The following is a 144,179-nucleotide window of genomic DNA, read 5'->3' as shown; positions in this document are numbered from 1 at the left end:
TGAAAGTTTGTTTCATACATAAATGGATCAAATGCATCGTTAAGGATAGGATGTGTTTTAAAAATTTATTTGGGGTAACAATATGTTTACAATCAATCTCACAAGGCATGAATGGAAGGATCTCCCAAATGAGATTAACCACTATTAATGCAATTGTTTTTAATATACCAAAAAGATGAATAAATGTCGAAAACAATGATTCTTATAAAGGATACAGAGATAATTTGAAAGAAAGGTGTAGAAAGCACGGTATTCCTACCTTTTGCGACGAAAGTGAATTACAGTAAATCTTTAAGCAACCACCAGTCATTTAATATTTTACGTTTACAGCTATTAAATACACGATTATAATCTTGTTACCAGTAATTTTCCATAAATGTATTATTTAGTAAGTAGTTAAAGGTTAATCACTCAAAATTTATGTTTGTTGTACATACTCTTGTTCGTTTGTATTTGTAGGTCATGCCATGACAAACCTCATTGAATATCTCGGATCGGAAACAATACATAGCCATAGCTCTTCACAGTATGATAGTTGGAGTGCTCGCAGGGCAATCGATGAAGATTTCGGATCTTGTGACTGTGAACTTTGTGATTGCTGTTTTGGAAGTATCAACGAAGCCGAAGCATGGCTAAGTATAGATCTTGGACGTCGACACCCAATTAGCACGATTAAGCTCTACGCGGCTAGTGAGGGTATGATTCACTTATGTTGACCGAAAGTATTGGTTAAGTTGACCTGTTAAATGCTTTTGACTCTTTTGATAATACGTCCACTTATATTAACAATCCATTTACAAACGTTTGTTTTTCGTTTCTGAAATATTGATTCAAGAAATACATCTGTTGTTTTATTGCTCACAAACTTCGTTCGTTTGTTATGTTGCATTAAGCAGTTTATTCAAATTATGTCTTCCTTGCTAAATTTGGCCCCCATGCTACATTGCAATGAAATACAAACAAAAAGGAACAACAAGAAGAGAGCAATAACATCCCGTTTAAGTTAGGCTGTAATATTAACTATATAGTCTCTGATCTGATTTGCCTTAATAGTTAATATAGCCTGTTTGTGTAACAACGACTTCTTCGTAGATTTAAGAAGAGTAATAAGTTTTAACATACTAGGTCGTGTTCGATAAAAATTAGGTATATAATGATCTCTTAAGTGTTTATATCTATCACATATCAGTACAAAAAGATATTCATCTTCAATGTCATTCAATGAACATACATCACATGAGGATAATCTTAATTTACTAAACGCTTATAGAGTATAATACTGACCACTCTGTTTCAAAAAATCTTGTTCATGTTCAGGAAGCATTGACATCAATGAGCAAGTGTTGAGAGATAACAAACCAACTGTACACTAACAAATCATCTTTCTTTGTCAGAAATCAGCTATCGTCATCTCGAAGGGTTTAAAATATACTTTGCTGATAACGATCGATCAATCAATTCTTCGATTGACGACCTGAAAGATTTTATGGCGTATGAGGACAAACATACAACATACCGCAGCAACGTTCACGTAATAAATTTTAATAAAGTGCATTGTGCAAGACAAATCACAGTGCTGCGACATGGGACGCTTACTATCTGTGAAATCCTTGTTTATAGCAAAGGTAAATGCATGTGAAAAAAGGTGTATTCACAAAATATTTATGCAACAAATATATCAAAATTAATTAATATTTTCAGTGTATACCCAAAAATATATCCATAATACTATATTATCGTTATTTGTTTTGGTAACTGTCATTTTTGTGCAGTTTTTTTGTGTCCATTTATGTTATGAATATTAACGTTTCATTTTTCTGTGACTGCATGCATCCCTATAGAAATACCCGCTACTGGCAAATCGTCATCGCATAAGCGTTGTCCGCTATTTATTTGTCCATCAGTATCTTATTCATCTTAATCTGTTTGATCTGTTAATTGCTTTTTTCAAAGAGTAGGTAAATACATTGCATTTCGTATCTGATGTTTCATTGTTTTACAGACAGTGACTTGCATACTGTGAACTGTTCACCTTTGGGTAACACATTTGCAGAAAACAAGACATTTAAAGGTAAGTGACATGACAAGTAAGTTTAACACAAACGTCATATGAACTTATCTTTGTGTTGCGTTAAGCATCTCACATTTTTTCGAAATGTTCCAATTGGGTTTATGTTGGTCTGGCTGCTGTTATAAATATGTTCTGAAATGAATGTGTTTGGAGACTTATACTGTCTACATTTCATAATAATTAAATGAGTGGACGAGACAAATTTAAATTTCTTAAAACAGGTATATCATGATTGGCTTTCTTGAGGTGGAAAGGGCACCTAGTTGTCCTATTGGAACACTGTCAACGAAGGCTGTTAATACTATATAGCTAAAGATTTAACCATTCTGTAGCCACCAAAACAGTCATGTTCCTGGTTTCTCGACCGGCCCTATATTATTTCCCCTCCCCCCGAACTTAAAGTGTTGGAAGTAAAGTATCCACATTTCACTTTCCCGTCAATTTCATGCATACATTAGGTGTAATCGTAGGTAGACATTTGTGCTTTATCAATAATGGTTTGAACTTCTTTGGTTGTAAGGTGTATCTGTAATTTTATTATAGTGAATATGCCATAACTGAACAAGACTATTGCATATTTATTTGTTGTAGATGGAGCTACAGTCAACGTGTTACTCATTGCAAGCGTCGCAGCTGGCTTGTTTGTGGCTACATGCATTGCAGCAGTGTCCGTCTTTATATTCTTCAAGCACAAGCACCACAAATTATTGCAGTACGAATGTTTGAATGTTTAACACTGTTATTATGTCACATAAAATCAATCAATTCGATGTAACATTTTAGTATCTACGTTCATTTCCTACCAATGGGATCGGCGGACGGGTTGATAATCGTTTAGAAAGCTTTTTCAGCTACCGACGAAAACGACCGCCCAAGTTCCAATTAGTCATAATTTTGTTATTCAGTTATTTGCGCATGCGCTCTGGCTAAGTATAGCGACATTGAAGGCACAATGTACTAGTTAAAACATATCAAAACAGGGAAATAAAACCTAAATGATTAAGAAGGACGGAGCAAGCGAGTCTTTCTTAGTCATTAAGACTTTATAAAAGGGTTCAAACTGAATTAGATTATAACCCGATTTCAGCATGCGGAGTACTATTATTATGACGTCCTGTCTGTTATTTTTTAAAACTGCAATTCTTTCATAATTCACATTTAACCATGGAACTTAATGAAAGCCTTAAAGCGATCAAATTGGCAGGAAATGTAAGTTGATCTAAGATATTATGTCTTGAATTGAAAATGTTGTTTTAATATTGTTAAAAACAGAGAACAAACAATTTGTACCAAGAACTTCAGTATATTTAAAAAGCCTGTCTTGTCATCGCATGTCAACATTTTTTTATTTTAGATTAACTGCATCAATGGAACAAAACGGTACGTTATGGTTAGAGGTCATAAATAGACAGTAAAACATCACGGGAACTTTGAAGCGTTAAATACAAACTAACTCTGTTGAATACAATTGTAATATATTCACACTGATTTTGCTTGGAAAAAACCCTTTGTAACTTTTGGAAATGTTTCATATTTTTCAACTTAAAATAAAATTCATTTTACAATAAATCAATTCGATTGGGATTTGAAATTAAGTGTATGTAATTTGTTGACGACGAGTTAGGCTTTGCATTGTTATTCAAAACAGGTTCAGTAAGTTCGGGTGATTACGATGAATTGACAATTGATTTAGAAACTGAGTGTACTAGGGAATCTACATTAAACTCTCAGTACCACCTACCTGACGACGACAACGACGCGATCCCATGCGGTGGAGGCAGTGCGATTTCTGTCGTCGGCGGAATATTAGACAATGACCATTATGACAGTATAAACAGCGATCTCCATACACCGCAGTTATATATAGAAGACGGAAGCGACTCTAGTTACGAATTTGGCCGGATTTCACAGAACTGTGAAACTCACAATGAACACTCTACAGACCAATAGTGTATAGATTCTACAGACCAATAGTGTATATATTCTACGAACCAATAGTGTATATATTCTACAGACCAATAGTGTATAGATCCTACAGACCAATAGTGTATAGATTCTACAGACCAATAGTGTATAGATTCTACAGACCAAGAGTGTATTGATTCTACTGACCAATAGTGTATAGATTCTACAGACCAATAGTGTATAGATTCTACAGACCAATAGTGTATAGATTCTACGGACCAATAGTGTATAGATTATACAGGCCAATAGCGTATAGATTCTACAGAACAACAGTGTATATATTTTACAGAACAATAGTGTATATATTTTACAGAAAAATAGTGTATAGATTCTACAGACCAATAGTGTATAGATTCTACAGAACAACAGTGTATAGATTCTACAGACCAACAGTGTATAGATTCTACAGACCAACAGTGTATATATTCTACAGAACAACAGTGTATATATTCTACAGAACAACAGTGTATATATTCTACAGAACAACAGTGTATATATTCTACAGAACAACAGTGTATAGATTTTACAGAACAATAGTGTATAGATTCTACAGGCCAATAGCTTATAGATTCTACAGACCAATAGTGTATAGATTCTACGGACCAATAGTGTATAGATTCTACAGACCAATAGTGTATAGATTCTACAGAACAACAGTGTATAGATTCTACAGACCAATAGTGTATAGATTCTACAGACCATTAGTGTATAGATTCTACGGACCAATAGTGTATAGATTCTACAGACCAATAGTGTATAGATTCTACAGACCAATAGTGTATAGATTCTACGGACCAATAGTGTATAGATTCTACAGACCAATAGTGTATAGATTCTACAGAACAACAGTGTATATATTTTACAGAACAATAGTGTATATATTTTACAGAAAAATAGTGTATAGATTCTACAGACCAATAGTGTATAGATTCTACACACCAATAGTGTATAGATTCTACAGACCAATAGTGTATAGATTCTACAGACCAACAGTGTATAGATTCTACAGACCAATGGTGTATATATTCTACAGAACAACAGTGTATATATTCTACAGAACAACAGTGTATATATTCTACAGAAAAACAGTGTATATATTCTACAGAACAACAGTGTATATATTCTACAGAACAATAGTGTATAGATTTTACAGAACAATAGTGTATAGATTCTACAGGCCAATAGTTTATAGATTCTACAGACCAATAGTGTATAGATTCTACAGACCAATAGTGTATAGATTCTACAGGCCAATAGTGTATAGATTCTACAGACCAATAGTGTATAGATTCTACAGGCCAATAGTGTATAGATTCTACAGACCAATAGTGTATAGATTCTACAGAACAATTGTGTATAGATTCTACAGAACAACAGTGTATATATTTTACAGACCAATAGTGTATAGATTCTACAGACCAATAGTGTATAGATTCTACAGGCCAATAGTGTATAGATTCTACAGACCAATAGTGTATAGATTCTACAGAACAACAGTGTATATATTTTACAGACCAATAGTGTATAGATTCTACAGACCAATAGTGTATATATTCTACAGAACAACAGTGTATATATTTTACAGACCAATAGTGTATAGATTATACAGACCAATAGTGTATATATTCTACAGACCAACAGTGTATAGATTCTACAGAACAATAGTGTATAGATTCTACAGGCCAATAGTGTATAGATTCTACAGACCAATAGTGTATAGATTCTACAGACCAATAGTGTATAGATTCTACAGAACAACAGTGTATATATTCTACAGAACAACAGTGTATATATTCTACAGAACAACAGTGTATATATTCTACAGAACAATAGTGTATAGATTTTACAGAATAATAGTGTATAGATTCTACAGGCCAATAGTTTATAGATTCTACAGACCAATAGTGTATAGATTCTACACACCAATAGTGTATAGATTCTACAGGCCAATAGTGTATAGATTCTACAGGCCAATAGTGTATAGATTCTACAGAACAATAGTGTATAGATTCTACAGAACAACAGTGTATATATTCTACAGAACAATAGTGTATAGATTTTACAGAACAATAGTGTATAGATTTTACAGAACAATAGTTTATAGATTCTACAGACCAATAGTGTATAGATTCTACACACCAATAGTGTATAGATTCTACAGGCCAATAGTGTATAGATTATACAGACCATTAGTGTATAGATTCTACAGACCAATAGTGTATAGATTCTACGGACCATTAGTGTATAGATTCTACAGGCCAATAGTGTATAGATTCTACAGGCCAATAGTTTATAGATTCTACAGACCAATAGTGTATAGATTCTACAGACCAATAGTGTATAGATTCTACAGAACAATAGTGTATAGATTCTACAGAACAACAGTGTATATATTTTACAGACCAATAGTGTATAGATTCTACAGACCAATAGTGTATAGATTCTACAGAACAACAGTGTATATATTTTACAGACCAATAGTGTATAGATTATACAGACCAATGGTGTATATATTCTACAGAACAATTGTGTATAGATTCTACAGAACAATAGTGTATAGATTCTACAGAACAATAGTGTGTAGATTCTACAGACCAATAGTGTATAGATTATACAGAACAATTGTGTATAGATTCTACAGAACAACAGTGTATATATTTTACAGAACAATTGTGTATAGATTCTACAGAACAACAGTGTATATATTTTACAGACCAATAGTTTATAGATTATACAGACCAATAGTGTATATATTCTACAGAACAATAGTGTATATATTCTACAGACCAATCGTGTAAAGATTCTACAGACAAATATTGTATAGGTTCTCCACAAATAACAAAATGCTGGAGTTTAATCAGTCGCAGGGTTCAGTCATCAAATATAATTGCCTTAGTATGTTGTAAATAGGTAAAGTTGTTGATGTTTCATAATGATGTTATTATACGAAAATGTGTTGCACATTTTGTCCTACATAAAGAGCATTCGTTGATATTATACCTATTTTACAATATTTCTTTATATTTTACAATTCTTCACCAGATTTCACAATGTTCGACACTATTTCACAATATTTCACAATAGTAATGAAACAATTATCGAGTACAATCAATAAATCGTCGCTGACAATGCTGTGTCGGCGACAATCGATAGTGGTTGTCCTAAATTGATGTCGCTAATGTTACATCCGGTAACTGCGTATTTCTTTTGTTTTTTGGTAAAAGTTGAGTAAATGTCATATTTTCTTTCAGGTAAATTCTCGTTGAGTTCATTTTAACAAGGGAGGTCATTCTCTTACACAAATGCGGTGAATGTAAACACTTCTTCTTAAAAACGTACAAACTCTCCCAAATTTGTTTTTAGTTGTTTATATATTTTATAAAACCTTCTTCAATAACAGTGTGTGTATACCACGTGATAAATGTCGTCATATATGCTACGTCGGAGGGCAACATTTTGCCTAAAATGAAGACTTAAATCAAAGATAACTTTTCTTTACAACACCATTTTAAATGAAACAAAGGGCAGTCTATGCCGCTTAAAGAGCCCCGCATTTGTTTTATTATCGACATTTGATAAAGTCATTAGTTTCATCAAACACTTCGACAAACCTGTTTCCAAAATCATGTTTTGACAGTGCTCCGTCAGGCGGCCGTAGGGTGCAAAGGTTTGTCGAAGTGTTTAAAGAAATTAAACTCCCAATCAAACTCTGGTGAAAGACCGAAGGCAGGGTTCCGTAAGCGGCGTCGACTGCGCTTTGTTTCATTTGAAATGGTGAAGAAATAGTGAAGTTATCTTTGTTTAAAGTCTTTTTTCAAATCAAAATATTGCCTTCCGACGTAGCATTTATGACGCAATTTATCACGTGGTATACACACACTGAATAACATGTCTCTATGGTGTAGTGGGTCCGGTCTTACCTGCAAATACCGGAGATCCCGACTCGATGCATTCTGTTTTTGAAACCTTTTTGGTATCGTTTGTAATTAACTAATTTACTTTTTTTGTGAAAGTTTTATGAAAATAACACATTCTAATGAAATGTTCAATATAACAGGTTATTGAATGTTAAGCTGGTTCACATATATTTACTATGCTTTTACATGGATGCTAAGATAACCTACTTGATGAGGTGTGCATCATTTGCAATTGATGTGCAATTATTAAGTATTTGTTGTGTTGTAATTTTTTACGTTAAGTTATTAAAGACAGAAAAAGGTTATGGAAATTTACTTACTGTTGCAAAAAGCATGACAATAGCATCACACGTACTGATTCCAGGTTTAACTATTTACATGATCATGAAGATACTATGTATAAAGAATGTATTTCTTACTGATATTATGAACTTTCGATTATTGTCCGATAGTAAATCTAAATGCTTGGTCCGATTCTATTCGATTATCGATAGCAAATGGAGTCCGATTTTCAAACACAATATTCCACAACATTTCAAGGTGCTATCTAGCTTTTTTATGCCTTTTCAAGTTCGCTTTACTACAAAAATTGTTTTTGTAATCAATTATAATCTAACAAGCTGTTTGGCACGGTGTCTTTTTACAACTAATATGACTTCACCACAGGGTTCAAGAGATGTTAAAACGTTCACCTGTAGCACGCTTAAAATATGCTTTTTACTTATAAAGGTGTCTTTTTTATAATCCCTAGTATATCATGCTAAATGCGACTGGTTTTTGTTGGTTAACGTTACCAATTATCTTATTATATTAAAGTGACACTCTTATTCAAACTGAACACATACACATGTATAACAAACATATATTTTGACTGATAAGCCTTAAACTACTTACTAAATAATGCATATATGGAAAATATTTTCTGCTGATAACAAGATTGTAACCTTAAATTTAATAGCGGAAAACGCTAAAATATTAAATGATTGGTGAATGCTGAAATATTTACTGTGCTCTACTATAGTCTCATAATGTAGAAATACCGTGTTTTATGCTCATTTCATTCAAATTAAACTCGGTATCATTCATAATAACCATTTTTTTCTGACTTTTATGAAACCATTTTGGAATTTTAAAACAATATTATCAATTGTGGTAAATCTTATTTGGGAGTAAGAGTGGCTCTTTAACAATATCAGTATGAAATGTCAGCAATGTGTTGCACAGACATTACTTATATACTTAAGTTAATACATGTATTTTCATATTGTTCAAATTAAATCATTTTTGGCTTTTGAATAAAGAAAAACTTGAATACAGCACGTGATTGACCACGTAATCACCTATACACCAGCAAATTTGCGATTAACTACTGTTATAAACTGTTTTTGTTATGTTTCGTAATGCACATGCTACATACACGTGCACATGTAAATTTGGATGATCAGTTTGTCGGCAGTTGTGAAAAGTGTAGTGTTCACATTCAAATGATCTGGATATAACATATCGAGAACAATCATGGGACGTCGCCAAAGCTTATCGTCAGATGACAGAAATATCGCTTCAGGATTAATTGAAGCTAAGTTAAGTGCAGCTGACTTCGTATTTCGTTTTGATGTTCATGAACGGACTGTTTTTCGTCTGCAAGTACGTTTTCAAGTCAGTCAGTCAGGGAGATCGCGTAAACCGACGCAACGCAAAGATATACGTGGTATATTGTGAGATCATCTCGGCGTCATAGTTTTATGGTCACCAAAAGCTTTTTAATCGACTTAGAACTACCAGAGGAAGCAGCATTTCGGTTTTCATGGCCCGTAATCGTCTGAAGGCCGAGCGACTTTGTGCGCGTCGTCCTTACGTCGGCATTCCGTTGACTGTGCGTCATATTGCAGCACGTCTAAAATGGGCACGCCAAGATGTTGGCTAGACTAGAAGGCATTACAACCGGATCGTCTTCACAGATAAATCGAAGTTTAATCTACAAGTGGCAGATGGCAGGCTGCATGTATGGAGACGTAAGGGTGAACGGCTGCACCTTGTTTACGTCATCCAACGTTACAGGTACGCTGGTTGTATGATAATGAGTGTGATTTCTCACGGTAGGAAAACATAACTTAAAACATTACGTGGTAATCTAAATGCTGTTCGCTATTGTGATGAAATCACTGTTCCCGTCATCGTACCGTACATAGCCAACCGTCATGCTGACGTTTTACAGCAGGATAACGCTGCCACACTGCACGTTGCACACAAAAAGTTTCGGCGGCACATAACATTGGTTATTTTGATTGGCCTGCAAAATCACATGATTTCTCATCGCTCGAGCATAAGTGGGACTACCTAGGACGTAAAGTTCGCACCTGAAACGACATCAACATCGTGGTGGACATTGAGCGGGCTTTGCAAGAAAAATGGACGAGAGCATCACTTCATGTTATAACAACACTAACACTATGATACGTCGGTGTATAGCTGCAATTGAGACAAAGGGTGACCATACGAGCTATTGACTTTGGCAGAATCTTTCATTCAGATAAGAAGTGTAAAATACGGGAGTTAGTATTCTCTGTTTATATTGTTAACAAATGTTAGATATTAAATAAACAATGTTGTAGGTCTATTGGTTCAACTTTATATTTTTATTTCCCAAAACTATTGTACAATGTATAAGTACTAACTCAACTTCTTCTTCCGAGCATATATGCAAGATTAATCATCTTACTTATACTCATTTTCGTTAATTTCTAGTTGATAAGAATGTTAGGTGCCGGTTAAAAGAGTTGTTCAGTGTATACAGATCGTGGACCAAACTTTCAATGCATTTAAGGGTCTGTTTCACGTATTGGCACCAAAAAAAGTTTTTTTCTGTAACGAATCTCAGGACAATTATCTAATAGAATGTGTTACGCTTTGATATCATAATTGTAAAAAAAAGTACCAAAATGTTAAAAAAAAATATGTGTCGGAGACCGGGTTCGAACCTGTGTCGCCAAAATTGCAGTCCAGCGTCGTACTGACTGAGCTACGAAGGCCTACTCTAATCGGGTGACATAATTAAGCTATACATCAACCTCGGTAATATCACGTGATAACACCGACTAGCCAATCACGCATAAGGAATTAATTCTACCTGGTAGATATACCCAGTAATCTTTTTTAAAGGAAAATACGAAATAACTGCTAAACTTAAATAAATTGTAAACTATGTGGTACTTCAGTTAGTAAGTTTCAATGCATTGTACACATCGATGCCAAGTTTATGTTAGTTTTCGATAATTTTCTTCTTTTTTTCGCTATTTTATCATACGTGAAACAGCCCCTTTAAAACAATGGGTCGCGTTAAACACTCAGTTCTGTAGATCCAAGGTCAAGGACAACTACATCTGTCTATTATTACAATGTGGCGTATGCAACTAATTGCTGTGTCCGTTCTGCATCTTCAGCAGTACTTTTCTCCCACCTCAGATAAGCAGATCCAATAATTTAACCATGCTAGAAATTCTTATCTTGCCCACGGGCGAAGATAAAATACCCGTATGGAACTCCTTTTTTATGGTCATCACATTGTCATTACCTCTATTGTTGAAGACTGTCGTCTGTAGCAGCAAGGAAACCTTGTCTTGTGGCAATATTTAGCATGCCAATTAATTATTTCTCGCTTCAAATGTCACCATAAAACAATTTCCACACACCTTTCAAGAAATAATGCTTCACTCACCTAAGAACTATTTAAAGACCGATTTGACTATAAACATTTTAATCTGAATCACTGCGCGCATGTCCATGACAACCACGAATTATCACATATCCGTACGCACTTATTTTTACTATGCACAAAAGAGTCCCAGTAAAAAATACATTTTTACTTAATTTTGTTTAACTGAGGTGGAAGAAAAGGCATCTACCATAGCCGCTCGTGTAAGATAGGTTCATCCCAACTCTCGCGCAGGTTGTTTTGCGGAAACTCGGTAAACCTTATTTCCGCAAAACACCCTACGCTCGGGTCGGAATGAACCTTTCTTACACTCTCGGCCATGGAAGATACTTATAATCCTTATATAATGCAACTAGGAACCAATGTTGGAAATTGAAGCAGAAACTTAAACTCAAAAACAGCAATTTTCACGACGCTACTCTCTCAATGAATTATAAGAAACGTTCTTAATTATTTTATTTTCTAAAGAGAAGTCAATTTCGAGTGTTTTTCAATTTATTTTGAATTTCAAACTATAAACAAAACGACACAATATTATGTGAACAAAATATAGATATTAAACATAATTTTGTAAATGCAAACTAGTAAATGCTGGGGTCAAACGCGGGCGGGAGAAGGACGGTATCGATGACGTGGATGACGCCATTTGTGACGGCGAGGTCGGCTTCTTCTACTGTAGCGTCATTAACCATCACCTTGCCTGGAAAGGAATATCATGATTACACTTGAATAGTTCGGTATTTTAAGCAAATTCATAATAATAAAGGTAAAAAAGAGTATGAGAGTAAAGTAATTCAGATTTGAAATTTACAATTAACCAGGTACCAGTTGTCATTCTATAAATTGTTAACAGATTTCAGCACATGGTGTGGCTATATACAGTTTGGGTACAACAAGTTAATAAAATCATAATGATTTCATCCAGTTTGATCGCAATTTGAATCTACATTCACAACAATGAAGACACATAGTTGTTGATATGGTTTAAGCAATAGAACCACCAGGAATGAGCTCCGTATATTGGTAAACTCTGCGTATTGTTAGGTAGATATCACTTACCTCCATCAATTTTAATGTTGACAGCCTTTCCCTCGACCGTTTTGGGCATCATCCCATTGGACAGACTGGCGCTCCAGTACGTGCCACTGACAACGTGGTATGTCAAAACGTCAGTGAGTGCCGTTACGTTAGCCAACAGTTTGTTCAATACGTCAGCTGGTATCTTGGCAAAAGCGGCGTTTGTTGGAGCAAAGAGTGTGAAGGGGCCTCCAGCCAGTGTGCTTACTAGGTTTGCTGCCTTCACAGCTGTAAATACGTACAAACGAACCTATTGAAAGGTAGTGTACAAATACAAAAATACTATGTTTAGTTCCAGATTTATGTTCGTGTTACCTTTTTCCACGGTCAAATCATTAATTATCCATACATCATATTTTACAGCAAGTATATGTACCACTAAACACTTTGCGAATTAAAGAGTTACAAAAAATATTTTATCAGACTTTGAGACCCGTAGTTTAAACTGCTAGTTATGCATAACAAAAGATTAACAATGAACGACAGTCTGATTTGGAATGTGGAAAAATACACCAGCGGGTTATCTGACCTATGTAAGAATGAAACTGTTGCACATGTTACAAGTATCCAAGTGATCCGTTGCATGTCAATATCGGAGAAAAAAGAATAGAACCAAAATAATACACCAGAATCATATTAGACTTAACATAGCCCCACCCAAATCCTTCTATCCTCCATTTATACCACAGTTCGATTCTAACGGAGGCATGTCCATAGTTGCGCACCTATAATTTTGCACTTCTGACGCCAAATCCAGGCCCTGTATTCACATACGTTCTGAGTAAGAGCTTGTAACTCAGACTCAAAAAAGCTAAATTTTAATTCTGTAGTAAAATTGTCATTACAGGAGACATTATGGTCGAAGGTGGTGTATCTGTTACAAATACTCTATCCCACAATCAGGCACACACCTTTGGCCGAAATTAGTTACATACAATGTAAAAGACATTTTGAAACAAGAATTCAAGTTTTCTGAGCCCGAATGTCAAACTCAGACTGAAGAAGTTAGTAAATACAGCCCCTGGATCCGCTCCTGATACAATATATTATATCCAAACAACTCACTTCTCAAAAGAAATATCAGACTCGTTATCCCCTTTCTACTCACCTGTAAGAAGGGTAGAGAAGCGAGCACTTTGTTTGGTGACCTCCGTGGGGATGTCTTCGAACGGAATTGGGAACATGACACGGTCGACGACGTGGATCACTCCGTTAGAGGCGTTCTGGTTAGGCAACACAACTGGGCTCCCATCGGCAGTGATCAGCTGAATTAGTTTAACATATGTAAATATATGCATGTCATTTATTGCAAATGAAGGCTAAAGTAGACCACGGTAAATCTTTTAGCATTCACCAATCATTTAATATTTTTGCGCTTTCCGCTATTAAATAAATGGTTACAATCTTGTTATCAGTAATTAATATTTTCCATGAAAGCATTTTCAGTAGGTAATTGAAGATATATCAGTCCTATTGTTTTTTATTATACATGTGTCTTTATTGATTTTGAATAACAGTATCACTTTAAAACGGCAAAAATAAAACACGAATGACCAAAGGTACAGAATTAACTTGGCAACCAATAAAAAAGCACCACCTGTCCGTTGTTATAGATGTTAAAGCGGATATCCAATGCCTTCCCATTCATCGTCAACAGGCTAGGCGCGGTCAGTTCGTTGCTGAGCTGGGAGGAGTAGACATTGCCTGAGACCACGTGATACTTGAGAACATCCGCCAACAGCTTCTTGTCACGCATGAGACGCTCCAGGATATTCTTAGGGAGTTTGGAGAATGCAGCGTTGGTTGGTCCGAATACCGTGAAAGGGCCTGGATAAGTGGAAGACGATTTAACATTAAACCACTAGCGCATCCATTACGGGGGGGGGGAGCGTCCATGTTTTCGACCAAAATGCACCATATCGGACAAAAAATCGTTAATTATTTTATGGGGGATTACCCCAAAGCCCCTTTCCAACACATTAAACAAAATATATTTCAGTTCTGAGGGAGGCTCGCAAGTCAAAATTTTACGCCCCTTAGGTACGCCCCCTTTAACGTCGGATTCTGGATCCGCCCCTGTAAACTGGTTCATGTGAGCTAACATTGCAATAAATTTCGCATTGTTCCAACTCATATGTCAATTCAAATTTTGATACATACTTCACAAATATAGTTAAGTTATTGAGGGGAAATAGTATGGCATGCATTAGCGATTCCTTTAACTGCAATTTTTTATGCATTAGATAAAAACAACTTCTAATACCTGCACCGGAAAGCGTCCCTGCAAGTCCTGCATCTGTAACTAGTTTTACCAACTCTGTGGCACCGAGTCTTGTCGCAAGTTCCGGTATCGTCTCCCCGTACACACATGCTGCAAGGCCGACTAGAATCAACCGCGCTATCATTTTGTGTATGTTAGTTTAAGATGGGATATCCGTGAACTTCAAAACCTACTTGGCACACTGGTTTCATAGTAAAGTGACCAGCGTTTTATACCATATCGTTGTGCTGGCAACACGTTTGTGCACATGTGAATTTGGAGAATCATTGGTACTCACGCGGCACAGGTATTTATTAACATTGGCATAACGTTATGACCTCTTCGAAAAATTATATAATTACTGAAGTGCATGGAGCTATCTTTGTATGTAGCATTCCTTAAAGGGACACGTTCACGTGCTTTATGTTTGCATCGAGTTTATTTAAAACTTTGATGAAACTAAGCCATTTTACATATTTTACACTAAACAGCAAATAGCAGATTATTGTGTTAAGAGTCTTTTGTAAATCCAAGGTAAAAAAAAATAAAACAGTCTAAAATAACGTTTCAAACACTTTTCTGCAAAATATAGCATTTTCTGTGACATTTTAAACACCTTTTTAACAAATACGATCTGGTTTTTAACGGTATACAGTGTTTAATCACTGAAACAAGCATTTACTCACATTTAACACTCAATTATTATTGTTCAATTTCTGCACATAAAACGCGTGAGCGAGTCTCTTTAAGTTCGCAGACATAACCTATCTAGGACATGAAGATAACAATACTGTTGAACCGACCGATGTCAAGACAGCACTGGAATGTGGGTTCAAGGCTGTTCACGTGTATTCATATAAGTGCGAGTGATCTTCGGCTTAAGTTCATATCAGTGTGGGACTTTTTAAAGGAAATGGCTCATTTGTTTATGTAGGCAACATTGTTTTCCAATTTGAGTTGTTTGACTGTCTTATACGAATAAATACCAACTTTCAACTGACAGATACCATTTTGGGTTATGAATTCAAGTCTAAAGTCAAAAGGTTTACTAACGCTTTTCGGCAAAATGGAACATTTCCTGACGCATTCTTGAATAATTGTCTGACCCTCTGTAACATGGACGAGTCCCTTTAATATTTGTTTACATTACATGTACGTACGTACCGTTTCTTTAAAGGGCTGAAGCGTACTTTATCTTAGCCTTGGAGAAAGGATTGGAAATTAATCTAGAACGTGCTTATATAAGCAATTTTGTTGTTGTGATCACTGGTAATAATAACTAGATCCTTAACAAATCGATATGTACCTCGATGACTTTGCTACGTTTGCCACGTCAAATATTACTTAACATGGCATGATTTGAGTCAACTGTTTGGCTTATCAGAATTAAGGCCACCGTCCTTATATACATAACACCCATTCGGTACCAAAAATACATGAAACGTTTTGTAACGGTTACGTTTCGGAAGCATAATTTGTCTATTCGAGAAATGTTGGTATTATAGTTTATATCCGTGCCATTATTTTATATCGAAATTGATTTTCGTAAATTAGAAAAGGAACATTCATTAATAACAAGTCAAATTCGGATTAAGTGACCTGATGAAAATTAACATAAAAGGAAATGATAATAAAAGCATGTATAAAATATGGATAGATACACAAACAAACCTGAATTTATTCTTGATTTTTATGAAAATAAATAGAAATAAGTCTTGTTACAAATCAGGAGTTTAGGTAATGAGGGTATTAATTAAAATAATTCAAGTTACACTCTTATCTAAAATCAATACATACATGTGTATAACAAACATCTATTTTGATTGATAAACTTTAAACAACTTACTAAATAATGCATTTATAGAAAATATTAATTACTGATAAGACGATTGTAACCATGTATTTAATAGCTGAAAACGCACAAATATTAAATGACTTGTGTGTCCTTAAAGATTAACTGTGATCAACTACTAAATCATAAGGTAGAAATAATTTGTTTTCTGCACCTTTTATTCAAATTAAACGCGGTATCCTTCATAAGAACCATTGTTTACGATATGTATATATCTTTTTCAGTAAATTAAAACAATTGAATAAATTGTGGTACATCTTATTTGGGAGTAAGATTGTATCTTTAAACGTTAGGCATATACAACATATCATAACATTTCAGTAGAAAACAATCCTTCGATACAGAACATACATCAATTTCTTTTTTGTAATTGGTTTCGGATACAATTGAAAGGCTTGTAATATAATACTGAGACAAAAAGCGATTAAAAAACTTTTTTCGTGTTTGAGCATTTCTTGCAATTAACATGCAGTTAATCTGTTTATTAATAACACAAATAGCTAGGTATGTAAACGGATGCATGCGTACAATGATTATTTTTGTTTTAAATGGATAATATTTTATGCTTAAAAGCATTAGAATCTACCACTTCGAATTATCGAATAATTGTATAAGCATTGTCAAGTTTATACCTGGTATGATAAACTAGAAGTATATAAGGCACTATTACACATGATGCAAACGAAGCTAACAACATATATTAAAGTATGTAACGTTAGTCAATGTTTGATTACATGTTAGCGATACAATAATACTGTCAGTCTGGCGTCAATTATTTTACCCGACATTTGTTTAGTATTTAAACAAGGGATTGGTATATTCTATACAATGCTGTCTCTCTCTTGAACTTGATGACTTATTGCTATATTTCGGATCATCACTGATAGCAGCAACAGGTCTTTGCATATACATGACGTCATCCTTATCACGTGGTACATGACGTAATTCTTGCAGCTCTTCCCGATGTCGCAATTGTTTCTGTGAAGTTCTGTTTCTGTCGCATGCATCATTAGACGCTCTGTTGAGTTTGCTATATTTTCGTTTGTGCTGTTTTGAATTAATTTCATCAGGAAGTTCTACTGGTTCCTTCTCGATAACTTTATTTTTTCCGTCGAAACATCTAGAACAAATAATAATGAACAATTTGAAAGATATGCACCGTTTAAGGACATGCCTACTTTTGATTCAGAACAAGTCAAACTGAGCTTAATCTAGGTAACAGTGAGGTACAAGTATACATCATAATTTCAGTTGTTTTTGTTTGCACGTGTCGTTCGGTCCGTCGGTCGGTAGACAAAATCTTGTCCGATTGATAACTTGAGTAATCAGCTCTACAACTAGCCCTTGGTACGGAGGTTGGTCATGACCAGCAAATGAACCCCTATTGACTTTGAAGTCAGTAGGTTAAAGGTCACAGACGAGGTGACCTTGACACAAGCAACTTGCCCAATTGATTTCTTGAATACGATTAGGTATATGGTCCCCAGATTTGGTAGGGAGGTTGGTCATGTCCTTCAAATGACCCTTATTTATTTTGATTTTGGTCATGGTCTATAGATTCATATTGTACACCCCTATCAACAGCTGAAAGGTCAAGTTCACCAGAATGACCACAGTCGTGGACATCTTTCAAAACATATTTCTTATATTACAATGATTAATAAAAAATGCTTGAAAGTTGCAAAGAAAATGGCCATGTTATAATTATTATAAATCTATTGGTTACCACGTTAATTGGCCTGTTAGCAGCTTTCTATTAAATTTGCACAGCCCAAATGAATAACTCTATATTATGCATTTAACTAATGGAAGACGCAAACATTTTTTACTGGATACTATAACCCATCAACTCCTATAACATCATTTATAATCCGTCAATAACAATACCCACAAATCTACTACTCGGAAGGGATGTGGGTCGTAACCTTAAATTTCATAGACATTCAATGCGAAATGACTAACTGCCTGCCATTAGGAGGGCAAAAATGTTTTTTAACTAACAGCTCAGGGGCGGTATTCATATCTAAAGTCATTTCTTAACTTAAGTCACTTTCCTAATTGTAATATCTCTTTAGTCATAAAAAAATAAAAAATAAGATTAGAATTACATTATTTCTATTGACCTTATTGAAAAAACAACAACATATTTTAATGTTAAAAACACTTATACATTTATTTTCATTTGATTTTGAAAATTTTAAGAAATTTACCTAAGTTAGGATATGCCTTAAGAACATTTATGAATACTGCCCCTGGTCTTTGTAGGTATTTGTCCGTTTAAAATCGAATTATAGTATTCTTACCCGCACAAAATACAGATGCTCACTACCATACCACAAAGAGCAATTAAAAGACCAAGCCCAATACCGGACAATGCAATCTTGTATTTGTCCATCAAACCTAAAACCTTCTGGAAAAAAGAAAACATTATTTATAAGTTAACATTTTATTTATTTTATTTACATTTCAAACGTTTAAAGAAACGAAGTTTTAAATCAGATGTTAAATGTGATATTTGTGTAAGAGGTATCATTTTCACAAACATAACAGGTGGTAAAAATAAACTTTACATTTTAGGAGTCATTCAACCCTAGCTACCACGTGCATACATTTAAAACAAATAAAAAGTGACGTAAATTATCGAGGAAGATGATTAGTCATTTAAATTGAATTTGAATGCAACAAAATGTGATAAAAAGCGAACCTCCCAAGAAGAAGCTGTGTTCTTTGTTCCGACGTCTGTATCCTTACGCAGCACTTCTGTTAACGGTAAAGTAGCAAATAGTCTCTCTAGTTCATCTTTAGACAAGGGCTTATCATCACACACGATGCCGACTCTCAAACTTCTGTAAGTAACGCGAAGGACTTGATAAATCATCACAACAAGTCATTCATTAATTTCTTATTTTATTTAAACTAATCTTTATTGTGTAAGATTTTCATTTATTTACTTTCAAAAAGAGTAAATACAACACAATTCAACATCGTTTCAGCAACATCCTGTCGACCTCTCCCTAGAACAACTACTAACACCTTCTCAACAACATCTTTCGACTTGCCTGCAAAACACCTACTAAAATCTTTTCATTATATGATGAATGAATGAATGAATGAATGAATGAATGAATGAATGAATGAATGAATGAATGAATGAATGAATGAATGAATGAATGAATGGATGGATGGATGGATGGATGGATGGATGGACGGACGGACGGACGGACGGACGGACGGACGGACGGATGGATGAATGAATAAAAAATAAATAAATAAATAAATAAATAAATAAATAAATAAATAAATAAATAAATAAATAAATAAATTAATTAATTAATTAATTAATTAATTAATTAATTAAATAAATAAATAAATAAGAAAGAAAGAAAGAAAGAAAGAAAGAAAGAAAGAAAGAAAGAAAGAAAGAAAGAAAGAAAGAAAGAAAGAAATAAAGAAATACAAGAATTACTATTTATATCTTTTCAACAACATAGACGTCCTCCCAAACAACTTTTAACATCGTTGCAATAACATCCTTAAATCTCCTCCCTAAAACAACCATTAACATATTTTCAACAATAAATAATGTCTTCTTTCAACCCAAATTATCTCATTACAGATTAAAGACTTTTCAGCCAAATCAAAGAAACTTTTGCTATTTTTTAAGGACATGAAAACCATGACATACCCAGAATCTTCAGTGCGTTCAAGAGCCATCTGAACTGAACCACACTGCAAACCATTTGTCTTGTTCAATAAAAGTGGGTATGATGTTCTGATTTCTTCAATTTGTTCTTCCAGCAATGTGTTCTCAGATGAAACTGGATCAATGAAAAAATAAACAAAAAAACTTATCGTGAGAATGATATTTTTTTCGAGTTAAATAATGTCAATGAAAGTACCGACCCGTTATTTAACAACTATTCTATCAAGCTGAGCAAACCGTCTTACATTGTTTAGAATACAACATATGCACGTTTACTACGAGTTTTTTTTCTACATTGTGAAACATACTACTACATCAATATGTTTTTTTCGATGTTTACATTAACGTGGAATTATTCTGACCCAATTAAATAAAAATACAGTCGAACCTCGTTGGCTCGAACTCCCAGGGACCGGCGAAAATACCTCGATCCTCGAAAAACTCGAGCCAAGCGGAAATGTTTACATTAAATTTAAAGAGATCGGTCGATTACATCTAGTACGAGCCAACAAGGAATACGAACCAAGCGAGTTCGAGCCAACGGGGTTAGACTGTAAGTGTATGCTAAATAAAGCAAGTGGAAGGAACTGAAATGGTAAACATTCGCTTCAGAATTCTCATTCTCTCTACCGGTCAAAGTATGTTACATTACTACTTTATATTTTGCCATTTTATAATATTTACACCTCAACTTCCATTCCTTAAATGAACGTCATTTCCGCAATTGCGTTCATCAATCGATGAACGCTACATCTTCGGATATGTTCGGATCGCAATTCATTGCATAACAATATACATGAAAAATATTTATCTTGTTATTGTTTGTATTGTGTCAGAAGGTCCCGTAAAATATAAATCAACATTTTAGAAAGTGTTAGTTTTTTAAATTTTAAATGTGAAGTTGCCATAACTGTTTGAATTTTACGTTTAAAAGTGATTTCAAGTGGTTGATCTTTTCCCGCGATATTGTGACGTCATTAAAAAATGCTTCCGGGTCGTTCTATTTACAGAATGGGGTAGGAATGGGTTAATGTGGCTACCAATAATGAACGAAATATAGTAATAGGCGGGGATTTCAACACAGTACTTAATCCTTCTATCGACAAGAAAAATGGAAGGACAGATACAAATAGAAAATGTCAATCAACATTAAATAAAATGATTTTAAACTGTAATTTGATTGATATTTGGCGCGAAAATAATCCAGACTTGCGCCAGTACACTTGGCATTCAAATACTAGGCCTATTATTTACTCTCGTCTAGACTATTTCATTATTTCCGAATATCTTCGTAATACAATACCTTAATGTGGCATCAAGTCAGGATATAAAACAGACCATTCGACTGTAGTACTCACCCTTAACGCACTAGAGCAAAAGAGAGGACCAGGTTACTTTAAGATAAACAATAATATCATCAATCACACAGAGTACCAAAACCAAATAAAAACTGCAATTATGGAAACCGTACAAATTAACTATAACCCCAATACTCTTTGGGAATTAATCAAAGGAACCATTAGAAACATTTCTATTAAATACTCCACTTACATTAAAAAAGAAAAAGAAAAAAAAAGAAAATGAACTTATTGAAAAAATTCAAAAAATTCAAGAAAACGCACGCTCAAATAACAATTACAGTGATGATGAAGAAATAATGTTGCTTCATCAGGAATAAGATATTATTACAACAGAAAAAAATAATGGCATGATACTGAGGTCAAAAGCACAATATGTAGAACACAGTGAAACAAATAGTAATTTTTTTGCAAATCTTGAAAAACGTCACTATGAACCAAAAACGATTACAAAACTTAAAGCAAACCAAACCATATTAACTGATATAAAAGATATTTTAACCGAACAACGACACTTTTATGAAAAGTTATACAAAAAAACAGACGCAAAGCAATAGTGAAATAAACGTTTTTGATGCTCCTCTAAAATCATTAAACAATGAAGAAAAACTAAAATGTGAAGGTTTGTTAACTGAATCCGAATGCACAGATGCATTAAAAGATATTAATTTAAACAGAAGTCCTGGTTCAGATGGGCTAACAGTCGAATTTTATTATGTATTTTGGGATGTATTAAAAATGCATTTCGTAAAATCTATAAACTTTTCCTTCGAAACTCAATCACTTACTGAACTGCAAAAACAAGGCCTTATTTCTCTAATACCTAAGCCAGGCAAAGATCTTGAATTACTTTCAAATTGGCGTCCAATAAGTCTTCTCAATATAGACTATAAAAATGCAACAAAAGCAATTGCAAATAGAATAAAAAAAATGCAATTATATCACCCAATCAAACCGGTTTTATCAAAGGGAGATACATTGGTGAAAACATAAGACTTATGCAAGAAGAAATTGAACATTTGAACAACACAAACAAACCAGGACTTCTGATATTTGTGGATTTTGAGAAGGCTTGCTTTTGACAGCATTGATAACGAATTCATAATAAGATGTCTTAAAAATTCAATTTTGGAAATGAACTTATTAACTGGGTAAAATTATTTTATAATGATATCAGAGGAATTATTCTTAATAATGGTCATCTGTCAGAAAGTTTTGAAACAGAACGCGGAGTACGACAAGAATGTCCATTGTCTTCTTTTTTGTTTCTAATGTGTATCGAAATACTGTCAAATTACATTGATTATTGCCCAGAAATTGAAGGGATTACAGTTAAAAACACTCAAATAAAACAAACTCTTTTTGCAGACGATGCTACATTCTTCAACAATGGAAATGAATCGTCATACAAGAAGTTAATACATTCAATTTACGAGTTTGGTATGCCGTCAGGCTTAAAACTTAACTATTCCAAAACAGTAGTACTTCAAGGCCGAATTTTAAAAGGAAAGAAAATAAAACTCAGTGATAGAAGTCGTTTTACATGGTCAGCAAAAACTCTAGGAATCACATTTACAAACAATAATTTTTAAAATATTTTTAACCAATAATATTATACCTAAAATACAAGAATTCAAAAAATGTCTAAAACAGTGGCAACACAGAAAGTTAACCCTGCTTGGAAAGGTCTCTGTATTTTAAACATTCGCTCTTCCAAAATTAGTTTTCCCTTTCACTGTGCTACCAAATCCACCGGATCAAATGATAGACGATATCACAAAATGTATGTTTACCTTTATTTGGGATAATAAACCTGATAAAATCAAACGAGAACAAATATATTGCTCCAGGGAAAACGGTGTACTTAACCTTCCAAATGTTAGATACTTCTTACATGCTATTAAAGCAAGCTGTAAAAAAGACTCATTGATAAAAATAATCTAGGTAAATGGAAAATATTTGTTAACAAGGTATTAGAAAAGAACGGTGGGAGTTTTATACTTGATTGTAAACTTGAAGAAAATCAAATTAAAGGCATATGTGGCCATAACGTATTCACTCATAATATTCTGTACTCGTGGAATATACTTAAGAGGAAACAAACAAATATTGATCTGGAACAATTCATCTATAAAATGCAATAATAAAATCTTATATTATAATGAATGGCATAACAAGGGAATAATATACCTCGAACACATTTTCGACTTTAGGGAAAAGAAATTCTACTCATTTGATAACATGCAATTTCTTTACCAAATTCCTAATGGTGATTTTTTTAAATATTTACAACTGACTAATAATATACCACAATATATGAAGAATGATCTGAAATCTTCGAGTATAACAATTCCAGTAGAATATACGTCGATGCTTGATGAAATAAAATCTAAAAAAAACATATCAAAATTTCTCTATAGTACACAGATTATAAACAGCAATATAGAATTAAAGCACAAACAAAAATGGGAAAATCTTTTTCATAAAGAATTAAATTGGAAGGAAATCTACATAATGCCTTACATAGCTACAATTGATACATGTATACAAGCATTTCAGTTTAAAATAATTAATAGAATCATACCTACAAACATATATTTGTTCAAATGCAAAATATCCAACTCGAGCCAATGTGACTTGTGCTGAAGCAATGAAGAAACAATTAGCCACATGTTTTGGGAATGCACCATAATACAAGATCTTTGGAAAAAACTAAAGACCTATCTCCAGACTAAGAGTATACTTGTTGAACTTAATCTATTAACAGTTTTATTTGGAGTAAACACATCTACACGTAGTAAATATAGCAGCACAAAATTTATGATTCTATTGATGAAATATTTCATTTTCTGTTCAAAATACCGACAAGCAATACCAAACTTTCGTAACTTTGAAAGGTACTTGCAAATACGTATACATATCGAACACGAAATAGCCGTCATGAAAAATAAATTAGATATTCATTTACATAAGTGGAATTTCTTATCATGAAAAATAAAACAAACAACAACAACCAAACATGAAATACCAGTATGTCTCTCAGAAACCCCCTTTTTACCCCCCTCCCCCTTTTTTATATAAACAAAAACATTAAAATTTTAGCTCAGCAATTCAATATATAACATGGCAAGGTGTGACAAGAAATAAGCTTATTTAACATAGATGAAACATTAAGTCATATGATATTTGAAAATATCCTGTGTATCTGATGAACCGTGTTTTGTATTGATATTGCTGTTGTATAGATATTAATAAAAAAAAGAAATGGGTTACTGAAAGTTTTTTTTAAATGAAATTAAGTTTTTTTTAACAATTCTTGAATGAAATAATGAACTATTGGTGTAAATATAAGTAATGAATTGCGGGCTTGATGTCAGTGTCGGGGATATGAACGCAATTGGGCTGCTCATAGTACTCGTGGAGTCCTTCGGACTCCACACACTTTGACCAGCCCAATTGCGTTCATACCCCGATAATGACATCAAGCCCGCAATTCATTCCTTAAATGTTCATCCAGATCATCGCAGAATCAAATCAACCCTACAAGAATTTGAAAGCATAATTATAATGATATTTAATTTTTTCCCACTTAATGAGTTACCTTCTAGTAAAAATAAATGTAACCGAACCTCTACTTTACCCGATCTACTTTTTGCAATCATGAACAAAGATACACCATCATTGAGAAGACGCATGCATACTTGTCTTCCAATCAATTCAGACACATATATGTCATGTTTTGAACAGTGTGCATATATCTGTGTTTTATTGAGCTGAATATGTATGTGTTAGCTAAGAATAAAGATACTGGCTCAAATTTCTCGAAACGTATTCAGTCCCTTAATACAGGTTTAAGCTAAGCCTTTTTCTAAAAATTGTGTAATATTTTCGTTTTAAAGACTTTCCAGACTATAAATAGAAATCATCTGGGTGACGACATTTCATTTATAAAAATGTATTTTTAAGTATGGATTTGGGCTTATTAAAATTACATGCTTTAGCCTAAGTTAAAGAAGTTTCGAGAAATAAGATACGGCCGTTTTATAATAGTCTTATAGTGGCGTCACCTTCATTTAAGAACTCAATATCAGTTTCTATTTCTATATGCAGATACCGATTTACTGCACTAGGGTGACGGGAGGTCCTGCTAAAAAAATTATAAAGAAGACAAACAAGACAAGTTAAACATATTTAATTCTCTGTAAAAGGAATAACTGCATTTTTCTTTAGAAAATGCATTTGTTTTATATTTAATTTACCTAAAATCGAAAAAGAAATTACAAACAAAGTTTTTTTGTTGAGCCATGTTGCATAAAGCAACGCATTTCTTATGATCTTGTGTGTACGTGTGTCAGTTTGGGAGACTGAAAAAAGGTGTTAAAAATATATTTCGTGTGAGTGTGGTGTCGTTTTATATACACCACGACACTGTTGTAGTTGTAGTTATTATGATGATGAAATTTAATTATATTGTGAAAACAGTTTCGCCTTTCCCTGTTTTTTAACGAATGAAATATATTATTTTCATGTTTATATAGCCCGCAAACACAATTTTGTTTTGGCCAAAATCCGTCAATCTTACATTTAGGGAAATGAATGAGGCATTACCGTACTCCAGGCACCAGAAGCTTCCAGGGGTGTTGCTACACACGCGAGAATCATTGCAAGGCAAGGCCAAACATTCGTCTGTGTCTTTCTCACATCTATCACCTTCCCAACCAAGATGGCATAAACATTTCATCTCTTCTTCGGAAAATCTTCGATCAAGTATTTCGCCATGAAGACATACATTACCATTGCATTGCTTTTCAGTACAAAGGGGTCCTATAGACTTTTCAACTATCCGGTTTACAATAATTTCACAATGCCTCCCTGTATATCCCGGATCACATGCGCATGTGTACCCATTTATCCCATCGTGACATAGACTAAAATATGAGCAAGGATGGTGCGCACATTCATTTATATTATGATTGCAATTTCTACCGTCAAATCCGGATGGGCACAAACACGTGTAATTATTCACAAGATTGATGCATGTGCCGTTGTACATACAGGGTGAAGATTGGCACACATCTACTTCTTTCTCACAATGCTCTCCGTAATAACCTGGTATACAAATGCAACTATAACTGAACATATCATCTAAACATGAACCATTATTGTGACAAGGTTTAAATTCGCATTCGTTCGTGTCGTTTTCACAGTTGAGTCCTGAATATCCCGGGATACATGTGCACGTGTAATTATTCATTCCGTCGACACAAGTACCGTTATGTTCACAAGGGTTAGATTCGCATTCGTCTGTGTTGTTTTCACAGTTGAGTCCTGAATATCCCGGGATACATGTGCACGTGTAATTATTCATTCCGTCGATACAAGTACCGTTATGTTCACAAGGATTAGATTCGCATTCGTTCGTGTCGTTTTCACAGTTGAGTCCTGAATATCCCGGTATACATGTGCACGTGTAATTATTCATTCCGTCGATACAAGTACCGTTATGTTCACAAGGGTTAGATTCGCATTCGTCTGTGTTGTTTTCACAGTTGAGTCCTGAATATCCCGGGGTACATGTGCACGTGTAATTATTCATTCCGTCGATACAAGTACCGTTATGTTCACAAGGGTTAGATTCGCATTCGTCTGTGTCTTTTTCACAGTTGAGTCCTGAATATCCCGGGGTACATGTGCACGTGTAATTATTCATTCCGTCGTTACAAGTACCGTTATGTTCACAAGGATTAGATTCGCATTCGTCTGTGTTGTTTTCACAGTTGAGTCCTGAATATCCTGGGATACATGTGCACGTGTAATTATTCATTCCGTCGATACAAGTACCGTTATGTTCAGAAGGGTTATCTTTTTTAATGAAAAATACGAAATAACTGCTAAACCTAAATTAATTGTAAACTATGTGGTACTTCAGTTAGTAAGTTTCAATGCATTGTACACATCGATGCCAATTTATGTTAGTTTTCGACAATTTTCTTTTTTTTTTCGCTATTTTATCATACGTGAAACAGCCCCTTTAAAACAATGGGTCGCGTTAAACACTCAGTTCTGTTGATCCAAGGTCAAGGACAACTACATTTGTCTATTATTACAATGTGGTGTATGCAACTAATTGCTGTGTCCGTTCTGCATCTTCAGCAGTACTATTCTCCCACCTCAGATAAGTAGATCCAATAATTTAACCATGCTAGAAATTCTTATCTTGCCCACGTGTGAAGATAAAATACCCGTATGGAACTCCTTTTTAATGGTCATCACATTGTCATTACCTCCCTTGTTGAAGACTGTCGTCTGTAGCAGCAAGGAAACCTTGTCTTGTGGCAATATTTAGCATGCCAATTAATTATTTCTCGCTTCAAATGTCACCATAAAACAATTTCCACACACCTTTCAAGAAATAATGCTTCACTCACCTAAGAACTATTTAAAGACCGATTTGACTATAAACATTTCAATCTGAATCACTGCGCGCATGTCCATGACAACCACGAATTATCACATATCCGTATGCACTTATTTTTACTACGCACAAAAGAGTTCCAGTAAAATTACATTTTTACTTAATTTTGTTTAACTGAGGTGGGAGAAAAGGCATCTACCATAGCCGCTCGTGTAAGATAGGTGCATCCCAACTCTCGCGCAGGTCGTTTTCCGGAAACTCGGTAAACCTTATTTCCGCAAAACACCCTACGCTCGGGTCGGAATGAACCTATCTTACACTCTCGGCCATGGAAGATACTTATAATCCTTATATAATGCAACTAGGAACCAATGTTGGAAATTGAAGCAGAAACTTAAACTCAAAAACAGCAATTTTCACGACGCTACTCTCTCTCAATGAATTATAACAAACGTTCCTTATTATTTTATTTTCTAAAGAGAAGTCAATTTCGAGTGTTTTTCAATTTATTTTGAATTTTAAACTATAAACAAAACGACACAATATTATATAAACAAAATATAGTCATTAATCATAATTTTGTAAATGCAAACTAGTAAATGCTGGGGTCAAACGCGGGCGGGAGAAGGACGGTATCGATGACGTGGATGACGCCATTTGTGACGGCGAGGTCGGCTTCTTCTACTGTAGCGTCATTCACCATCACCTTGCCTGGAAAGGAATATCATGAGTACACTTGAATAGTTCGGTATTTTAAGCAAATTTATAATAATAAAGGTAAAAAATGTATGAGAGTAAAGTAATTCAGATTTGAAATATACAATTAACCAGGTACCAGTTGTCATTCTATAAATTGTTAACAGATTTCAGCACATGGTGTGGCTATATACAGTTTGGGTACAACAAGTTAATAAAATCATAATGATTTCATCCAGTTTGATCGCAATTTGAATCTACATTCACAACAATGAAGACACATAGTTGTTGATATGGTTTAAGCAATAGAACCACCAGGAATGAGCTCCGTATATTGGTAAACTCTGCGTATTGTTCTTAGGTTGATATCACTTACCTCCATCAATTTTAATGTTGACAGCCTTTCCTTCGACCGTTTTGGGCATCATCCCATTGGACAGACTGGCGCTCCAGTACGTGCCACTGACAACGTGGTATGTCAAAACGTCAGTGAGTGCCGTTACGTTAGCCAACAGTTTGTTCAATACGTCAGCTGGTATCTTGGCAAAAGCGGCGTTTGTTGGAGCAAAGAGTGTGAAGGGGCCTCCAGCCAGTGTGCTTACTAGGTTTGCTGCCTTAACAGCTGTAAATACGTACAAACGAACCTATTGAAAGGTAGTGTACAAATACAAAAATACTATGTTTAGTTCCAGATTTATGTTCGTGTTACCTTTTTCCACGGTCAAATCATTAATTATCCATACATCATATTTTACAGCAAGTATATGTACCACTAAACACTTTGCGAATTAAAGAGTTACAAAAAATATTTTATCAGACTTTGAGACCCGTAGTTTAAACTGCTAGTTATGCATAACAAAAGATTAACAATGAACGACAGTCTGATTTTTTTAAAGTGTGGAAAAATACACCAGCGGGTTATCTGACCTATGTAAGAATGAAACTGTTGCACATGTTACAAGTATCCAAGTGATCCGTTGCATGTCAATATCGGAGAAAAAAGAATAGAACCAGAATAATACACCAGAATCATATTAGACTTAACATAGCCCCACCCAAATCCTTCTATCCTCCATTTATACCACAGTTCGATTCTAACGGAGGCATGTCCATAGTTGCGCACCTATAATTTTGCACTTCTGACGCCAAATCCAGGCCCTGTATTCACATACGTTCTGAGTAAGAGCTTGTTACTCAGACTCAAAAAAGCTAAATTTTAATTATGTAGTAAAATTGTCATTACAGGAGACAATATGGTCAAAGGTGGTGTATCTGTTACAAATACTCTATCCCACAATCAGGCACACACCTTTGGCCGAAATTAGTTACATACAATGTAACAGACATTTTGAAACAAGAATTCAAGTTTTCTGAGCCCGAGTGTCAAACTCAGACTGAAGAAGTTAGTAAATACAGCCCCTGGATCCGCTCCTGATACAATATATTATATCCAAACAACTCACTTCTCAAAAGAAATATCAGACTCATTATACCCTTTCTACTCACCTGTAAGAAGGGTAGAGAAGCGAGCACTTTGTTTGGTGACCTCCGTGGGGATGTCTTCGAACGGAATTGGGAACATGACACGGTCGACGACGTGGATCACTCCGTTAGAGGCGTTCTGGTTAGGCAACACAACTGGGCTCCCATCGGCAGTGATCAGCTGAATTAGTTTAACATATGTAAATATATGCATGTCATTTATTGCAAATGAAGGCTAAAGTAGACCACGGTAAATCTTTTAGCATTCACCAATCATTTAATATTTTTGCGCTTTCCGCTATTAAATACATGGTTACAATCTTGTTATCAGTAATTAATATTTTCCATGAAAGCATTTTCAGTAGGTAATTGAAGATATATCAGTCCTATTGTTTTTTATTATACATGTGTCTGTATTGATTTTGAATAACAGTATCACTTTAAAACGGCAAAAATAAAACACGAATGACCAAAGGTACAGAATTAACTTGGCAACCAATAAAAAAGCACCACCTGTCCGTTGTTATAGATGTTAAAGCGGATATCCAATGCCTTCCCATTCATCGTCAACAGGCTAGGCGCGGTCAGTTCGTTGCTGAGCTGGGAGGAGTAGACATTGCCTGAGACCACGTGATACTTGAGAACATCCGCCAACAGCTTCTTGTCACGCATGAGACGCTCCAGGATGTTCTTAGGGAGTTTGGAGAACGCAGCGTTGGTTGGTCCGAATACCGTGAAAGGGCCTGGATAAGTGGAAGACGATTTAACATTAAACCACTAGCGCATCCATTACGGGGGGGGGGAGCGTCCATGTTTTCGACCAAAATGCACCATATCGGACAAAAAATCGTTAATTATTTTATGGGGGATTACCCCAAAGCCCCTTTCCAACACATTAAACAAAATATATTTCAGTTCTGAGGGAGGCTCGCAAGTCAAAATTTTACGCCCCTTAGGTACGCCCCCTTTAACGTCGGATTCTGGATCCGCCCCTGTAAACTGGTTCATGTGAGCTAACATTGCAATAAATTTCGCATTGTTCCAACTCATATGTCAATTCAAATTTTGATACATACTTCACAAATATAGTTAAGTTATTGAGTGGAAATAGTATGGCATGCATTAGCGATTCCTTTAAATGCAATTTTGTATGCATTAGATAAAAACAACTTCTAATACCTGCACCGGAAAGCGTCCCTGCAAGTCCTGCATCTGTAACTAGTTTTACCAACTCTGTGGCACCGAGTCTTGTCGCAAGTTCCGGTATCGTCTCCCCGTACACACATGCTGCAAGGCCGACTAGAATCAACCGCGCTATCATTTTGTGTATGTTAGTTTAAGATGGGATATCCGTGAACTTCAAAACCTACTTGGCACACTGGTTTCATAGTAAAGTGACCAGCGTTTTATACCATATCGTTGTGCTGGCAACACGTTTGTGCACATGTGAATTTGGAGAATCATTGGTACTCACGCGGCACAGGTATTTATTAACATTGGCATAACGTTATGACCTCTTCGAAAAATTATATAATTACTGAAGTGCATGGAGCTATCTTTGTATGTAGCATTCCTTAAAGGGACACGTTCACGTGCTTTATGTTTGCATCGAGTTTTTTTTAAAACTTTGATGAAACTAAGCCATTTTACATATTTTACACTAAACAGCAAATAGCAGATTATTGTGTTAAGAGTCTTTTGTAAATCCAAGGTAAAAAAAAATAAAACAGTCTAAAATAGCGTTTCAAACACTTTTCTGCAAAATATAGCATTTTCTGTGACATTTTAAACACCTTTTTAACAAATACGATCTGGTTTTTAACGGTATACAGTGTTTAATCACTGAAACAAGCATTTACTCACATTTAACACTCAATTATTATTGTTCAATTTCTGCACATAAAACGCGTGAGCGAGTCTCTTTAAGTTCGCAGACATAACCTATCTAGGACATGAAGATAACAATACTGTTGAACCGACCGATGTCAAGACAGCACTGGAATGTGGGTTCAAGGCTGTTCACGTGTATTCATATAAGTGCGAGTGATCTTCGGCTTAAGTTCATATCAGTGTGGGACTTTTTAAAGGAAATGGCTCATTTGTTTATGTAGGCAACATTGTTTTCCAATTTGAGTTGTTTGACTGTCTTATACGAATAAATACCAACTTTCAACTGACAGATACCATTTTGGGTTATGAATTCAAGTCTAAAGTCAAAAGCTTTACTAACGCTTTTCGGCAAAATGGAACATTTCCTGACGCATTCTTGAATAATTGTCTGACCCTCTGTAACATGGACGAGTCCCTTTAATATTTGTTTACATTACATGTACGTACGTACCGTTTCTTTAAAGGGCTGAAGCGTACTTTATCTTAGCCTTGGAGAAAGGATTGGAAATTAATCTAGAACGTGCTTATATAAGCAATTTTGTTGTTGTGATCACTGGTAATAATAACTAGATCCTTAACAAATCGATATGTACCTCGATGACTTTGCTACGTTTGCCACGTCAAATATTACTTAACATGGCATGATTTGAGTCAACTGTTTGGCTTATCAGAATTAAGGCCACCGTCCTTATATACATAACACCCATTCGGTACAAAAAAATACATGAAACGTTTTGTAACGGTTACGTTTCGGAAGCATAATATATCTATTAGATAAATGTTGGTATTATAGTTTATATCCGTGCCATTATTTTATATCGAAATTGATTTTCGTAAATTAGAAAAGGAACATTCATTAATAACAAGTCAAATTCGGATTAAGTGACCTGATGAAAATTAACATAAAAGGAAATGATAATAAAAGCATGTATAAAATATGGTTAAATACACAAACAAACCTGAATTTATTCTTGATTTTTTATGAAAATAAATGGAAATAAGTCTTGTTACAAATCAGGGGTTTATGCCATGAGTATATTAAATAAAATAATTCAAGTTACACTCTTATCTAAAATCAATACATACATGTGTATAACAAACATCTATTTTGATTGATAAACTTTAAACAACTTACTAAATAATGCATTTATAGAAAATATTAATTACTGATAAGACGATTGTAACCATGTATTTAATAGCTGAAAACGCACAAATATTAAATGACTTGTGTGTCCTTAAAGATTAACTGTGATCAACTACTAAATCATAAGGTAGAAATAATTTGTTTTCTGCACCTTTTATTCAAATTAAACGCGGTATCCTTCATAAGAACCATTGTTTACGATATGTATATATCTTTTTCAGTAAATTAAAACAATTGAATCAATTGTGGTACATCTTATTTGGGAGTAAGATTGTATCTTTAAACGTTAGGCATATACAACATATCATAACATTTCAGTAGAAAACAATCCTTCGATACAGAACAGACATCAATTTCTTTTTTGTAATTGGTTTCGGATACAATTGAAAGGCTTGTAATATAATACTGAGACAAAAAGCGATTAAAAAACTTTTTTCGTGTTTGAGCATTTCTTGCAATTAACATGCAGTTAATCTGTTTATTAATAACACAAATAGCTAGGTATGTAAACGGATGCATGCGTACAATGATTATTTTTGTTTTAAATGGATAATATTTTATGCTTAAAAGCATTAGAATCTACCACTTCGAATTATCGAATAATTGTATAAGCATTGTCAAGTTTATACCTGGTATGATAAACTAGAAGTATATAAGGCACTATTACACATGATGCAAACGAAGCTAACAACATATATTAAAGTATGTAACGTTAGTCAATGTTTGATTACATGTTAGCGATACAATACTACTGTCAGTCTGGCGTCAATTATTTTACCCGACATTTGTTTAGTATTTAAACAAGGGATTGGTATATTCTATACAATGCTGTCTCTCTCTTGAACTTGATGACTTATTGCTATATTTCGGATCATCACTGATAGCAGCAACAGGTCTTTGCATATACATGACGTCATCCTTATCACGTGGTACATGACGTAATTCTTGCAGCTCTTCCCGATGTCGCAATTGTTTCTGTGAAGTTCTGTTTCTGTCGCATGCATCATTAGACGCTCTGTTGAGTTTGCTATATTTTCGTTTGTGCTGTTTTGAATTAATTTCATCAGGAAGTTCTACTGGTTCCTTCTCGATAACTTTATTTTTTCCGTCGAAACATCTAGAACAAATAATAATGAACAATTTGAAAGATATGCACCGTTTAAGGACATGCCTACTTTTGATTCAGAACAAGTCAAACTGAGCTTAATCTAGGTAACAGTGAGGTACAAGTATACATCATAATTTCAGTTGTTTTTGTTTGCACGTGTCGTTCGGTCCGTCGGTCGGTAGACAAAATCTTGTCCGATTGATAACTTGAGTAATCAGCTCTACAACTAGCCCTTGGTACGGAGGTTGGTCATGACCAGCAAATGAACCCCTATTGACTTTGAAGTCAGTAGGTTAAAGGTCACAGACGAGGTGATCTTGACACAAGCAACTTGCCCAATTGATTTCTTGAATACGATTAGGTATATGGTCCCCAGATTTGGTAGGGAGGTTGGTCATGTCCTTCAGATGACCCTTATTTATTTTGATTTTGGTCATGGTCTATAGATTCATATTGTACACCCCTATCAACAGCTGAAAGGTCAAGTTCACCAGAATGACCACAGTCGTGGACATCTTTCAAAACATATTTCTTATATTACAATGATTAATAAAAATGCTTGAAAGTTGCAAAGAAAATGGCCATGTTATAATTATTATAAATCTATTGGTTACCACGTTAATTGGCCTGTTAGCAGCTTTCTATTAAATTTGCACAGCCCAAATGAATAACTCTATATTATGCATTTAACTAATGGAAGACGCAAACATTTTTTACTGGATACTATAACCCATCAACTCCTATAATAACATTTAAAATCCGTCAATAACAATACCAAAAAATCTACTACTCGGAAGGGATGTGGGTCGTAACCTTAAATTTCATAGACATTCAATGCGAAATGACTAACTGCCTGCCATTAGGAGGGCAAAAATGTTTTTTTAAACTAACAGCTCAGGGGCGGTATTCATATAACTTCTAAAGTCATTTCTTAACTTAAGTCACTTTCCTAATTGTATTATCTCTTTAGTCATAAAAAATAAGATTAGAATTACATTATTTCTATTGACCTTATTGAAAAAAACAACATATTTTAATGTTAAAAACACATATACATTTATTTTCATTTGACTTTGAAAATTTTAAGAAATTTACCTAAGTTAGGAAATGACTTAAGAACATTTATGAATACTGCCCCTGGTCTTTGTAGGTATTTGTCCGTTTAAAATTGTCACGTAACGCCAACGCTCACTTGACTTTCGTGATAGTTCCTCCAGTAACCAACCAACAACTGTTCAAGTGTTCTAAGTCTTTATTGTTCAACGTTCTTTCTAAGTATAATAATCAGTATATAATACAGCATGACATTTAAGGTAATCCCACATCCTAACTGCCGTCCATTAAGGACCCAAGGCCGGTCTCCTTGCCGTGCCTAAACGCACTCTGTTTTCACATCCCAAGTCATCTCTTTTATACTAATTTGTACTAATTTGTTGTCTACCTATGACAGCTTTACAACCACAGGAATACACGTTTTTGTAATTAACATGACCATTTTGTACATTTGTACCAGGTCGGCTGTCAACCATCTTCATATTCAAATGACAATCAAATATGCCCTACATTACTAAACATACAGTATGTAGACACATATCCATTTAATTAAATCTTAATTATATCTTAAATATAACGTATTACGTCACATTCTATAGTAACTCTGCTACGTGACAAAATCGAATTATAGTATTCTTACCCGCACAAAATACAGATGCTCACTACCATACCACAAAGAGCAATTAAAAGACCAAGTCCAATACCGGACAATGCAATCTTGTATTTGTCCATCAAACTTAAAACCTTCTGGAAAAAAGAAAACATTATTTATAAGTTAACATTTTATTTATTTTCTTAAAATTTCAAACGTTTAAAGAAACGAAGTTTTAAATCAGATGTTAAATGTGATATTTGTGTAAGAGGTATCATTTTCACAAACATAACAGGTGGTAAAAATAAACTTTACCTTTTAGGAGTCATTCAACCCTACCACGTGCATACATTTAAAACAAATAAAAAGTGACGTAAATTATCGAGGAAGATCATTTAAATTGAATTTAAATGCAACAAAATGTGATAAAAAGCGAACCTCCCAAGAAGAAGCTGTGTCCTTTGTTCCGACGTCTGTATCCTTACGCAGCACTTCTGTTAACGGTAAAGTAGCAAATAGTCTCTCTAGTTCATCTTTAGACAAGGGCTTATCATCACACACGATGCCGACTCTCAAACTTCTGTAATTAACGCGAAGGACTTGATAAACAAGTCATTCATTAAAATCTTATTTTATTTAAACTAATCAATATTGTGTAAGATTTACTTTGTTTACTTTCATAAAGAGTATACAACACATTTCAACCTCGTTTCAGACACATCCGGTCGACCTTTTCCTAAAACAACTACTAACATCTTCTCAACAAGATCTTTCTACCTCCTTTCAAAACAACTATTAACAAATGGCAACAACATCTTTCGACTTCCCTGCAAAACACCTATTATCATCGTTTCATCAACATCCTAAGACCCCCCCCCCACCAAAAAAATAAAATAAAATAAAAATAAATAATATTAACAGAAAAAAACAAGTATTTATCTCTTTTCAGCAACATACTTAGACGTCCTCCCAAATAAACTATTAACATCGTTTTAACAACATACTTAGACGTCCTCCCAAAACAACTATTAACATCGTTTTAACAACATCCGTAGACATCCTCCCAAAACAACTATTAACATCGTTTTAACAACATCCGTAGACATCCTCCCAAAACAACTATTAACATCGTTTTAACAACATCCGTAGACGTCCTCCCAAATAAACTATTAACATCGTCTTAACAACATCCGTAGACGTCCTCCCAAATAAACTATTAACATCGTCTTAACAACATCCGTAGACGTCCTCCCAAATAAACTATTAACATCGTTTTAACAACATCCGTAGACGTCCTCCCAAATAAACTATTAACATCGTTTTAACAACATCCGTAGACGTCCTCCCAAATAAACTATTAACATCGTTTTAACAACATCCGTAGACATCCTCCCAAAACAACTATTAACATCGTTTTAACAACATCCGTAGACATCCTCCCAAAACAACTATTAACATCGTTTTAACAACATCCGTAGACGTCCTCCCAAATAAACTATTAACATCGTCTAAACAACATCCGTAGACGTCCTCCCAAATAAACTATAAACATCGTCTTAACAACATCCGTAGACGTCCTCCCAAATAAACTATTAACATCGTTTTAACAACATCCGTAGACGTCCTCCCAAATAAACTATTAACATCGTTTTAACAACATCCGTAGACATCCTCCCAAAACAACTATTAACATCGTTTTAACAACATCCGTAGACATCCTCCCAAAACAACTATTAACATCGTTTTAACAACATCCGTAGACGTCCTCCCAAATAAACTATTAACATCGTTTTAACAACATCCTTAGACGTCCTCCCAAATAAACCATTAACATCGTTTCAGCAACATACTTAGACGTCTTCCCAAATAAACTATTAACATCGTTTCAGCAACATACTTAGACGTCCTCCCAAATAAACTATTAACATCGTTTCAGCAACATACTTAGACGTCCTCCCAAATAAACTATTAACATCGTTTTATCAACATACTTAGACGTCCTCCCAAAACAATTATTAACATCCTTTTATCAACATACTTAGACGTCCTCCCAAAACAATTATTAACATCGTTTTACCAACATACTTAGACGTCCTCCCAAAACAATTATTAACATCATTTTATCAACATACTTAGACGTCCTCCCAAAACAACTATTAACATCGTTTTAACAACATACTTAGACGTCCTCCCAAAACAATTATTAACATCCTTTTATCAACATACTTAGACGTCCTCCCAAAACAATTATTAACATCCTTTTATCAACATACTTAGACGTCCTCCCAAAACAATTATTAACATCCTTTTATCAACATACTTAGACGTCCTCCCAAAACAATTATTAACATCCTTTTAACAACATACTTAGACGTCCTCCCAAAACAATTATTAGCATCGTTTTAACAACATTCTTAGACGTCCTCCCAAAACAACTATTAACATCATTTTATCAACAAACTTAGACGTCCTCCCAAAACAACTATTAACATCGTTTTAACAACATACTTAGACGTCCTCCCAAAACAATTATTAACATTGTTTTATCAACATACTTAGACGTCCTCCCAAAACAATTATTAACATCCTTTTAACAACATTCTTAGACGTCCTCCCAAAACAACTATTAACATCGTTTTATCAACATACTTAGACGTCCTCCCAAATTAACTATTAACATCGTTTTAACAACATTCTTAGACGTCCTCCCAAAACAACTATTAACATCGTTTCAGCAACATACTTAGACGTCCTCCCAAAACAATTATTAACATCCTTTTATCAACATACTTAGACGTCCTCCCAAAACAATTATTAACATCCTTTTAACAACATACTTAGACGTCCTCCCAAAACAATTATTAACATCGTTTTAACAACATTCTTAGACGTCCTCCCAAAACAACTATTAACATTATTTTATCAACATACTTAGACGTCCTCCCAAAACAACTATTAACATCGTTTTAACAACATACTTAGACGTCCTCCCAAAACAATTATTAACATCGTTTTATCAACATATTTAGACGTCCTCCCAAAACAATTATTAACATCGTTTTATCAACATACTTAGACGTCCTCCCAAATAAACTATTAACATCCTTTTAACAACATACTTAGACGTCCTCCCAAAACAACTATTAACATCGTTTTATCAACATACTTAGACGTCCTCCCAAATAAACTATTAACATCCTTTTAACAACATACTTAGACGTCCTCCCAAAACAATTATTAACATCCTTTTATCAACATACTTAGACGTCCTCCCAAAACAATTATTAACATCGTTTTAACAACATTCTTAGACGTCCTCCCAAATAGACTATTAACATCCTTTTATCAACATACTTAGACGTCCTCCCAAAACAATTATTAACATCCTTTTATCAACATACTTAGACGTCCTCCCAAATAAACTATTAACATCCTTTTAACAACATACTTAGACGTCCTCCCAAAACAACTATTAACATCCTTTTAACAACATACTTAGACGTCCTCCCAAATAAACTATTAACATCCTTTTAACAACATACTTAGACGTCCTCCCAAAACAATTATTAACATCCTTTTATCAACATACTTAGACGTCCTCCCAAAACAATTATTAACATCCTTTTATCAACATACTTAGACGTCCTCCCAAAACAATTATTAACATCGTTTTAACAACATACTTAGACGTCCTCCCAAAACAATTATTAACATCCTTTTATCAACATACTTAGACGTCCTCCCAAAACAATTATTAACATCCTTTTATCAACATACTTAGACGTCCTCCCAAAACAATTATTAACATCCTTTTATCAACATACTTAGACGTCCTCCCAAAACAATTATTAACATCCTTTTATCAACATACTTAGACGTCGTCCTCCCAAAACAATTATTAACATCGTTTTAACAACCTTCTTAAACCTCCTCTCCAAAACAACCATTAACATATTTTCAACAATAAAGAATGACTTCTTTCAACCCAAATTATCTCATTACAGATTAAAGACTTTTCAGCCAAATCAAAGAAACTTTTGCTATTTTTTAAGGACATGAAAACCATGACATACCCAGAATCTTCAGTGCGTTCAAGCGCCATCTGAACTGTACCACACTGCAAAACATTTGTCTTGTTCAATAAAAGAGGGTATGACGTTCTGATTTCTTCAATTTGTTCTTCCAGCAATGTGTTCTCAGATGAAACTGGATCGATGAAAAAAATAAACAAAAAAAACCTTATCGTGATATTGATTTTTTTTTTCGAGTTAAATAATGTCAATGAAAGTACCGAACCGTTATTTAACAACTATTCTTTCAAGCTGAGCAAACCGTCTTACATTGTTTAGAATACAACATCTGCATTATTACTAAGAGTTTATTTCTACATTGTCAAACACATAAATACATCAATATGTTGTTTTTTGTTGTTTACAATAACGTGAAATTATTCTGACCCAATTAAATAAAAATACAGTCGAACCTCGTTGGCTCGAACTCCCAGGGACCGGCGAAAATACCTCGAGCCTCGAAAAATTCGAGCCAAGCGGAAATGTTTACATTAAATTTAAAGAGACCGGTCGTTAACATCTAGTTCGAGCCAACAAGGAATACGAACCAAGCGAGTTCGAGCCAACGGGGTTAGACTGTAAGTGTATGCTAAATAAAGCAAGTGTAAGGAACTGAAATGGTAAATAACACTGCAGAATTCTCATTCTCTCTACCGGTCAAAGTATGTTACATCACTACTTAATATTTTGCCATTTTATAATGTTCATCCAGATCATCGCAGAATCAAATCAACTCTACAAGAATTTGAAAGCATAATTATAATGATATTTAATTTCTTTCCCCGCTTAATGAGTTATCTTCTAGTAAACAATAAATGCAACCGAACCTCTACTTTACCCGATCTACTTTTTGCAATCATGAACAAAGATACACCATCATTGAGAAGACGCACGCATGCTTGTCTTCCGATCAATTCAGACACATTATATGCCATGTTTTGAACAGTGTGCATATATCTGTGTTTTGTTGAGCTGAATGTGTATGTGTTAGCTAAGAATAAAGATACTGGCTCAATTTTCTTGAAACGCGTTTAGTCCCTTAATACAGGTTTAAGCTAAGCCTTTTTTCTAAAAATTGTGTAATAATTTCGTTTTAAAAACTTTCCAGACTATAAATAGAAATCATCTGTGTGACGACATATCATTTATAAAAATGTTTTTTTTAAGTATGGATTTGAGCTAATTAAAATTACGTCCTTTAGCCTAAGTTAAAGAAGTTTCGAGAAATAAGATACGGCCGTTTTATAATAGTCTTATAGTGGCGTCACCTTCATTTAAGATCTCAATATCAGTTTATATTTCTATATGCAGATATCGGTTTACTGCACTGACGGGAGGTCCTGCTTAACAGATGTTATAAAGTAGATAAACAAAACCAGTTAAACATATTTAATTCTCTTTAAAAGGAATAACTGCACTTTTCTTTAGAAATGCATTTGTTTTATATTTAATTTGATAGGCTAACACCTATACCTAATTTCGAAAAAGAAATTACAAACAAAGTTTTTTTTTTGTGGAGCCATGTTGCATAAAGCAATGCATTTCTTATGATCTTGTGTGTACGTGTGTCAATCTGGGAGAGTGAAAAAAGGTGTTATATACACCACGACACTGTTGTAGTTGTAGTTATTATGATGATGAAATTTAATTATATTGTGAAAACAGTTTCGCCTTTCCCTGTTTTTTAAAGAATCAAAGAAATTATTTTCATGTTTATATAGCCCGCACACACAATTTTGTTTTGGTCAGATTCCGACAGTCTTAACACAAAGTGAAATGAATGAAGCATTACCGTACTCGAGGCACCAGAAGCTTCCAGGGGCGTTGCTACACACGCGAGAATCATTGCAAGGCAAGGCCAAACATTCGTCTATGTCTTTCTCACATCTATCACCTTCCCAACCAAGATGGCATAAACATTTCATCTCTTCTTCGGAAAATCTTCGATCAAGTATTCCGCCATGAAGACATACATTACCATTGCATTGCTTTTCAGTACAAAGGGGTCCTATAGACTTTTCAACTATCCGGTTTGCAATAATTTCACAATGTCTCCCTGTATATCCCGGATCACATACGCATGTGTACCCATTTATCCCATCGTGACATAGACTGAAATATGAGCAAGGATGGTGCGCACATTCATTTATATTATGATTGCAATTTCTACCGTCAAATCCGGAGGGGCACAAACACGTGTAATTATTTACAAGATTGATGCATGTGCCGTTGTACATACAGGGTGAAGATTGGCACACATCTACTTCTTTCTCACAATGCTCTCCGTAATAACCTGGTATACAAATGCAACTATAACTGAACATATCATCTAAACATGAACCATTATTATGACAAGGGTTAGATTCGCATTCGTCTGTGTCGTTTTCACAGTTGACCCCAGAATATCCCAGTATACATGTGCACGTGTAATTATTTATTCCGTCGATACAAGTACCGTTATGTCCACAGGGGTTAGATTCGCATTCGTCTGTGTTGTTTTCACAGTTGAGTCCTGAATATCCTGGGATACATGTGCACGTGTAATTATTCATTCCGTCCATACAAGTACCGTTATGTTCACAAGGATTTGATTCACATTCGTCTGTGTCATTTTCACAGTTGAGTCCTGAATATCCCGGGATACATGTGCACGTGTAATTATTCATTCCGTCCATACAAGTACCGTTATGTTCACAAGGGTTAGATTCGCATTCGTCTGTGTTGTTTTCACAGTTGAGTCCTGAATATCCCGGGATACATGTGCACGTGTAATTATTCATTCCGTCGATACAAGTACCGTTATGTTCACAAGGATTAGATTCGCATTCGTCTGTGTTGTTTTCACAGTTGAGTCCTGAATATCCCGGGATACACGTGCACGTGTAATTATTCATTCCGTCGATACAAGTACCGTTATGTTCACAAGGGTTAGATTCGCATTCGTCTGTGTTGTTTTCACAGTTGAGTCCTGAATATCCCGGGATACATGTGCACGTGTAATTATTCATTCCGTCCATACAAGTACCGTTATGTTCACAAGGTTTAGATTCGCATTCGTCTGTGTTGTTTTCACAGTTGAGTCCTGTATAACCTGGGATACATGTGCACGTGTAATTATTCATTCCGTCGATACAAGTACCGTTATGTTCACAGGGGTAAGATTCGCATTCGTCTGTGTTGTTTTCACAGTTAAGTCCTGAATATCCCGGTTTACATGTGCACGTGTAATTATTCATTCCGTCGATACAAGTTCCGTTACGTTCACAAGGATTAGATTCACATTCGTCTGTGTTGTTTTCACAGTTGAGTCCTGAATATCCTGGGATACATGTGCACGTGTAATTATTCATTCCGTCGATACATGTTCCGTTATGTTCACAAGGATTAGATTCGCATTCGTCAGTGTTGTTTTCACAGTTGAGTCCTGAATATCCCGGTATACATGTGCACGTGTAATTATTCATTCCGTCGATACAAGTACCGTTATGTTCACAAGGGTTAGATTCGCATTCGTCTGTGTCGTTTTCACAGTTGAGTCCTGAATATCCCGGTATACATGTGCACGTGTAATTATTCATTCCGTCGATACAAGTACCGTTATGTTCACAAGGTTTAGATTGACATTCGTCTGTGATGTTTGCACAGTTTAGTCCTGAATATCCCGGTATACATGTGCACGTGTAATTATTCATTCCGTCCATACAAGTACCGTTATGATCACAAGGGTTAGATTCGCATTCGTCTGTGTCGTTTTCACAGTTGAGTCCTGAATATCCCGGGATACATGTGCACGTGTATTTATTCATTTCGTCGATACAAGTACCGTTATGTTCACAAGGGTTAAATTCGCATTCGTCTGTGTTGTTTTCACAGTTGAGTCCTGAATATCCCGGTATACATGTGCACGTGTAATTATTCATTCCGTCGATACAAGTACCGTTATGTTCACAAGGGTTAGATTCGCATTCGTCTGTGTCGTTTTCACAGTTGAGTCCTGAATATCCCGGTATACATGTGCACGTGTAATTATTCATTCCGTCGATACAAGTACCGTTATGTTCACAAGGGTTAGATTCGCATTCGTCTGTGTTGTTTTCACAGTTGAGTCCTGAATATCCCGGGATACATGTGCACGTGTAATTATTCATTCCGTCGATACAAGTACCGTTATGTTCACAAGGGTTAGATTCGCATTCGTCTGTGTCGTTTTCACAGTTGAGTCCTGAATATCCCGGTATACATGTACACGTGTAATTATTCATTCCGTCGATACAAGTACCGTTATGTTCACAAGGGTTAGATTCGCATTCGTCTGTGTCGTTTTCACAGTTGAGTCCTGAATATCCCGGTATACATGTGCACGTGTAATTATTCATTCCGTCGATACAAGTACCGTTATGTTCACAAGGGTTAGATTCGCATTCGTGTGTGTCGTTTTCACAGTTGAGTCCTGAATATCCCGGGATACATGTGCACGTGTAATTATTCATTCCGTCGATACAAGTACCGTTATGTTCACAAGGGTTAGATTCGCATTCGTCTGTGTCGTTTGCACAGTTGAGTCCTGAATAACCCGGTATACACGTGCACGTGTAATTATTCATTCCGTCGATACAAGTACCGTTATGTTCACAAGGATTAGATTCACATTCGTCTGTGTTGTTTTCACAGTTGAGCCCTGAATATCCCGGTATACAGCTGCACGTGTAATTATTTATTCCGTCAATACAAGTACCGTTATGTTCACAAGGATTAGATTCGCATTCGTCTGTGTTGTTTTTACAGTTGAGTCCTGAATAACCCGGTATACAGCTGCACGTGTAATTATTCATTCCGTCGATACAAGTACCGTTATGTTCACAAGGGTTAGATTCGCATTCGTCTGTGTCGTTTTCACAGTTGAGTCCTGAATATCCCGGGATACACGTGCACGTGTAATTATTCATTCCGTCGATACAAGTACCGTTATGTTCACAAGGGTTAGATTCGCATTCGTCTGTGTCGTTTTCACAGTTGAGTCCTGAATATCCCGGGATACATGTGCACGTGTAATTATTCATTCCGTCGATACAAGTACCGTTATGTTCACAAGGGTTAGATTCGCATTCGTCTGTGTCGTTTTCACAGTTGAGTCCTGAATATCCCGGGATACATGTGCACGTGTAATTATTCATTCCGTCCATACAAGTACCGTTATGTTCACAAGGGTTAGATTCGCATTCGTCTGTGTCGTTTTCACAGTTGAGTCCTGAATATCCCGGGATACACGTGCACGTGTAATTATTCATTCCGTCGATACAAGTACCGTTATGTTCACAAGGGTTAGATTCGCATTCGTCTGTGTTGTTTTCACAGTTGAGTCCTGAATATCCCGGGATACATGTGCACGTGTAATTATTCATTCCGTCGATACAAGTACCGTTATGTTCACAAGGGTTAGATTCGCATTCGTCTGTGTCGTTTTCACAGTTGAGTCCTGAATATCCCGGGGTACACGTGCACGTGTAATTATTTATTTCGTCCATACAAGTACCGTTATGTTCACAAGGATTCAGTTCACATTCGTCTGTGTCGTTTTCACAGTTGTGTCCTGAATATCCCGGGATACACGTGCACGTGTAATTATTCATTCCGTCCATACAAGTACCGTTATGTTCACAAGGGTTAGATTCGCATTCGTCTGTGTTGTTTTCACAGTTGAGTCCTGAATATCCCGGGATACATGTGCACGTGTAATTATTCATTCCGTCCATACAAGTACCGTTATGTTCACAAGGGTTAGATTCGCATTCGTCTGTGTCGTTTTCACAGTTTAGTCCTGAATACCCCGGTATACATGTGCACGTGTAATTATTCATTCCGTCGATACAAGTACCGTTATGTTCACAAGGATTAGATTCGCATTCGTCTGTGTCGTTTTCACAGTTGAGTCCTGAATATCCCGGTATACATGTGCACGTGTAATTATTCATTCCGTCGATACAAGTACCGTTATGTTCACAAGGATTAGATTCGCATTCGTCTGTGTCGTTTTCACAGTTTAGTCCTGAATAACCCGGTATACATGTGCACGTGTAGTTATTCATTCCGTCCATACAAGTACCGTTATGTTCACAAGGGTTAGATTCGCATTCGTCTGTGTCGTTTTCACAGTTTAGTCCTGAATACCCCGGTATACATGTGCACGTGTAATTATTCATTCCGTCGTTACAAGTACCGTTATGTTCACAAGGATTAGATTCGCATTCGTCTGTGTTGTTTTCACATTTGAGTCCTGAATATCCCGGTATACATGTACACGTGTAATTATTCATTCCGTCGATACAAGTACCGTTATGTTCACAAGGATTAGATTCGCATTCGTCTGTGTCGTTTTCACAGTTGAGTCCTGAATATCCCGGTATACATGTGCACGTGTAATTATTCATTCCGTCGATACAAGTACCGTTATGTTCACAAGGGTTAGATTCGCATTCGTCTGTGTCGTTTTCACAGTTGAGTCCTGAATATCCCGGGATACATGTGCACGTGTAATTATTCATTCCGTCGATACAAGTACCGTTATGTTTACAAGGGTTAGATTCGCATTCGTCTGTGTCGTTTTCACAGTTGAGTCCTGAATATCCTGGGATACACGTGCACGTGTAATTATTCATTCCGTCCATACAAGTACCGTTATGTTCACAAGGGTTAGATTCGCATTCGTCTGTGTTGTTTTCACAGTTTAGTCCTGAATACCCCGGTATGCATGTGCACGTGTAATTATTCATTCCGTCCATACAAGTACCGTTGTGATCACAAGGATTAGATTCGCATTCGTCTGTGTCGTTTTCACAGTTTAGTCCTGAATATCCCGGTATACATGTGCACGTGTAATTATTCATTCCGTCCATACAAGTACCGTTATGTTCACAAGGGTTAGATTCGCATTCGTCTGTGTCGTTTTCACAGTTTAGTCCTGAATATCCCGGTATACATGTGCACGTGTAATTATTCATTCCGTCGTTACAAGTACCGTTATGTTCACAAGGATTAGATTCGCATTCGTCTGTGTCGTTTTCACAGTTGAGTCCTGAATATCCCGGTATACATGTGCACGTGTAATTATTCATTCCGTCCATACAAGTACCGTTATGTTCACAAGGGTTAGATTCGCATTCGTCTGTGTCGTTTTCACAGTTTAGTCCTGAATACCCCGGTATACATGTGCACGTGTAATTATTCATTCCGTCCATACAAGTACCGTTATGTTCACAAGGGTTAGATTCGCATTCGTCTGTGTCGTTTTCACAGTTGAGTCCTGAATATCCCGGTATACATGTGCACGTGTAATTATTCATTCCGTCGATACAAGTACCGTTATGTTCACAAGGGTTAGATTCGCATTCGTCTGTGTCGTTTTCACAGTTGAGTCCTGAATATCCCGGGATACATGTGCACGTGTAATTATTCATTCCGTCGATACAAGTACCGTTATGTTCACAAGGGTTAGATTCGCATTCGTCTGTGTTGTTTTCACAGTTTAGTCCTGAATATCCCGGTATACACATATCACATATGGGTCCTGTGTTATGTACTGTACATTGACAAATTGCTTCTGTTTTTGTATTAACACATTGCCCACCGTTCATGCAAGTATTTGTTTCCAAAAACAAGCAATACGGTATCTTTACATTGCATTTTCTTCCAGCATATCCGGTGTGACACGTGCATTTCCCGTCGCCTTCACATACCCCATGATCACATGAGTATGCTGGTGCGGGATGAGACAGGTGTTCTGTGATAACAAAACATATTGTATGTTAGTTTGATATTATCATAATGGAAAAGATTTCGGTCCATTTTTTAAAAATATTTGTTTAGGCTTTTCTGGCTCATTTAAAGACATGGAAACGTATATCCTGAAGGGAAACAAAACTACATTACAATATATAAAAAATTGTTTAAAGAATTAAGATAGCATCGTCTTATTCTTCACGCGTTTATGCAATCCAAAAGTGCTGCGGCGATAGTTTTTTTCAAGGTACTGCAAGCTTTTCATATTTTATAAACCCATGAAAAGAGAAGATATTCTAAAATCAACATCAATATATGTTGAGTTTTTGATTTTGTTTGTGAGAAAAAGAAAAGAAAGGTTTTTAATTTAAGAAGACATCAAACATACTTTCCCATTTACAGTTTGATACTGGACTGATCGCCACATTTATTTATATAACAGAATATATTTGATATTGTATCATAAATGCTGTCGAGACTGCTTTACTATGAGTATAAGTGCATTTGTATACACACATATCATAGGCAAATCCACAATACATGTATTATTATACCATTCTTGCATCCGCTGGACTCATTTTGGCAGTCAGGCTTGCACCGATACTGTTGTTGAAGAGTGGTGTTTGTTAACCATACCATCAAGTGAACCGTAACACTGTGAACATGAATTTATAAGTAATATGTACTCTTGTAAAGTTTTGAGTAACACGTTGTATGGTAGTTGAGTCTAAATGGGCATAAGCTGATGCATTTTTATTAATTTTGGTGCATTAGCATACTTCACTTATTTGACTTCAATGATAAAAAAAATTCGATTTATGAACAGATAAAAATATTAGCGATATTTTGGCGCTTTTGAAGTGGAGAATTTGTGGGCACGCAGCTATTGAATAAAAAAGGCTTATATTTTTTTATATAAACAAATCGTATGTTTTTGTTTTGTTTTGAACGTCAAGTGAGTTTAAATTTGAATCAATCTAGATCGTGCCCCTTTGACATTTAACAAGTTATCTTCCTTTGTAATCGATTGTGTACCAGTTCTTGTGAGAGCCGTGAATTATTGGAGCCCATCTCGTTTTCCTTACCCTGTTGGCCAATAAGAACTACTTCCTTTAATGTAATCATAACTTATCAATTATGATTGTTGTATGTCAATATCTGTCTGAATCAATATGTAACCTCCTGTGTCAAGGTAGAATGCGAGGATAGTCATCACCCCTCAACACATTCGGAACTCCTTGGCCATTTTTAATCGAAAACAACCTCGGATGCATGCCGGTACATCAGTAGAAGTAGTTCGTAAATGTTTGAATTATATAATTAATTAAATGTAGGGCTTTAGCTTGTATTTATTGATCTAAGTTTAAATTAATTGCCAGTGAAGTGTATTGTTGCAAATTAATTAAGATTCCCAAGAGTCAAGTCATTAAGTTTAACTTCTAAATTAATATACTACGCGATCTACTTTTAAGCAGCGGACTTAAACATACCGATTTCTGAGTATGTAAACCATCCAAATACATCCGAGGTTGTGTTCTAGAAAAATGGCCGAAGAGTATCAAATGCCCTCAACATTATAACGCTAGTATATTACTAATTGCATGTTTATAGGGTTATAATTTAAAACGGTTTGAAAACATTCTCTTTAAAAAATTATCAGTATTTACAGATTGCATTCATAAGGTTCACCTGTGCATGAACATAAATATTAAACAAAGTAAGTATGGGAAAATTATCGCTGATAACTGGGTACATATTCGCTAACATCTTGAGCTCAAAACTTAACAAATTTTATTGTAATGTAAAACGCTCTTATGAAGGCATGTACACATGTACTTTAATGTTTATATATGTAAAAAATAACACTTCCCACAAATATTTACGCAATTCTTGAAAACATTCTTGAAAACAAAAATTAAATATATTTTGTAACATTTGAAAACATGTTTTGCTATCATTGACTCAGTGAATACAAGCCTAAAAACATTTACATGTAGTCTTTTACTTTGTGTTCGGCTCATTTTACTATGTATGTATACTTACTATATAATTATCAGCATAGAAATGATTCAAGTAAATATTTTTTAAATGCTCAAAACATTATTAAGAGAGCATTTTACTTTTCACGTTTTGCCAATTCAGAATACATCTTTCTTACACTGTTTAAAAAGCAAGTGAAAATGCTTTAATAATATACTATCAGACAAGAAGAATACGTTCTTCGGCAGCTACCGAAAATACCAGAAATGTTCACGAGTATGTACAGTTGGTTAAATGTTTGCTAGTTATCATGTGTAAGGCATTTTCGCTGATGGCTATCTGACTATGGGGTTTGCCAGTAAGCATTATGTAAGACATGTTCACTGATGGCTCTTTGGTTATGGGTTTGACAGTAAGCATTATGTAAAACATGTTCACTGATGGCTCTTTGGTAAAGGGTTTGCCAGTAAGCATTATGTAAGACATGTTCACTGATGGCTCTTTGTTTATGGGTTAGGCAGTAAGCATAATGTGAGACATGTTCACTGATGGCTCTTTGGTCAAGGATTTGCCAGTAAGCATTATGTAAGACATGTTCACTGATGGCTCTTTGGTTATGGGTTTGGCAGTAAGCATTATGTAAGACATGTTCACTGATGGCTCTTTGGTTATGGGTTTGGCAGTAAGCATTATGTAAGACATGTTCACTGGTGGCTCTTTGGTTATGGGTTTTGCAGTAAGCATGATGTAAAACATGTTCACTGATGGCTCTTTGGTTATGGGTTTGGCAGTAAGCATTATGTAAGACATGTTCACTGATGGCTCTTTGGTTATGGGTTTGGCAGTAAGCATTATGTAAGACATGTTCACTGATGGCTCTTTGGTTATGGGTTTGGCAGTAAGCATTATGTAAGACATGTTCACTGATGGCTCTTTGGTTAGGGCTTGCCAGTTAGCACAATGTAAGACATGTTCACTGGTGGCTCTTTGGTTATGGGTTTGGCAGTAAGCATTATGTAAGACATGTTCACTGATGGCTCTTTGGTTATGGGTTTGGCAGTAAGCATTATGTAAGACATGTTCACTGGTGGCTCTTTGGTTATGGGTTTGGCAGTAAGCATTTTGTAAGAAATGTTCACTGATGGCTCTTTGGTTATGGGTTTTGCAGTAAGCATGATGTAAAACATGTTCACTGATGGCTCTTTGGTAAAGGGTTTGCCAGTAAGCATTATGTAAGACATGTTCACTGATGGCTCTTTGGTTATGGGTTTTGCAGTAAGCATTATGTAAGACATTGTCACTGATGGCACTTTGTTTATCGGAATGACAGGAAGCGTAATGTAAGACATTGTCACCAATGGCTCTTTAAATGTAAAAGAAAAATAACACAATGTTGCCTGACATTCCAGTTCGTGTTGTTTGAATAAGTTGGCCATCTTTTATATGTTTGTGCATTATGTAGATTTTATGTTTGATAGTATGTTAAACGAATTAGTTGAAGTTTATAATTAATAAGTATGAACTAATTACTATAACGAAGATATCAACGTGTTAAAGAGATTGTTGCCTCTGTTGATATGCCTTTGAATGACCTACGAGCATTTACAACAATTTTAACAGATCTACTCGATCAAAGCGTCTACCTGATGTGTGAGATTGAAATCTTAGGTGAAAAAGACATAACTCTCGCGCTTTGCCATGTTAAATCGGGGCTCAGTCGGGTTTGGCTCGTAATCAACTTGTGTTCCTTATCAGCAAATATGGTTATTGGAAACAACTGGTTTGGTCCATTGGTAATGTTCATCTTCCAACTGCGATAATACTCCTGGAAACCACAACATCTATAAATATTTTTTATAAAAGTTAGTCAAATTACCTGAATTGCTTTATGACGATACCATGAGAGCACATAATGTGAATCAATATGATTTTTTTTGTCTGATTTCAGTACATTCATCATCCAAGCGGTGTAAGATTTTGTCGAACGTAGCTGAGCATCAAAATTATTGCAAAAAACGATCTACTCTCACAGTCGCATTGGCCAGTTTTAAAGCGTATTCGACAGGACTAAGGAGTAAGGTTGCAGTAAATTAAAGTGACATACTTTCTATGATATACCTGTAGTGTATATAATTATTTTCTTTATTAACTTGATCCTTTTATTATATTTTTTTTATTAAGTGTTACTTATTGAACATTTATTGAGCATAGGTAAAGTCTGATCAGAAAATTATTTTAACACCATCATGAGAGCACTTTCTGTTAAGGAAGACAGACAACACGGACAGACAGGCAGATCGACAAACATTTGCACAATGTATACTGTCAACAACACATATGCTTATAATAATTCAAGTCAACGTGTATATGAAAAGTAACAAAGAAAACAAATCAAATTAGTTATTGAATGACTTTTTAAAAACTCCTCGATTGTCATTAGCCCAAACAAAAATTCAAACACCAAATATGTTACCTTATAATACGCTAGTTTAACAAGTTAGCTTTGGTGGAAAATTGACTGAATTATACTCCCTGAAACATTTAGGCGCATTCGTTAGAATCGATCTACGTACACATTTCTGAACAGAAAATTTAAAAATACTCGATTTTTATAGGCATACACAAAAATACAAACAACAAATAAATAACATAAATAGCTTAGATGTGCTTACATATTGAACATCTAATTCATCTATAAATGTATTGTTGTCATCAATGATGTTCTTGCCATCAGTCAGAGTGCCAAAGCAGTTTCTAAGCTTGTTCGCAGAAATATTATTTCGGTTTTCGATGAAGCTAAAAACCTTTTCTCTAACCAAACTGAAAAATAAAATAAATGCAAATGTTGTGACAAGTATGCGATTAATCGCATCTAGTCCAAGTATGCGATTAATCGCATCTAGACTAATTAAAACCCACAGTAAACTCATGTTCCGATGATTGTTCCAAGCCGGTTATCCTATCATTTATCGATGAAGCTAAGTAGGTCATGTGTGGACAGTTTTTGGTGTTTGTTTGCTTATGTCTCTTGTTCTATGTCGTCTAGGCCTCTCATGCCTCTTAATATGGTATATATTTGAGTTTTGGACTAGTAGGCTTGTCCCTGTAGTTTTTATTGTATACTTGGTATGCAGTGTTTACGATAGACATACAAGTTTACAAGTTTATTGGTACATTTAGCACATAAATATATGTGATATAAGGTTATACAACAGTATACAAATAACTACAATAACCAGGCTGTGGGTTGTTACTATCAGAGGAAAGAAATAATGTGGAAAAGTGGTTACACATATATCAAAAGGAAAATACATCCTTCTATGATTATCTAACAGTTTATGTGTTTGAAATGCCGGGTGGGTTTTAAAGATGATTCATTATAATAGCTAAAATATTGCCCAATTGACGAAGAGTGTGTTCATTGTTTCCATTCATAAGAGATTTGAAACTAAGTCAATTTGTGTTTCTGTGGAATCGCTCTGGAATTTGTTTTTCGTAAATGATTAAAAACACTACATTTAAATAAGTAATGAAATTCGTCTCCGATCTCTCCTGAATTAAAACATTGCAAATGTTATCATTACGTTGGACATTAGCCCATCTGAGTTATTCAATAGGAAGATGATTGTTACACATTCTAAAATAAACTAATTGTTGTAAAAGATAGGGTGACAATTTATCACATTCGGAGCTCCTCGGCCATTTTATCGAAAACAACCTCGGATGTATGCAGGTACATCTGCTGAAGTAGTTCGTAAAATTTTGAATTATATCATTAGTTAAATGTAGTGTTTTAGAGTTGTATTTATTGATCTAAGTTTAAATTTATTGTCATTGAATTGTATTATAGCAAACATAATGAAGAATCCGAAGAGCTAAGTCACAAAGTTTAACTGCTAAATAAAATTACTACGCGATCTACTTGCAGCGGACTTAAACGTACCACTTTTTGAGTGTGTAAACCGTCCAAATACATCCGAGGTTGTTTTCGATAAAATGGCCGAGGAGTTCCGAATGAATTTATCAAAATAATGTTCATATGTATGTTCATGTTTGTACATACGGTAATTAAGACATTTACTGGAATCAAAGACATTGCTATGACATATTTGCGAGTACTGATTTTGAAGACTTTTTATTTTATTTAAAGCTGCATTCTCACAGATTAAACGTTTTGACATTTATTTTTTATTTTTTTATAATTCGAGGCAATTTATGCGATAATGCATGAAAACCTTGTGGTAAAAGACTGCTGATTAAAAATCAGATCGCAGATTTCATAATTAATTTCAAAAAATGATGTTTAATGCATTTTTCTCAAACCGTTAGTGACGCTTTTAGCCATAAACCATTAATTTTCGAACGGAAATATAAATATCTAAAATCTGATTGTTTGTCAGCAGTCTTGTATCACTGTTTTGCAAATATTTTCGCAAAGATGGCTCATTCAAAGAAAAAAAAATAAAAAAAGGTTGTCAAAACGGTAAATCTGTGAGAGTGCAGCTTTAACAATATATCTCTAGAACCACATGAATGAATACTGATACTGGAAAACAGATCCGCTGAAGGTACAAAGCACATTGGAGATAAACTCAGTTTTCAGAAATTCAAATAATGATGGCCAATGGCCAATAAGATATTTACATTAAAAAGTGGCTTAATGTATCATATGTAAGTACGTGATTTTTGGATGCATGGCTATACCATGTTATTTTATATCGCCTAGATATATTTTCTGTCGAACGAGTATGTATGCAAATTATGCCGAAATAAAACTTATAACAACCAAACAAATTTGGTATTTAAATAATGCAAACTAAGTCATTTCACCTCCGATATTAGGACGAAATTCAATAAAACTGCGATCGCTCGAGGACACCGGGTCCGAGCTTAAACTTCGAGTGAACCATTGTGTCGAACGACCAAAATTTCCATTTTATTCTATGTCTTATAATGTTTTCTTCAAAATTTGAAGTCGTCATACCGATTGTTTACATCGGCACCAATTTTGTATTGGGTTGTGGAAATCGCTCATATGCTTAAAAGCTACTAAGAATTCTTAAGGTGAAAATGTTAAAAAAAAACAATAAATGAATAAATAGCAAAGTTTATTTTTACAAAAAACAACAACAAAAGAAACTTTTTCTAAACAAGCAACATTTGAATATGACAGTGAATGTTATGGCATCAGTTAGATTTAAGTTTTGCAAAATCAAGGATGGATAATTGGCGCATCTGTCTCGTGTAACTGTTGAATCATAATAATTATTTTCAAAGATTCCGATGTAGTTGTGCAAGCTTATTTATACTCGCACTCGGGTCTTGCCCATTCGACGAGTGCTCTGATAAGAGTGTTAGTCATTTTAGGTTTTTGAAGCATAGTACACATGCAAAATGTAACCATGGTTGTGTGCGGCGGGGAATCGAACCTTCGATCCCTGACAGTCAAGTGAGTTACCACTAGACCACGGATCCGCCACCAATATTCGAAGTTGGACTGTTATTGTATTACTCATTTACATTTCTCACAAATAAAGTCTCGTCATTAACTTCTAACAGGTATCCTCTCTATTGCGCTTATCAAGTAACAGTGATAATCGGGTTTTCACACCTTATCAAATTTTGCCTTTCATATGTCAGTGCAATTTTTAAAATTGGGAAAACTGTAAAAACTGGTTATTGTTTGAAATGGTATGAATTTATGACCTCGAGTGAATCATAAGGTTTTGCACATGAATTGTGTATTTGTGTACGGCAATAGTGTTCGACTTCTCGACTTACTTAGGTTTCGATCCATCGTCATTATATTGCATTGTAAAATAGTTGGAATTATAGGCGGGACTTAGCTTCGACTGACCGCCGGTTCTCGAACGACCGCCTGTTCGAACAACCGCAGTTTTACTGTAAAAAAAACAAAAATAAAAACTAAGATAACTTCACATATATATTAAATTCGGTCAATTAATGAATAATATTATATGCTGAAAAAAAAGATAACTCCTCAAGTGGCAGTGTGATTTCCGACCCTATACCTTAAGGAATATGACAGGGTGATTACCGGCCTTATACCTAGGGGAATGTGACAGGGTGATTATCGGCCTTATACCTAGGGGAATGTGACAGGGTGATTATCGGTCCTATACATTGGGGATATGACAGGATGATTTTAGGAACTCTACCTTGGGAAATATGACAGGGTGAATACAGGCACTGCACCTTGGGGAATAAAACAGGGTGACTACCGGCCCTATACTTTGGGGAATATGACAGGGTGATTACAGGCCCTATACCTTGGGGAATATGACAGGGTGAATACCGGCCCTATACCTTGGGGAATATGACAGGGTGATTACTGGCCCTATACATTGGGGAATATGACAGGATGAATACTGGCCCTATACATTGGGGAATATGACAGGGTGATAACCGGCCCTGTACCTTGGGGAATATGACAGGGTGAATACCGGGCCCATAATTTGGGGAATATGACAGGATGGATACCGACCCTATACCTTGGGGAATATGACAGGGTGATTACAGGCCCTATACCTTGGGGAATGAGACAGGGTGAATACCGGCCCTATACCTAGGGGAATATGACAGGATGAATACTGGCCCTATACATTGGGGAATATGACAGAGTGATAACCGGCCCTGTACCTTGGGGAATATGACAGGGTGAATACCGGCCCTATACCTTGGGGAATATGACAGGGTGATTAGCGGCCCTATACCTTGGGGAATATGACAGGGTGATTACCGGCCCTATACCTTGGGGAATATGACAGGGTGATTACCGGCCCTATACCTTGGGGAATATGACAGGGTGATTACCGGCCCTATACCTTGGGGAATATGACAGGGTGATTACCGGCCCTATACCTTGGGGAATATGACAGGGTGATTACGGGCCCTATACCTTGGGAAATATGACAGGGTGATTACAGGCCCTATATCTTGGTGAATGAGACAGGGTGAATACCGGCCCTATACTTTGGGGCGTATGACAGGGTGATAACCGGCCCTCTATCTTTGGGAATATGGCAGGGTGATTACTGACCCTATACCTTGGGGAATATGGCAGGGTGATTACCGGCCCTATACCTTGGGGAATATGGCAGGGTGGTTACCGGCCCTATACCTTGAGGAATATGGCAGGGTGGTTACCGACCCTATACCTTGGGGAATTCGGCAGGGTGATTACCGGCCCTATACCTTGGGGAATATGGCAGGGAGGTTACCGGCCCTATACCTTGAGGAATATGGCAGGATGGTTACCGACCCTATACCTTAGGGAGTATGGCAGGTAGAATACCGGTCCTATACCTTGGGGAATATGGCAGGGTGATTACCGGCCATATACCTTGGGGAATACGGCAGGGTGATTACCGACCCTATATCTTGGGGAATATGACAGGTTAAATACCGACCCAATACCTCGGGGAAAATGACAGGGTGATTACCGGCCCTATACCTACTATCTGTGTAATGTGATAGGGAGACTACCGGTACTATACCATGGAAAATGTTACAGGATGGACACCGGTACTATACCTTTAGGAATGTGACAGGTTGAATACCGACCCTATACCTAAGAGTTAATTGACAGGATGAATTCCTTCGAGATTGAAACAGGATATATACATGCACTATACCTTGGGGAATGTGACAGGGTGACCACCGGAACACATCCGTTTGTGTCCGAACAGTTCCTTGGCCTTACACCGTCGGTCAAGTTATAGTATATACCGCCTGTGTTGTTGTATTTAATAAGTCGGAAGAGCTCGATGTGGTTGATCTATCAAAATAAAATACCATGACCAGATAAGTTTCAAATATCCTAAACTATGTGTTTAACCAGGAATAATCATATGATGAACGATTTTATACTATTTTCACTGAAATGTTTTTTAACATTAGGAATAATATTACACAAATGATAACAACATTTATTTTTATTTTTAAAGAAAAAGTAAGTTACCGCTTCGTTAACGTCGAACCTAACACAGCTATTTTTGCTAGAAAAATAAAATACAAGTCACTAATATCCGGCAAAATACATACAGCCGTATCTTCTTAAAATGTATAAAGTTCAACTTACACCGCTTTTTATGAAGCTATTGTCTGACCTCTTGATAGCATTTTTGAAATAAACAAACATGTCATTCCTTGTCATGAACGTGACAGTCTGAATGATTTTGGTGTTGATGTATTCTTGCCTTTCCTTCTGCTTGTTCATACATATACCAAGAAAGGCAACGCTAAGTAGACCACTGAAAACACACACCAAACTTATCATTATATTACAAAGCACCATACATATCATTACATTATAAAACATCAAACATATCGTTATATTATAAAACACCATACATATCATTATAAAACACAATACATATCATTATATTATAAAACACAATACATATCATAATATTATAGAAACACAATACATATCATTATATTATAAAACACAAAACATATCATTATTTTATAAAACACAATCCGTATCATTATATTATAAAACACAATCCGTATCATTATATTATAAAACACAATACGTATCATCATATTATAAAACACAATACATATCATTATATTATAAAACACAATCCGTATCATTATATTATAAAACACAATACATATCATTATTTTATAAAACACAATACATAGCATTATATTATAAAACACAAAACATATCATTATATTATAAAACACAATACATATCATTATATTATAAAACACAATACATATCATAATATTATAAAACACAATACATACCAGTTTACCATACTTAGAGGAAGAATAACAATCTGAATAACAATCTGATTTATTTCTTGGGATCAAGTTTCAATGGAAATTTACTGTCTAGATTTGTGAAAACTCAATAAATAACCTATATCTTTACATATATACTAATGCGAAGTCGTAAAGTATAGCTATATTTAGATTAAAAAACAAGGCGACAAATCTTGTTCTATTTAGTTGTTTTTTTATGCATTTTTAATCAAACATCGCATTACCTTATATACCTAGTACTCTGAATCAATTTGATATATTAAGCGTTATGTATATTTCGTGAAATGACTGTTTTTACTAAACATGTTTTATGGTCTAAAAATCGAGACGCGTTTAATATAGTATCGCTTCCGTATACCGATATGTTGCTTAGATGAATCATTTAGTGATGTTTTTATTAACAACATGTTGAAATTGCGAATGTTTACGAAAGCAAAATCCGGAAATTCAACCAATCTAATTCATCCAGCTGTTCTACTTTACCTTTCATTATTATAGTGTATGTTTCCAAGCTCAAGTGTTGCCTCCACTGTTTCTGGGTAGCAGACGAAATCGGCGAGGAAATAAAATAACTGCCTCTTCAACACGGAAGATGGATACTCGTATGGGTCGTGGGTTTCAATCTGTATCATTGACCAGTCTGAAAAAAACATAGCTTCTTGTTTCAACCTATTTGACTCTAGCGTCGGTTTGTAAACTGCTGCGAGCTGTTATTAATCTAGTTCAATTCTGTTTCATGAAAAGCATATTCGTATATAGGAGTGATTTGTGCCGTCGCGAATTCTGATCACAGAGAAATGGTCAAAACATAAATGTCGCAAAAGGAAACCTAGAAAATGTATAACGCAATCTACAATACTATGCTTAGATGTATAGGCGCGTAGGCCACAGTAGGGTACCTTCTGTTTTACAATCTAGGATACTTTCAGATGTATCTAGCAAGTGCTCGTTGTGATGGTATTCGTCTGCTATGTCATCACTCCTGCATTTTTCTCCGTATGTGCCAGGTTTACAAAATACCTTCAGCTTCAATCTGATACTGAAAGGTACAAAATGTTAAGGAATCCGACCCACAAATTTGCAAATTACGGATGCCTGATGCCCATATAAAATTAGTTTTATTTCAAAGGGTTTAATGTACAGAATTTTTTTATATAAAGTTACAACGTGCCTTCTATGTGACTAGTCTAGAGCCATTATTCTTTAAAAAGAGGGTTATTTGCGAGTGCTGCTTTTATATCCGGAAATACGTATTCGACTCTAACGGATTTAAGCAAATTTGGCAAAAACACACTCGAGTCGCATACATCCTCCCCGGATCAAAAGGCAGTTATAACCCTTTTATATAATGCACTAAAAGCCTTATTTCTGAAGGTCAGATTCAGAGTACGTTTCTTAAACAAACTTTAATTCAACATGACATAACGCAAACGTTATTATATTCAATGAATGCAATGGCCGCATTTAAAACAGATGTGGAGTTTTTATTTCTCAAATAGTTTTAGTCTGATGCCAAATTTCTAGGATTGTTATATTGTAAATGATATTTCACCGTTTCAATTTTAGCCCGCTCTCACTTGCGAATCAAACGTCAACACACACAGAGCTGGGACACAATGTCAACGACGTCATTTCCGAGACCATGTTACGATCTCATACATTTTTCGCTCATTATAAATACTACATTAAACTGTCATGTTGTTACCCAGCGTTTGGTGACAACGCGGTGAAATATATGGCGATCTTACACTGAAAAACAATATTCTCAATATATATACACCAAAATTACCAATACCAATACGTACACATGCACAATGCTACGATACACTTTATTTTAGTCACTTACTTGACATGTTCGGTTTCAAGTGATAGTGTAAGAAATTCTCCCGTCCAGAAACTCTCGTGAAATGGGATGAAATGTGGTGTCGAATCCACCTCCTGCAGACTTTGGTTGTTGCCTCCATAGTCGTTTTGCACTTGCAATTGGATTATTTTCCTCTGAGTGAATATTAATATGGCATAACGATAACGGTATAAAAAAATTGAGCCTCTTTGTATAATAGTCAGCTTCAAGGTAAAATAAAGTATTTTAGGTAAATTATTGTTGAATGATACTGTTATTTGTATGTAATCACATGTACATTACAGGAAATGACGACAATGCCATACACTTTTAATCAAATTACAAACCATTGAACATTACTTAAGTTGATACATTGTTTCATCGGTGTTTTAAAACATTTGAAAAGTGCACATTTAAATGGTTAGATGGCTCCTATTGGCAAATATTCCGCCTTCATCATACATTCTCTAATGAAATCGTAGTGGTTTATTATTTTTTTTTATCTTTTTTAACCACGTGATTATTTTTTACCCTAAATTGTTATAAACCTTATAGAAGCAAGCTTATTTGCTTATAGGAAGCCGTCTTTCATGAAAGGGTACCGTTGGGCTAACTCCACCAAGTAATCGAACCGGAAAATGCGTCTCATTCAGTTGCAGTACTGACTTTTCTTGAAGCGTAAAATTGAGTCCATGGAATTCGCCATGCGCATAGCTGGAAGCAGACAAATGGTAATTGTTGTATGTTTGCGCTAATAAAGAACACAACAATAAATCGAAAACCATAGAAATGTGCTCATTTAAAAGACGAATGTTTTTTTTCTGAACACACGTATCTAATATTGGACAAAATGATTGTCTTTCAACAAAAGACCATTTATATCACCTGATTTTGTCGACGTCATTATAAATTAACAGCGCTATCAAAATAAGCAAAAACAGTATTTGCAACTGAATAATAGCCTGAAATTAAATGCCCTAGTCCTTATTTGAGGATTAATCCTGAACTTTAGAACCCCTAGCCCCAATTTCTCGAAACTTTTAGTCCCTTATAACAGGATTAAGCTAAGCTCACTATTTTTGTTTTTCAATAATTTGCGTAATATTTACTTCTATAAAAGTGTTTATACTGAAGACAGGAATTATCTTTATGTTTATCACAATAAACAATTTTTCAATTATCAAAATTCAATTAATTTATAAAAGTATATATTTTGGATTATTGAAATAAGCTACTTAAGTCTGTTTGGCTTAAGAAGTTTCGAGAAATTGGGGCCCGATGAATAGATAAAAAATATAGGCTTTGTTATTCATATAGAAACAATTCTGAAAGTAAGTACAAATAAATTTCATCATCCTGCCCGGCTTTCCACCAGAATGTTCCGAGCTCGGTTTATCTGGTTTGTGTTCACCAAGCCGGACAGCAGGGTTTCCTCTTGGTACCTCAAACAACACTCTAGTGTAACACCATGCCAAAGGGAGTGCTTGACATAATGTTTTAATAACTTGTTTCACAATCGTTCTAAATTAAACAAGTATCACACAGAAAAAGTATATCAATTTGTTTAATTTCTGTAGTATCGATGCACTTACTTCCCAATGCTCACGTTCAAACTCCTTTTGCAACTTTCAACACTGCACGAAACCCTCGGGACGTACTCGTCGATACCCACGTAGTAAGCTATGTTACCAGTATTCAGATCGGCTGAGGCCTGAGATATCCAAATGAAATACAATAGATGTGAGAAGGTAGTTTTCCTAATTCACATCATGAACAAATTTTATTACACAACTCCAACGTTTGCCAGCAATTGCTTTTTTTCATAACTTCCGCACAAAGTCCATTATATCATCGAGTTTAGTTATTGTCATGTATTCACACACATATACCTCTTTAATGTTAAATAATTTAACGTTCACCATTAAATTGTTTCTTTTTTGTTTTACTATTTTGACATTACACATGCCAATTTGGTAAAACCAATTTCAATTAGTCTAAAGAGCGTAAAGGCAATAATTAGCTAAAAACAAATAAACACATGATACGTTTGTAAGCGATTGTCATTGGACTTTTTTTGTTATCTTATATCCGTCTTTAAATAAAGAGTCTTGAAGGAGAAGAAGAAGAATAGTTTGTTTGGATTTAAACATACAGTTCATCATCCATCAACATGATCATACTTATATACAATAGTCAATATACCATTTAGTATTACATTTAGAATACATTACAAACATATCAAATATATACTATTACTAAGGAGAACATGCATCAAAACATATTATCAAAGGAAATATTATACTTGTATCAATGATAACAAAGTCTTGTATCTTGTATCTTTTTGCTTGACTAAAACATGAACGTGTTATACGAAAAATCAATGGTTCAGTTTTAAAGTATTTAAAGATGCACTCTTACTCCCAAATTAGACGTAACACAATTAATAATATTGTTTTGATATTTAAAAAAAATATTATATATAAATGTCGAAAATAATGGTTCTTATGAAGTATACCGAGTTTAATTTGAACAAAACGAGCATAAAACAAGGTATATAGTTCTACCTTATGCAAATATAGTAGACCACAGTAAATCTTTTAGCATTCACCAATCAAAATAATATTTTTGCGCTTCAAATTCTGCTATTAAATACATGGTTACACTCTTGTTATCAGTAATTAATATTTTCCATACATGCATTATTTAGTAAGGAGTTGAATATTTATCAGTCAAAATGTATGTCTGTTATACATGTGAATGTTTTGATTTTGAATAAGAGTGTCATTTTAACAATAGATTCCAAAAATTCCATTTTTGGATAAATGTTGGTTATCTTTTACCACAGTTCACATGATACGGTATTTCCTTACTCTAAGTTTGTTATACAGTACTATAATATATTCAGTATTTCTGGTATTTGTATTGCAAAAAATGTCACAGCTAATTGGCAAAGTCAAGAAATTATCATTTTTATTTTGAAACATTTTATAAAAAAGATTACGCTTTTCGCCGTGTGACTTTTCTATACCTGTAGTATAGTCATTGCAGTGCCTGATATGACGCAAACCAACCAAAATTATTTTCTGTGCATTTTTCCCCATTTTCAATTTTGACTGCACTATGTGTAGTTTTAAACCCTACTGCATAAGATAAAAAAATACTTGTAACACCAAATTAAAAATAAGGTTATTATAATAAATCATACATACCACTGGCTTCGCCAGACAAACTATTACTATTAAAAGCGTTCCAAGCATATTCCTGTTATTAATTAAAGACTCCAACAAAGTCATTTTGCCTTACTAGTTTCATAAGACAATAACAACTCCTACGATTTTGTTGAATACAATTCATTGTTAATTTGAAAGTGCATATACAATGGATAGTATTGTTATCATTCGATTAACATCCCATTGTTAAATAAAACAATAGAAAGATTACAAGTTCACCATTTGTTATCCACATTCAACACCAAGCTGATATAAACACCCTTGTCGGTTGTTAGCTCAGTCGGTAGAGTGTTGGACTGTTAATCGGACAACCAGGGTTCGATTCCCGGGCGGACCAGGTCACTTCTGTTGTGATTGGTAATGAAATCCTTTCTACGACCATTCGCACTGTACCACTGCCTCTGGCATGTACAGAAGTTGTCAGTTCCTTGCAGAAGTGAAGGCACCTAGTACTGGTTAACCGCCCAGGATAGGTGTGCGGTGGTTGAACTGTCACTCTGGGACCCTTCAATGTGCTCACGCCGGGACCCGGAGTATAAACTACTAACACCACCATGTAGGAGATTAAATCAGTCGAGAAATTCAATTGTGTTGTCATGTTAAAAAATAGTTTGTTTTGTTATTTTCAATATTTCCCAATTTATCTGCAACAAAGATATTGAACATTTCTCTTTATATAAACCTGAATTAATTTCTAAAGTTACAACAACTTTTAAATGCAAATCAATCTATAATTCTACAGCTCTTCTTGCTATGTATACGTATAACTTTATATTCATAATGCATGTTTTTTGTTGTTTTTTAAATCTGCATAGGGTAATTATTAGTGATAATAACAATGACTTTTATTCAAATTACATGTTGTTGTTTTCTGTAGAATAGCTTAATCCACATATTCTATAGCAGAATGCGCATTGATGTTATCTGGTAAAATAAATTAAGACTGAGATTGAGATAACAGTAATTTCGTAATATTATGGTATGACACACCCTAGTTCAGTATTTTAAAGATTTAACCGAACAGGCGAGAGGACCAAGTGAAGTAAGCGAAATGTTTATCAAAGTCATCTATACTAGACGTGGCTCAAGGCAAGTGACTTTTAAAAGCTCCTGAGATTTTTCTCGAATTTTCTGCAGTTATTTGCTCAAGGTCATCAATGTTTCGCCCGAGTTGATTTGTCCAAAAGTAATTTCCACAGACTTCAAGTAAAATATTGAATGTTCTCATTATTTTGATGCTTTAGTAAGCCTTCTTATAATATCAAAAGCCGAGAGCCTGTTCGTGTATGCGGGATTCATGCCATGGGCATATACCTCATTTGTGATGGTTTCTAAAGTCATTTGTATTAATTTCAATGAACTTCCAATACATATAGCCCGGAATTAACATTACAGGGTTTTCCCATGCCGGTACAAATAAAAGGTGAATTTCGAGCTATTGAAATTCGTGTAACAGTCCAATGACTCTATTGTTTCCTAAGTAACATGTGTATATTACAACGGTTTAATTCTGTTTGTACCGGAGGATTAGGTCGGAAAAACCAGAATAGCTTTAATTCCGGGCTACAACTATTTCGATGGACTGACCGACCAACAACAATCATTACAACAGTTACTGAACAACAATATATTAGTTTAAAGTTCTCAATTCTGATATTTGCTTATCCGTTTTCAACATTCTGATTAAAGGAACATATGACGGCAACGGTAAATTGCTCATCTGAGGAGCTTTAGGCATCTATTGTTTTAAGATAGTTCAAATGCATGCTATTGTATAAAACGGCAAATAGGACTGCAGCGTAAGGGCTAAAATTGAATAAAGGGTCATACTGATAGTCTTATAAATTGGTTTATTGAAAGATATTGAACGACCTGGTATAAGGTCTTTATACAAAAATGTCCAGCAGCGAAATATCCCAAATTATATATAAAAACATTTGATATCATGAAATAAACGGTCATATCTCGTTTACGCAAATAAAACTATTGAAATGTTATCAATTTGGTAATGCTGGAATGTTTAGAAGTACAGTGTCTCCTGCGCGCGTGTGTGTGCGTGCGTGCGTGGAAATGTCTTGCAAGTGCTTCTTTCCCCAAGACAAGGCGTAATTAAAGGTTGGTGTCTATCCAAGAAAGATCATACAGACACCTCGGGAGGCACCTTTTCTGGACCACATAGTGTCAAGCCAAAACAAATAAATATTATCATGTCACATTTATGGATTGCTTCTTACTTTTCGTGCGTTCATAAAGAATGAACGCTCGGTCGTGATTTTGCAAAACCATTTAAAAATTTGCAAAATCGCAACCGAGCGTTTATTCTGCATGGACGGACGAAAATTAAGAATCTATACTTATATTTACATTTCCCCTTTTTCATGACTTTATGTTTGTGATAAAAATGTTTTTTTTTGTTGAAGGAGTTTCGCGATTACAAGAAAATTATTGAGATTATTTTATTTGTGTTTGATATATGCATGAACCAATTTCTTTTTTGCGAAACATCCGCCTTCAGACGTCACGAAAGGTCGCCCTGTTCACGCAAAATGAACGACATTTTTATCGTACAGAAAGTTTATGATACTCCAAAGATCTACGACATAGTTTGTCATTTTACCTGAACAAAAAAAAATAAACTACCAATAGATGTAGATGAAGGGAGGCTACTAGGATAATCGGGGCAAAGAAGGGAGATAACTAGATTAAAGGTGTTACGAAGGAAAATAACTCGAATATTTGAAGGGAAAGAAGGGTTATGGTCAGCTTTAAATAAATAGTTAAAAACCTGTGGTCATAAATTCAAATCGAGGACATGAGGGGGCATAATATCCGTTACACTTCATAGATGCAAAATTGTTTTTTTTGTGCATTTTTATGTATAGCTCTTTCGACATTATGACCAACGAAGACAACATGAATTAGGTAAGATACAGCCTGGACAAGGAGCATTTCAACCTTTGACATCTAAGCGTGACATTGACCATTGATCTGCAGACCAGGGTCTTGTTCGCGGCACGCCACCTGATCATGGTGAAATTTTAGAATATTTTTTTCTTAAAATCCTATAAAGCATCCTCAAGACAAAGCTCGGACAGGTATTTTCAATCTAAGACCTCCAAAGGTGACTTTTACCTTTGAGATACATACCTTGGTCTGGTGAGTGACTCTTTATGGGGAACCTTCCTGGAAAGTTTTAAAATCTTATACTGCATGGTCAAGTTACAGCTCAAACACAATCGTTTCAACCGCAATCGCTTTTGTGCGTGACAAGCCCTTCATCATGGTGAACCTCCATGGCAAGGTGTTTAAAACTCCCACAATGCATATTAAAGATAGAGTCCAAATAAGATTCAGTCCAGGCCAGTCCTATCAACAATACTTATTTTGACAATAAACCTTTAAACGTGACCTTCGTCTTTGAGGTACAGAACTTGGTCTTGTGTGCGGCACGCCGCATCATCATGGTGAACCTTCATGGCAAGCTTTTAAATTTCCTATAATTGCATCCTCGAGATACAGCCCGGACAAGAATCAATCTAGACAGACGCATACAGATACTTCACTGGAATGTCATTGTGACAACTATGTTTCGATCATCGCAAGCGGGTTTTTCAAAAACCATATGGTTTCCCTTGATATGTGTACATGTTTCTATCATGAAAACAGGGCACGTCGCTTAAAACATTCCCTCTGTGTTTGCCAAACAGGTGTCAAGTCCTCGTTGTTGTTGGTGGCCAAACAATAAATAATTCTGCTTATCTTCAACTAACCTACATATACATGTTTATTATACCTCACGTGACCTGCCCATATCAATTTCTCATGTTAATTACCCATCATGGGCAATTTCGTATTATTATACCTCACTTATATTGTCTATGTTAAATTCCCTATACCCGAGCGGTCAATATTTTTTTAATATTGCCCGGTAATGTTGACTGGCAGAGTAATATCACATGCGCAGAAAAGATGCGCGTGCGCTTTAGAATTTTTAATGGCCGCATAAATAATAAGAGCTGATGCCCGCACAATAAATAAAATGGCATAACAAAACGGTTCAAGTTATCGACTATTGATTTTTTGTTCAGGACATCAAAACGGTTCAAGTTATCGACTATTGATTGATTTATTTTTTTCAGGACATCAGAGGCAGTGGAAACTGAATTTTTAACCTTTTGCCTCTCATACGGAGGCCGATGGAAATACATTAGTTGAGTCTATAAAGATTCCAACAGTACAAAAAGGTCTAAAAATAGGCATTTTTTGGTTTTCCAATGCTGAGGTGGTAAGCGCTTATTAAAATGTGTTGTTAATCTGGTTACAACGGTGTTTGCATTATTTCTAAACGTAATTTGCAACAAAATGACAGCTTAAACAAACAATAATTACAGAATAAATTGATTAAATTTGAAAGTTGTGTACTGTAATGGTAAAAACCTTATATGTGTATATACATGTAACTGTGTTCGGTATAATAAAATAAATATTGCATGGCTTCCAGTGTGACAGTACATATTGTCAACATTCGGTAAAATACTGTTACCCTCGGCTTCGCCTCGGGAAATAGTATTTCCCTCATGTTGACAATATGTACTGGAAGCCATGCAATATTTATATAATATTGCCTTCATCCATTTACTTACAATATACAGCACTTCCGCTTTGGATTTTGTTTCTTCATTTCAGATGCTGTATAATCTGTTTATTTAGAATGTCATATAATTTACTACGAATATATCCAAAACAGTTTCATATCTCTAGTTATTTGTTATCTCTTCATATCTCATTGACAGAATAAATAAAGCAGCTAGGAAATGTGCACACTTTAAAATAAATCTTCAAATTTCCAAAGGGGAGTAACTGCCGTGCAGTCCACCAAAATGTAAATTAAGCCTACCTTTGCAAATATAAAGCCAATATGTATGTTTATCTATAAGAAAGCAAATTGAAATAACATCAAATCCGACTGTTTGAATATCAGTTAAAACGTTAAAAAAACCAAATCAAATCAAATCCATCCAATAGATCTCAAGTTTAACATGCTCCGGAAACGGAAAAGTAACTAACAGCAATAACAAGCTGAAAAAGAGTTATGGTCCTTGTACATTGCACTATCTCTCATTGTGCTTTGCCATAATATGAAGTTTCATTAAATAGCATCCATTAAATTAAAGATATGCTCCAAAACAAAAGTTACAAAGGGCAAAAACTCTGTAATGAGGTAGAATAGAGTTATTGTTCTTGTATACTGCACTTACTCTCACTGAGATTTACCATTGTATGCAGTTTAATTAAATTCCATCCACTGATTTCATGAAATGCTCATTACAAGGAAAAGTGGCAAAGGGCAATAACTCTGTAAAGATGTAGAATATAGTTATGGTTCTTGTATACTGCATTTCCTCTCATTGTGCTTTACCATTGTATGCAGTTAAATTCCATCAAGTAGTTTTCAAATTTTGCTCTGGATAGGAAGACAAAGGATTATAACTATGTAATTAGTTAAAAAAGGTTTTATGTTTTTTACATACTTCACATCCTCTTATTATGTTCTTTTATTGTATGACGTTAAATTGTTTTCCATCCAGTAGTTCTGAAGTAATGCACTGGACAAAAAAAGTGTTAAAGGGCAATAACTCTGTAATTGGCTAAAATAAATTAGTTTATGGTTCATATGCATTGCATTTCCCCTCATTGTGCTTTATCATAGCATGCAGGCTAATTAAATACCATCCAGTAGTTTTCAAGTTATGCCTTGGACAAGAAGAAACAAAGGGCAATAACTCCGTTATTAGCTAAAATAGAGTTATGGCTATTACAAACTGCACTTCCTTTCATTATATTCTATCATTGAATGATGTTTCATTAAATTCCATCCAGTAGTTTTGAAGTACAAGAAAAAAGTAACAAAGGACATATACTCTCTAAAAGCTTAACTATAGCTATGGCTCTTCATACTGCACTTTTTCATTGTGTTCTATTATTGTATGACGGTTAAACTTTATTGAATTCCATCTCATGTTTTGAAGTTTGTTTTTTTCAGATAGGAACATTAACATAGGGCAATTACTCTTTAATAAGCTGACATAGAGTTATAGTCCCTGTTAACTGCACATTCTTTCATTGTGCTTAACCATTGTATGATGTTTAATTAAATTTCATCCAGTATTTTTCAAGTAATACTCTGGACAAGAAAAAGTTACAAAGGGCAAATAGGTATGCTCCGGACAAGAAAATGTAAAACAGGCCAATAACTCTGTAATTATTTACAATAGAGTTATGGTTCTTTCAAACTGCACTTCCACTCATTATGTTCTATCATTGTATGAAATTTTATTGATTTCCATGTTGAAGGTTTGAGGTAAGGCTCATGAGAGGTAAAAATAACGAAGGGCAATAAATCTGTAATGAGCTGAAAAAGAGTAATGGTTCCTAAACACTGCACTTCTACTCATTGCCTTTAACCAAAGCATTCTATTTTATAAAATACCATTGAATAGTTTTGAAGTTATGCTTCGGATAAGAAAAAGTAACAAAAGGCAATAACTCCGTAATTAGCTAAAATAAGAGTTTTGGTTCTTGTACACTGCACTTCCTTATTGTATAAAGTTTAATAAAAATCCAATACCAAAAACACCAAGGGCAATAACTCTGTAGCAAGCTGAAATAGAATTATGATTCTTGCATACTGCACTCTCTCTAATTGTGCTTTACCAAAGCATAAAGTTTAATAAAAACTCCATCCAGTAGTTTTCAAGTGAAATACACCCCTTTTAAACTTCCGTTTGTCGTGAGTATAAAAAAACAAGCAAATTCGTTGCATTGATATCCCCCACCTGATTGGGCTAAGTCAAGGAATGGAAGTCAATTGATGATGAAATATATACATATATATGAGTTTGAGTTTGATTGCAACTGTTCGAAATAAAAAAAATATTGTATATAATGTAACAATTAGAATTGACCAAGAAACCTAGTTTATGACTCCATGATACCAAGTTCCAAACCGATCTAAGATTTCATCAAGGCAAACATTCTGATCAAGTTTCATGAAGACCGGTCCAGATATATTGCAAAAATATAGCCTCTAGAGTGTCCACAAAGGTTTTTTTTAAGATTTGACCCAGTGACTTCATATTTGACCCCACATGACCTACTAGTTTCAAACTATTCCAAGATTTCATCGAGGCATTCTGATTAAGTTTCATGGAAATAAGAGCAGATGTAATGCCTCGAGAGTGTTCCCAAGATTTCTGTAAGATATGACCTAGTGACCTAGTTTTTGACCCATATGACCCACTTTTAAAATGCAGTCGAAATCTAACCCAAGAGAACATTCTGAGCATGTTTGAACATAATCCAACCAATCACCACCACTAAATAGTTTCGGACACAATTTTTCAAAGATTTCACATACTGTCCTGGTTTCTGACCCCAAGTGACCCAGTTTAAAACATGTCCAAGAGTTCATCAAGGGAAACATTCTGATCAAGTTTCATGAATATTAGACCATACATAATTCCTCTAATGTGATTCAAAGACTTTTCTAAGATTTGACCTAGAGACCTATTTTTTGACCCCATGTGACCCACTTTTTAAATGGTCCATATTTCTTCAATGAGTACATCATGACCAATTTTGAACATAACTTGACCAATCATTACCATGCTATGGTTCTGGACAAGATTTTTCTAAGATTTGACCTAGTGACCTAATGTTCGAACATATGTGACCCAGTTTTATTTACGACCAAGAGTTCATCAAGGAAAACATTCTTATTAAGTTTCATGAATATTTGACCATGTATATAGCCTATAGTATGTTCCAAAGATTTTTCTAAGATTTGACCTAGTGACCTAGTTTTTGACCCCATGTGACCCACTTTTTTAAATGGTCCATATTTCATCAAGGTTTACATCATGACCAATTTTGAACATAACTTGACCAATAATTACCATGATATGGTTCTGGACAATATTTTTCTAAGATTTGACCTAGTGACCAAATTTTTAATCATATGTGACCCAGTTTTATTTACGACCAAGAGTTCATCATGGAAAACATTCTGATTAAGTTTCATGAATATCTGACCATGTGTAACGCCTCTTTTATGTTCCAAAGATTTTTCTAAGATTTAGTGACCTAGTTTTTGAACCCATGTGACCAACTTTTGAAAGTGGTCGAGATTTGATCGAGGGGAACATTCTGACCAAGTTTGAACATTTTCTGATCAATGCCTACCAAGATATGGTACCAGACGGACGGATGGAAGGACTGACGGAAGGACGGACAACGCCAAAACAATATCCCCCTCCCGAAATCTTCGATTCGGCGGGGATAACAAAAACCAAATCTGATAACATCTTCTTATGTGTCAAATGCTCCTTATTACACGGCCATATGTTGCAAAGGATTTATTTTTTTCCCTTAAACACGATTTAACAATGATCTATTTAAAAAAAAAATTATCTTATTTTGGGCTTCCCCACCAACTTTTGCACTGTGGAAAGCCCTTAACCAAGATTTCTTAATGCAATAATCCTAAAACATTTCTTTGTTTATGATAATATTATCATGTTTATGCATAATGAATTATTAGTATTGGTTTAACTAATCATAATTAAAGAAGACATATTTTTTATCATTTATTGGTTTTAATTAATTCATGAATAGCCAGTGCAAACAAAACAGTGACTACTATACACATATAGTGCACAATAATAAAATATAAAGGTACAACAATATCTATAATTTTTTAAAACATACATTTTTTTAACATTATTCCAAGACAAAAATAAATACCATTCTAACCAGTACCCAAAACTTACATGCCTACATGGTCAGATACTCATGGCCAGTGTTGTGAATCGGTTCCAGTTTGACTATCGATCATCGGTTCCACTCATGTAACTGATTATTGATAATACAATCCGTTTTTGACAATCTTAATTTTAGGTTTATTTTTTTTGTACAAAAACTAATATTCGTTAACAATGTTATATGTATGTTTGAAGTTATTTAGTGTTGTGTTGCTTCCGGCCATATCGTTAACGATAACAACTGAACATTTCCGAATGTATAAATGAACCCAAAGGGGAAAATTGGCAGACGTAAACTCAATGCAATTTACAAGAGGAAAGATGAAAACCAACTTGCCTGTTGAATCCGATCCATTATGACCAAATACAATCAATAGTTGCCAATTTTAGGCCAAACCAATCAATTTTCGATTATAATCAATCATAGGAAAATCACTACACATGGCTGAGCCATGCAGTTGTCAATGTAGAATAAAGGAATGGATCAGCTGTGGGTATCTGACCATTGGATGCCTAATGACCACATATTATTTTGGTACCATTTGAAAGCATCTAAACATAGAAACATACCAGTAGTAGTTAAAAAGTACCATTCTTTTGTTTCTCACCGAGCTTTTTGGCCTTGAATGATTACAAGAGAAGCCCATTCACATCCAATTTCAGATGAAATAAAGAACAAAAGGACAAACTTCAGCTCTGTATCCATAATAATGTTTCAGTCATTACATTTAAGATATTTAAATCTTCAAGCAATACCGGCCATTTTAATGATTACAAAAATTATACGGGTAAAAAGGCATCAAAATTTCGCATTGCTACCTGACTGACTAGGAATGGTAAGCTTACTTGTATACTTTGGATCCATTAAAGCTGCACTCTCACAGACTCACTGTTTTTACAACTTTTTTATTTTTTGTCTAAGAATGATAAAATATCTGCAAACCAGTGATAAAAGACTGCTGACAAAAAATCAGATCACAGATTTTCAAATTTCCGTTTGAAAATTAATGTTTTATGGCTAGAACCATTATCAACGGTTTAAGAAAAATGCATAAAACATCAATTTTTAAACTTAAATATAAAAATTTGCAATCTAATGTCTTGGCAACAGTCTTATATAACTGGTTTACATGAATTTTCGCATAAATTGGCTCGTTTGAAAAAAAGAAAAAAAAGTTGCAAAAACAGCAAATCTGTGAAAGTGCAGCTTAAATGTTAATGATATATCCATTGGCTATACCAGTACAAAACCTATCAACAAAAGCACCAGCTATCCCAATACAGTTTGATTATTGACATTCAGATACAGAAACACACCAAACAAAAGCATACATGTATATCTTGTTCTGAGCAGCAAAACAATGCTATTTCAATATAACAATACAAAATGAGATTGCAAGTACTAACAAATAAACAACTTATAGATAAAACACAGATAACAGACAACATGTGGTTTATAAGAGGAAACTGTATATGACCTGACAAATGTGAGGTTATGTGCGTATGAACTGGGTAAATCCCCAGTGAACTAGTGTTTCCAGTAAACTTGTTTCACTGACCCCTCAGAGGCAGTAACACATTCGGAGCTCCTCAGCCATATTTCGCGAAAACAACCTCAGATTTATGCCAGTACATCAGTAGAAGTAGTTCACATTTTTGTAAATTATATCATTTAATTAAATGCAGTGTTTTAGCTTGCATTTATTGATCTAAGCTTAAATTGATTGCCAGTGAAGTGTAATATTGTAAATATAATTAAGATCCGCATGAGTTAAGTCATTAAGTTTAACTGCTAAATTAAATACTTCGTGATCTACTCTACGGACTTAAACATATTGAGTATGTAAACTGTCCATATACATCCCAGGTTGTTTTCGATAAAAATGGCCGAGAAACTCCGAATGGCAGTAACACTATTGATAAAGCTATTTTGATGTGTTTTGTCTGTTTGTGGTGCTTGAACATTTGTGTCTCTGTTTCCATGTCATTGTGGCTATACCTTGTGCCTCTAAGGGTTTATATTTGAATGTTCCACTACTGGGCTTGTCTCTGTTGTTTTCATTGAATTATTGACAAAGGTTGCAATGACTAACTACTATGAACATAACTATTCAGATGGCAACAGTATTGGTATTTAGAATTTACAACAAATAAAGTCATGTGCATACACAGAATCTGGCTATATGTAGACATAGCAAACAATGTATTTATGTATTGAGGAGCAATGAAAAGTTGCAAAGAATGCTTCACACAGGAAGTGGCTTGGTTAAATGGGTTATTTGTCAATTCAGCTATCGATTCACATCCTCGGTGTCAGAATACCGGTGGTCAGATAATACTGCTCTCTATATACTGCTGTTATTAAGTCAAATTAACAAGTTAAAATTATTTAAGCTGCATGTACATTTTAGTTCTAGTATTCATGTTGCGTCATATCACAGAAAACACGAGGACCCATGTACATAGCAGGCTCACATACATTTGGCTCACATAATTGTTGTTACTAAATTTTTAATGTTATCCTTTGGTATAGTTCAAAAAAGAGATGAGAGTTACCAAATTGTTGCATTTTAGGAAAAGAACATATAAATTATGTTTAATTTGTATATACCTTTAATGAAAATTTGTTAAACAATATATTTCTTAAATATGGTTATATATGGTTATATATTACTACAAAAAGCTTCAAAGATCAACAAATAGATCACGTAAAAATCAATCAACGTTAATATATTATAGTATATGAATAACATTACAAATAAAAAAACAAACAAAAATTGTAAATACATGATTGATTAACCATTTAAAACAATGGTTTGGCATTTTCTATCTGGTAGTGTTTTCAGAGCTGAACATGACAGCCTAGATGCAATTTCAACAGAGTGGGCAAGCGTTGCCACTTTTAGCATCGGGCAATAATGCATTCAATCATCAACTTGAAACTGACTTCATCCAAAAGTAAACTTACATGATCTTCATATCTTATCACAGAAAAGAAAAAAACAAACTTACTTTAGAGTACAAATTTTGATATCTTAACAAAAATAATTAATTCATTGCATTAATGATTTTTGCATTTTCTTGAATATAAAAGCGAATCCATTGTTGAAATAATTCAGAACAGTTTCTTCAGGAAACACATTTCAGTCCTGAATAAAATCTAAACTTAAATAAACAACAGTGTGTAAAAAGTAGCACATAACACACTTAACTTGCATGATACAGGGCCTGGAAATGACTTTGAAGGGTGAGTTGTTGTTTTTTTATAATGTGTGCTGTAGTTTGTATTTTTTGTGCTGAATAAGGGAAGGGAAATTGACAGGCATATACGCGCAGTTAATTACCGAACAACTGGGTACTTTTATATCTAACATATCATTGGCAAAATTTTGTATAGACTATAGTGATGTTATGTTTGACATTTAGTGTTCATCCAAATTAAGACAAATTAAGACACTATCAATTGGAACATTGGCTCATATAAAAACAACAACATGAGCTTCAAATTTGTTTTTCAATAGAATTACGTAAATTCAATATCAATTAAAAATCTCATCTATGCAATGAATCTTTTTTCAAAATAATCAATATCTGAAAACAATCAGCTCAATAAGATCTTGGCAGTGGAGAAAGCTACCAGCAACTACATACAATTTATGGGACCAATTGTTCAAAACTTTAATGAAATTGTGTTATTGTGATTAAATTTCAAACCTGTACAAAAAATGAAAAATTTCATCGAAACATTTCTTAGTACTTTTTACAAATATTTAGAAAGTTTCATCTGTGCTTGTTTTATGCAGATATAAATAAGCATACTAAAAAATAGTTCAACTTCAAAGGTTAACATGAGTGATACCGTTTAGAAAATTGTCATTTATTACTCTAATAAATTCTGAACAATCAGCACATGGATTATGATCAAGCAATATAATAGATTGTATATCAAAAAGGGATATACAATCAACACCAGTGTTTTTAAGGATTTTGTTGCAATATATTTACTCTCTTTTTTCTTTAAATATTACCAGTTTCTAGTTCATGGTGTATAACACTATAGAAGAGTAATATTCAATGGAATATTTCATCTCTAAAACTACCATGAATAACATACAGTATCAAGAATTCAGGTAAATAATTCATCTTTCTTTGCCTTTAATGTACAAAGGTTTGTAACATAGATGGTTCCCATTCATATATATCAGAGAACAGTTGTTATGAAATTAGAAACAATCCTCATTTTCACGACCACATAAAAACACAACCCCAATAATTATATACATGTACATAATACTAAAATCCACTAATATACTGCAAATATTGGGAATGATCTTAATAATATTGATAACACAGACAAACAATCGTGCAATTAGTATATGCAACTGCTGAATTTGAATGCTGAATTCAACATCACAAAGAATAAGCCTTTTAACAGGGTCTACAATAACTCTGAACATAAGACATCATGATTTAACAACTCCACTAACAGCCAGTTTTTTGCTCAACTCAAACATGGTGTTGTTTGATGGAAATACAACATTCAAAGCTTCTCTTAGAAACTAGTTAGGTAAAAACATGATTAACATTAAGTCCAATGAATAATGAGCGAACGTTTTTTTAAATATCTGTTTTACACCATTCACAGTCTAAGTGTAGCAAAGGGCAGACTAAACCCTTATGTTTTATGTGAATTTTCTTCACCCTAGGCATCCACAAAATACAATAGTTTTCATATGCGATCATCCATCCATGGATGAACCATGGCTTAGAATACCAGAGTAATATGAAACTAAAACCGGTTGTTTTCTCATTTTCGCACCCTCAATAATCCCTATATACATGTACATGTTATATTCATACACTATCGCCTGTGGGTGAGCCGAGGTTGACTTGTAATCTCATTGGCTGGTTATATGATCCAAGGTCATCCTGGCCCAATCCAAGGTCACCGCTTATCTCCTCCTGGTAGCGAGGAAACTGCAAACACAACAGATATTCATGAAGGCATTTTTATCACTATTCAATAAGCTTCCTTCAGACAATTTTGGACTAAGAGCCAATGACCGTTATATATAATTTGTTACTGTTATAGATCAAAACATTTAACCATACACAGACTTTACAGTTGCATGAACATATATTTATTGACGAGGCTCAGTCATTTATTTTAAAACTATACACTGAAGTAAGTGAGATAGGTGTGAAACATCTTGAGATAGAAAAACTACTATATAGAGAATTAATTAGGGATGGATTCTTATATTTGGTGCGTTCATGCAGTATGAACGCTCGGCCGCGATTTTGCAAATCCCTGAAGCAGACTAGTGGCCAGACATATATAAATGTAAATATATAAGATAATATATATATAAATCATAATATATATATAATAGTCTATTAGCTATTCAAGCATACTTATTATAGTTTAATTTCTGCATATATTTTACAGTCAGTAAGCAATTTGCACAGTTCTTATCCTTTCTATTGACAGGTTTCTTGGTGCCATTCATGGGTACCATTCTGTGTTGAGCTAGCTGGGTGCAATGTTTATAAGTTCACATTGGTATTGTATATGAAGCTCTGGGATTTTTTCTCAATGAATACAAAACCAATTAAAACTTTATGCGCATGTTTTAAAAATAAACAGCCATTTTATTAAATAAAATTTCAATAATTGAACTTAAACTAGAGCTATCAAAGAGATGATAAATATCTCCAGTCGACTGGTTAACTGTCATGTTTTGGAAATAACAACATGAACATTATAAAGCATACTAAGACCAAGTGAAATGTCAAGCACATTTTAAGTGCCCAATTGCCAATGCCGACTAACATTCCTATAAAGTTTCATGAGTGTATGTGCAATTCTTTTGGAGCTACAAGCAACACAATAATTCAGATCTTTCTTTACTATTTTATTCAAGGGCTATAACTACTTCGTCCAGCTTAAATGTCAAAGAAATCACACTGGTGCTCAAGTGCTAAAGTTGAATGTGTGTGTTTGTGCAAATTTTTTTGAGCTACATTTGATGCAACATTTATCAGACAATACTTTTACTACGTCAATGGCTATATTATTTATGAATAATTACGAGATATGAAAATCCGCTACTTGAGACAAGACTAAAATATAAAATAAATACATTCTCTCAGAAATGCTGCAACAAAATTGCCCAAGAAGAATATACGTACAGGGGTAAGTTAAGGTGGCAGGTTGAGTAAAGGCTTGGAAATTAGTAAAAGAAGTTACACTCAAAAGAATCCAAGAAGACATTTTCTTGAGCATAAAATAACAATATCAATCGGAGAAATGCCCTCTCTGTATCAACATATCGTCCAACTCCGCCTATTATAAATACAGAAAGAAAACGTCTAAAGTCTGGCATGAATTCTACGTTATGTTTAAGTGCCATACTTCAATTGGGCATAAACATTTTCAAAGAGGCAGAGACGAGAAACAAACAATACAGCACAAACAGTTTATATTTTTAAATAGTCCATGCCAAATTAATGACTATTAACAATGAAGTTTTTCCTCACATTTTCTTTCAAAAATTGAATGAAATTTCATTTTTTTGAAATCCTTAATGAATTATTAATATGTCTCATATACAATTTCAATTTCATATAAGGTAATGACCATAAAATTAACAAAACATTACTTTAAAATGAACAAATAACGCCATTACATGGTAACAATATACCGTTTCTTAATATTATGCTCAAGATATACAAATTCACCGTGTTTTTCATGCAAGGACAGTACTGTTCCATCAAAATACAAACTATATATAAAGAGTATCACCATTAGTAGCCACTACAATTCTACCAAAAGAAGTCAATAAATCTAGAAGAGAACTGATTTTTACTTAATATAAGAAATATAATTAATTGTTGTCAAAGTTGTAAGTCTTGAAACTGTTTACCAACATAACATAACATAAGAACAAAAATAACAGTAATTGATTAAATCATTGATTTACCGGAACATAACAGGAATCGTTTTGATATATATTTATTTATTGACTTCTTAAAAGCTTTTGATTATATGCATAGTAAAAGGCACATGCATACCTAATTTACCTTAAACTGCATGAAGCTGAACCTAATCAACATAATACAGTTTGACATTAACATCCCTCAACATAATACAGTTTGACATTAACATCCCTCAACATAATACAGTTTGACATTACCGGTAACATCCCTCAACATACTACAGTTTGACATTAACATCCCTAAACATAATACAGTTTGACATTAACATTAACATTTCTCAACTTAATACCCTTTATCACCAACTTATTCCACCAACAGCTTTACTTTAACATGTATGTCTTAGTATGATAAATTAAACCAAAAAACTAATCTAAATTCAACAAGTCACTGTATCGCTAGCAATTCAATTAGTCCCCTACAGGAGGACTGGTTATGTATGAGATAAACTGAAATTACTAGCATAACTATTTCTTACTTTTTGGTTGGTATTGAAATCACAACCTTTGCAGGACATTTTTTCTAATGACATGGATAATCTCTTTATAGCCCTATGTCCTCATACCAAGCTTTAATATTTTTGAGTTATCACAAGATTCAGTTAAAAAGTGGTATTTTCAATATTTTCCTTGCCATTGAGAGCGACAGACTATACAATGATATACATGATCTTCTTATTGTCCTCTATTCACGTACCAAGTTTGTGAACCTAGCATTGATACATTTTGAGATATTCCAAGATCCATTTTAAAAGCAGATTTTTTATTGCCATAGCAACCATATGATTTGTGCAACAAAAAGAAATAATATGCATGATCCTTCTTATGGACCTCTAACCAAATACCAAGTTTCAAAAACACAGCTTGTATATTTTATTCAGTTATTGCAAGGTCTAGGGGACGATATATCCCATGTTAAGAATTGGAAATTAAACCGGGAGCTAAAATGAATTACAAAATAAAGGTGAAAAAGCATAGACAATAAACAATATCAAGCAGGAAGAATAAAATGGGAGATAATTCAAAGTAAATATAAATTCACTAAAAAGAAAGGTACAAAAAATAAATAGCATGGTCAGTTTTTCACCAGTTAGTTAACTTGAATCCCAAGGCTCAAACAGGTGGATTAAATAGGAGATTTGCATGCAGATTAGGATCAAAATAAAGTATGCGGTGAATATAGTGCATGTGTAATAATGTACCATAATGCCTCATGTTGGAGATTTCCTTGTTTTGTTAGTATATTAACATCCATATCAGAGGGGTAACCAGAAGGCGGAGCTTAACTGTGCTATAACTATCATGGGGATAAATAACAAGATGATTCACTCGTAAGTACATTCAGTTACTGAACATTGTAATTGACAACATGATACAAAACACCCACAACACTTATTATTGAATAACATACTCATGCTTAGTCGCTCATGTATACTTTTAATATCTTGGGTTGTGGGTGCAGTAACTACGGTATAACATATTCTAAACCAATCATCTTTACTGATCTTTCCTTTAATGGGACATTAAATTTCTGATATCTTTTTCATGTTTACTTTCATGTGCCAAAGGCTCTGTATCCTAAGCTAACACTACTTATTCAAAAATACTTGTGAAAACAGACAAAACATACACCACATATATGGAAGAAAACTATATACATAAATATTTTATTTCAGCATTTCTTTAAAGTTCAAAAACTGTAGGCCTTAATCCAACTATTTTCCAGATTAGTTTTTACAATATCCACCATATTAATTAACTAATAAACAAAAAAAAGCAATATTTATGGGAAATAAGTTTGCAATTTCGTATCCTTGGGCATTGTTTTCAGAACTCGATGCGAGCAATATAAATTCAATTTTTAACAAAACCATAAAAGTAAAAATCACCTTAAAATGACTGGATATCTGGACAGTGCAGAAATCTAGGGTGTTAAAGGCAAATCATCGCTTACCGAATCTAACTGATTATCACCTAAATCGATCTCTTCCGTTACCTAATAGAAAAAGTTAGATATAAAGAACAGGCATGCAGGAAAACAAAAAATATTGAGATGCTTGCTATAATAATGGGACAAATTCAAGGCTTTAATGCAAAGCATGTTAGCAACCCAAAAATAAAAGCATAATCATTATTTATTTACAAGGACACAATATCAGCCCTATCATGCCATTTTGGGCCTACAGACATAAATAAAAATAAATAATCAGAAATAAAAAAATTCCAAAAAACAATTACACGAATGTGTTTTAAGCTTTTCCAAATTTCTTTCTCATGATTTTCACTGGAGCATCATCTGCAATTCAATTTATGACAATTACTTAACTCATGTTTCCAAAACAACCTCAGAGTTGGTCCTGACTTATTTCAACTGCATTAATAATGTCTATTAATAACTACAAATATAAATCATCAAACTTTTCTTTATTTAAGTTTAATTCCATGTTAGAAATTAAACTTCAAATTGGAATTGATGCATTAATGGACGTGATTTCAATAATGCCATTACAGTAATGTAATTTTGATATGATGCCATGTTTGTGACATAAAACTTCAAAAATCAAAGTTATCAAAACATGCAATCCATGATCTTACTTGTAAACATGTATCTTACCCAATTTTAGAGATCAGAATATCTGATTAATCAAGAAAAGCCAATATAGTAATAAGGCCCAAAATTGCGCGATGTGACTCATATAATTGAATGATGTAGATCAAGATTATGAGTATCTTCCATGGTCAAGAGTGTAAGATATGTTCATTCTGACCCGAGCGTAGGGTGTTTTGCGGAAACGAGATTTACCGAGTTTCCGCAAAACACCCTTTGCGAGGGTTGGGATGAACCTATCTTACACGGGACGGCTATGGTAGATGCTTTTTCTCCCACCTCAGTTAAACAAAATTAAGTAAAAATGTATTTGTTGCTGGAACTCTTTTGTGCTTAGTGAAAATAATTGCGTATGGATATGTGAAAATTAGTGGTTGTCATGGATATGCGCACAGTGATTCAGATTATGTTAATAGTCAGATCGGTCTTTAAATAGTTCTAAAGAGAGTGAAGCATTATTTCTTGAAAGGTGCGTGAAAACTGTTTTATGGTGACATTTGAAGCGAGAAATACTCAATAAGCGTTCTAAATATTGCCATAAGACAAGATTTCCATGATGATACAGACGACAGTTTTCAATAAGGGAGGTAATTACAATGAGGTGACCATTAAAAAAGAGTTCCATACAGGCATTTTATCTTCGCCCGTGGGCAAGATAAGAATTTCTAGCATGGTTAAAATTGGGTCTACTTATCTAAGGTGGGAGAAATGAATTTCTAGTTTCGAATGTCAACAATTGTCTGATCCTTATTTAAAAAACAATGTTTGACAATAAATTAAAATATACCCCAATTATTACCGATTACATAATTATCAACTTAAAAAAAGGTTCAACTAGATACATTCGCGATATTTAAAAAAAACTCCAAAGAAAGTCCAAACACAATGTTTTACAAGGGGATAGAAGCAGACATGCAAAGTACTTAAAAAATAAAACACTTGATCATGTAAATAAAAATTATAGAATAAGCTTACAATATATTATTTTAATATCCACAGCATTATATAACAGATAATTATATATATACAACACTACAGAAGGGGGCCATCTTATCAAAGAGAGGCTGACCAAAATCGTTAGATCAAGAATTTCAGTTAAAGATTATGTCTAACATTTTGTTGTGAACTAAATAATAATACTTTGATTTTACAAATGACCAGTTTGAAAAGATGATCGTATGTTATGATCGTTGATAAGACGTTCCCTATGACTGACAAGAAACCTGTTTCCAGACTGGTATATAATAGCTTTGACTTGACCTAACCGCCAATTATTGATTACTCTGCAACTTCATATCTGTCATTTTTTGAAAGTTAAATGTGTTCCAAATGCAAGAAAAAATTTTTAGACAAGTATTTGCTATTAAATTTACGCTTTTGTATCTTCTGTGTCCAAGTCGCTTTAAAACTTGTCTGCATAAATATTGTATGATGTGACTATTATGTATGAGGGGTGATCAAATCATTTGTTGACACCTACTTACAGATATTTCGTTTTATATTGTAAAAATTATATATTAAACCTACACCATCAAATTTCAGTCTAGAAGTACAGAATTTAATATGAAATATATGCACCTGAAATTGGAAACAAGTCTCTTTTATTCACCCACAAAGTCATTGAACAATGAAGTCCTCACCTCCGTGTGCTCCTTGTCCAGGTTAGAGTTAACGGATGGGCTACCACTGATCTCGCTGTGCTCTCCTATAGAGAGCTCTCTATGATTTATGATCATTTCTGTATCCGAGTCCTCATCATTATTGAATCCACTCTGAAATACACAAAGACTGTCAAAGTAACGAACTTTTTAGGTATCTATCTTCACTACTTTCATATTTATTTCATTAATGTCCCCATCATTAAAGTCGACAAGACTGGTGGCCTAAAATTTAACCAACATCTAAATAGTATTTAAAGACTCAAGGATTAAAGCTGCACTCTCAAAGATATACCAGTTTTACAACTTTTTATTTTTTGTCTTGGAAAGTGCAAATTTGCGTAAATATCTGCAAACCTGAATGATATATGATTGCTGACAAAAAATCAGATCGTAGATTTTCATATTTCCATTCGAAAATTAATGTTTGATGGCTTAAACCATTACTACTGGTTAAAGAAAAATGCATAAAACATCAATTTTTGAACTTAAATATAAAACTCAGCGATCTAATTTTTTGTCAGCAGTCTTATATAACTGGTTTCCATGGATTTTCGCAAAAAAATAGCTCGTTCCAAGACAAAAAATTAAAAAGTTGTCAAAACGTTTGATCTGTGAGAGTGCAGCTTTAAGGTCAGCAAATACCAAACATGAGACACAACAATACAAGATAACACACATTACACAACTATTAAACTATCATCATTGGAACAGCCTTGGCATGGTCAGTGGGGAAAATGGAAAGACCTCAACCTCATTTTTTGCACATATGACATTGTCAGCAGAAAGAGTCCCGTGGAGGCAGAAGTAATCTTATATATTTAGTGAGGTATTGTGCCTCATAAACAGGCAATCATAGCTTGTTTCAAATATTCAAAAAAAGATTCTCCAATTTAATTTTACATACTTATTTATGATTATTTTGTAATCTTATCACTGAATTTGTGGTGGATCAGTGGTCTATATGTATTAAACACACTTGACTGTCAATCCAGGGGTCACCGGTTTGATTCCCTGCCATAACACTCAAAGAAATATTAACCATCTTCCTGGACGGATGTTAAATGGGGTTCCCATGTGATAGTGCTTTACACTGGTGCATGTTAAAGAACCAGGGTAGCTCTAGCAAGGGTTACATTTTGTCTGCACACTATGCACCAAAAACCTAAAAACACTTACAATCTTATCAGAGCACTTGCCGAATGGGCCTTGCCCGAGTGAGAGTATAGATAAGAATACACACACACACACACCCTATCACTTGGTTTAAATTGGCAGTTGGCCAAGTTTTGAATTTGCCAGAAGTAAATTAAAGCAAAAACATTGAACAATTGGCTTCTACTGACCTCCATGAGTTGCTCCTGTGTTGTGAGCATTTTTGCAAGAGGCATACAACAGCCTGGACAGGTCTCCATCAGATTGGGACGACTGTTGGTCAGAAACGGCTTTAAAAACCTGTAAAATATCATTTATATATTGAAAATAAGAGATAACCAAAGGTGATATCTTTAAAAGTAAGCTGTCAAATGGTTTTGAAAACTTTAAAAACCATCAAAAATTGTTATCTTAAAACTTTCAGAACATTTGGACAAGTTCTGTAACCATTTCTTGTTCTGATAATATAAATACCCAACAACTAAAAGTTTTCAGCATATTATTATTTGCAATTTCTTACCAAAATGAAAAAATAAAATTTTATCATAATACTCCTTGTTTCAAATTCATTCTGAGCATGCAAAAACTGCACACAAATACATACCTTCTGTCAAATTTGTACCACTTGGCAACAAGATAGGCCTTCCCGAACGAGCGAGACTGAATATCTTGTTCAGCTTGACTCTGCAGCTGTCAATACAATATGCAGATCCAATCAACAATATATCGATCACACACTTAAGGGCAGTACATTTGAGAGTTGAAAGCGCTCAATCTGCTTTTATTTTAATGTCCATATAGATATTATAGAGCAACATTGCTCCTAACATGACATACATACAATTTTAAACATGTTAATGACATATGTGGCATCATACAAATATACATGTAGGTCTGAATATATAATGGTGCAATGGGAGGAAATTTAAGGATCTGAAGCACATTGATTGTTAAGAAAGGTATTCATTGTTTCTGTTATCATGTTTTAATAGTTTGTTTGCCAAATTGAAGACTGAAATTTCCCATATTTAACTAAATGATGCATAAAATAGGTTATTGACAATAAAGCATAAATAGTCCAACAGCCTACATGTACATGCATGTCAGCATTTTTATTTGATTCAAAAACATTGTAATGGCTTTATCCGTTCTCGCTAAATGTTACAAAATATATTACTTTGATCAATAACACATTGTATATACATATGTCGTTTGAGTTTCATACCCTTCTGATGGACCAAAGCCAACTTCAAAAACATCTTTTTATATTTCTAACAAGACAGAAAACATGTGCTCATAGAAACACACATCAACTTTTATAACAGACTGCAAACTACATAACTATTATCGGCCATACCGAGTGCAATAAGGCTTTAATTCAACATGAAACACATACGAACTTGTGCGAGACAAGAAGTATCTACATGATGAACAGCTTGTTGTATATGTGGGCTCCATATCCCACAGACTTAGACAGCCATCAGTGCTACAATCATACAACATGAACTACTGGGACAAGCCTACCAGCCAAAACATTAGCTATGAGATTATCAAAGGCTCAAGAATCTGTGAGACACTCAACAATTTTAAAATGCAAAGCGCATTACTGCCAACTATAGCATTTTTAAAAAAACATAACAAACTTGGTTTAATTCCATAACAAATGATATCACAAATGTACCTGCACATAATCAGCCACAACCTTTAACAACAAATTATATAGATCTCCTTGACATAAAAAGGTGAATGATTAAACTGAAGCAAAAACAAATCAAAACACTTTTATTAAACGAAACATAATCAAACAAACTAAACGAAGAACTTAACAAAAGAGCATAACTGTTTGGGTTGGTGATTAACAATACCTGTGGTTGGTTACATAAAATTCCATCATCCAATGAAAAATATTGTAACATCTGGCTAAAGCAAGGTACATAACCATACCTCATTCAGAAGTGGGACTATTTGTTGTCCGGCAACAATCTTCAGTTCATACTGAAATAAGGTGTCCAATACAATATTCCAAACAGTTTAGAAAAAACAACATTTGCAATCTAATGGTCCCATAAACTGTCAGACTTGGAAAGACTCAGAACTTCGAAAACTGCACTGAAATAACATGCGAGAGATGAAAACACACATAAAAAGACACACAATGAACATAAGAATTCAAGAAACCATACAAGTACAGAAATTCCACAATGCATCCAAGTATGTTCACTATTGCACATAACCCCATCACCATCAAACTTGGACATAACTGAAATAGTCTTCACATATACATGGAGAGTGAAGGAATGGTGCAAGGGTGTAAAGACCAGCAGAAATAAAACAAACAGAACAAATCACAGCCAACAGATGGATCACAACAGTGAATATTTCGGAACATTCATCAAGGTTGTGCCACATTAAGTGGAAGAAAAGGAGATAAAATACAGTTTACAATAATACATGTACAATGAAAACTACAGGGATGAGCCCAGAAGTTAAACCATCAAGTTTTAACTAACAAAGACATGCAATGAAGAAAGGGTTCTTGATTTTCACAGATAGGGTACAGGATGCTAAGTTGTCAAACTCTACAACGTACATGTAATTTTCATCAAAGGATGTAACACTTCAATTTAAGCTAGGTGAAAATGAATAAGACTGGGGAGAAGTCCAAAGGCATACATGAAAATATGCACACATATGTATGAATACATATGTACCATATGAAAATTCTCTTCAAAGCTTAATAGACTACTTTTTCCTCAGTTGTTGTGCCCATAAAGCCAAGCGATGAATGCATATGCATGAGGAGGTCAACCTGTCACCTGTATGGAGAAAGCCAACATAATTGTATGTGGAACTTATCTCCTGAGCTTGTACCTACTTTCTCTAATATAAAATGTCTCCTGGAAGCCAAGAAAATGAAATAAAAATATACGTAATTAAAAGGAAAAAATGTTTAAAAATTTGGATAGAAGGGTAAGCCTATGGCAAACTTATATGAAACCTCTCTCCTGGGGTAATAGGGATATAAGAACTGTTCTCTCAAATGTTGCAAGCCAGAAAGTACCAAATATGCATTGAGATGGGTAATGTGTAAAATGGTTTGAACTGAGGATAATGCCAATGGCATCTTTCTTTAGCTCAACAGAACTGCTTTCTCTCAACATATTGTATCCTGGAAGCCAAGAAATGTGGGGGGTTTTGCCAATAAGTTAATATAACCTTCTATGTCTGAATTTAGTTTTCCCTTGGTCCATTATATCATTAACCCCAACAAATGAATATATATGCATTGAAGTGGGTAATGCATTATACCAGTATCAATGGAGGAGAGGGTCAATTGCAAACATATGGAAAAAATATCAGAGATACATAGGGACTACATTCATTTCTGCAAGCCAAAAAGTGTATATACGCACTGAGGAAGGCTGGGAGGGAGGAGAAGTAGCCCCTGTTGCTCCCCTAGGGACCTCCATCGTGCTGTATTGGCGTTGTCGGGTCATCGCCTGTCACCAAAAGGTACATGCATAGTGCAAGAGGAAGACCAAGGAGGTGTTGCAAGATGTATGTATATGGTAAGGTATAAGTTAAGATAGATGACTAGAAAATTGTCTGACATACTTCAGAAAAGTCAGAATTAATTTAAATAATATCTTTTATCATGTATTTGCATCGAATGGTTTTAGAGATATAGCAAAACTTTGCTTGTACATAAAAGAGAGGGCGGCATTGAGTTCTACTTCATATGGGTATATGCATAACTATAAAAACATGACAAAATCATTTTAAGAAGTGTTGGTGAGCATCATATGGTGTTTAAGCGTTAAGCGACATCTCTATTATTACCATTCTTTACAATACCGCAAATGTATTTTGATCTAAGCAATCTAAATATGACCCCTAAGCACACTTTTTAAAGGGACTTGTCCATTTTTTATGGTCAGACATAAAAAAAAGGTTTGCGTGAAATGTGAACGAACTGCTTGTAACAATGATGCAACAACATCAAGAATTAGAAAAAGCGCTCTATTGTTAACATATATTGAGAAATGCGACATAAAATGCTCTATTTTGCAGACAAGTGATAGTAATGCTATTAAAATTTAACAATTTTAGGCTAATACCTTTAGTTTACAACAATTCTGTTTAAGTGATCATTTTCAAGATGCTGTTGTCCATTGAGGGCAGTGGTTACTGAATTCTCTTTTCCTTTAGGAGACCCAGGTTCGATTCCAAGCGTGGGCGACCATGAGTTTTGTTTATAGACACCAAGCCGGACAAGTGGGTTTCCTCTAGGTACCCCGGTTTCCCCCACAACACAAAACCCCACTCTCGCGTTAAAATGTGCCAATGAGAGTGATTAATATAATGTTATAAGAACTTGTTTCATCATCAGTGTAAAATATATAAGTTAAAACTAACTAAACTAAGCTGCTGTTGGGTGTTTATTAATAAAAGTAGGCAAAATAAATTTTGAACAAGAGCTGTCACAGTATGTGACGAATGCCCCCGAATGTGACATTGACCTACGAACAAGGTCAGTACATGAAAAGTTGATCTTGCCTTTACGTGTCAAATACATATGGCAAGTTATTTTAAATTGCCTCTGAACATAAAAAAATACCACCCATACTTGACAACCTACACTGTTATGTCCTTATATTCAGAATTCCCTTGTGAATAAACACTTAGTGTATCTTTCACCTTAGAGGTAGGGACATGGGTCTTGCACACGACACATTGTCTTCGTATGTGGAACACATGTAGCAAGTGATTTTAAAATCTGTCCATACAAGGGAAAGTAACAGCCCGGACATGACAACCTATACTCTATGTCCTTATATGCAGCACTCCATTGTGAATAAACACTAAGTGTGACCTTGACCTTTGAGGTAGGGACACGGGTCTTGCAGGCGACACGTCGTCTTGGTATGTGGAACACATGTGGCAAGTTATTTTAAAATCTGTCCATACAAGGGAAAGTTACAGCCCGGACACGACAACCTATACTCTATGTCCTTATATGCAGCACTCCATTGTAAATAAACTCTAAGTGTGACCTTGACCTTTGAGGTAGGGACACGGGTCTTGCACGCGACACGTCGTCTTGGTATGTGGAACACATGTGGCAAGTTATTTTAAAATCTGTCCATACAAGGGAAAGTAACAGCCCGGACACGACAACCTATACTCTATGTCCTTATATGCAGCACTCCATTGTAAATAAACACTAAGTGTGACCTTGACATTTGAGGTAGGGACACAGGTCTTGCACGCAACACGTCGTCTTGGTATGTGGAACACATGTGGCAAGTTATTTTAAAATCTGTCCATACAAGGGAAAGTTACAGCCCGGACACGACAACCTATACTCTATGTCCTTATATGCAGCACTCCATTGTAAATAAACTCTAAGTGTGACCTTGACCTTTGAGGTAGGGACACGGGTTTTGCACGCGACACGTCGTCTTGGTATGTGGAACACATTTGGCAAGTTATTTTAAAATCTGTCCATACAAGGGAAAGTTACAGCAAGGACACGACAACCTATACTCTATGTCCTTATATGCAGCACTCCATTGTAAATAAATACTAAGTGTGACCTTGACCTTTGAGGTAGGGACACGGGTCTTGCACGCGACACGTCGTCTTGGTATGTGGAACACATGTGGCAAGTTATTTTAAAATCTGTCCATACAAGAGAAAGTAACAGCCCGGACACGACAACCTGTACTCTATGTCCTTATATGCAGCACTCCATTGTGAATAAACACTAAGTGTGACCTTGACCTTTGAGGTAGGGACACGGGTCTTGCACGCGACACGTCGTCTTGGTATGTGGAACACATGTGGCAAGTTATTTTAAAATCTGTCCATACAAGGGAAAGTTACAGCCCGGACACGACAACCTGTACTCTATGTCGTTATATGCAGCACTCCATTGTGAATAAACACTAAGTGTGACCTTGACCTTTGAGGTAGGGACACGGGTCTTGCACGCGACACGTCGTCTTGGTATGTGGTACACATGTGGCAAGTTATTTTAAAATCTGTCCATACAAGAGAAAGTTACAGCCCGGACACGACAACCTATACTCTATGTCCTTATATGCAGCACTCCATTGTGAATAAACACTAAGTGTGACCTTGACCTTTGAGGTAGGGACACGAGTCTTGCACGCCACACGTCGTCTTGGTATGTGGAACACATGTGGCAAGTTATTTTAAAATCTGTCCATACAAGGGAAAGTTACAGAGCCGGACGGACGGACGGACGGACAAACGGACGGACGGACGGACAGACGGACGGACGGTGCGATTTTAATATGCCCACCTTCGGTGGCATAAAAAGTTTGGAAAAATAGTCGCCAAAATAAATGTGAATAAGTCCCTTTAATGCACCATGTCTAGAAACATACATGAAAGAATATTCAATATTTATCACAAGTACCCTTGATACAAATTTAATTATCAGTAGAAAATATTTTATCAACAAATATTATCATCAAACTTGTATCTAAATTTATTTTTGTTAAAGAATCTGATTAAACGTTTAGTACACTTATGAACAAAATTAAATAAAAAGTGATGTGTAAATAGACTTATAATAATTAACACATTTGACAGTTTATTGTACGTACAGTTCGGACATCTGCGGACTGCTCCGTATGAGGTTCCTCATCCTCGACACCAACCCTACAAACAAGACACAATAAAATATGAACCAAACAAGACAAAAAAAATCTTATTACTAATCATGGAAAATAAAATTATTTTATAGTTGAATATAATTTTTTATAGTTCAATTGTAAAAACAGCTGTGAGCTAATATGAATCTCTTCTGAGTCGGTGCATCCTGAATTTTGAAACCGTACTAGGGTAAAGCTTCTTAGAACATATTTTCAATTTGGTGATTTTTTCTTTAATTTTAACAACATATATCTTATATACCTTCTATTTTTCATCAAAATTATGTATATGCCTTATTTCATATCTGTAGTGTTAGATTTGTTAGTTTTCCTTAAAAAATTCAACTTGAATATGGCACCTGGTGTCCTTTATGTGGCTGTGTGATATTGCATTCAATTTAGTGCAAGACTGATTTCAGTAGAAGCTGTCAAGCACCCTGCAGGAAGCTCTAAGGGCCAAAACAACATAGAAGTTTAAACACCAAGAATCAAAACGAGCTTGTTTAGCAAGAATTTACCTTATCTTTAAGAGCTGGAGCACAGGTGTTACAAAGCCACCACAAAGTATGACAGTGACCAGCACAATCATCATCGTAGCAGACAACATGTGCTTCCTGGCCTCTGTCGACGTGTTTCGTATAGCCAGAGCATATGCTATTGCACCCCTCAAACCTAAGAGAGGGAAAAGTAGGTTTATTCAGCAGATGTTTTTCTATACAAACCTTAATCAAAAGCACTGATGGCATTATACGCTTTGTTTTTGTTCATCTTTGTTGACACATGCCAGTGCAGTTAAATAATGTTAGCTTAGCTGATGATTTCAATCAATGATTATATACGAGGAGCATTTTATAAGCAGTGGCCTTTACATCAGCGCATTAGCATTTCAGCTTGAATCACTGAAAGAATTCCCTCTAATGGCATCCACATACTTTTTGAGCCATGAAAATAAGTCTAAAAACAATTTTTCAACCCATTTATTTTTATATTGTTTTATACACTGGTACAGAGACTTCTAACGGCACTGTGCACCACAATATGCATATGGGGTATCAACCAGAGAGAACAAGGTGAAAGGTCTGGGTTGTATGGTGGATATTGCAAAGCTTGGAGATTGTGCTCTTGCTAATATTCTGTAACCAGTGCAGAGTGATGCGCAGGTGCATTATCATGCAACAAATTTCCACGGTCGACCCCTGTACATGGAATGTACATGACCTGAGCCTGACACTCCTCTATGCCTAGCTATCACAGGTTGATTATTACATTCACCCACCCACATTTTGAAATATTTTTTGCTGGTAGGCTGAAAGAATTCATGTTTCATTTTTATGACATTCTGTTTTTACCCCGAGGGGTCCTTTTTTTTAAATTAAGAGAGTATTACAGACTCCTTTCAGCCTTTTAAACCTTGCACAATTTTATTTTTTTATTCAAAAATCAAATACACTGCTGACAAATTTATCCCTGATATGTTTCCTATATTTTCCAGTGTTAAACAGGCAACTTACTCTTTTATGGATTTAGCAGTATATATCAAAATCTTTAAAAGAAGCCGACCAGGACAGCTTAATTTTTAACGCTTTTTTCTTCCTTAAATGAGGACACCAATCTTGCAAAATTATGGTAAGGACGTGCCCTTTCCCCATATCCATTGTCTAGATCTTTTTTAGATTCTAATGCATTTTTACTCACTAAGCTGTGAATCGTAGAATAAGCTATTTGCTATCTTCGGATATTAATGACGATTTCAGACATTTTTTATCAGTATGAAATGTTAAAATAGCATTAAACTACTTGTACAAGTGGCATATGTGTAGAACAGGTTATACAAAAGTCAAAATCCTTTCAAGAAGTATGCTATACATAAATGTGCACCAGGAAACTGTAATTTTGCAGCTGTGTTGCCTCTCCTTGTACAGAATACCAAACAAATAAATAAAAGACTGGTATGAATTTAGTTCTTCTTAACTGTAATAAACATACAATAAAATAAGTTTTTTTTCCAGCATTTATATTGTATAATACACAAATTATAAGTTTTACCTGAAAAAAACATCATGTGCATCAAGTCTTACCTGAAAACAGCATCATGTGCATCAAGTTCACTGGAATTTTGTTTCTCCTTCCGAGATTTAATAAAGCTGACAAAGGATAAACGTTTATGGCCCTAGCTATGATGATAGAAGCCTAGGTCAGGGTTAAGGAAAAAAGTAATATGAATCAAAGTGGTTTGACTTAATAGAAGCAAAAAGAGCTATCACTGGATGTGATTAATACCCCCTCTACATGACCTTCTTGCAATAAGAAGTATCACTGGGAGTGATGTATGATCTTTGAATGACAGTGAGAAGGCATCAATGAAGTAAATGGTCCTTATGTTCCCGATGTCCCAGGACAGACCGACGGATGGACAGGACAAGGTGATTCCTATATAGCCCCTACCTCCAAGTGATGTATAGCCTCCCTTAATTTATAATATTAATAAGAATGATAATGAATTTCTTTTGAAAATTAAGATAGAGAAGGTATTTTAATATAATATTAAATATATTTTTTCTGAATAAATAATTATCATCAGCACAAGAATATATCAAGTTTGTTTCTTGAAAAAAACCTTGACCCATGTTTGGGTACAACAGGTAAAGGATACAAAAGCTCCCAGTATAAACCATCCATTCCAGGCAACACTCTCAAACGTGAACACAGACACCCCGATGTACAAAAACACAAAATTCTCAGCCAAGAAGTTCAGCAGCTCAAATAACTGTAACAAAAAGCATCATGTCAAACTAATTCAGAGCTGAAATAGATCAAATATAAAGAGCAAAATCTCATATAACCAACATGCGCAGATCTTCAAGGCTTCCTTTTGTTTTGATCATAGAAGTCAAATGATTTAAGCATACAATGTAATAATGCATCAACCTATATTGTGGGCCTTTTAAGATGGCTGCGAAGCAAACGCAAATGCTTGACTGTTGTTTTTTGTCGAAGAAGGAGAACAGCTTTTTACAGCCAGAGTTATAGATCTTGCTATACATGTGCTTTTTGTCTCTGGCAACACAAGTGTACCAAGTTCCATTTGAATATCTTGAATGTTATTTTGGTATGCCATTGACCAGTCAAGTTTTTGCACTATGAAAACAAAGACACCAACACCATGGCTAGGACAATACCTCCACAATTTTTCTTCAAATAATGGACAAGCTAAAAACACATCTGTTTTTCTATATAAGAAAACAGACTGTGTCTTTTTTATGAACAGCAAAACAGATTGTATCATACATTCACACAAAAAATAGATAGATCTTACATTACGACAATGACAGACCTCATCTTATATATACATGTATAGGGATCAAAAGTGATCTATTATTTATGGGTATTTAAAGATCAAATACAGACATACAGTCCCATACCATATAGTATATAAAGAGAAAACAGCTTTTTTTCATTATATAGAGAGCAAATACAGTTCATATAATCTTAGTTGAACATTTTATTTTCATTCTGCCAGATCTTTAGTTTTAGACATTATAGCAAGGGCCTATAACCAGTTTATAGGTCTGTGATCATAGTGTGATAAGTGATACCTGCTTAGTTCTTTGCTTGGATTCTTCAGAAAGGTTATTGTATGTGTAGTGGGCCTGGCATATCCCACAGAATAACACAGCAACAATTCCTAAACAAAACAACAATATTACGGTACTGTTTACAAATGAACTTCATTTGAACATTTCAATGATTTGATGCATCAAATGATTATGGCTTTAAGTCTTTGAATTATGTTGACAAGGATGGCATGGTTACAAAGGAAAATCTTTTGAAACAGCAAATGGGGTGGTTCAAATTGACGGTCTTTTCATTGGAAAATGACATTGTGAACATGATTATATTAACTGATTGACAGGTATGCTTTGCTAAGAGTAGTATAAAGGTTTATGTAAGACCACCTTAGTATTCATGATTAAAAGGAATAAAATCTTCATCCATCATATATCAACACAGTCACAATACTGGAATTAAATTATGTCATTCATGAAAGTTTCACTACAAAACAGCCTCAGAATACATGATTATCCTCATTTACACTTTCAAATCATAGATTATAACATTCTGGATTTTCCCAGCTAGTCCCTATTACAAACTGCATTGTACGGTTTTAATAGACAGATGTTACTTCAGAAACAATAGAATATTTGATCTGTTACATGAATTTCAATAGCCTCAATATAAGTTGTTATTTGTTCTGTCATGGGAGAAACCAGTTATGTAAATTACACTTCACCTGTTAGTCCAGCTGCTTCTGATGTTTGGAATGATGCAAATGACATGAGGAAGAAGAGTGCCGTCTCCAGGACAGGAAAGTCACGAAGTTTGGTGTACTTTGTAAGCAGTGCGGTGACCATTCCGAACACTGAGCCTATCAAGAAAGCGCCGCCAAATATACCCAAGAAATTCCCAAGAGCTTTGAACAATGCATTTACACTGAATCCTTCACCTCCACCACCCTTTCCATATGCTTCCACAGATCTGCATAGAAAATCATTATTTGCAATAAAGAACAACCTATATGCAAGTGTGCCTATGTCCATGTGATATTTGGAGCCTTTCTTATTTTTAAGACATCAGATAGACTAACAATGTTTGAGAATGCCAGTAACCTGAATATCAATGTAAAAGTGAAGGTGCTACTTATTAATGTCCTTACCCAGATAAAACTATAGCCACAGCATCGTTTAGAACACTCTCCCCAAATACAAGAGCATACAGTGTTACGTCTACATTCAGATCATTAAAGATTGCCAGGACGGTCACTGAAACATACCAAAAGTCATTCATAAATACAATACACCAATATAACTTAATTAGAGGTATGATAATAATGTATTCGTAGGAGCAAATTATATAAAAAAACATAAATTCAGCGATTCAGTTTGCAATGACTGGGACCTGCAATGTTTTGCCCATGCAGCACCCATTGCTATGAAATATGTTTGTCCAAGAAAGGCATTAAAGCAAATTTCCAAATGAATCACTGATGAAATATCAATTCAGCTTGAAGAATACAATGCCATGTGATAGAATGAACTTTTGTTGAGATTATTATTGGCTGTATTAGCTAACGCTTCAAATACAAAATATTTTTAAGTAACAGTTCCATTTCCACAGTTCTTGTTTCTGGCCAGAAAAAGGACTCTAGAGTCATTTATATCAACTAAATTAGTACAAACCAAGTATTTAATGGTACAGACCTGGGTCTGTGGCTGAGATTATAGCTCCGAAGAAGAAGCAGTCGTTGACTGTGAACTCAAATGGCAGAAATCTTGTTATCGCAAACATCAAACCACTGAAATGAATCGCTCATATATAGAATATACCATATCACATAGCAACAAACCCTATTGAAATCTTGCCTTGAGCCATTATAAGGGTTAGAAGTTTGAAACACACATAGTAATTTTGATGGTAGCAAAACAATCAGTAATCTCATCATCCTAAAGAATCGTGTAAAAATTTATATTTTAAGTTTCACAATATTTACTTTTTAGACCTATGTGAAGTTTGTTATATATAAATTTCTATATTCATTATACTTCATTTTACCATAATGATACTAGCTAAGTTTTTAACATTGAAAAGGAGATAACTCAAAGCTTTGTAAACTTCAACAATAATTGTGAACCTCAATTGCACCAAAAGAAACTATTTAATAAATAAGCACAAAAGTAATATATAGGTATTTTTCTAAATAACTTACCCGACAACCATGCAGGATACAGTTGTACCAACAAAGGCATACATAACAATAGCTCCGAAGTTTCTGAAGAAATGCCTCTGAAATAAGGAGCATACATGTTCATTTTATATATTATATCAATTTACACACATAAACTTTATACCATCTACACCCTACCGAGGGCTCAGAGCCAGACAATTGCCACTTAATATAAAAACAGAAGTACTGTAACATCAATCTTTTGCCATGATACCCCCTCTTCTCAAAAAATGTTTTAAATGCGCATTTAATTTGCAGTGATATTGGCACCATATCTTTTAAGTGAATATTTCTAACCAAATCTTATGAGGAGAAGCACACTTAAAATGTGCTTCAAGTTTAAAATCCAATTTTAATGAGAGAAAGAAAACTGCTTAAGTTCGCTTTAAGCCCCAAAAAACACTAATCATTGAGAAAAAAAATCACGTATTAAAATCACTCTATCAGAAAGAAGACTCTTAGAATATGGTGCCAATATTACCGCTGAGTTAAAAGTAGATCAAATGTGCATTTAAGTCACTTTTTTGAGAAGGGCTATGTTCACAGTTTTCCTTTTATGAACACAACAAAAGATACATGTCACAATATGTATATTGAATTGGAATAAAGCTATATATTTATATAATACCTGTAAATAATAAAACGAAATAGTTCAGTGTGCATTTCGAACATTAAGACAAAGTTAATGAATGTATTGATTCAATGTTCAACTTGAAGGAACGGCACAACATGTTAATACTAAAAAGAAGTAATAACTCACTCTTTTCATACTGTATCCAGCTTCAAAAATTATCACAGGTAGGAACACATTGAAAAATATTTCTGGATCAAACGTAACCTAAAGAAAAGAACAAATTATCATTAATAAAATATAACTAATTTTTTTTACATCAAAATACATTAACAAGACTTCATCTTGTCATGAAAACAACTGGCCACAATTTATATCACAAAGTAATTAAGTTTTTTATCAACATATTCTATGGGATATAATGAACTTTTAAAAAGAGTACTGTAAAAACATATAAGATTTTAAACAAATTTATGTTATATTGTAAAGTGAGTTTAAAAGGTTGAGATTAAGTTTTTTATTATATTTGAAGACTGATGAAGTCAAACAACTAAAACTGGATAATTCTTTGATTTGGTTAAAGTTTACCCGAATGTTTATTGATTGGTCAATATTTAACCATTAATGACTGTTGAACGATCAAATTGGTTTATATGTCCAAACTAGCTAAAAGATAACTTGTGAATAACATAATCCAGTTTATACAATTGGCTGCTGGCATATTTATTTAAAGTTGGTATCAGAATAGTGTCAAATGTTGAATCATTTAAAAAGATGGCATATTAATTAAATTCAGATAAACAGAACTCACTGTTTTTTCTAAAGGTGCTTCTTCCTCAACTGAAGTAACTATTTTGTCTAAACTGTATTTTATAGTTCTCTCCACTGTGCTGTTTTGATTGATGGTTACATTCATGGTTATAAAGACAGCTTCTGGTGTTGTCTTGGTGGAATAGTTATCCAAAACTGCATGAGCTGTTCTCTGTGTATTTGGATGACTAGTATAGCGAATTACAGCACCTATAATCAAACCTGGAAAACAAGACTGGATGACAAGTATATAGCAAAAAAACAGCAGCTATAATCGAACATGGATAAAAAGATACCAAAACTTAAATAAGAAGAAATAAAAATTAGTAAAATTACCTGAATATTTTAATATACAAATAAATCAGCTCTACAAAAAAGTAGAAAAAATCAGATATTGAGGATGTTGAAGTATTGAATGCCATTCATGTATAAAACACAAAGTCTTCAGACATTTCATAATCACTTCCTCCACTGTCACTATCATCTTCATCATACTTCAACTTTCCTGGCAGAGCTACAAGGACTTCATCAGCCTTACTCTGGAGCACAGGGTTGTGTTCAGCAGTTTCCCTGCTAGTAGATCTAATGTTAACTTACATTTACTAGCTTTATGTGCCTTGATTCCATCAATTTTACATTTTTTTCAAAATTAATTTTTGTGTGACTGTGTCTCATAACGGCCTGAGTTTTAGTCGATAGACATTAATAATGAGAGAATCAAAGTGAAATCCAATTTTGTGTTGATGTTCTGGTGGTTCTGTTGGCTTATCATCGACATTTGTAACGCTACTTACATCAAGCTTTTGTATGTCATGTGATTCTGTTAATACAGTTGAGCTCAACAGGGATTCATTCTGTGTTATGAGTGGATTTCACTTCTCATGAATTGGGTGTCTCTTCTATTTCCGATCATTTTTCGAAATATTGCTATTACTTTTTCTTTCATTGATCAATTTCAATAAAATTTAAAATATAAATTCCTTTATAAAGCAAATATATATATATTCCAATATATGTTCAATAAATAAAAATATTTGTTAAAAGAAAGTTATGAGTTGATTTCACTTTTTAAGTGATTTCACTTTCCATAGGATTCCTGTCTAACCCCGCACAAGAAATATTGCCTACCGGTAATAAGTTAGCCACAATTATGCACGTTAAGGGAACTTTTTTAACATTTGAATATTCATTTTGTTCCCTAAACGCAACAACTCGACTGATCCATACCAATGTAAAATATATTCTTCAACTGTTACTCCACAATACTTAACATTTCACTGTTAAATAAAAACACAAACCTTATACTTTAATTATTTTAGCCAATACCTTTTACTTATTACACTTCAGTGTTTAATGAATCACAAATAATAAGTTTCTTTTAGATCGACTTGTCAATAAAGCATTGCCATTTTGAAACCATCTAGCAGGGGCCCGTTATCTTTCTGCTCAATATACGTAGTGCTGGGATCTGTCATTTTTGGCTAGGAAAACAACAAGTGGGATGTTGACGCGTAGAGTCGCCAAATAAAAAATCGTCAATGACTCTGAAGCGGCTATTTATTTGGACTACTAATAAGTGGGATTATAAACGTTGCTTGGAGTACAGGTAAGAACCAGTCTGGCCAGTTTTCATGTACCATGGTCTCAATTGCCTGAGCACCAAGGTAGTGTTATAGTGCCAGTGGGTTCAAGTCCCTCACTAACAGGGTTGTCATCCCAGATACATGTGTATCTTTCAAAAATTAACATTCTTTAGCATTGAAGTAAACGACAGCACCATCACATGAAAATGAGTCATGTAACAAGCATGTCTTTATTTTTATCATCAAACTGTTGATATAAAAACTTTAATACATAAACATTAAACTCACCATAGATAATAGACAATCCTGTTTCATGTACGAATCTAAGTCGGCGATGTTTGAATAACCAAACTGTCAAAATTGTCAACAATAACAATCCCAATAACATGAGAATAGTTAAGCTGTCAGTTTTATGTTGATCTGTAACAAGTACTTCTTCGTCATTTTCTACCGACGGTGTAAGTGGAGTCTCTGTAACTTCTGCCATTGCAGAGAAAATCCAGGAAATTATCAAATAAAATGTCAAAATTCTCATTTTGGAAGCCATTTTGAAAACACGCCCCCTATGTGTCAAACTATTTTAAGTTGTGAGAATGGCGCTGGGATTACAGACAACCACACAGGGGTTTAATCAAACTCCGAACGCGGTAATGTCCCCTCTCCGTTGATGGTTACCATTCATAGCAGTATAGATAAAAAATATTATTTCCTTTCATTTGTTAATTAAAGAAATATTATTGTTTTCTGTCTTTGATATAAAACCGTCCATAAAGGCACACAAATAACATTATGTTAAGATAAATGCGACCGTCTATGAGGAGGGCTTTTGATCAAGCAAAGATTTGTTGCTGTTGAGTTTATAAAGGTCTGCCCGCGCCCTATAATGGCTGCATTAGGTTTTGACCCCGTCACATCCCCAAGTGGGGGAGTTTTACCCCAATTGGTTGATGGGATATTCGCCAAAGGAGTAATTTTGTACCCAAAATGCCGCGAAACCTGCGATGAATGACATCTATAGAGTGGTCCCACAGCTCTGACTATTGGATATAGTTTCATTTCTCTAGTCTTAACTCCTGTTGTAATTTAGAAAATTGATATTACATTGTATCTCAAAACCCATTAACTTGTAAGAATGGTATATTTTACAGAATGAGCAAGACTCGCGGTCAGTTCATTGAAAGCAAAGATTTATCTTATGTTGATGTATTTATATATTTTATGTTTATTTCTTCTACAGCGTTCAAAACGCGCCAATAAATAAAGCAAGAGTGGTAATGTCATGTGAGCAAATCTCGCCGTGGATAAAAAGGGGCAGAATAATATCCATCTGCTACGGACTACTGAGGCAAAAGTTCATTAAGTTCGGAGAAAAACATTTTTATCACATGTCAAGCCCAACGGGTGGATTGAGTAGCTTGGGTGACTTGACATTCTTACTCTAGTTAAGCCCCCCCCCCCCCCCCCCCGCATGGCCATATTAGTTATATTTAACGATTAGCCATTAACGATGAAGACGAAGAAGAAAACTATGTCTTGCTTTAGTGAGGAATTGTGTTTGGCCCAAATGCAACGTTGGTCGTCCATCACATACCGGCGTAAGTATCACTCAACTGGCAAATAGTGAAAGCTGAACATGACCAAGATGTAAGACAATGTCCCCTCAGGACTACAGTGGATTCTTCTTTGAATAAACATGCAAAGTTAGAAGCAAACAACACACCTATCTCCTTTTTACAAAGCCAGGCTCATTGCACGTGGCACCAAGAAGATTGTCTCTGGTGCATGAACGTGGGTCTGGCCTTGTGCCTTAAAAAAGGGTTTATACGTAAATGTTTGACAACTAGACTGGTTTCTGTAGTTTTCACTGTATTATGTATATCACAATGCACACATCCGTGCTGCAGATCGAAATATGAACACGTTCACCTCATTTATCTCACCTTAGCGGCACTACCGCTAAAAACTGTATTTGGCACCTTTGGATTACTTCTGAAAAAGGACCGAAACTCACAACAACAAAAGCACGCGCCGTTTTCGCAAAGACTGGGGTGAATATCACAGGTTGTCTTCTGAGAACTTTCCTCACATCGAGCGTCGTGTGGAGATCGGCGTCAAACTTTTTCACATTTTATTGTAGACAACACTGGTCCTAACAGAGATGTACAAACAGACTCCCTCCGAAGGGTGATGTAAGAAAACTGCAATACTTTATACATAGTAACTAAACTACGTGTTTGATCGTCCACACTGAGACTTCTTACCAATCACCTCTCGTCACGGAGTCGGGTCAAAATGAACCAGGACCAGAAAGGCTCGGTAAAGAAAGGCGTGGTCCATAAAGGCCCAATTGAACTAAATGGGAACGCCTGCATTGTGTTTGAGTGTGTTGGACTTTGTTAGGATTTGCGGTATATATTTTATATATAAGCGTATATGGAATGACAGTGGATGATGAATCCGGTCTTCGCATTTGAGGATTGGTCCCTTTTCAAAAAGAGGAGGGGCAACGCTTGTTGTCTGCGGTAAGACAGAGCCATAAGGACTTTATCAGACCATAACATGGACGGGGAGCTCAGGACACCCTAATATCTGGGCAAGATCGTATATGAATATCTTCTTCGGATGTGAACTTTTGCTATACCAAGTGGCAATACTTTTTGAATAATTGTTATAGGCTGATGTATAATTGTCATAGGAATACAGATTATTTAACATAAAGAAAATGTTCACTTATTCACTGTCAATAAAGAAATGCTGTTAAAGTAACGCTGTTTAATTATTTCTGTACCCAAATATGATGAAAAATGCTTATTTCTGAAATTATTAGAACGATTATTTAAGACACTGTACTGTTATTTTTTTATAATTAATTGTTTAATTCTATAGATTTATGAAAACAGCATGTATCAAAGATAACCCACGTCTAGTTATACGAGCTGGGCCTTTCTGGACCGGGCCTTTATGTTACTGGGCCTTTTTGGAAGTGGACAGTTTGCACCCGCATTCCTACCACTTCATAACACTTGACGCCAAGCAATGTTAGCAAAAACCAAGCCCTGCGAAAACACCGCATGCGTCGGATGATTTCATCACCATCGGCCCGACATCCATTCCCTGGATAATCCCGAACAATGCAATGAAACGAAGTGCAGGGTACAAGTTTATTGTGCTTATTCACATTCGGATCTGAAACCTGTTGTCACAATATCTTGATCCCGTCCGCCCGTGGACCCATTATATGAATATATATTGTTGCATTGGTGTTAACATTTTAACATAATTATACTGGTATACAGAAATGGGAATTATAAGTTGTATTCTGTAGATAATTGAAAAAAAATGAAAATAGAAAATTGCTGTAATTCATCCACCTTAAAAAAAAACACACGAAATATAACGTTTAATGGTTCTAATCATCATCTTTTCTGTATTTTTTTTGAAACAGTTCATTAATCAGTGATAATGCCACGCTAGTCTGTGTTTTGATAATTTTAATCGAACTTATTTTTTAGTTATTGGTTATTAAGTTATTTCGCAACGTGTTTAACAAGTTCCATATGAATGTCTTCAGTTGTCTTGAGTTATGACCGGGGCTAATTTTGCACGACGACGCCACTGGCTTCGACTCTATCTTCGACAAACTGTCGACCTATTGCCTTTAGTGTATACTATAGTATACATAAAACATGTATTAATTTAGAACATTTGAGAACAATGGTGTTGTTGTTGTTGTTGTTGTTGTAAAGGATTGTACCTGTATATATCGAACACCTCGTTCATCAATAATATTGACCACCTATTTGTCTTTTCCGATGTCAGTTCAGACCAAGCATAGGTCATAGACAAGTAGGTGTGCTTAAAATAAGCTATAAATGAGATACAATGGCGAAATTAACCTATTGCTTTATTTAACAGAGTCTCTATTTCAAGATACAACATATAATAATGCAACACTCGTCTGTGTTTCGATTGTATCAATCGAGCAAGGGACATAACACATCAGTTTTGAATCCAGAGTTTAATATTAGCCTTTCTACAACACTAAAGCGCTTTGTCTGCTGCAACGTTTGTATCAAATACCAATTAAATGTCTTGAATGGTGATTGAGTTAAGCCCTAGACTGAAGTTTTTCATGACGACGCCGATGATGACGCCAAAACTATGACACTACTTTGACTTAATCGCCGAAAGACTGATTAGTTATTGCATTTTAATAGTGTATAATTTGCTATAGTCAAATGAGTTTCTATTATATGATATATGTAACATTTCTTTTTTTCTTTTCTTTTTTATGGGGGGGGGGGGGGGGGGGCGTTATCAAATTTGTATCTGGAAATAAAAACCATTTCCTTGTCAAAATGCGATCATCGTCTAAAACCTACCTCATTATAGGTAAGCGTAATGAATCAGCCAATTGTAACCACGGCCCCCTCAGGTCCGGGGGTATACCAGGGATAGCCGGGGAAATCGGCCGTGTTTTTACCTTTCAGGTGGCCCCGCAGTGCCGGGTGAATGCGGTGGTTTTGTCTTCGCTTTAAATATAGCGGGTAATAGGCCTTACCTAGGGTCCCTGGGGTGCGGGGGCATTTGGCGCGGATTTTACCATCTATTCGCCCCCCGCAGGACGGGGATTTTAACCGGGGTTAGCTGGACCGAGAGTCAAAGTCCCCGCTATTCCCCGGACCTGGGGGGGGGGCGTGGTTACAATTGACTGGTGCATAATGCAATATGTACAGTCTATCGTCATTAGAGGTTTTATTACCATCCATTAAGGTAATATTCATGTTAGTTAAAGACGTAAAAGTTATATCCTTTGTTAACATATTTTTGCATGAATCTGATGTGTTCTTCTTTTGTTTTAAACATTAAGTATAAAATACTATCATATGCATTTACAAATCATACATTGTGGTACATTTTTGGAGATTTCAGATAATAATTTAGACAAAAGATGAAAATTTTAAATAAAATAAATACTTTGCAAGGAAATAAACAATTATATCTCACTGTTCGCAAGTTCGATCGACATTGGAATCTATACAGCTACACCATAGGGCAGACAGTGGACTCTTTTCAACTCCAACGTAGAACTTACATTGGACTGTATACAGCTTCATATTAAGACAGATATTGGAATCTAAACAGTTTCAAATTTGAGAGATCTTGGACTCAATACAGCCTCAAATTTGGACAAACACTGGACGTAATACAGCCTCAACTGAAACTCAAACATTAGAATCTATACAGCCTCAGCTTAAGACAAACATTGGAATCTATACAGCCTCAACTGAAGATAAACATTGGAATCTATACAGCCTCAACTGAAGAAAAACATTAGAATCTAGACAGCCTCAACTGAAGACAAACATTAGAATCTATACAGCCTCAACTGAACAGCCTCAACTGAAGGCAAACATTAGAATCTATACAGCCTCAGCTTAAGACAAACATTAGAATCTATACAGCCTCAACTTAAGATAAACATTAGAATCTATACAGCCTTAACTCAAGATAATCATTGGAATCTATACATCTTCAAGTTGGGACAAACATTGGTGTCTATACAGTCTCAGTATTGTCTTGTACATATACAGCTTTTAAAAAGTATTTAACAACAGCTTTGGTTCTTAATCTGTTTTATTGATCATATATAATGTATTATATGACATGAGGTACACTGAATGTAGCGATCACATGCAGGAAAACCCTTAGATATTTTTTAAGAAAAATGCTAAGTGTTGAGTTCTCTGTGGCCACTTTATATGTATATGCATAAAGAACACATTTTACAACAAAGAATATATCTGTTTTATCTTGATGGCTAGGAATGGACATGTACCCTATGACACCGATACAATATAATCAAAATAACAAACCATTTAAATTTGTTAAAATGTTTGATAATATACGAATGGCTATTCAATTAAGAGTATAATAAATACAGTTTAAAATGGTTAAACTAAAATGACACATTTGGTCTGGTTTCGTACAGAAAAATGAAGAGAATGAAGGCACACATAGTGTCAACATACTATACATACTTTCCCCAAATAAGAAAATGTTGATTACTCACTACTTAACCTCATAAAATACATGTAGTTACAAGACACATTTCAAGTATGTGGATGAAACAAATGGAACACATCCAAGTTAACTGAAGACTCTGACTACTCTGGATTTATCTTATAGATCTTGCACTGTCAAAGAATATTTTTTCCATATCCATGTTTAATGGAATATCATTACTATTAATATAGATATTCATTATTGCAGTGCATACTTGTTATGTAAGTTAAAATAAATCATGCTCAAATAACAAAGGAAACACATCCAGATTGTCAACTGTAGTGTGAACTTCATTATTTCTTTACTTTCTATGTTAAGAGAACCTTTCTTTCTGTGTTTTACCTGAAAAAATAAATAATAAAGATATAAATTAAAAGCATCCCCATTGATCAAATATCAGCAGTTAGCAATTTTTGGCAATCTTGGGCATTTATCAGTTTATATGCAATACAGGAATAAATGCTGTTAGCAGGAAATTACAAGAATTTCACATGCATAAAAAAATTGCACAAAGTTTAGTTGTAGAGGATCTTTTAGGATTATGATATAGTAATACTGGCAAATTGAAACTGGAATGCTTGATACTTATTTCATGGCAAGATTTAAAGTTTAACACAGTATTCACATATATAGAAGAAAGCAAATCCTTATTCGCCACCTCTCGAACACCATTTTGCCATGAGTACATACTGCAATTAAATCATATTATAAAAGAAAATTCTATGAAAAATCTTTCTTTTGTTGATCACCTTCAAAAAATCAAAGTCTTAAAACCTATTGTGCAAATATTAAGATGTTTTTTTACAACAAAAGTATGCTTTATGGATGGTTATGGATGGCCTGTACGAGAGTATTAGGCAAAATATATTAAAACATACTTTGTGGTTTACTTTACTGTCATGATATTATTTCATAGTCTGAAGCAGTTAAATATTCCTAAAAATCCAATAAAAGAAAAAAGTCCAATTTGTGGATCACAATACACATAATATCATATTGGAAAATCATAATTAAAAAAAGAAGGTGTTTTAAACATTTCTTGTTAACATTACCAGACTATATGACTCAGGTACTCTTTCCTGCCTTCCCTCATCATATTGCTCTCAACAATCTGCATAACCTGAAATAATATTTGAATAATGCAATACTTGATAACTTTGTCTTTATCAACTATGACTGTAAGTCTTGGTATAAACCTTTCAGTTCCCACAGTCTTTGATATTCTTCAAGATATATTACAAAAAGAAAAGGAAAATCTTTACTGTGCATGATATGATCTGCTTTCATTGCCACAATTGATGAAAACAAAATTTGGACAAATGGGAGCAATTCTCTAAATTAGAATCTGACATTGCATTTAGAATGTTATGCACCAGTCATTTGTAACCATGCCCCGACCCAGTCCAGGGATACATGTAGTCAGGGAAATGGGCCATGTTTTTACCTTCCAGATGGCCTGGCAGTGCCGGGTGAACAGTGTGGTTTTATCTTCGCGCAAAATATAGCTGGAATGGACCTTACCTAGGGTTCCCGGGATGTGGGAGCATTTGATTTGGTCTGACCATTAGTTCTTCGCTGCAGGGCGGAATTTTACCTTGGATAGGCTGGACCGAAAGTCAAAGTCCCCACTATTCCCCAGACTTTGGTTGTGGTTGCAATAGTGACTTCAACTTTGAAGAAGGTTTGTGGGTCTTACACTTGACAAAGTACCATTATGAACCGAACATACATGAAATAACATTCAAATATCCGTCTTTGATATTTCAAACATCGAAGTAAAATCATATATCTTTTACTGTTAGCATACTTGATCCTAATCCTTTCGTACCACAGCGACACATCATGGTGACGGAGCACTTACAAAGTTGACTTGAGGCTGTTTATCCATGTCGACATATTGGAAGTCCAAGTTATAATCCCCTAAAAGAGTTATTATACTAAAACAGGAGCTTAAAGTGCTATCCGGAAATAGAACTAGTTGAAATGGTCGCAGTCAACAGTTTCATGGTTTACTTTACGGATTTTTTTTGGCCAAACCGAAAGTAGGATTGAAAGGAAATTACCGTGTTTTCTTTGTGTAATGGATGTTTTATACGTGTCATTGTGAAAGAGTACTGTTTCCCCTTTTTAGCGTACGAACCTAACAAAAACAGTTATGGCAACCAGTGGACAGACTGATACTGTGCAAGAAAGTGCAAGTGACGCCGTCGGTGGATCATTAGCGGCTAAATGTCTGCCTTGTAAACGTACAGACGTGCCTAAGCTTGCGACGCTGTTCTGTAATACATGCGAAGTATATCTCTGTCACGAATGTTGTGATACACACAAGATACATTCGCCTCATGACGAAAACCATACGATTGTGGCTGCCAATGAAGCAATTAGTACCAGAACAACTGTCGATTTAAAGGGACTGGATAAATGTTTAGAACATGAAAGGGCTTTTATGTTTCAGTGCGAAGAGCATGGTGATTTATGTTGTGAACTATGTGTCATCGCCTATCATCGTAAGTGTGACAATGTTCCTGAATTAGCAGAGCTAGTTAAGAAGAAAACGGATCAAATCTTAATTAAGGAGGTTCATGCGACTGTTAGCTCAGCGTCTGGATTTATTGAGACGTGTGAGCAAGATCAATTGAAAAGCACTGGACGAATGGAACAGATCGGAAATGAAATAGAAGCATTCAAAGAGATGTTCCTGAAGAAATTCGAAGAAGCCAAGATCCATGTGCTCAGACAAATGACTGACCATAACCTTAAGGTAGACAGTCGAATAGAGAGCAGGAAACTGGGAGTTGAACGTGCAAAGACCAGACTTGAATCGCTTTTAGAAATTACCGATAAAGTCTCCCACTGTGGCTCTGAAATTGAAAAGTTCATTATAAATCATACTCTTGCAAACGAACATAGCAGCCTATCAGACACTCTTCGCACCTTTCATGCAAATAGGAATGTTATTCCAGTAGGTCTTTCAATGACAGAGAACCTTTCAGAGATACTGAAGTCAAGTACACCATTGTTTTCACTCGTAGAAACAAACCCTCCACAACCAGCACGACTGAAGCTAGTCATATCGGTGAAGCTCGGAAAGACATGGAATGACACTACGGAGCCGTATGTTTCAGGCTTGGACTTCCTGCCCGACGGTCGAATCGCTGCCGTTGATTGCTATAACTTAACATGTTTTATAATGAGCAGTACACTCAAACGTTTGGGTAGGTGGCATAGGTTCAATGCATGCCCAAAAGATGTTATTTGTTACAAAGATAACGATATTGCAGTAACAGTCAGTTTTGATGAAATTCACAATATTTGCCTCATGGCGGTTGGTAGTGATAACACAATCACGCTGATGAAAACGTTAAATGTGTCGTTCAGCTGCTGGTCCATTGCCCTAATAAAGACCGACACATTTGCGTTAAGCACATGGAACAACGACCCGCGACAAGTTCGGATGATCGACGTTAATGGTTCAGAAAGCGACTTTGACGACGTGGAGTTTCCTGCCAAGACCTATACATGTGAAGATAGTACCTGCACTTACAACTCGTACCAAGATACACTTGTATTCGTGGACCGAAACGCTCATAAAATATATATTTACAACACTACAACAGGCAATAGTATCGAGGTTACCGATAAACGTATTAAAGAACCCAGAGGCGTTTGTGTCGGACCCTGTGGCTCCATGTTCATCTGCAGTGAAGAAACAAACTCCGTTGTTCAGATATCTCCGGCTGGGTGTGTTCTTGCATCTTGCAACGTCAACATGGATTTTCCAATGACGATCGCAATCTCCAGGGATGGTTCGAGGCTGGCCGTATCCAACAGTCTGCAGGACGGGAGAGAAATAAAACTGTTTAAAATATCTTCCGAAATGTGATTATCTTCAAAACTATGCTATTGTATGCGTCCGTTTATCTTTATGCTAGTCCTCGTAATTCGGACTCATTTTTCTTTCAAGTTATTTGGTTGGTTTCAAAATAATTAAATATATGTCTCTTGATTTACACTGTTTCAACTGAGAATAGATCAAATAAATTTTGTCTGTTCTCTTATAAGCTAATATCTTGTATAGCATCTAAACCATTGAATTTGATTGGAATGTTTTTTTTTGTTAATTCGAAGTAAGAGCGTTACTTATTGCTCATCTTTGTATTATAACTTATAATGTTTGCGGTTTTTTGTTGTTTTTTTAATTTTATTACCAAAAAAACATGTCTTAGATTTTTTGTTTAACACATGAATCCATTGGAAATAAGTTTAATTGGACTTTATGGGATATTTTTGGAAATTTTGGAATAAAATAACATGTTTTCTTATTTTCTTATTTAAATATTAGTTTCGCTATAAATAACTGCCATTATATTCATACCAATTCAATACCATTTCATAACAAAGACTAAAACCAGTAAAAGATCACAAAAAAAACAACAACAGTAAAATATCACAAAGACTAAAACAGTAAAAGATCACTGTAAAGACAAAATCAAATCATAGTCCTGAGTGTATGGCATCGCGTATTGAAACTAACAATATATCAGGTTTTGACCATTCATGGGCATAACTCTACAATATGCTTGTTAATACAGAAAACAAATGAGGCATTATCCATTGTACCATTGTCACCCCCTTTGGAAAAGATATGATTAAGTATGAAAGCACATTTAAAGTAAACTTGGTCAAATTTTGAAAAATCCAGAGTAAATAGTGTGATCCGACTGTTTACCAAAATTGCTTAAGAAGTTTTGTCTATAAACAGTATATCCAAGTTTGGTTAATATTAAATAGGAAATAAAAAAAGTTAGAGAGCAGAAAAATAGAATTTGGCCAGATCTGCCAAGCTACGCAGACGACACAAAAACGAGTTAAATATAATACAATTGTATTATAAAGTTTTATGTTTCATTTTTTTCTTAGGTTTTAAGTTCATTTGGGGGACATTTATGCTACAAGTGTTTTGTCCACTATTTCGGGAATTGGGAAAGTTCTGTCATAATTTTGATAAAAAATGAGAATATCAATTTGATCTGAAATTTAAGAACAATGCTTTAAAAATTAGACGGAAAAAAAAAAATAATGTGATGAAGTTTGATTCTATAAGAATACATTAATTTTTCTATACAAAAATGGCGAGCAGCGCCGAAGGGAGTTTTGAAAAACTAACATTAATTAAAACAGATATCGTCCAGATGATTCCTAAATATGATGTATAGCCTTTTTTATCATTGAAGTAAATGAACACTTTTTTGGCTTTCTACATGCATGTTTTCTCTCCTGTATTTATCTCTCCGACTTGATGCTATACACAATTTTTTTTTCTTGTGTTAATTGATATTATCTAAATAAAAACTTGGCAAATGTAATGTAGGCCACCGAAACACCGAATAACACTAGTAGATGTATAAGAAATGGGTGCGACCGGAAAGGTTTTGCAGGCCGTCCTGCTTTTCGACCAATTTCACACACGTATACAAAGTAGATATTGTATATGCGGAAAGTAAATTTATTTGAACGCATTATACTTGTTTACACAAAATGATGTATAAGAGGGTCTGCAATGTATTTCTTACAGTATGGTACGTTCTCTATATATACTAGCGGCAAATCTGTGTTCAGTTTTTCACCCAACTATCACAGAGTGCATATTGTAATTCCAGAGGTCTTTGTTAGCAGGTCTGATTGGTATGTTACATCTGTCGCCTTGGCAGCAGAATGTGCATCTTGTGCCTGGTCGTTGAAAGTCTCTTTGGATGCAATTATCCACATCCGACGTGTTCCGAAAACAAGTGTCATGGTTACCGCAACTGAAACAGAATCATATTGCCTGTCAGTGGTCTAATGCTTGGGAGCACCTATTTGGTCGAAGGTATATTTTGCTTTAGTGGTTTGTAGATGTGTACAGATTTGATTGTTAATGTTGATTGGAAATAACCGTTAAAGGACGGCTTCTTTGATACGATCATAGTAAATGTTGACAGCGATGGTATTTTTTGCTTAACTTAGAAAGGCAATACATACTTTCGGTCGTAAACGTAAGTATTGTCTGAGAGGGCCTCCAGTGTTAATACAGAAATTGTTTGGTGAAGACCACGTGACGTCGTGATAGTTGGACAGACAGGACAATGATTCAGGAACGTCGCACCTTTTTACAGATAGCTGAAAATGTTTTTGAAATATCGAAATGTAGGTGATAGTGTTCCACTTTACACAGCACACCGATTGGACTTTAGGCCTGTATTTACCATTGTTTTAAAGATGCACTCTTACTCCTGAATATGAAGTACCACAATTAATACAATAATTATTATTATATTGATTTCCCGAAAAGGATGAATAAATGTCGAAAACAATGAATCTTAAAAAGGATACCGCGTTTAATTTGAAGGAAAGGTTCAGAAAATACGATATTTCTATCATATTAGACGATAGTTGATCACTGTAAATCTTTTAGCACCCACAAGTCATTTAATATCTGTACGTTTTCAGCTTTTACATTCACGGTTACAATCTTGATCTATGTTATTTATATCTTCCATACATGAGTTATTTAGTAAGTAGTTTAAGGTTTATCACTCAAAATTTATGTTAGTCATGCATGTATATTGTATTGATTTTAGATACGAGTATCACTTTAATAAATATAGGTAAATATTGCTATACAACGTTCGAAATTTTATAGATTTACTGTTATGAATTTATTTCAATAACTTGGCAGTTAAATAATTATCACAAAAAGTTCATCAAAGCTATCCCTATATTACCATTGTGGGCACTGACGATGGCCTGGCATCTGACGATGGCCTGGTACAGCATATGAAGGAAATCCTATGAGGACAATACCGGATTATGGAGGCGCTTACTCGAACAGCTTGATAGTGTTTGATTGATGGTATCGCGTGGAAGGCGGTAACAATTCATGTTGTTCCCTGTATCACAGCACCTGTTGATGTCGGCCTGCCGATCTCTAACCCACTGCTCAGAGCAATATTTGACAAGCTACGTACTGCTCCCAAGAGCCCCAGTCTGCAATAACAGTGTGTTCAAATACAAACAGCGAGTTCATACTATTATGGAAATTCTCTTACGGAAATTCAATGACGTTGGTTTTAATGAAACTAGTTGCACAATAATACAGTGACGTCCCTGAATGCACTTGTTTTGTATTGTGCAAAAGGAGAACTATGAAATTGTCTACATGTACATTTCCGATAAAAATTAATATGTCTGGATTTACTCTATGTGCATAACCAGATGATATGAAAAACCATTCTTGCACTCATTGACGTCAAAGAAAGAATTCCCCATATCTTATTTAAAATATGTCAAAATTGACGTTCTAAAGCGCGAAGAAAAATAAACTTTCATTTTTTTCAAAACGACTTGCATTGACTTATTCCTTAATAATATGTTGTTTTTTTCTTAGAAACAAACAAAGCACTGTAGTTGTACTTCGTATTGTTGTTGCTGCTAGTGTCTTTGTTGTTGTTTTAAGGTACATTGTTGTGGTTTGAGTTGTTGTCGTAAGACCCATTGTTGTTGTCTGAGGCGTAGTTGTCGTAGGACGCATTGTTGTTGTCTGAGGCGTAGTTGTCGTAGGACGAATTGCTGTTGTCTGAGGCGTAGTTGTCGTAAGACCCATTGTTGTTGTCTGAGGCGTAGTTGTCGTAGGACGCATTGCTGTTGTCTAAGGCGTTGTTGTCGTAGGACGCATTGTTGTTGTCGGAGGCGTAGTTGTCGTAGGACGCATTGTTGTCGTAGGACGCATAGTTGTTGTCGGAGGCGTTGTTGTCGTAGGACGCATAGTTGTCTTAGGACGCATTGTTGTCGTAGGACGCATTGTTGTCGTAGGACGTTGTTGTTGTAGGACGCATAGTTGTTGTCATAGGAGGAATTGTTGCCGTAGGACGCATTGTTGTCGTAGGACGCATAGTTGTCGTAGGACGCAATGTTGTCGTCATAATAGGCATTGTTGTCGTAGGACGCATGGTTGTTGTCGTAGGAAGCATTGTTGTCGTAGGACGCAATGTTGTTGTCGGAGGCGTTGTTGTTGTAGGACGCAATGTTGTTTTCATTGGAGGCATTGTTGTCGTAGGACGCATTGTTGTCGTAGGACGCATGGTTGTTGTCGTAGGACGCATTGTTGTCGTAGGACGCATAGTTGTTGTCGGAGGCGTAGTTTCCGTAGGACGCAATGTTGTTGTCTAAGGCGTTGTTGTTGTAGGACGCATTGTTGTTTTCGGAGGCGTTGTTGTTGTAGGACGCATTGTTGTTGTAGGACGCATTGTTGTTGGAGGCGTTGTAGTCGTAGGAGGCATTGTTGTCGTAGGAGGCATTGTTGTTGTAGGACGCAATGTTCTTGTAGGACGCAATGTTCTTGTAGGACGAATTGTTGTTGTAGGACGCAATGCTGTTGTAGGACGCAATGTTGTTGGAGGAGGCATTGTTGTTGTAGGACGCAATGTTCTTGTAGGAGGCATTGTTGTTGTATGACGCAATGTTGTTGTAGGACGAATTGTTGTTGTAGGACGCAATGCTGTTGTAGGACGCAATGTTGTTGTAGGAGGCATTGTTGCTGTAGGACGCAAAAGTTCTTGTAGGAGGCATTGTTGTTGTAGGACGCAATGTTGTTGTAGGACGAATTGTTGTTGTAGGACGCAATGTTGTTGTAGGACGCATTGTTGTCGTAGGACGCATAGTTGTTGTCAAGGGCGTAGTTTTTGTAGGACGCAATGTTGCTGTCATAGGAGGCATTGTTGTCGTAGGACGCATTGTTGCTGTCGGAGGCGTTGTTGTCGGAGGCGTTGTTGTTGTAGGACGCATTGTTGTTGTAGGACGCATTGTTGATGTCGGAGGCGTTGTTGTCGGAGGCGTTGTTCTCGTAGAAGGCATTGTTGTCGTAGGAGGCATTGTTGTTTTCTGAGGCGTTGTTGTCGTAAGAGGCATTGTTGTTGTCGAAGGCGTTGTTGTCGTAGGACGTATTGTTGTTGTAGGACGCATAGTTGTTGTCGGAGGCGTACTTTTTGTAGGACGCATTGTTGTCGTAGAAGGCATTGTTGTCGTAGGACGCAATGTTGTCGTAGAAGGCATTGTTGTTGTAGGAGACATTGTTGTCGTAGGACGCATTGTTGTCGTAGGGCGCACTGTTGTCGTAGAACGCATTGTTGTCGTAGGACGCATTGTTGTCATAGGAGGCATTGCTGTCGTAGGGTGCATTGTTGTTGTAGGACGCATTGTTGTCGTCGGAGGCGTTGTTATTGTAGGACGCATTGTTGTCGTCGGAGGCTTTGTTGTCGTAGGACGCTTTGTTGTCGTAGAAGGCATTGTTGTTGTAGGACGCATTGTTGTCGTAGGATGCATTGTTGTCGTCGGAGGCTTTGTTGTCGTAGGAGGCTTTGTTGTCGTAGAAGGGATTGTTGTCGTAGAAGGCATTGTTGTTGTAGGAGGCATTGTTGTCGTAGGACGCATTGTTGTTGTAGAAGGGATTGTTGTCGTAGAAGGCATTGTTGTTGTAGGAGACATTGTTGTCGTAGGACGCATTGTTGTTGTAGGACGCATTGTTGTCGTCGGAGGCATTGTTGTCGTAGGACGCATTGTTGTCGTAGGACGCATTGTTGTCGTAGGACGCATTGTTGTCGTAGAAGGCATTGTTGTTGTAGGACGCATTGTTGTTGTAGGACGCATTGTTGTCGTCGGAGGCGTTGTTGTCGTAGGACGCATTGTTGTCTTAGAAGGCATTGTTGTTGTAGGACGCATTGTTGTTGAAGGACGCATTGTTGTCGTTGGACGCATTGTTGTCATAGGACGCATTGTTGTCGTAGGACGGATTGTTGTTGTAGGACGCAATGTTGTTGTCGGAGGCGTTGTTGTCGTAGGAGGCATTGTTGTTGTAGAACGCAATGTTGTTGTCGTAAGCGTTATTGTTTTAGGAAGCAATGTTGTGGTCGGAGGCGTTGTTGTCGTAGGAGGCTTTGTTGTTGTAGGACACAATGTTATTGTAAGACGCATTGTTGTTGTAGGACGCATTGTTGTTGTAGGTCGCAATGTTGTCGTAGGAAGCATTGTTGTCGTAGAAGGCATTGTTGTAGGACGCATTGTTGTCGTCGGAGGCGTTCTTGTCGTCGGAGGCGTTGTTGTCGTAGGACGAACTGTTTTCGTATGACGCATTGTTGTTGTAGGACGCATTGTTGTTGTAGTTCGAAGCGTTGTTGTTAGTGTAGGACACGGTTTAATGTGTTCTTAAAATATAAACAGATGCAATAGAAGTTCTTAATTGTTTCATGCAAGTTTCATTTTCTTGAATTGATTTTATAATTTTATTTAATTTGGTGTTGTAATTGTTGATGTTGTTTTTGTTGTTGTTTTTGTTGTTAATGCGTAAAGTCTAGTATTTTGGTATATTGAAGAGCTCACGAAGTATTGCATGGTCCCAACATATATTTTCAAAGCTATTGAAACACAAAATACGTCCCAAAGTCTTATAACGTCAACTATTCATTTGCTATATTTAGTCACAAAAGAAATGTTGGTGTGTTTACCTTAGTGATACACGTTCCTGTATCCAGCAAGAAGGTTCCAGTTACATAAGTCACCATCACAGCACGTTGCCGTCCATTCCGCGGGGTTGGGATTCAATGTGTGGATTAACTCGAAGGCTTCACAATGCTGTGGCGAAATTACAATTGCTTCAACTAGCAATAAGTTCGGAAAGAAAACAAAAGCTGATGACAAGTCCAATGCAATTGCCATGGTCAGTCTTCACGTATTAACGTATAGTCGAACCCCGTTGGCTCAAACTCCCAAGGTCCGCCGAAAATACCTTGAGCCCCGGAATTATGAGCCAAGCGGGAATGATTACCTACAGTAGAAATAAATCTGTCTTTTAAATCTAATTCGAGCCAACGAGGAAATCGAGTGAAGCGAGTTCGAGCCAACGGTGTTAGACTGTATTAACGTTTGTTTAAAATACTTCACTTTTCAAAACGATGGTATTATAGTCTTGAAAATGTACCGTGTAAAGGAAATCCTCAGAATATCTGGTACTGACTGCCATGCGGCACGTAACATCACATATCGAACCTTGATCAATGTGACATCGAAGATTGAAACAATGTCTGAAATATTCATAGAACAGTTAATTATCTTTGAATCATCAAGAGATGCAAGTAAACATCGTTTTTGACGGATCCACATTTCTGAAAAAGAGTGACCAGTTAATAAAACGTTAAACGTGTTTATTTGATTAAACGCCTATTTTTATACATAATATTCAATGGCGTTGTACAAAACATGCATACTCTATATATCCAACATAATATTTGAACATATTTTGATATAAGACAATATAAAGCAGTTAAACAATAATATATTAAAACTTGCAACATTCATTAGATTGTAATTGACTAAAGTAGTAATATATGTACATGAAGTAAAAACATAATTGGTCAAAGCAACCGATAAAAAATGAAAAATAAACAAACTCTAAGACTAAAAAATCAAATATAATATCAGACATTTCTTATCGGAGTCGGTTTTAAAACAAGTCATAAAACTGTGTAAAATAGTGAGTTTTGAGGTTTTTCTTGAACACATCAATAGACACTGACTGCTTGATATACAATGGCAGACTATTCCATAGTTTTGGTCCGATTGTGCAAAAACTTATATCGTTAAACCTTGTTCTCTTGTTAAATGGTACATCATACTTGATACCAGGGTCACTAGCTGATCTAAATCCTTGTCTACGACTTACACTCTCAGACAATAACTCAGTCAAATAAGCAGGAGCCCTACCAGTGCCACAGTTGAACATAACTGTCAATATCTTGAAGTTGATTCTAGCCTTTATTGGCAGCCAGTGCAGATCAAAGAGAGCTTGCTTGGCCCCGTCATAATTGCCTCGGTTAAGAACTAATTTGCGCAAATATTTTGGATGCGCTGCATTTTGGTTAACTCTATCTCAGAAATACCATACAATATAAGGTTACAGTAGTCCAAATGAGAGATAACAAGTGAAAGTAAAAGGATTTCGGTTGCAGCTCTGGTTAAATATTTTCGTATACACTTCACCCGGAAAAAGTTCAACATTGCAGTGCGGCATTTACGCTTCACGTGTTCCTTAAAGGATAAGGTTTCGTCAAGAAAGGCACCTAAGTATCTAATGCAGCTTTCTCGGTGTACAGCATCACCAGCAATATCTATATTTGTAGTGACACATTTATTTAGTTGAGCCTTACTGCCAAACATAATGAATTCTGTTTTGGAAGTGTTCATTTTTAGTTTGTTTGCGTTCATCCACTTGTTGATCGTAACTGCACATGTTTCTAGTTCGTTAATATTTTGCTGTTCATGTATTGGAGACGCTGGACTAAAGCATTTGTGGGCGATATGATCATCAGCGAACCCGTACACCGAAATCGACGGAGGAATGACATCAAACAGAGTACCGGCATAGGTTAGATATAGCCAGGGCCCCAAACAGCTTCCTTGGGGAACGCTACATTCTAATGGACGGGGTGATGATAGAGACGTATTAACACTAACTCTACAATTCCGTGGTCTTAGATACGACTCTAGCACTTTCAACGCAGTACCACACATTCCATACTGATTATGAAGTACGTCTATCAAAATGGTGTGATCAACAGTATCAAAGGCAGCACTAAGATCAATAGCAATCAAGGCGGTGACTTCTTGTCTTTCCATTCCACCAAGAATATCATTGACAAGTCGCAGAAGTGCCGATTCTCAAGAATGATGTCGCCTGTATGCTGACTGATGTTTTGGTAAAAGGTTGTGTTTGTCTGCGTGTGCGTCGAGTCTTAGCAGAACTGCCTTTTCTACAAGTTTTGATAGAAATGATAGATTACTTACTGGTCTGTAGTTAGCAAGTTCTAGATCAAGTCCAGTTTTCTTAAGAAGAGGTCTCACGATAGCCTGTTTATATTTGACCGGAAATACACCATGTTTAAGAGATAAATTTACTTATGTTGTAATAGTTGGCAATAGGTTACTAAGGTATTGCTTTAAGATGTGTGTTGGCAGAACATCTAATTCAGATGATGTTGTGTTGAGTTCGCATATAAGCTTATTTATTTCATTTTGGTTTAACTCTTCAAAATGTTCAATATGCGGAACATCCTTACATTGTGGTTGGAAACTAGCATAGTTTTTCAGCGAATTGCGTATTTTATCAATTTTGTTTATGAAAAAGTCAGCGAAATTTTCAGCAAGAACAGTGTCAGATTCACTTGGTGGCATAGGATTGTCGGACTTAGTTCCTGTCAACTCAGACACCAAGGAGTATAGTTTCTTTGAGTCACCTTTTGCATTAATTACCCTTTCGGTCAAAACTCTGGTTTTCTCATTGTTAATTTCACAATTATATTTGTTTCTTACTGTTTTAAATGCTTCAAACTGTTGAGTTTCGCGGTATTTGCGCCATAGTCTCTCTAACTTTCTGGTCTGCTGTTTGAGAGACTGTATATGTTCATTAAACCATGGTTTAGGTTTTCTACATATTTTAGTTTTTTCAATAAGTGGTGCATGGCAGTTTAATACTTGTGTGATCTCTTGTTCAAATTTGTCAACAAAATCATTTATACCAGTTTCGACTATATCAATTTTGCCGAGGTCATTTGGGAAAGTTGATGGGTTAATTTCCCGAAAGTTCCTACTGGATACAGTTTTGCTTGTTATGCTTTCTTTTTTGATTCTAAGAACTGTCTTTACTACACAATGATCAGAGATATATGGACCCGGTTTACATGAATGAACCTCAACACCATTCACTGTTTCCGTAATGAGCAGGTCTAAGCAGTTTCCACCAGTATGGGTACTGAAGTCGACGTGTTGCTCTAGTCCCATAGCAAAAAGAGAGTTTTTTGAAATCAGTTACCGCATTGCTGTCATCATTTAAATGTAGATTGAAATCTCCCGTTATTAACAAGTTTGAATATTTTGGCATGGTTTGTTCCATAAAATCAAAAAAGTCTACAACGAACTGGCCGTAAGTTGAAGCTGATGGAGGCCTGTATACACCAATAACATGTAGTGTAATATTCTTAAGAATCAGTCGCCATATTCCATATTCAAAACATTTAGTTGAACCGCTAGAAAGTTTTGACATTTTGATACTTGTTCTACATGCCATTGTGTAGGTGTTAACATAGCGCTAAAATAATCGATCTTGGCAAATACCAAACCGAAAGTGGATTGATTGGAAGGGATTTTCCATGTTTTCTTTATGTTATGACTGTTTTGTACGTGTTATCGTGAAAGGGTACTGTTTCTCTTTTTTCGCGTGCTAACGTTACAAAAACAGTTATGGCAACCAGTGGACAGACTGATACTGTGCAAGAAAGTGCGAGTGACGCCGTCGGTGGATCATTAGCGGCTAAATGTCTGCCTTGTCAACGTGCAGACATGTCTAAGCTAGCAACGTTGTTCTGTAATACATGTGAAGTATATCTCTGTCAGGAATGTTGTGATGGACACAAACTACATATTCCAAACGTAGAGAACCATGCCATAGTGGCTGCCAGTGAAGCAAGTACCAAGACGACTGTCGATTTAAAGGGACTGGATAAATGTTTAGAACATGGAAGGGCCTTTATGTTTCAGTGTGAAGATCATGGTGATTTATGCTGTGAATTATGTGTCATCACCTATCATCGTAAGTGCGACAATGTTCCTGAAATTGCAGAGCTAGTTAAGAAGAAAACGGATCAAATCAAAATTAAGGAGATCCATGAGACTGTTAGCACGGCGTCTGGATTTATTGAGACGTGTGAACAAGATCAGTTGAAAAGTACTGGACGAATGGAACAAATCGAAAATGAAATAGAAACTTTCAAAGAATTGTTCCTGAAGAAAGTCGAAGAAGCAAAAATCCATGTGCTCAGACAAATGACTGACCATAATCTGAAAGAAGACAGCCGAATAGAGAAAGGGAAACGGGAGGTTATGAGTGCAAAGACCAATCTTGAATCGATCCTAGAAATAGCTGATATGGTCTCCGACTGTGGCTCTGAAATTGAAAAGTTCATAATAAATCGTATTCTTGCAAACGAACATAGCAGCTTATCAGAAACTCTTCGCACCTTACATGCAAATAGAAATGCCATTCCAGTAGGTCTTTCAGTAACAGAGAAACTTTCAGAGTTAATGAAGTCAAATACACAGTTGTTTTCGCTCGTAGAAACAACTCCACTTAAACCAGCACGACTGCAGCATGTCGTATCGGTTAACCTCGAAAAGACATGGGATGACTCTGAGGAGCCGTGTGTTACAGGCTTGGACTTCCTGCCGGACGGTAGGATCATTGCCGTTGATAGCTGGAACTGGAAATGTTTTATAATGAACGGAACATTAAAACGGTCGGGCAGGTGGTATAAATTCAAGACAAAGCCGAAAGATGTTACGTCTTACAAGGATAACTGTATTGCAGTAACCGTCGGTTCCGATACTCTATGCAATGTTTGCCTTTTGAATGTAAATAGTGACAACACAATCACATTGATGAAGGTGTTAAAGGTGTCAGTCAGCTCCTGGTCCATCGCCCAAATAAAGGCCGAAACATTCGCGGTAAGCACATGGAACAACTCACAACCAGTCCGGATAATCGATGTTGACGGCAAAGAAAGCAACTTTGAAAGTGTGAAGTTTCCTGCCAAGATGTTTAAATGCGGAAAAAACAAGTGCACCTACAACTCGTACCAAGATACACTTGTACTTACAGACCAACAAGCTCACACAGTTAACATTTACAACACCGTAACTGGTGAGAGGATCGCGGTTACCGATGGTCTGATAAGTGAGCCTATAGGCGCCTGTATCGGACCCTGTGGCTCCGTGTTTGTCTGCAGTCAATTTAAACACTCTGTTGTGCAGATATCCTCGACGGGATGCGTTATTGCATCTTGCGATGTCAACACAAGATATCCAATGACGGTAGCCATATCCAAGGATGGTTCAAGGCTGGCCGTGTCCAACAATGTGATGGGCGTGAGAGAAGTAAAGCTCTTTGAAATAACTTCCTAAATTTAGTTTATATCAAAACGTATTCCATGGTGAGCGTCCCTTTATCTGGACGTTAGTTCTCGTAGTTCGGACGTAATGTTGCTGCAAACAGTGGTATAATTTCGAATTTGCTCGGTCGGTTTCAAACTATCTTACCATATACAACTTTAGATGTGCACTGTATCAACTAAGAACTGATAAACTGAGTGTGAAGTTTTGTATTTATTCTGTGTAATCCATAGGAAATAAGTCCGCTCGGGCTTCAATGGTTATTCCTCGAGTTATTCCACATGTTTTGTTATTTTCTTTCTTTGAATACTAATTTTACCATTCGGAACTCCTCGGCCATTTTATCGAAAACAACCTCGGATGTATTTACGTACTCAAAAAGTGGCACGTTTAAGTCCGCTGCAAGTAGATCGCGTAGTAATTTTATTAAGCAGTTAAACTTTATGACTTTACTCGTGGGAATCTGAATTTTGTTTACAATAATTCACTTCATTGGTAATCAATTTAAACTTAGATCAATAAATACAACTCTAAAGCAATACATTTAATAAATGATATAATTCAAAAATTTACGATCTACTTCAACTGATGTACCTGCATACATCCGAGGTTGTTTTTGAAAAAAAAATGGCCGAGGAGTTCCGAATGTAATTTTACATGAAACTACTTCCAGTTTCGCTTTAATAGATATTTTCATATAAATTAAATACCCCTTTTAATAAAGGCTAAAGAGTTAAACATAACATAACATTTGACACGGTCCGGGAAAAAACAACAGCACTGCGATGTTTCTCTCAAAATGGCATATCCCATTTTGCGGCTTAGCGCGTATTGGATGAATTGCCCTATTAAAGTTAAACTTAAAGGCAATCATATTTGGGGAAATCAAGGAAAGAAGTTTTATTTTTGGCGTTCTACATTTACGAAAGAATGACCAATACTTGTTAATTTACAATTGGGCAAATGACGTTGAGCTTATGTGTATCGATGCAATAACGATGTACAGCTCATGAAATTGTAAATATATTTTAACTAAAGTCTCCTTCTTTGTTTTTCTAGAAAATGCAGAATGCAATGATTTCTTTTTTAACTACTGTTTTGTCTGGAAGGACTGTTTATATCTTTGTCATATGAATCCACATTTTTTTGCACTCTTGTTGTATGATTAATGCCTGCACATAATTTTCTTTGTATTATTATCATCATTATTAAAAATCCGTTTATCTTTTAAGCTCTGTTTAAATGTAAATTTCAATGCAAATAAAACGACTAAAAGCAAGAAGCATACATTTTCTTTATTAGTGTTTACCTTTATGAATACTGAACATGTTTAACCTACCCACGTTTTCACACAAAACATCAATAGTAAACAAATTTCATAGAATATATTATTGATATTCAATAATTTTGCAGTCAATAAACACTATTCTCATACCAACATACATGATAGAAAGTAATAGTTCACTGATTTCCAAAAGCTTTGAAGTCACTGTATTGTAAATGTTGGTTCTTTATCTAAACACTTTCTGGCTAAGTCTAATTTATGTAATCGAAGTTGATATAAAACAACGTTTTACTGAACCATGTAAGTATTTGAATTAACAGAAATGTCTACAGCCTCCACAATCTGAATATTTCCCTCTGTACTTATAACTTGATATAAATTAGGTTCTGTGGACTGGTTCAACACTGCACTTTCAGACTGACAATCAGACAAACTTCCTGTTCTGTCACATGGTTGTGCTTGATTAACTTGAACTAAAGAATCTATTGGTTCCTCCACAGTTTCCTGAAGAACATAACTCACATTTTCGTTTTCCTCTTGATGGTCTTCCTAGAATGCAAAACACAAAAGTTCTTATATGAACTTAATCCCATGTTAAAACTTAATCCCATGTTAAAATTGTCCAACAAAAAACGCTACTCATAACAAGAGGCTTAAGCAACACATGCGAATGTCAAAGGTAGTCCATTTTTTCAGTTTGAAATTAACAAACAACTTTATATATATTAATTAAGACTGGAGAGATTGGACATGCTGTACATGCCATTTTGTATATAAGCATAATAAACTCTACGTGTTCCAAGATTTATATTTAGTTCATAATAATAAGTTCAATAGTTTACAAGGTAAGGGTAAATTCTTTTTTCCATAACTAGATGCCTCTACTATTTCTACTAAGGATTCAACTAATGGCGAAGCCGAATCTCATTTTCTTTTAAGCAAATCAGTCAGAAAACACAATCATGCTGTCAGACTATTTTTCTTCGTCAGAGATTCTAACCTACCTGCTGCATTGTTTGTTCCGCCGCCATGAGGATATTTGCAAGCTGCTCTGCGACTGAGAGTGTAGAGGACTCCTCCAGTGGTCCTGATGTCTCTATCATATACGTGAATGTCTGATCCCCATTAGCAACCTCAACAAACACCTGGGACTCTCCTGCTGAAATTGAAATTGGGAGGGATTAACATAATATTATTCTATACATAGTCTTACCTGAAGTTTAAGCAACATGTTGAGAACTGTTCTTCAAATACTATTTATTTATTATTCCTTTACATTTGGATTGGAATGAATATGCTGTTCTACAATTGAACCCTACTGGGACATTTATATGCATGCAAATTCATAATATAATTCAAAGCAATCAATTCTCATTCTCTCATTTTTTTCTCATTAATCTGAGAACAAAACATTCCTTGGCCTTAAAACAGACTTTGAAGCATAAATACATGTACACACTTTTGGAAAGGGACTGTTTCATGGCTTGTACAATGCACATTTTACAGGGAAAAACATTACTGCGAAATAAAGTGTAGCAAACCATCGAGAGTGTAAAAACTAAGATACTGATGGCTGGAACCCTTTAACAAGTGGTGATATACAGTCGAAATTTCTTGACTCAAACTCCCAGGGACCGGCAAATACCTCGAGCCTCGGACAATTTGAGCCAAGCGGGATTGTTCACCCTAAGTTTAAAGAAAACAGTCCTTTACATCTAGTTCGAGCCAACGAGGAATTTAAGCCAAGCGAGTTCGAGCCAACGGGGTTCGACTGTATGCTGTATGCTCAAATATTGTCTTTGAAGTCCACGATTTTGATGTGTTAATAACGTGATTCAGTAAAATTCTAATCTATAGCATGATTTTGATTGCCATTATCAGGTGATGCTACTAATGTATTCAATAAAGGTTAAAATATCCGTCAGCTTATGTAAGAGTCCTTGTGGGGTGTGGATATGGTATCAGTTTTTTCTTGACTACCGGTGTGGTTTCGCTCCCCACTACAATGAGGTCTTTTTATATTTTAAACTGTATTTTTTCTGCAATTTTAGAATCAAAGTAAAATAATCAAAATTCAAGTGATTTAAGATGCACTACTAGGAAAAATCATTGTTGGTGCTAAAACATGAGCGAGTGCAACTAAACGCTACATAAGAGGTTAAATTTCAACCATTTAAACTTGCAAATTATGCTTACGAAATTGAGCCCAGTTTTGAGGAGTAAAACATAGATTGCCAAATTTCTTCAGACAATTACCTGTAGCTTCACTTCCTACAGCTTCCTTTTCTTCATGCTGTGGTTCACCATTGTCATCCACAATGAAAACAGCCCCATCATCCGGTCTCTCTGCTTCAGCTATGAAGTATTGAGTGTTGTCCTCATCTTCATTCTTGATAGCATCTTGGTCCTTTGTAAAAAACACATGTAAGTTCCATTTAATACTTTATTTACCGGGTAATGTGTAAATGTGTTTATAGTACACAATAGATATGACTGTATTTTACTTTGATGCAAGTTCTTATCAAGTCTTAGACACTCAAAAGTTAAACATGAAGCATTTATTACCAGTAGAAGTATTCTTTCTTTAATGGCTTAATTTAAGATTAAGCATGATTTTTTTAAAAATCATACAATATTTATTTTCAATGAACTTAACATTACAATTTAATTGTTTTTATATATTATCTACCAGTCCTGTAAATATTGATAAATTGAGAACTAAATAAGGACATAATTATGCTATTTATAGTATCCAAGCCATTTCTTATACCTATACAAAACTACCACACTACTTACAATGGCAGATGTCCCATCATCATACGTTGTCGAGTCAACTCTACTTGGAACTGTTTGCTTGGTTCCAATAATTCTCATAATATCAGATGTTTCATCTGCGCTCTCAAGATTGTCATCATAGGTGAGCAATGTGCCATGAGCTTTAAGTGAGTGCTTTACAAGGAACACTCTTTTAAGAAAGCCTTGGTTGCATGGTTCACACTTGCATGGAAACGCTTCTGAGTGGTCTGTGTGCATATGTTCAATCAGTCTTATTTTGTGCAAGAATTCTTTACTACAATATGAACAATAATGTTTTTCATCATCTGATCTGTTGTAGATAGAGTGCTTTGCTGGCTGCTTAATGTTGACAATGTTTTGTCCATGGACGGTTGATAAATGATCAAAAAGTGATGTATACTTAAGAAAATGTTCTTTGCAAACTCTGCATTCATATGGATACATGTTAAAATGCACCACTTTTACATGTGAAATCATGCTAAGTTTGGCTCCAAAACCTTTACCACAGTAGGAACAATGCCATTTTTCAGATTGTGATGCATGCACAGTTTCTATATGCCGATTAAGATTGTATCTGTGCAGAAACTCTTTCTTACAAGTATCACATTGGTACGTTTTTTTTCTGTCAACCTCATGAATTTTCAGATGTCTGTTTAACTGTGAGTTTGTGAAGAAAGATTTTTCACAAGTCTTACATTTAAATGCCCTGCTCATTTTATGCACAGAGTCCAAATGTTGTTTAAGTGACCCTTTCGACTTAAATCTTGCTGAACAAAGTTCGCATGTAAAGTTTCTCTCATCATCCCTCATGTGAAAAGCTTTTAAATGTTGCTGCATTTCTCTACCAGATTCAAAGTTTTCATCACATAGTTTACAGCTAAACTCTGCATCTGAGTGTTCTTTCAACTCATGAAACATAAGTTTGATATTGTCTGTACACAGATAATTACATTTAAAGCATTTTACGAAGACCAGTTGTTCCAAGTCATTAATGTATTCTTCATAGTCATTGTGTTTTGAATGTAAACGTTTAACATGCACAAACAAACCATTTTTATCACAGAACATCTTGCTGCATAATTTACAAATTACTTCTTTGTTTCTTCTATACGGAAGCTCTTCTTCAGCCTTAAGCTTCTTATACAGATAGTTTTCCTTTGTGCTCTCTGACCAATTGTCATCATTGTCTAATTCATTTTCACTTTGAGCTGTGGCGTAAAGTTCAGTATCACTTTCATCAGAATCATGTACGCCATGTTCTGCTTTCATGATTTTATCATTTAATTTCCTTCCTCTCAGTGTATATCCATTTTGGAAGTTTGTTTGGGAATTTATTCTTTCAATAGCATCCGGCCTTTTACTGCCAGTGGTTTCCGTTCCCTTTTTTGGTCTGCCTCTTTTGCGTTTAACATTTTCTTTCTGCACTTCGTCATCCTTCAAAGCTTCCACCTGAATTGTTTCAGTATCAACACTTGCACTGCACGCGGCAATATTATGAGGTTTTACAGCATTTTCATTGGTTTCTGAATTCTGCTTCAAGGTTTCAATTTGGTGAATGCCAATATGACATTTGTGTTTAGCATTTACAGTGTAAAAGTGTAAACGACTGAAGGTCAGCTTCATGCATTTTGAAGACAAAGTAGTTGTGAGTGTTATATCTTCACATTTGAGATCATTTAGACTGATTTTATTATGTTCAACATTTTGCAAATCAGTGAGAGGGGGTGGGCAAAAAGCCTTCCACTTTTGCTCAGATTCTTCGCCTTCTATCCTTCCGTTAATAACACATGCTAAAATCTCAATAGGAAGAGAGATTTCTGCATTTAAAATTGTTGTCATTTTCGCTGAATAATTGTATTAGACGTATTAATCAGTGTTTGTTTAAGTGGAAAATCTTGTATTTTTTGTTGACAGGGCTAAAACTATCATTCCTTGTAGAAATTGCAATTACAGTGGAGCAGTCAATGCTTTTAAGCGGTAGGCAACACCATGCAGCGGTTGCTTACCCTATCAAACTTCTATTCGGCAAGACAGCGCACATTTACGTATACCAGAGCGATGATGCGTACAACGTAGTGCTCATTGTCGAACCCCTATCTCTGATGAATTAGAATGGACAAGATACCGATAAACATAAGCTCACAGTTATTTTCCAATCAGATAATTCACACATAATCACTAGCATCCAGACGCGTGCACCCGCTCCCTTGAAATCGTTTCAGTCGTCCGAGAAATTGATAAAATTTTACCCCTACCCCCCCCCCCCATTCCCCATTCACTCTTCCAACATTTTAACCAAAACTCATCGATTATGATGCAATCGTTCAAGTCAAAAGATTACGACCATAAGTTACGCCCCCTCTTACGTCAAACCCTGGGTCCGCCCCTGGTAATGAACACAATTTATGCAGCATTTTTTAGATATTAAGACATGTATATACTTAAACTAGTCATATATATTTACAGGACACCGACTACGTACAATACACAAGGAAAGATATTTAGATCACACTGAAATTCAGCAAAAATATATAAATGGCGGTCAATCAATGAAACGTCGCGCGACCTGGGACGTAATAAGGTCACTGGTTTCTGACTTCAACACTTACAATGGGGAGCTTATGTAGCAGATTTTAGCACATATGCGAAATCTTGGGAGCCTGGACCGATCCAGTTTTGGTAGTGGGTCGGGTCAAAGGGTACGCGAACGTCGCGCAAACTGGGACGTAATTAGGTCACCCGTGTCTGGCGTCAACTAGTTTCCCATACGTTATAATGTGGAGTTTGTGCCTAAGATTCTTGCGCATCCGAGGGCGCCCGGACCGGTTCCTTTCTAGCGGTGGCTCGTGTCACGAGGGTTCGCTCACGGGTTTCTGGCATCAACAATGTTCAATGTTTATGTCGCAATTTTCTGCGCATACCCGTATCCGCATCTTTGTCCTATCTGCGGTACCGTCTCAACTTAAAAAGCCGGTTCAAACTAGTTCAAAGGTGTGGTTCATCAGATGGTCTACTGGCTCGATAGGAGCCGGGACGAGCTCTCTAATTGGAGGTCATGCGCAGAAGTCTACACACGAAATGCTCCATGTAATTAATTCGTGTAATTGAGTAAATTTTAATTAGTAAAACGGGCAGTTACCGCGTTAGTTTTCCTGAATGATATATAATTGAGTTACCCAACTTTGACCTTAAATTTCCAGTGTGCGGCTTCATTATCAAAGGCGAATGCTAGATTTGACATTAGTGCCACACCTCAAAATTTTATTTTATCTAAGGTGGTGCACGATAGTGATATGGTAGATATTTTCACGCCATCATCATCATCATCATCATCATCGTTGTCGTCGTCGTCGTCATCATCATCATCATGGGACTTTTATTGCCGACGTCGCGATCAAAATCAAATGTCATTCCGACGTCGTGTGCCTTCTATAGCTAGGAAGTGATTGTGCCTGTTTTCATGTTTACTGGGATGGGAGCCATTCTCAACAGAAATGTAAACAGGAGCGATTGTCTTATTGCATTGATAAGATGTGCTCTAGTACTCCACAATTACCGCCTGCCTAAAGCTTAACAACGCCTTTAAAGCACCGCCAACCACTTCCCCTACCATATTGACATGAAATGTACACTAAGGAGGGGAGGGTGCCGGGTGAGCCGTATATTATGAAAATTAAAGAGAGGCTGGGGGTCATATAACCTGGACGCCACTTCGGAGCGTCACCGTCACACTGATCACAATACCAGAGATACATCGAGGTCCTTCCTGTATAACAGACCGGTCATAACGTGGTCTCTACATCGACCTCCGACCACCCCGTCAGTCAATGCGTTTTTCGTTACGCCGTTGTGACGTTATATGAATTCTAATAATGTGTCTGTTACACGTACTTAGTTTAGTTTGACGTATATTCACATATACCACCTTATATACTATCAATTGTATCCTTTGAAAATTATTTGTTTTCCGTTACAAAAGAAGGTTTAATATTGATTTACAAACTACCTTTTGAATAAGTTTTCTTGAAAGACATTTTCCTTTCAATTTTATTTAAAAAATGGACGAACAATATATAATATACACGTTTGTGTTCTACAAATAAAGTTGCTGACTTTAATTTACCTTTGACCGACTAGGACCGGTTCCGTTCGTCTAAAAATGCGAATATCATGTGAACAAGACGTCAAAAGGGCGCACACGGGCGTCTCTATGCGTCACCGGGGGCCACCCATTGGGTTAAAATGGGTACCTTTGTGCCCATAGTAAGACACTCAACCGGCAGATAAGATGGCTGGGACCGGTTCCGTTCGTCTAAGGAGGCGGATGTCATGTTCAGCGGGTAGATGTCATGTGAACCAGACCTTTGTTTAACGTCACTTGGTTGCCGATGCGGGCCTCCCGCCCTTTTGGTTACAATTGCACACTTTGTGCACCTAGCTCGACCCTTTCACGATAAGAATTCTGTTCTTCTCAGAAGGGAGATGTCTTGTTACCTAGACTTTTGTTTAACGTCTTAAGGTCGTCATTGGGCTGCACTCGGGGACGCCAATTGGGTTACAATGGTAAAATTGTTAGCGCTTAGTTCGACCCTTTCCCGACCGATTAGAAAGCTGTGACTGGTCACGTTCGTCTTAGGAGGCAGATGTCATGTAGGATAAAAAACTAGGCCGCCCATGGGCTTTTTGGGGGCGTCAACGGGGGGCCCCGCCCATTGTTTTACAATGGCAAATTTTGTGCACCTAGTTCGACCCTTTCCCGACCAATTAGAGAGCTGGGTCCGGTCGCGTTCGTCTTAGAAGGCGGATGTCATGTTAACTATGCTTTAGTCTTACGTCGCAACGTAGCCCCTGGGTGGCACCCGGGCCAGCACCTTGAGTTACAATTGGAAACTTTGTGCGCCTGGTTCGACCCTTTTCCGACCGATAAGAGAACTAGGACCGGTTTCGTTCATCGTAGGGGGCGGATATCACGTTAACTAGACTTTTATTTTGACGTCACTAACCCGCCCATGAGCGTCCCTGGGCGTCAACGGGACCCCTCGCCTATAGCGTTACAATGGAAACTCTTCTGCGCTTAGTTCGACCCTTTTCCGACCGATGAGTGTTTTAGGACTGGTCGCCTCCGTCTTAGAAGGCGGATGTCATGTAAGCTAGACTTTTGTTTTACGTCAATAGCCCCCATGTGCGTTCCTGGGCGTCAGCGGGGGTCCCCGCTCATTGCGTTACAATTTCACACTTTGTGCGCCTATTTCGACCCTTTCCCGATCGATTTGAGAGGTGGGACAGGTCGCGTTCGTCTAAGAATGGCATGTTAATTGTACTTCTGCTTATCGCCTTGGGCGTCCCTAGGCGGCACCCTAGTCATAGGGCCGCCCTTTTAGTAAGAATGGGAACTTTCCACCATTTCCCGACCGATTAGAGAGCTGGGCCCGGTCCCGTTCGTCTAAATAGGCGGATGTTTTGTTGGCCAGACGTTTTTTGACACCACTAGGCCGCCCATTGGCGTCCCTGGGCGTCACCTGACCTCACTCCCATTGCGTTACAATGGTAAAATTTGTGCGCCTAGTTCGACCCTTTTCCAACACCGATTAGAGGGCTTGGATCAGTCGGGTTTGTCTAAGAAGGGGGATGTCAAGTCAACTTAACTTTTTATGTCGCAAGGTCGCCCCTGTGCGTCCCTGGGTGGCACCCTGGGCCGCCTATTGGTTTAAAATTGAAAAATTTGTGCGTCTAGTTGACCCTTTCCCGACCGATTAGAGAGCTGTAACTGGTCGCGTTCCTCTATGAAGGCTGATGTCATGTAAGTACTTTTGTACTTAACCTAGTAGAACACCCCTCTGATGAATATTGCCTCTGAACGGGTTCATACCGGCGTCGAAAGCCGGTTTTAATATTAATTTTCCATTAAAGATTACTTTCTAAGGTTTGTAAACGCTACATCTTATTCGGTTGTCTAACTGCAGTTTAAAACAAATACATGGCCCGGCATACTTTTCAGCCACTGAAATCCTTATCCTGGCATGTTGTCACTAGATGTAAATGACTGATATGATTCTCTATGAATAGAACATAAAATTTCGTGAAAGTCTGTGATTATTCTCGAAAAACCATGAAATTAACACATTTCAATGATTAATTTGTTTTTAACTTCACCTCTAAACATTAAAGAATCACACTAATTAACTTCTTTCACAGAATTAAGACATATTCTAAAAGAAAATCTGTTTGTTTGACAAAGTTATGTTATTTAACGTGTGTTTGAAAAAAAACCCAGTCCTGTTTATAAAATTGGGTCAATTTATAAACGATTTTGCATATTTCTGAAGTTAAATGCATGATTACGATAACAAAAGACAAACTGTATTGAATTTTATGGCATTTTTTTTGTTTGGCATACCTCGGGAGTTGTTTAACAGCAATTGCTCGATTCCATCTTTCCATTTGGCCTTATACTAATCAGATTTAGACACCTTGATTTGGCACTTATGTCTGTCTTTGAAATGCCAGTGAGTGATTCGTAGACTTCCATAGACAAAGTACTTCAGAAAAAGCCAACTTTATTTTAACACACATTGGTTCTCTTTGACCAGTCATACGCATTCACTCCAAGCACCGAACCCCTTTCTCAGCAATGCTTTCCTCATTTAATTCGTTAAGCATTTATTTCTATGTATATGTTAGAGTTCACTTGGCGATCTCTATGATTAACCCTTATTTGTCTCACTAGCTCCGCCCTCTATGTAGTCAAATGATATTTTATGGCAATAGTTAAATTGCCCAGGCGTTATAGCTTAATTAAATCAGTTAATGAGAGTAGTGCGACTGTAAATTGTCGCAGCTTTGTGAATATTTCATGATAGCAAATAAAATCAATTGTTGGATGTGCAAAACGGGAAAGGTTGAAGTTTTGGGGTACTTTGGTGTAGAAGTCTTAATCAAATGTCTGCCCAAGCTATAGATTCCCATGGTTAAATATTTCTTGGACGTTCTACTTGGTTTTCTTAGTTGTGTAATATGTACATAAAGAGGTCTTTTTTGTGCGGGGTCGTGATGGACTTGCAGTAAATTCAGTAGCTCTTACAATATTATGTGCCTTCTTTCTCTTTCTCTGTTTTTGTTGTCTTGCTCTATCGTTGAATTTGAATTCTTCATCATTCTATACGTATTTAAAGAGGAGAAACGCTTGATGGACCTATGAATATGTTAAAGTCATCTTGTCAAGTTACATGTATATGTATTATTCTTAATCAACTTAACAACTATTTTTATTGCGCAAACGATGTTTGTTTACCGCTGCATTCTCAACATAAGTCAAGCTGATTCAAGACATAACTTCAAAAACATTTTACGTTTATCAAAGGCAGCCCAGCGCAAATGCTTCTTTAAACTTAATAAATGTATTAGGGATACACTTCATGTACTGTACAATACTATCAGTGTTATTTTTTTTAAAGCGACAAAACTGTAACACATTTTAAACACCATACGGGATGCCTTGATTCGTCTTTAAAATGGAAACTATATGAACAAAAATTAGCATCATAAATATATAGTTTCGAGTAAGACCATAAGACTTAATTTCTTAACTTGTAAGGGTGGAATTTGATTGATTTCGTATTCGATTTTGTATTTCAGTGATAATTCATACATTTCTGTCGCTCAATGATTGCCAAAGTGCCAACGTTTACACAGTATCATGGGTCATTTGAGGTCTTGTGTTACACACGCCGGAGGTTATAAGTTGGAATCACCTCTAAGAGAATCGGTTTTCCATGAAGCGCACCAGAAAATTTATATCTTGGTATTTGCGTTTAATCCTGGTGAAATCACTTGTCGACAATCTGTCAAGCAAAGTAACCCCACTACTAGCCATCTTGCATTTTGATTTCTTTAATCTATTTTATCCATCATTATAAACGATGGATCAGCAGCCAGAAGATAATCATGTTTCTTACATGCCATGGATCGAAAAGAGTGATAGCCACAGCCGTTCCCCTCTTGATTATGCTAAGAGAACCTGAGTTCATAAAAAGGAGCTAGTAAGTATTGACTTAAAAAAACATGACATAAAGGTCCATTACAGGATCATTTATTTTTGCATTGTCACACTTTTCAAACAAAGTTCAACGCTGTGACAACACATTAACATATATTTTTTTATTATAAGAACATATATATCTGCATTGTCACTTTATTCAAACAATATTCTAACACATTAAAAAAACTATTATGTCAAAATTAATGTCAAACGATCTTATTGGCATATCAGCCGTCCTTACTACAAACCGTTACACGGTTAAGCGATCAAAATAGAACCCTCTTTAAACGCTTAAATGCGCAAGAACTCTTAAAATTATCTTAATAACCTTAACTGATCTATAGAACTCTGAATATGAACTGGAACGAATTTGTATATTGTAAAAAATGGTTTAAAAATAGCAGGAATAGAATGCAGCAAATAAGGACAATGTATTCATTATCAAACGCAGAAAAACTACAAAAAGTCGTCAAAACGGGTAATCGGTTAAAATAGACCATCTATAATGAAGTATCGATGCACTAATGAAACTAAAATTGCACAGATGCAACCATCTAGATGATCGAGACTCAATTAAGCTTCATTTCTGATCATCGACCTTAACTATTCTCAACTTCATCGCCCTAATTGATTGTATATTGTAAATATTCAAACGTAACTCACGATATGTTTTACGCTTGCATGGTATGTTATTGATTCGGCTTGATTCAGACAACGTACATATGCTATGTGTCATACTCATAGCGCTTTCTTTACATATATATTTTTTTTCTTTTTTGCTGAAACCGCTTGCTATTGTACCAAATATGACAATATAGTATTAAAGTATGCCTGGGAGAAGTGTGCCCGGTGAGGGGCTGAAGCCCACAACCACTGTGGTCTTACCAACTGAGACAACTGGGCGACTGATGCTTACATCTTCTTTGTCTTCGAAACATAAATGCAAATAAAATCAGATATGATTTGAATTTGCTTCCCTTATATCAAGCAGAGTGACAAATGAGCTGAGTATTTGTGAAAATAGGCTTAGAAAATTCAATTATTTAAAAATCAGCGAATGAAAAATGCATAAGATACAGAAGAATACGCAAACAAATTACACTGGACGCGTATTGAATTAAAACAAATCGTCTGATTAGGTGAACTCGATTTGTTGAACTAATTTAACATCAGTTGAAATAGAGCATCATTTCCGGATTGCAATTTTTCCCGGAAATAACCTATTGATGCTTCACGATTATTGATAAATGCAAGCGGAAAATAACATTGTATAGACCTTTACGTTTAACTATAAAAGCTTTTCATTGATTACTTTCAGAAAACTGAAACCCCTCTTCATGAGGTCAACCTGACCATTGTCGGTATTGATGTCGAGGGGAAACTGTCGACTTGATCGTTATCGGCGACATCATTAGCTGTGACAGAACATGCCTTCAAGCCGACGTCCCGGAAGAAAATCTTAAATATGGAGAACTTGTAAATGGACCATTGCCCTGTTTCAATGAAAGTCTTTAATAGGGGAGATCTGAAGAGACTTGTCAGTTGTGTTGAAAGTGTATATGTATTTGTCCACATATTGATCTTAAACTGTTTGGATGTTATGTTTATTGCATGAACTAATTTTGATATATTATTTCCTGAATTATTACATGAAATCAATTTTTCTATTCTCTGCATTATGTTTAGTTAATTATTGTCTATTTCATTAGCTATGCTAAGCTCATACACATTTTTATAAGACTCCTAAACATGTGCTTGCATTCCCTTATGATATAACAGTATTTAATATTAATCAATTTCATGCTGGCAAATGGTCATTAAAATAGATGCAATTGGGCAATTAAGATGTGTGTCCACTGATTGTTTCAGAAGATAATTATAAGTTTATGTAACTGAAATATCATGAACAGTATTTCATTAACATGTGTGCAAATTGGTTTAAATAAATAACTTCAGCGAAATCTAACCGACCGTTCCCTTTCGCAAGTATGCCCCTATCAATTCTGTGTTGATAGGTTATGTCACCTTAAAGGGAAATGGCCAGTTCATATCTAACATAAGGTCAATCTACAAAACTATCAAGGTACATAAATGCAAAAACAAATATGAACTTCTATTCTGTTCTTTTATCATATAGACTCTTTTTACTTAAACTTCGCTACAATACCTTATCCTGATTTACTTCCCCTAAGTCACCGTTCATCAGCATTGTCAGTGCTTTGATTATTCTGCCGGAAACAGTACGAGAACCAGTAGTCAAGTAAACCTTCAATGTGTTTTACTGTTTTTGTTTTAATTAAAAATACGAGGGAATATGTGTTCAGGAGGCAATGATTATGGTTTAAGGTGTATACCGTTTTTTAAAGTGTAGCAAAGCTGCGCTTCCTTTGGTTGCATCCACCCTCTTTCATGTAATTGAGTTGTATGAAGAGTAATACCAACAAAACATGTATTAGGTTAAAACTTGAAGTATCCAATTAACACAATTGACATGTCCTATAGCCAACACAATGTGCACAGTTTTTCTCATAGAGCTTTGTCATCTTTCGGCATCTTTTTATCTTTAACTACTCTGGATACAGCCCTATAGCAGTTCCCTCAGTAGTTCCCTCAATATGACGTCACCAGAACATACGTTTGTGTGAGAAAAGAAGTTACGAGTTACTTACTTGTTTTTTTTTTTGCTTTTTTTCCTTTTAATTGCCTATGTCAAATCATTGGTGGCTGTGCCAATAAGGGATATTTAAAATATTTTTATAAATATGTAATATAAATTATTATACGTCCAGTACGTACCAATTTTTTGTGTACCGCATATTCGGCAAATGTAACCTCATCTTTCACCATAAATTGTGTTCATTATTTAAATGATCCTTAAATTTTGACCAGGACTAACATTCTAGCAAAATAACGAGAATATAGAGTGATGGTCGAGCTCCCTCCACTAAAAAGTTTTTTTTTATCTTACTAAACAATAAATCCGCTAATTGATCTTAACAAATAAAGGTAGAAAATATTCAACCAATGACACCGGCACACCGCCTACTTATCTTATATTATCCTATAAGGATGTTTGGATTTGATTTCGTGTTTTTTCATCATTCACTAAATATTACTATTTGAAGTATTTACTACCATGGCGTTTGAGTGGAAACTATGAAGGTCGATGTATCTAACGTCCAAAGGAAGGGACGGGGGTAGGTGTTTGTGTGGGTGTGTGGATGTGTGGCGTCGGCACTTTTGCACTATATTTATTGCCAATAAGCTGTTTCAATCAACCCAAGAATGCTGTTTCAAACGTCCAAATCCCATCCGTGTTATACAGCATGGTATTGGCCAATGAGAAATAATTTGATACACCGTTTTGTTTTGGGATTTTCTTTAACAAGAAAAAACACGAACTAACCGTACATATTAATTACAAACATTGAACCAGGTATTTCAGGTGTACAATTTCAAACTGTATAAATGGAGAGAGAATCATTTGTTAGACGGATACATCTTTGGCGTAGTGTTTACAACTGTCCTTAAACCAGAAATTAGAATGGATGAAATGTAATTTAGTTTCACAATACGGTTTATATAATTGTTAGATGAAATTGTGTTTAAAATGCATGACTGTTAAGATATTTTTGTATATATTAAGAAATTACTTGATCATCTATCAGATCCCAGCACTGTATTTTAACAGAAAATCGACTGAACAAATGGCAAATACTTTCTCATTACATTTCCTTCGTAATACAATAATATCGCAAATAGTTGATTTAAAATCACAGTGGTTCTAGTCAACACCAAGTAATGCGGTCTCCATACTTGGCATTTAGCACTCCTCTGGTCTGGTCGGAAGAAGTGATGAAATTGATCCATGAGGCGCAGGAAATACGTTCCTTTCCTTAGGCAAGCGCTGTTGCCTTCACACGCCTCCGTCACCGTCACCTTGTAGTCATGATCACAACCCTGTCGATGCATTTCGAATAATGATCCCTAGATAGAATATTATAAAGCGTGTAGGCTTTATTGCACTGCAGTTTTATAAAGCTGCACTATTCATATGATATAATAAAATTATAATTCTCAGCCCTGTCAAGTACTGATCCCTGTTTATCAATTTCATTGATAACCTCACATTTAAGAATCGTTGCTTCCAGGTACGGTGAGCAAAATAATTGCAATGAAAATCGAAAAATGTAACGATATTGTAAACTTTTCGAAGTTCAATCTACTTCTAGTGAATTGTCCACGTGTATTTCGTTGAACAACATAATAGCATCAAGCCTCGATAAGTAGCCCAAAGGTTATCTTTCGGATAATTATCAAATGTATTTTTTGATTGGTTTATAGTCAACTATTCTGGATGCATATTGGCCCATCAATACACGTTTTAAATAATGTTGTCCAAACCAACTATAATTAGTCAGTTTTTATTTGATACCAGACACTTGTGTACATGTTTTTCTTAATATGTTATTTATAAAAAATATTCGACTAGTTTACGTATTTGGTTTTGGGTCAATAATCAAATTTTTGATCACCCACTTTCACAAAAGTAAGGCTTGTTTTGTAGTCTGTGTATGGTGATTTGTGGCATTATGTGTCTCGTTTACTGTAAACAAGCTCACTGTAAAGCATTTTGACTACAGGGCTCGTCTGTAAAACCTAGTGGTATGTGACCTTAAATATCCAGAATATGAACATTGTGTTGACATCCCAATTTGGACATCGGTGAAAAATTGACGGATTTGTTTTCTTTATAAGACGATATTTAAAGCTGGTAAGGATTGGAGTTGACATTTAAGGATATAACTGTAATCTGTATGTAGCAGAAGATTATTGTCTTGTTTGTTCCTTTGATTGAATTTATCTGCACTGTGTTTATTCTTGGCAGAACTGAAATAATATGTTTCCCTTCTTTTTCTCTATAATGCCAAACGAGATCTTTTTAAATGCTGGAAAGAGTCATAGCTCATGCTAAATCGTTGTTGGTTATACCTTATTTATAACCTGAAGAAAATATAAACTTACAGATCATGTCATATGACCCTAAAGGAAATAACGAGTTTATTCCCTCCTCACCACTGTGGTTTCTCAAGATATAAAGTGACACTTTTATTCAAAATCGATACATAACCATGTATAACAAACATACATTTTGAATGATAAATCTTTGACTACTTTCTGAATAATGCATTTATGAAAACTATTTAAACTGATAACAATTTTGTAACCGTGTATTTAATAGCCAAAAATGCAAAAATATTAAATGATTGGTGAACGCTAAAAGATTTACAGTGATCTGCTACAGTCTCATTAGGTAGAAATACTGTGTTTTCTGCACACTTCTTTCAAATTAAACTCGGAATCTTTCATAAGAACCATCGTTTTCGACACTTATTCATCCTTTCTGATGTACGTGTGATCGCAATGGCGGATAGTCGCAAAATTTGAACGAGCGCAAAATAAAATTAATTTTTAGCAAATTCGTCTCCCTAAAGACAAAACTTTACTGTTTATAGTGATGGACAATATCATTTGTGTTAATTGATAAGATGCTGTGATTAAAAAACATCGATTGTGCAAAATAACGGACTTAAAAACGAACATTTGTGATATAACAAAGAGAACAAAGGATTTTTCAAAAGCAAAGGACATGCACTTCGGACAGTTCGGATATTTCGGATGAACCCAACATCGGGCTAGTTTAGCCTGTGGGTTAAAATAGCCCGATGTAAGGTTTCTTTTGTTTTGTTTTTCTTCCCCAGTGACAATAGTTAAAACAGGAATACAAACATTATCCGGGATGCCAAATAAAAATAAATCTGGCAGTAAGGGTGGGGGTGGAAATCAGCAAAGTAACAGCCAGCAGACTACACTACAGCAACAGTCCCCCAACCCCCCTCAGATGTTTATGAATAGTGCTAGTAGTAACACGTATACTCAAGAATTGCTGGGACAAACAAGAGATGTGCTTTATGGACCGAATCCAGGGCACCTGAACAACATTAACATGACAGACAATGGCAATGGATACATGTATCAAGTTCATCAAAACGCATGTATGAACCCAGGAATGCAACATGTCCAGGTTAACCAGCCATTAACCCAGAACAGTCTGAACAATAGTGTACCACTACAGATCGGACCAACAATGGATAACGGGATTCCCCCATGGGCGGCCTCGCTGTGCCAGCAGATGAACAATTTAACATCGGTTATTGAACAACAGAATAACAAATGGCAAAACATGGCCAGCAACGTAGGCGCCCAAAACGAACGTCTAATAAAGATCGAATCTCAGCTCTCCGAAATGAGTAGTGTCAAAACGTCTATAATGAAAAACAACTCGGATATAAACAAAATCCAGTCCGAAATGAACAATATAAAAACCAAGATAAGTGATTTTGACTCAAGTGTGCAGGAGTACAGTAACATTTGTGATGATATAACAAGCAATACAAGCGGTTTCGATATGACACTGAGTGAAATTGAAAAAAGAATGGCACGCCTTGAAAAACAACAAGAGGACATTAAATTAAGGCAAGACAAAACGGACGAGAGGAGCATCGACACGCAGTGGAGAACTATGCGGGAAAATCTAATTTTCTCTGGGATACCAGAAATCAACCATGCCACTTTCAAAGAACGGGGCGAAGATTGTGAACAAACAATTCAAAACATCATTAAAAATGACATGAACGTTGAACGTGAAATTTTATTTGATAGAGTTCATAGACTCGGCAAGTACAATAGAAACCATCAGTACCCTCGCCCTATTATAGCTAAATTCACTTTTTACAAAGACCGGGAATACATTAGACAAACAGCGCACTCCTCACTTGGAGGAACCGACTACTATGTGAAAGAACAGTTCCCGCCAGAAATAGAGTCCGAACGAAAACTACTATACGGACCAGCAAGGGAAGCCAGGGAAAACAAAGAAAACAAAGTGAGGCTTGTGAAGGACAAACTGTACATAAATGGGCAACGCTATGCTCCGAAAGAGCGCCCAAATAACCCGTTGAATCGCCAAAATGAACAATTTCGGAGTGACAACAACTCATTCCAACGAACAGCTCGCTGGAGCTCCAATGTAAACCGAGAAGAGAGAACCCGGTGGTCAAGGACATTCACTCGCAGCCAACCAACATCGGGCTGGAGGAACGCAGAAAACACCATCCCTCTGAGAAACGCGTTTGCCGCCTTAGGCACTGAAACACAGAAAGGCATTGAAACGCCCCGCCAATCGCATGCAGGGAAAAAGAAAGCTACGTCACCACTAGAAAATGTTGATACTTTCAAGAAGTACAAAGAGAATGGCAGCCACTCTGATTCAGAGGAAAATGTTGAAAGCACCGTGTTGATAGACTTGGTAGTCGACTCACAAACGGACACCCAACCGCCTCTAGAAGGTCAAGGTGAGCAATCAAACGAGCCGAGTGCCTCAGCAGAAACGTCTAGTGGTACGACAGACTAGTGGTACGCCGGGAACGGCTATAACAACATTGACAATAGTCATAAACAGCCGAGAAATGTTAGAATTAAAAACAATGCTAGCTTTTTCACATTGAACAATGTACAAAATGATTTCAAATTATTGTCACTAAATGTTTGTGGCCTTGCGACTAAACTTTTATGTCCTGACTTTGTATCTTTTCTCCAAGGCTATGACATTATTGGCTTACAAGAAACGAAAACGGATGATTCAGATGATATACAAGTGCCAGGCTTTGAAACACATATTTTCAATAGAAAAAAGTTGACACGCTACCGCTCTGGTGGTATTGCAATATTAGTAAAGGAGAAAATATCTAAATATGTAACTATAGATAAAAATAGTCATTCGGATGTTATTAAATTTTTCACCATATCACATAATCTGTACGGAGACATAAATAGCCCAAATTCTGATTTAAAATGTGGTGTTGTGTATATACCACCCAGTGGCTCAAGATTTGCAGTAAATGACCCTTATTTTGAAATGCAAAATGAAATATTTCGTTTCTGTGGAGATGATAAAAATATATTATTATTTGGAGACTTTAACTCTAGATGTGGTAGTATAAATGACTTTACTATGCTCGATGATTTTATATCTGAACTTTTTGATCTAGAAAATATTCAAGATGAAGAAGCAGAAATTGTACAGAATTTTGATATATGTGATATACCAATTACTAGAAAATGTATAGATCAGAATGTAAACAATTATGGGAACCAAATGATTGAATTTTGTAAAAATAATAACACTTTCATATTAAATGGCAGAATCAACCCAGATTATGATAACCCAAAACTTACATGTAAAAATACAAGTACAGTAGATTACTTTATATCTACATCTGATGTATTTCAAAATGTTATAGAGCTCAAAATTCTAGATTTTTGTTCCCTTCTTTCCGATGTACACTGCCCAGTAGAGCTTAAGCTTAAATCTAAATATACCAACAGCCCAGATACACAAACGAAAGCCAACAAAGACTCAACAACTAAAATTAAATACTGGGACCAGGAAAAATCAGAACTATTTAGCAACAATATAGATCTGACAAAAGTAGCTGAAATGGAGATGAAACTTGATAATTTAGGAACTATACACAATATTGATCAGACATCAGTTAATAACATCACAGATGATATTGCACATTTATATACAGATTGTTCCAAGGTAACATTTGGCACAGTGAAAACTAAGATTGCTAAAGAAAACACATATAACTATAGAAATCCATGGTTTGACTCAACATGTATAAATACCAGAAATAAGTATCACAAAACAAAAAGAGCATACAATAAATACAAAACACAGGCACTAAAGGAGTTATTGAAATCAGTAAGCAAGGAATACAAATGCACTCTCAGAAAAGCAAGAAACAAACACAGTGAAACAAAGGTAGAAAGATTGAGGCAACTTAAAACTAAAAATCCGAAACAATATTGGAAAATACTTAACAGTGGAAACAAGGGCAAATCACCAACAGCTTCCTTAGATAGTTTTTACAATTTCTTCAAAACACTTAATGAAACAGATAGTTATACAAACACACACAATGAAAATGAAACTACGGAAGAAGACACTATCACAAACAACAACAACAACAACAATATCAACAACATCAATTATGAAATCAACAACCCCATCACTGAGGATGAGATCCGAAAAACGGTCCGACAACTTAAGAATAGTAAAGCCCCAGGCATTGATAACATAGTAAATGAACACATCAAATGTTCACTAGACATCATGATCCCTATATATGTAAAACTTTTCAACATTATACTTGATACAGGAATCGTTCCCGAAAACTGGACAA

The 144,179-nt window shown here is 35.5% G+C and overlaps 9 protein-coding genes and 1 long non-coding RNA gene across 23 annotated transcripts; 2 read left to right on the top strand and 8 right to left on the bottom strand.

Moving 5' to 3' along the window:
* Window positions 1–12,195: 12,195 nt before the first annotated feature.
* LOC128219755 (transforming growth factor-beta-induced protein ig-h3-like) lies at window positions 12,196–15,282 on the bottom strand. The gene is made up of 5 exons (XM_052927714.1): window positions 15,006–15,282; window positions 14,340–14,569; window positions 13,851–14,007; window positions 12,725–12,970; window positions 12,196–12,365 (listed from the first exon to the last, which is right to left on the bottom strand). The coding sequence occupies exons 1-5, from the start codon at window positions 15,145–15,147 to the stop codon at window positions 12,247–12,249; spliced, it is 894 nt and encodes a 297-aa protein (XP_052783674.1). The 5' UTR covers window positions 15,148–15,282; the 3' UTR covers window positions 12,196–12,246.
* Window positions 15,283–19,507: 4,225 nt separating this feature from the next.
* Window positions 19,508–27,739, bottom strand: LOC128219445 (fibropellin-3-like). Its single transcript, XM_052927255.1, has 4 exons — window positions 27,187–27,739; window positions 26,971–27,024; window positions 20,540–20,672; window positions 19,508–19,700 (listed from the first exon to the last, which is right to left on the bottom strand). The coding sequence occupies exons 1-4, from the start codon at window positions 27,737–27,739 to the stop codon at window positions 19,508–19,510; spliced, it is 933 nt and encodes a 310-aa protein (XP_052783215.1).
* Window positions 27,740–28,922: 1,183 nt separating this feature from the next.
* LOC128219756 (transforming growth factor-beta-induced protein ig-h3-like) lies at window positions 28,923–31,964 on the bottom strand. The gene is made up of 5 exons (XM_052927715.1): window positions 31,688–31,964; window positions 31,022–31,251; window positions 30,533–30,689; window positions 29,403–29,648; window positions 28,923–29,041 (listed from the first exon to the last, which is right to left on the bottom strand). The coding sequence occupies exons 1-5, from the start codon at window positions 31,827–31,829 to the stop codon at window positions 28,923–28,925; spliced, it is 894 nt and encodes a 297-aa protein (XP_052783675.1). The 5' UTR covers window positions 31,830–31,964.
* A 2,367-nt stretch (window positions 31,965–34,331) lies between these two features.
* LOC128219444 (neurogenic locus Notch protein-like) lies at window positions 34,332–47,915 on the bottom strand. The gene is made up of 5 exons (XM_052927253.1): window positions 42,158–47,915; window positions 40,369–40,501; window positions 36,734–36,875; window positions 36,344–36,450; window positions 34,332–34,659 (listed from the first exon to the last, which is right to left on the bottom strand). The coding sequence occupies exons 1-5, from the start codon at window positions 47,913–47,915 to the stop codon at window positions 34,332–34,334; spliced, it is 6,468 nt and encodes a 2,155-aa protein (XP_052783213.1).
* Window positions 47,916–72,622: 24,707 nt separating this feature from the next.
* LOC128219622 (sodium/hydrogen exchanger 9-like) lies at window positions 72,623–101,213 on the bottom strand. Of its 13 annotated transcripts, none has more exons than XM_052927506.1 (19): window positions 100,943–101,213; window positions 99,073–99,293; window positions 98,451–98,528; window positions 97,673–97,749; window positions 97,167–97,261; window positions 96,623–96,728; window positions 96,200–96,444; window positions 95,505–95,593; window positions 94,562–94,675; window positions 93,987–94,098; window positions 92,427–92,580; window positions 91,861–91,915; window positions 88,639–88,725; window positions 85,830–85,915; window positions 85,417–85,525; window positions 84,053–84,184; window positions 81,759–81,800; window positions 79,893–79,914; window positions 77,649–77,786 (listed from the first exon to the last, which is right to left on the bottom strand). In XM_052927506.1, the coding sequence occupies exons 1-18, from the start codon at window positions 101,199–101,201 to the stop codon at window positions 79,894–79,896; spliced, it is 2,082 nt and encodes a 693-aa protein (XP_052783466.1). In that variant the 5' UTR covers window positions 101,202–101,213; the 3' UTR covers window positions 77,649–77,786; window position 79,893. The 13 variants fall into 13 exon arrangements, 10 of the variants coding, with proteins under 10 accessions (XP_052783460.1, XP_052783461.1, XP_052783462.1 ...); XM_052927507.1 differs by having other exon boundaries at window positions 77,651–77,786; window positions 79,884–79,914; XR_008258600.1 differs by having other exon boundaries at window positions 77,680–77,786; window positions 81,694–81,800.
* Window positions 101,214–106,285: 5,072 nt separating this feature from the next.
* LOC128220608 (uncharacterized) lies at window positions 106,286–108,677 on the bottom strand. Its single transcript, XR_008258823.1, has 3 exons — window positions 108,528–108,677; window positions 107,773–107,840; window positions 106,286–107,062 (listed from the first exon to the last, which is right to left on the bottom strand). It is a non-coding gene; the product is annotated as an uncharacterized LOC128220608 (long non-coding RNA).
* Window positions 108,678–108,778: 101 nt separating this feature from the next.
* Window positions 108,779–111,652, top strand: LOC128220295 (uncharacterized). The gene has a single exon (XM_052928639.1). The coding sequence runs from the start codon at window positions 108,876–108,878 to the stop codon at window positions 110,601–110,603; it is 1,728 nt and encodes a 575-aa protein (XP_052784599.1). The 5' UTR covers window positions 108,779–108,875; the 3' UTR covers window positions 110,604–111,652.
* A 2,538-nt stretch (window positions 111,653–114,190) lies between these two features.
* Window positions 114,191–120,586, bottom strand: LOC128219443 (probable serine/threonine-protein kinase clkA). Its single transcript, XM_052927252.1, has 3 exons — window positions 120,487–120,586; window positions 115,378–116,446; window positions 114,191–115,295 (listed from the first exon to the last, which is right to left on the bottom strand). Exons 1-3 carry the CDS (start codon window positions 120,584–120,586, stop codon window positions 114,191–114,193), a joined length of 2,274 nt encoding a protein of 757 aa, XP_052783212.1.
* A 396-nt stretch (window positions 120,587–120,982) lies between these two features.
* On the top strand, window positions 120,983–124,010 carry LOC128220279 (uncharacterized). The gene has a single exon (XM_052928619.1). It carries the CDS (start codon window positions 121,046–121,048, stop codon window positions 122,759–122,761), a length of 1,716 nt encoding a protein of 571 aa, XP_052784579.1. The 5' UTR covers window positions 120,983–121,045; the 3' UTR covers window positions 122,762–124,010.
* A 41-nt stretch (window positions 124,011–124,051) lies between these two features.
* On the bottom strand, window positions 124,052–128,746 carry LOC128218957 (zinc finger protein 320-like). 2 transcript variants are annotated; one of them, XM_052926735.1, is made up of 4 exons: window positions 126,831–128,746; window positions 126,291–126,441; window positions 125,039–125,190; window positions 124,052–124,583 (listed from the first exon to the last, which is right to left on the bottom strand). In XM_052926735.1, the coding sequence occupies exons 1-4, from the start codon at window positions 128,667–128,669 to the stop codon at window positions 124,323–124,325; spliced, it is 2,403 nt and encodes an 800-aa protein (XP_052782695.1). In that variant the 5' UTR covers window positions 128,670–128,746; the 3' UTR covers window positions 124,052–124,322. The 2 variants fall into 2 exon arrangements, with proteins under 2 accessions (XP_052782695.1, XP_052782694.1); XM_052926734.1 differs by having other exon boundaries at window positions 124,053–124,583; window positions 125,039–125,193.
* Between the last annotated feature and the right edge of the window lie 15,433 nt (window positions 128,747–144,179).

The sequence above is a fragment of the Mya arenaria genome, chromosome 15 (assembly GCF_026914265.1).
Source record: "Mya arenaria isolate MELC-2E11 chromosome 15, ASM2691426v1".
NCBI lineage: Eukaryota > Metazoa > Mollusca > Bivalvia > Myida > Myidae > Mya > Mya arenaria.
Note: the sequence above shows the minus strand (reverse complement) of the source record. Positions and strands in the feature narration are given on the sequence as shown.

What these genes read in the sequence shown, in the direction of transcription:
- LOC128218957 (XM_052926734.1), bottom strand. Translation starts at nt 128,669, where the DNA reads ATGACAACAATTTTAAATGCAGAAATCTCTCTTCCTATTGAGATTTTA. An exon ending in ATGATGGGACATCTGCCATT is followed by an intron (nt 126,442 to 126,830) that starts GTAAGTAGTGTG and finishes TTTTTTACAAAG; the next exon opens with GACCAAGATGCTATCAAGAA. An exon ending in TGTAGGAAGTGAAGCTACAG is followed by an intron (nt 125,194 to 126,290) that starts GTAATTGTCTGA and finishes TTTCAATTTCAG; the next exon opens with CAGGAGAGTCCCAGGTGTTT.
- LOC128219445 (XM_052927255.1), bottom strand. Translation starts at nt 27,739, where the DNA reads ATGAATAATTACACGTGCACATGTATCCCAGGATATTCAGGACTCAAC. An exon ending in TAACCCTTGTGAACATAACG is followed by an intron (nt 27,025 to 27,186) that starts GTACTTGTGTCG and finishes TTTGTATACCAG; the next exon opens with GTTATTACGGAGAGCATTGT. An exon ending in GAACGCACTGAAGATTCTGG is followed by an intron (nt 19,701 to 20,539) that starts GTATGTCATGGT and finishes CGTTACTTACAG; the next exon opens with AAGTTTGAGAGTCGGCATCG.
- LOC128219755 (XM_052927714.1), bottom strand. Translation starts at nt 15,147, where the DNA reads ATGATAGCGCGGTTGATTCTAGTCGGCCTTGCAGCATGTGTGTACGGG. An exon ending in ACATCTATAACAACGGACAG is followed by an intron (nt 14,008 to 14,339) that starts GTGGTGCTTTTT and finishes AAACTAATTCAG; the next exon opens with CTGATCACTGCCGATGGGAG. An exon ending in CAACATTAAAATTGATGGAG is followed by an intron (nt 12,366 to 12,724) that starts GTAAGTGATATC and finishes ATTCCTTTCCAG; the next exon opens with GCAAGGTGATGGTTAATGAC.
- LOC128219443 (XM_052927252.1), bottom strand. Translation starts at nt 120,586, where the DNA reads ATGGGACTAGAGCAACACGTCGACTTCAGTACCCATACTGGTGGAAAC. An exon ending in TGGTGTTGAGGTTCATTCAT is followed by an intron (nt 116,447 to 120,486) that starts GTAAACCGGGTC and finishes ATGCCTTCTAAG; the next exon opens with ACAACAATGCGTCCTACGAC. An exon ending in GCGTCCTACAACAACATTGC is followed by an intron (nt 115,296 to 115,377) that starts GTCCTACAACAA and finishes TGCGTCCTACAG; the next exon opens with CAACAATGCCTCCTACAACA.
- LOC128219444 (XM_052927253.1), bottom strand. Translation starts at nt 47,915, where the DNA reads ATGTGTATACCGGGATATTCAGGACTAAACTGTGAAAACAACACAGAC. An exon ending in GAACGCACTGAAGATTCTGG is followed by an intron (nt 36,876 to 40,368) that starts GTATGTCATGGT and finishes CGTTAATTACAG; the next exon opens with AAGTTTGAGAGTCGGCATCG. An exon ending in AGCATCTGTATTTTGTGCGG is followed by an intron (nt 34,660 to 36,343) that starts GTAAGAATACTA and finishes TATTTGTTCTAG; the next exon opens with ATGTTTCGACGGAAAAAATA.
- LOC128220295 (XM_052928639.1), top strand. Translation starts at nt 108,876, where the DNA reads ATGGCAACCAGTGGACAGACTGATACTGTGCAAGAAAGTGCAAGTGAC.
- LOC128220279 (XM_052928619.1), top strand. Translation starts at nt 121,046, where the DNA reads ATGGCAACCAGTGGACAGACTGATACTGTGCAAGAAAGTGCGAGTGAC.
- LOC128219622 (XM_052927500.1), bottom strand. Translation starts at nt 101,201, where the DNA reads ATGGCTTCCAAAATGAGAATTTTGACATTTTATTTGATAATTTCCTGG. An exon ending in CTGGATACAGTATGAAAAGA is followed by an intron (nt 97,750 to 98,450) that starts GTGAGTTATTAC and finishes TCCTTATTTCAG; the next exon opens with AGGCATTTCTTCAGAAACTT. An exon ending in GCACATGATGCTGTTTTCAG is followed by an intron (nt 92,581 to 93,986) that starts GTAAGACTTGAT and finishes TCCCTCTCTTAG; the next exon opens with GTTTGAGGGGTGCAATAGCA.
- LOC128219756 (XM_052927715.1), bottom strand. Translation starts at nt 31,829, where the DNA reads ATGATAGCGCGGTTGATTCTAGTCGGCCTTGCAGCATGTGTGTACGGG. An exon ending in CTTCTCTACCCTTCTTACAG is followed by an intron (nt 29,649 to 30,532) that starts GTGAGTAGAAAG and finishes ACGTATTTACAG; the next exon opens with CTGTTAAGGCAGCAAACCTA. An exon ending in CAACATTAAAATTGATGGAG is followed by an intron (nt 29,042 to 29,402) that starts GTAAGTGATATC and finishes ATTCCTTTCCAG; the next exon opens with GCAAGGTGATGGTGAATGAC.